At 47.8% G+C, this 120,745-nt stretch overlaps 4 protein-coding genes, 1 long non-coding RNA gene and 1 other non-coding gene across 20 annotated transcripts in view; 4 read left to right on the top strand and 2 right to left on the bottom strand.

Moving 5' to 3' along the window:
• Nucleotides 1-410, top strand: part of SNRNP70 (small nuclear ribonucleoprotein U1 subunit 70) — a 13,871-nt gene extending 13,461 nt beyond the window's left edge. For both annotated transcript variants that reach the window (XM_053360712.1, XM_053360711.1), the window contains exon 10: nucleotides 1-410. This exon is cut by the window's left edge. In XM_053360712.1, the coding sequence (XP_053216687.1) occupies nucleotides 1-150 (150 nt within the window). In that variant the 3' untranslated portion in view covers nucleotides 151-410.
• A 4,789-nt stretch (nucleotides 411-5,199) lies between these two features.
• On the top strand, nucleotides 5,200-20,794 carry LIN7B (lin-7 homolog B, crumbs cell polarity complex component). 2 transcript variants are annotated; one of them, XM_053361086.1, is made up of 6 exons: nucleotides 5,200-5,623; nucleotides 6,503-6,621; nucleotides 8,958-9,029; nucleotides 11,838-12,047; nucleotides 13,463-13,626; nucleotides 15,448-20,794. In XM_053361086.1, exons 1-6 carry the CDS (start codon nucleotides 5,593-5,595, stop codon nucleotides 15,467-15,469), a joined length of 618 nt encoding a protein of 205 aa, XP_053217061.1. In that variant the 5' UTR covers nucleotides 5,200-5,592; the 3' UTR covers nucleotides 15,470-20,794. The 2 variants fall into 2 exon arrangements, with proteins under 2 accessions (XP_053217061.1, XP_053217060.1); XM_053361085.1 differs by lacking the exon at nucleotides 5,200-5,623 and adding an exon at nucleotides 5,704-5,970.
• A 12,385-nt stretch (nucleotides 20,795-33,179) lies between these two features.
• Nucleotides 33,180-33,255, top strand: TRNAI-GAU (transfer RNA isoleucine (anticodon GAU)). The gene has a single exon. It is a non-coding gene; the product is annotated as a tRNA-Ile (tRNA).
• Nucleotides 33,256-35,814: 2,559 nt separating this feature from the next.
• Nucleotides 35,815-97,326, top strand: PPFIA3 (PTPRF interacting protein alpha 3). Of its 13 annotated transcripts, none has more exons than XM_053362753.1 (30): nucleotides 35,817-36,044; nucleotides 47,679-47,998; nucleotides 59,423-59,524; nucleotides 61,861-62,025; nucleotides 63,427-63,501; nucleotides 66,541-66,621; nucleotides 67,323-67,535; nucleotides 69,605-69,751; nucleotides 70,201-70,335; nucleotides 70,844-70,927; nucleotides 71,899-72,030; nucleotides 73,085-73,147; nucleotides 74,828-74,907; nucleotides 75,224-75,284; nucleotides 77,181-77,365; nucleotides 78,871-79,093; nucleotides 80,299-80,465; nucleotides 81,303-81,448; nucleotides 83,046-83,139; nucleotides 84,052-84,133; nucleotides 85,079-85,279; nucleotides 85,417-85,479; nucleotides 87,020-87,046; nucleotides 88,452-88,627; nucleotides 89,954-90,051; nucleotides 90,195-90,370; nucleotides 92,064-92,132; nucleotides 92,230-92,401; nucleotides 93,946-94,020; nucleotides 95,981-97,326. In XM_053362753.1, the coding sequence occupies exons 2-29, from the start codon at nucleotides 47,762-47,764 to the stop codon at nucleotides 94,002-94,004; spliced, it is 3,513 nt and encodes a 1,170-aa protein (XP_053218728.1). In that variant the 5' UTR covers nucleotides 35,817-36,044; nucleotides 47,679-47,761; the 3' UTR covers nucleotides 94,005-94,020; nucleotides 95,981-97,326. The 13 variants fall into 13 exon arrangements, with proteins under 13 accessions (XP_053218724.1, XP_053218728.1, XP_053218725.1 ...); XM_053362750.1 differs by having other exon boundaries at nucleotides 77,166-77,365; XM_053362752.1 differs by having other exon boundaries at nucleotides 75,221-75,284.
• LOC128400530 (uncharacterized) lies at nucleotides 52,238-59,257 on the bottom strand. The gene is made up of 3 exons (XR_008327339.1): nucleotides 59,149-59,257; nucleotides 52,766-52,838; nucleotides 52,238-52,601 (listed from the first exon to the last, which is right to left on the bottom strand). It is a non-coding gene; the product is annotated as an uncharacterized LOC128400530 (long non-coding RNA).
• Nucleotides 97,327-103,253: 5,927 nt separating the features above from the next.
• HRC (histidine rich calcium binding protein) lies at nucleotides 103,254-112,847 on the bottom strand. Its single transcript, XM_053362765.1, has 6 exons — nucleotides 111,474-112,847; nucleotides 111,037-111,116; nucleotides 106,968-107,036; nucleotides 106,797-106,848; nucleotides 105,273-105,309; nucleotides 103,254-104,840 (listed from the first exon to the last, which is right to left on the bottom strand). The coding sequence occupies exons 1-6, from the start codon at nucleotides 112,666-112,668 to the stop codon at nucleotides 104,804-104,806; spliced, it is 1,470 nt and encodes a 489-aa protein (XP_053218740.1). The 5' UTR covers nucleotides 112,669-112,847; the 3' UTR covers nucleotides 103,254-104,803.
• Between the last annotated feature and the right edge of the window lie 7,898 nt (nucleotides 112,848-120,745).

Here is a 120,745-nt window from a genome sequence, read left to right as displayed (position 1 = left end):
AAACGGGAAGAGAGGGGGCAGGACAATGGCATGGGAGAGCCCTTGGAAGAAACCAGCCAGGATATGTTCCTGGACCAAGAATCCATGCAGTCAGCTGATGGTTATTTGTCCACTGAGAATGGATATATGATGGAGCCCCCAATGGAGTGATGAATGGAGACGCTTCCGTGCCCCGTGTGGTCCAGTCAGGTGAGGCTTTTGTCTCCCAGGCTGCCTAACCAATGAGGCCCCATCAGCCAGTTGATGTAATTGATTTTAACTGGTTTTGTTTAAAAGGGTAAGTCTGTTTCAGTTCTGCCTGTCCTACCCCGTTTCTTCTTAACATGTAACCTTCCACGGATCCCTTGTGTATTTGGATATTTTTCTTTAAACAAGAATAAAGTGGTGTTAATGTTTTCTTCTCCATGTGAGGTGTGTCTGGAACTGACATGTTTATAAAGAGGCTCTGCTGGATTCCAGGTTGTCGGCAGCTCAGAGATCTACAAAGAAGGTCTTGGTTATATGTCAAACGCATTACTGTTGCTGGAACCTTTACTGGTAATGGAGTTATGATTCAACTTTTTGCCTGCAGTGAAAAGTAGGGGAGAAGCAGCAGAAGTTGGAAATGAACCGAAAGACAGTGAGAACTTCATTCTGTGAATTCAGTTATTGGGGGGGGGTATAACAGAAAGATAGTGAGCAAATGCGATAAATTGGTTAGGAGGAAGTATTTCAAAAGGGACTGGTGATAAAGGCAAGCAGGGTTCATCCCTGTACTGAAATTAAGCTCAAGTTTATTTAGACTTTGCCTAACGATGGCATCTGTGAGGAAGGTGCTCTATGAAGTTTAGGTTTTGTCGTGGATAATAGCCAAGAATTGGGAGAATTTATTTTGGAGCCCAGCAATAGGAAGAAAGTCTAGGTCCAGTGTTGTCAAGGCTGTATATTTTCTACTGAAAGAAACTAGTTCTGTGTCCAAGTAATCCAGATTTTACACTAAGAAAAGTTGACCGTCACAATTTGTATGTTTAGAAGTATGCATTTTAAAATTATTTTTAATAATTTATTCTAAGTGATAGGCAAGGGTGGGGACAAGATTGACAACTGCAACTCACTGGGCATGTTTTAGCCAGCCCTCTTGTCTTTCAAGATCTTTGCCAGTACAGTGGTACCTCGGGTTACAGACACTTCAGGTTACAGACTCCGCTAACCCAGAAATAGTACCTTGGGTTAAGAACTTTGCTTCAGGATGAGAACAGAAATCGTGCAGCGGCGGCACAGCAGCAGCGGGAGGCCCCATTACCTAAAGTGGTACCTCAGGTTAAGAACAGACCTCCAGAACGAATTACCGTATTTTTTGCTCTATAAGACTCACTTTTTCCCTCCTAAAAAGTAAGGGGAAATGTGTGTGCGTCGCTGCGCAGCTATCCCAGAAGCCAGAACAGCAAGAGGGATTGCTGCTTTCACTGCACAGCGATCCCTCTTGCTGTTCTGGCTTCTGAGATTCAGAATATTTTTTTCTTGTTTTCCTCCTCCAAAAACTGGGTGCGTCTTGTGGTCTGGTGCATCTTATAGAGCGAAAAATACAGTAAGTTCTTAACCCGAGGTACCACTGTACTGCTCCATGCACTTTCAAGTATGTATTTGAAGCTGTTTTAGTAAGGCCCAGAATCCTGTTTTAGTCATATGAAGGCAGAGGTTCCTAGGGAATCCTAGTGTACACATAACCCTGCCAGCACTGGCAGCTCAGAAGTTGGAGTCATGGCTTGGCAGTAAGGCCTAGAGGTGGCGGCTGAAAGCTTTGGTGATGAGTAGATTACACTAGACGAGCAGAATCAAAGGTTTTTTGTGCCCTTGCTACCATCTCCCCTGAATACAAAATATATCTGCCTAATAGGAATGGTTAGACTGAGATGGAGGTATTAAGAAATACCTTTTATGATTCTTCAGCAGGGACCTACTTTTCTTGCAGGGTCTGAATATCATTTGTTCAGGGAAGTGGACATTTTCATGGCTCATCGTCCTTCACGTACTGCATCTCTGCTGCAGCTTAATTTAATAGGAGGGCAGGCTCCTACAAGCAGAATTTGGCAAGGAGGCAAGCTGCATACAGCTGCTAGCCCAAACTGGTACTGGAGTAGAGAATTGCGTAAGGATGCCTGGAACAGTAGCAGAGTGTGTGGGAGAAATGTAGGCTATGAGCATGGGCTGTGGAACTCTTGCTTAGAAGCCCCATCTGCTGGTCTGTGTCTGAGCTGTTTACCATGCTATTTTTCTCTTGTGTGGGAAGCCTGCCACCATGGCAGGCTCATTTGTTGGAGAAAAATTGAGTGCTTTGCTAGAGAACATTTTTATCCCATATGAAAATCCCACAAACAGACTAATATATATACAGTGGTACCTCGGGTTAAGTACTTAATTCGTTCCGGAGGTCCGTACTTAACCTGAAACTGTTCTTAACCTGAAGCACCACTTTAGCTAATGGGGCCTCCTGCTGCTGCCATGCTGCCGGAGCCCAATTTCTGTTCTTATCCTGAAGCAAAGTTCTTAACCTGAAGCACTATTTCTGGGTTAGCGGAGTGTGTAACCTGAAGCGTATGTAACCCGAGGTACCACTGTGTATATTTAATATCATTTTTAAAAAAATTGTATCTCATGAGAGCAGATTTGCAGGGGGACTACGCAGGGAGGAGCTGTTTGGAACTTCCATGCCCCCTGCCTGATCTACTCACCCAGCTACCAAGAGAGAGTTTGCCTTGCATCGGTTTGTCCTGTTAGATACCTGCTTGCAGCTTAAAGTGGGTGCTGATTGCAAGTGATACTCCTTGAATGTTGACTGACTGCCTATCAGCTAAGGCGTGGGGGTGGTCCAGAGCCTGCCTTACTGTAGCAGCAGACTTGACACGTCTGGCAGAGTTGACTGTGGTGGGGTTGCTGCCTTTGGGGAGGTAAAGGGGCACGCACCCGTCAGTCAAGACAGGGAATTGTAGGTCAAGCATTGCAGGAGACAGGCCCATGACATGGTGATAGCCTGGAGGAAGGGAATTTTTGTTTGTCAGGTTTCCCTTGATTGAGGCAAAGAGGAGTGTGGCATGCACTTTCTACTTGGCCTGTGGCCTAATCTGCCAGCTGTGTAGGTGACACTTAATGATGGCACTAAGTTGTATCTGGGTCGGCAGATAGGGAGTTGAGAAGATGCCCCAGTTTCAGTGGTGGTGGGCCAGGGAAGGTATAGTTGGAGTGGAAGGGTTGACCACCATCTGGGACGGAGATGGCCCCCTGTTGCAGTCTTCCTACTCCTTCAGAGGTTACTGGCTCCTCTGGTTTGGTGGTCTTATAAATGAATGTCACAATAGGATCATGCTCCTCCATGACTTAATTACGGATGAAGGGGGTGCACTGGGTGCCACTGACCTGACTCAGCTGTGCCCATCTGGGTACTCAAATACAATACCAGTCTGGACTGGGTCGTGTGTGTTGGCTACCATAGAAGCACCATCTCCTTTACCAGAATACCTCTTGGGGTGGTCTTAGAGGTCTGCATCTGGTGGTGGGCTTGAACGACAAAATGGGGGTGCTGCTGGTCTACTGGCCACCCTCTTGCCCAGTGGCATCCCTAACCAAACTGGCAGAGGTGGTCTCTAACATGGTGTTAAGAAGATCGTAGGACAATAGTCCTGGATGACTTCAGTATCTATGTGGATGCTGCTGCTGGGCCAGTTTAGGACCTCATGGTCACATGACAACCATGGGGCTGTCTCAAATTGTCACTGGTCCAGCATTCGAAGGTTTGGAAGGGCACACCCTTGATGGAGTCTTTACCTCCGAAGGTTTGGACTAGTGGTGGCAATTTCTCTGCAAGGATGTTGGGTCAGTTCTCACAGTGGCCACCCAGATGCCTGTGGGAAACCCACAAACAGGAACCAAGCACAAGTTTCTGGAAGCCACCTGCAGTGCCTGGAGAAACCCAGCCAGAAATGTGGAGTATTAGTATTATTTCCAGCAAGTGATATTGCTTCTGGAGGCAGAGCATAGCCAACATAAGTTTATTTAACGCTCTTCCAAGTTGGCCATCGCTGCCTCCTGCTGCTGTGAGTTCCACAGTTTAACTGCACTGTGCAGAGACGTACGTACTTTCTTTTGTCTTCCCATAATCTTTAAACATTCAGCTGCATTGGATGGCCACTGCAGAGAGGAAGAAAAACTTCACTATACACTTCCTCCATGCCATGCATGAATTTGTAAATCTCAATCGTGTCACTTCTTACCTCTCCAAACACTGCAACTTTCCCTCATAAGGGAACTGCTCCACCCCTGATCATTTTGGTTGCTCTTTTCTGGACCACCTCCAGCTCTACAATATTGTGAGATGACCAGAACTGTACACTGTATTCCAAATGCCACACCATAGCTTTCTTTAATATCAGCAGTTTTATTTTTCAATTCCTGTCCTAATGATTCCTGATGTGGAATTAGCTTATTCACAGCTGCCACCCCAATGGATCAACATCTTCATCAAGCTATCCAAGGTCTCGTTCCTGGTCAGTCACCCCATGAATGTTTATGTGACATGAATTGCCTTATGTCACATTGAATTGCATTTGTCATGCTACTGCCCATTCCCCCAGTTTGGAGAGGTCCTTTTAGCGCTCTTCACAATCTCTTCCACTCAGCCCTGTTTCTCCATAACATCTATATCAGGAGGCCTTGCAGGCCCTGGACCAGTCAGTACCTGGATGCACTGATGGGATGAATGAGTGAAAATAAGCTGAACTTGAACCCTGGCAAGATGGAGGCACTGTGGGTAAATGGTTTTCTTACAATCGAGCAGAAAATTTTGTTAAATAAAAATTATCCAGGGAGCTAATTCTGGTAAACATGATTGCCTCCTCCATTTGATCTTCACATCCATCTTGTGCAATAGATAGTGATAGCAGTTCAACCCGTGGGATCTGCATGATTCAGTGGGGAAGAGAAATGGCTCTTGCATCCTGAATTGTGCAATGCAGCCCACCTTGGATGCCGTCTACCTTCCCATATATCCTATTGAAATCCAGCGTGTATAATTTTTATGCTCCAGATAGTTTGTGCAAATTTAACATGTTTGCCAGGTGTTCGCCTTTAGCTTTTCATTACACAATCGCCTACTATAAAAAATACTTGAGACCAGCTGGATAAATTAAAGGGGGGGAAACGACACAGTGAGTCACCTGCTGACTGGACCGCCGTTTTCCACTTCGCTCTGGGTGCGAGCTTCTGGAAAGGAGGCCTGAAACATTAACAAAGATATTTTCCTGTTCAAGGCTTTCCAAACCTGTAATAAACGTGTGCGTAAGGCAGGGGACTTCTGCAAGGAGGTTGGGTTGCGTCCGATTCTTCAAAGGCGCCTAGAAGTGGCAAGTTCAAAGCGCTGATTCACCTGCGATGCGCTTTAATAACGATGCTAACATCCGCGTAAGGCACTCTCGCGGGGTGGGGGTGGAGAAAAGGAAGTCGCTGCGCATCCTGCACGGGTGGGAGCACGCGTGGAAGGGGATGCAGCGGTGAGCGGATCTATCTCGTCGCCTCGCGCTGCTGCTGCAACGACCAAGGATCTCGCCTGGCCAGTCCACCATGGTGCCCCACCGGCTGCGGGTCGGACGCGGTACGTAGGCGAAGGGGGTGGAAAGGGGGGGGGATCCGTGGAGAGGTGCGCGCAGGATGATGGCTCCTCCTCGGGCTGCTTCGCTCGGGCGTTTGTGCGGCGCGGCCCGGGCGCATCTCCTCGCCGCCGGGCCTAAGCGGTGCACGGGAGGGGGCCGGGCGCCCTCCGCACGTGCCGCGGCAGACACGCGCACCAGCAGCCCAGCGGGCAGGGCTGCGGCGTATCAGGTTGCAAAGCCCTCTTCCCTCCCCTCGCCGCTCTCCGCGCGTTGACGTGCGAGAGGCGGCGGTGGGGCTTCGCAAGAGCGAAGATGGCAGCGCTGGCCGAGCCTCTGGGGCTGGAGAGGGGTAAGCTGCGCCGGCGGTGGAGAAGGAGGGAAGACATGGTCTTGGAGAGGGGTGGGCATCTCCTGCGCCTGGAGTGGGAGAGATCCGCGGGTGGCTGGAAGGGGGAGATTCCCGCGGATATGGAGGGAGGAGGAGGAGGAGGAGGATCGGGGCGGATGGATCCGCCAGCTCCGGCGCACCAAAGCGAGCAAGAGCCGTGCGCCCTCGCTGCGTCCCAGGGGGATGGCGGGGAGGGAAGAGAGCATCGCCGGGGCGCGCGCGCGGGAAGGCGAGATCCCGCGGAAAGATGGAGGTGGCGGGTGGGTCCTCCCTCCCTCCCTTGCTCGGCATGGCTGCTGAGGAGGAGATCGGCGCCGCTTCGTCGCAGCTCGCCCGGATCTTCGCTTTCGCGCGCTCTCCTTTACGCGCGGCGAGAGCGCAAGGGAAGCGCGAGGCGATATTCGCCGGGGCGGCTGAGGCGCGTCGCCCGAGGCGGCCCGGGGCTTCCTCCCGCTCCGCTGACAACCCCGCCGTCTCTTCTCCCTCTCCTCAGATGTGGCGCGGGCGGTTGAACTGCTGGAGCGGCTGCAGCGCAGCGGGGAGGTGCCGCCTCAGAAACTCCAAGCCCTTCAGAGGGTGTTGCAGAGCAAATTCTGCTCGGCCATCAGGGAGGTGAGCGAGCGACTCTTCCCGGGTCCTTCCTTGGCAGACGCTTCTCCTTTTCTTCATTTATACTTTCGTCTCTCCCCTCGCGCTCCTTGCCTGGCCTTCTTCCTCTACACCAGTTCGTCACCCACTTCCCCCACCTGTCACTGCCAGTTGCACCTGTGTCACACGCATCTGGCCTCTTGTCACTCCCCTGTCACCCCGACCTTTGTCCTATGTTTGCAATCAGGCAGTGGCAGACTTGGGGCTTTCAAATTTCAGCACAACGCCAAAATCTGGTGCATCTAGCCTCTTGCCTTCCGCTCTGCAACATGCTGATGCCTGGATAGCTGAGTTGGTTAGAGCACTGTGATCCTAAGGCCCGGATGGGACAGCTGCATTTCAGGGGGTTGGACTAGTTAGTCCTTAGGGTCCCTTCCAACTCCATGATTTTTATGATTTCTTGCAGCGCCCTCTCAGCTGGGCACTCAGGGCAGGCAAGCCACTTACACTCCCTAACTCCACCTCTGAACCAACTGTTAGGCGCTCGCCTCAGAGAGCTGATTTGAGGTTTCCTAAAAAGAGCTTCAAATCATTAGTTAGTTAGCTGTATTATTATCTGTGCTTTTAACGTTAGGCAAAGGGGAGAGGTGCTTGTGGGATTTTTCTGCCTCAGGTGGCGAAATAACTTGATGGGCCTTGGTGCACTGTGCGCCTTTCATAGGAGGGGGCTGACACCACTTGCTGCCTCACGCAGGAAAATGTCTGAAGTGGCCTCTGTCTGGACTCTCCTTTAAACACTCCTAATCCCTTCTGTATCCCCTCAAAGTCAATACAGTGGTACCTTGGGTTAAGAACTTAACTCATTCCGGAGGTCCGTTCTTAACCTGAAACTGTTCTTAACCTGAGGTACCACTTTAGCTAATGGGGCCTCCTGCTGCTGACGCGCAATTTCTGTTCTCAACCTGAAGCAAAGTTCTTAACTCGAGGTACTATTTCTGGGTTAGCATAGTCTGTAACCTGAAGCGTATGTAACCTGAAGCGTCTGTAACCCGAGGTACCACTGTATTAGGAAGAAGGGAAGCAGCCTTATATATTTACTCAGACCATAGGTCCCATCTAGAGCATTACAGTCATACCTCAGGTTACAGACGCTTCAGGTTGTGTTTTTTCAGGTTTCGGACCACTGCGAACCCAGAAGTACTGGAGCAGGTTACTTCCAGGTTTCAGCCGTCGCACATGCATAGAAGCGCTAAATTGCACTATGCACAGAAGCGCCGAATCACAACCCTCGCATGTGCAGACGCGGGTTGCGAACATGCATCCCGCACGGATCACGTTTGCAACCTAAGCATCCACTGTCTTGTTTACACTGGCAGACAGCAGCTCGCCAGGGATTCAGACTGGGGTATTTCTCATGTCTACGCAGAGGTACCAAGAACTGAATCATAGAAACATAGCACCATGAAAGGAGATGTTCTACCTGCTCTCCCCGCCCCCCGTCTGGCTTCCATGCCCTCTTATCTCCTGTTCTGTCCATCCCATATTCCCATTCCACAGCGGATGCTTCTTTCAAGTATCCTCCTTAGCATCTGTGTTCCAAGTGGTGTCAACTCCAGACTTGGCGCACAAATCTCCATGACTTCCAAGACAACAATGCCCATTTACACCACAAAGAACTCATAACCCACCTACTTTCAGCAGCCAGAAACACCATAACCAGACACTGGAGAGACCTGTCAGGAGTAAGCATGGACCGATGGTACCAAATAGTATGGGAAACAGCCCTACTAGAAAAATTAACTAATAAACTGAAACTGACACGGGGACAAACAGAAGAAGACACCTTCACCCCGGTATGGCTCCCCTTTATCACATACACAGCCCAACAGGACAATGACAATAACCCACCAACAGCATACAAATCAATATGGCTAACCTGATCCAAAACACACACCCACCTCACTCACCACAGCCAAAGATCACACACAGCCAATCACAAACAAACAATCACACCCTAGGCCAACCCCAACCTCTCTCACCACCAAAGGAACACAAGTGAACAACACAAGCACGCTGACACCAAACTCCACATACATTAAGCATAATAGAAACACCGCTACCCGACCCCACCCCCATCCATCTCCCCTCCCTCCACCCCCCTTTCTTTTTTTCCCTTTTCTTTTTTTTTTCTTCTCCCCCTAATGCCTCAACAAATGAAACGGATTTGTAAAAATGTTACATGAAAAAAATACACGATGCATTACACTTACACTGTAAAACAAGAAAACCCTTAATAAAATATTTTTTAAAAAAACAAATCTCCCTGACACCCCCCTTTTTATTGTCTCTTTTCTGGACAGGTCTATGAGCAGTTGTATGACACACTGGATATCACAGGGAGTGCTGAAATTCGGGCGCATGCCACAGCTAAGGTATGAGAAGAAATCTCTTGCTTTGCTTCCAGTTGTGTAGGTTCCCACCATCTGCTACGCATTTTGAGAAGCTGTTTGCCTGCTTGTTGTGATTCTTCTTTGAAAAAAATGGATCCAGCCAGATGCCATTTTGAACAGAAGTGGCTGGCTGAACCTTTCAAAGCTGCACTGATTTTAACCAGTGGTTTCAAAACTGCATTGGTTTCAACTGCAGGTTTTGAAACTGCACTATTATTATTTTTATCATTCTGTTCCTTAGAATTCTTGTGCAACGCTTGGTCTGAAGTTGCTAGTTCTCTTTTTCATAGAATTCATATTTCATTCAACTTACTGAATTTGCTGTAATGGCGCTAGATAGCTTAAAAGCAATGTTCGAAATTAGCCAGGCGCGTTTTGCATCTGACTTTCCCGGGTGCCAGGATGTTGCCTGACGTCTCCACCATCTGGTGAACCTTGGATCTTGGCTGTTTTCACACACTAGTAGCACACACTGTAGAATTCAATCCGTTATATTTTATCTGCACAATCGGAATGAATTTCAGGAACCAACCACAAAGTCGTATTGAAAAATACTGCTTCCGAGCTGTCTGGCCCCAAAATCAACTAAACTTTCTGTTTTGGCGACTGTGACACTGGTTTAAGGAGCCATTTGGTGCCTAACTTATATAGCCGAGTTTCTAACACTGCTTAAAAGGCTGTGGGCCAGCCCTTTCATTAGACAGAGTGAGGCAGATGCCTCAGACAGCTCACTTTCAATGTCACGAAAGGACAACAACCTGATATTTAGTTTTGCTGGGCTTTTTAAAACTATTATTTACTAAGCGATGGTTGTACACCCAGGGAGAGGTACCCATGCGTCGGGTGTCAAAATAACTTGACCGGCCTTTGGCTGCAAGCACCTTGACGTGGGGCCGGGATGAGGGCAAGATGCCATCAAGCAGCAAAAACAGCTTAGTCTGGCCCTGATTAAATAGCTTTAGAAGGGGATTAGACCAACTCGGGAAGCAAAGAGACTTTCAGTGGCTATTAGTCATAATGGCTATATGCACCCTTTGGGTCTGGAGGCCATATACCTCTCAGGGTACCAGTTTGCTGGGAACAACAGGAGGAGAGGGCTGTTTTGCCTTGCTTTTGGCTTCCCTGAGGCACCTGGATGCACTGTGCTGGAAACAGGGTGGTCAACTGAATGGAGCTTCCTTAGAACCAATATCTGTATTTAAAATATGGTGTGAAAATCGCTAGAAATGGGCTGTTTGTAAAGTGGTCTGCCTGTGCTCTTCTGCTTGGTAGTGTTCTAAAGCGGCTTGCATAAGATGAGTAAAAGCAATAGGAAAGTAGGTTGTCCCTGTGTGTGCAAGTTTACAGTCTAAAAGGCATGGCACGAAAGGAAAAGAGGAGGAGGAGGGAGAAGGAAGGGATGGGGAATACAAGACTGTATGTGTGTCACAGTTTTGTAGGGGGCGGAGGGGGAACACAGAATGTTACTGTAGTTTCAAAATCTAATTTCTGAGATTCTCTGCTTTCATTTCTTTTTTAAAAAACCAAGTTTCTAGTCCTTATAGCCCCAAATATATGCTTGAAAGTTTGGGGACTAATACGTTTTCCAGTTATTGGAGCGCCTACCCCAGTAACTTGAAAAAGGAAAGAAAGAATAAGTCTTACAACATAAGTGATGACATGGCAGCTGAGCAATTCGCATAATTTATATGGGGTTGTAAAATTCAGTTTATCTTGGCACTGAATTTATTTACTAATGCTTAGTATGGAGTATGCAGAACCCTGGGTAGAAATATGCACATAGGTTAATTTGAGTAATTTGACAGTGGCTGAGGGAACCCAGTTAGATAGCCAGCATATACATGATGATATGATATAATAATAATAATTTATTTATACCCTGCCCATCTGGCTGAGTTTCCCCACCCACTCTGGGCGGCTCCCAATTGAGCGTTAAAAACAACACAGCATTAAATATTAAAAACTTCCCTAAACAGGGCTGCCTTCAGATGTCTTTTAAAGATAAGATAGCTGCTTATTTCCTTGACATCTGATGGGAGGGTGTTCCACAGGGTGGGCGCCACTACCAAGAAGGCCCTCCGTCTGGTTCCCTGTAACCTCACTTCTTGCAATGAGGGAACCGCCAGAAGGCACTCGGAGCTGGATCTCAGTGTCTGGGCTGAACGATGGAGGTGGAGACGCTCCTTCAGGTATACTGGGCTGAGGCCGTTTAGGGCTTTAAAGGTCAGCACCAACACTTTGAATTGTGCTCAGAAACGTACTGGGAGCCAATGCAGATCTCTCAGGACCGGTGTTATGTGGTCCCGGCGGCCGCTCCCAGTCATCAGTCTAGCTGCCTCATTCTGGATTAGTTGTAGTTTCCGGGTCACCTTCAAAGAGAGATGATGAGGGATGAGTCGGAAATGAAAACCCGAGGGAATTGGGGCACGAGGGGAAGGGTTTTGCCACTGTGGTGTAGTGGTTAAGAGCCAGTGTGGTGTAGTGGTTAAGAGCGGTAGTCTCGTAATCTGGTGAACCGGGTTCGCGTCTCTGCTCCTCCACATGCAGCTGCTGGGTGACCTTGGGCCAGTCACACTTCTTTGAAGTCTCTCAGCCCCACTCACCTCACAGAGTGTTTGTGTGGGGGAGGAAGGGAAAGGAGAACGTTAGCTGCTTTGAGACTCCCTAAAGGGAGTGAAAGGCGGGATATCAAATCCAAACTCTACTTCTTCTTCACTGACTTTTAAAGACGTCTTCGAAACAGTCCTAAATACTGGTGCAGACTCTTCTCTGCTTCCTCCCCATATCCAGGCGACGGTGGCTGCTTTTGCAGCGAGCGAAGGGCACGCACACCCACGGGTGGTGGAACTGCCCAAGACAGACGAAGGCCTGGGCTTCAACATCATGGGGGGAAAGGAGCAGAACTCTCCCATCTACATCTCCCGCATCATCCCAGGGGGCGTGGCTGACCGCCACGGCGGCCTCAAGCGAGGAGATCAGTTGCTGTCAGTCAATGGCGTGGTGTGTATATTGGGGGGCAGGCGATACGAGAGGCTTCTTTTTGGGTGTATGGAAGCGGGATACGGGTTTGCAGGAAGCGGAAACAGTTGGGGTGGGTGGAGATCCAAAACAACTCAGGGGATACAGAGCGTACTCAGTCAATTGCGGAATGCTGATTGGCTGATTTTATTTGTGGTTGCACATGTATTGTTGATTTTATATAGGCATAATACATAAAATTGGGAGGCGGGTGGCGCTGTGGGTTAAACCAAAGAGCCTAGGACTTGCCGATCAGAAGGTCGGCGGTTCGAATCCCCGCGATGGGGTGAGCTCCCGTTGCTCGGTCCCTGCTCCTGCCAACCTAGCAGTTCAAAAGCACGTCAAAGTGCAAGTAGATAAATAGGTACTGCTCCGGCGAGAAGGTAAATAGTGTTTCCGTGCGCTGCTCTGGTTTGCCAGAAGCAGCTTAGTCATGCTGGCCACATGACCCGGAAGCTGTACGCCGGCTCCCTCGGCCAGTAAAGTGAGATGAGCGCCACAACCCCAAAGTCGGCCACGACTGGACCTAATGGTCAGGGGTCCCTTTACCTTTAATACATAAAATTACATGGTTTCCAAAAAACCATGTGTGCTGTTATCTGGAGGTTTACTCTAGCTGATTGATGGCTGTTATTTCTTTTTCTTTATTAGATTTGTACACCTATAGATCTCAGGGTGGCTCACAACATAAAATCGCAATAAAATAAAAAAAAATAGTGGTACCTCGGTTTTCGAACATCTCCATTGACGAACATTTTGGTTTTCGAACGCCGTAAACCCAGAAGTAAATGCTTCCGTTTTTGAACACGCCTCAGAAGTCGAATGGTCTTCCGGAATAGATTATGTTCGAAAACTGAGGTACCACTGTAATAAAAAGAGCAGAAACAAACCAATAATCCCCTCTCCCCAACACATTTTAAAAGGGCATTGGATGTCAATCAGCCAAAGGCCTGGTTAAAGAGGAACGTTTCCGCCTAGTGCCTGAAGGTGTATAATGAGGGCACCAGGCGAACGTCCCTGGGGAGAGCATTCCACAGATGGGGAGCCACTGCAGAGGAGGCCCCGTTCTCGTGTTGCTACCCTCCGGACCTCTCGAGGAGGAGGCACACGATAGAGGCCCTTGGAAGATGATCTCAGGGTCTGGGTAGGTTCTTATGGAAACAGGCAGTCCTTGAGGTGTTGCGGTCCTGAGCCATTTAAGGAGAGGGAAAACGGGGCTGGCTTCACACTGCAGTGTTTTGCTGCTGGTCCCGCTTGCGTAAATATGTCATTTGAGGCAGGGACGGCTGCTTCTCATGGACCACAGCAGTGACGATGGGTGGTGAAAACTGGAGTCTTGGATCAGGAAATGCACTTATTTCTCTTGTGGCGTTGCTTTTCTTCCTTGTTTCCTGCAGAGCGTGGAGGGCGAGCAACACGAGCGGGCGGTGGAGCTCCTGAAAGCAGCCCAGGGTACCGTGAAGCTGGTTGTGCGCTACACGCCCAAAGTACTCGAAGAAATGGAGGCGCGCTTTGAGAAGATGCGGACGGCGCGGCGCCGGCAGCAGCATAACAGCTACTCGTAAGAGCGGGCCGGGAAACAGGGCTTTCCAAGCAGCAGTTCTTCCGGGGGATAGTTTGGGTGGCCAGGGGCAGAAGAGGGCGGGGCTACCGCACCTGGAAGGTGAGATGGCAGCAGGTGTACCGTATTTTTCGCTCTATAGGACACACCCGACCATAGGACGCACCTTGTTTTAGAGGGGGAGAACAAGGGGGGGGAAATCTCCCCCTCTCTGCGCAGTGCCCCTTCAGCGAAGCGGCAGGAGAAATGGAGCCCCTTCCATTTCTCCTCCCGCTTAGCTGAAGGGGCACTGTGCCTTAGCTGAAGGGGCACCTACCCTTCAGTGAAAGGAACCCGGTGCACACCGACCCCTCTCGCTCTCCAGGCTTCAGTGAAGGCAACCCGAAGCTTCTGGAGCGCAGCAGGAACGCTCCCTCTGCGCTTCGGAGGCTTCGCGTTGCCTTCACTGAAGCCAAGGAGCCTGCATTCACTCCATAAGACGCACATACATATTTCCCCTTAACTTTTGGAGGGGGAAATGTGTGTCTTATAGAGCGAAAAGTACGGTAGCTTGAAGCCAGGTGGCTGACAGTGTCAGCTGAGTCACACAAGTCCAGCCATTAGGTTTGGGAGAGAAGTTGGGGTTTATATTTGGAATCTGATTTATCCTCATTGCCGGCATCAAATCTGAAATCGCAGTGTTGAAATCTTCCTGGTATCTGATCAACATGTGCAAATCTAGAACTGGGGTAAGGAATACATGCTTTCCCTCTGGATTCTATTCATCTGTGTGTCCCTATAGAGAGAGGGAGTGAGATCAATATTTGATGCTTCTGGGAGAGCGTCTTGCAAATGACACAGTTGGGTGTTGGCAAGAGGAAAGGGCAGGCACGGAAGAGAGGAGAAATCCGGGTGCAGAACCCTCAATATTTATTTATTAAGGGCCGTTTATGTTAAATATATCTAGGGAGTGGATGGCAACTTAAAAAAGCAAACAGACCCAAATTACCAAAAGCAATACAATAAAACGATCAATGCAAAGTACTGACAACATAAGTAAAAAGTACATAAATGGAATAAAGCATGACAATAATAAAAATAACAATATTAATATTAATAATTTATTATTTATACCCAGCCACTCTGGGCGGCTCCCAACAGAATATTAAGAACACGATAAAACATCAAAATTTTAAACTTCCTAAATAGGGCTGCCTTCAGATGTCTTCTAAAAGTCAGATAGCTGTTTATTTCTTGACATCCTCATTATGGTTCAGAAACCAATTGATCTGGTTTTCTTGTGACCCACCTCTCCCTTCCTCTCCCTTGCCATCATCACATCCTAGCTTGCTCTTAGATAAAGGTAAAGGGACCCCTGACCATTAGGTCCAATCGTGGCCGACTCTGGGGTTGCGGCGCTCATCTCGCTTTATTGGCCGAGGGAGCCAGCGTACAGCTTCTGGGTCACATGGCCAGCATGAGTAAGCTGCTTCTGGCGAACCAGAGCAGCGCATGGAAACGCCATTTACCTTCCCGCTGGAGCAGTACCTATTTATCTACTTGCACTTTGACATGCTTTTGAACTGCTAGGCTGGCAGGAGCAGGGACCGAGCAACGGGAGCTCACCCCGTCACGGGGATTTGAACCGCTGACCTTCTGATCAGCAAGTCCTAGGCTATGTGGTTTAACCCACAGCGCCACCCGCGTTAGTTAACTAGAGTGGCCACATGGAAAAAAAATATTAGTCCTTTCTCAGAGTTTTAAGAAAAACTTCTTTTGTGTCTGCCTGCCTCCCTGCTTGCTCTCACGGTTGGTATTTCCTATCTCTCTTTGTTTCTTCAGATCCCTGGAGTCCCGAGGATAATTTGCATCATTATCTATCTGGTTTGTTTGGGCCGGCCTGCGATTTTTTTCCCACCCCACCGCACCCTCCCCGATGGTTTTATCTGTATAGCAGGAGACATATTTATCTGCCTTCCTCCTCATTGCCAGGAGGTGGGCTCCTATGTACAGTATTTATTCTCCACAATCCTCTTATTTAAAGATGTTCTGTGTGAGTGACTGTGTATCTGTGCGAGTCCCTACCCTTTGTGAAACTGAAGAAGGTACCGCAAAGCCCCCAAGAGCCTGTTCTTTGCTGCCTATGATGTACAGGGCTATAAAAAAATAGAGGAAAATGGAAAGCTCCCACGTCTAATGCCTCTCCTCTAGGGATGGTTTCGTTTCCATTGCAGGGTGAGGGGTCCCCTCTCTAGCCAGCCTCCCACCCTAATAATAATAATAATAATAATTATTTATATCCCGCCCTCCCCAGCCGAAGCCGGGCTCAACAACAATAAAATAGTGCAACATTCTAAAAACAATTCATTATAAAAATTAATTAAAATCAAATTGATGGCAACCATTAAGCTAAAGTTCTGTGAAGATTGCCAGAGGAGGGAGTCAGGCTGCGCCTTGACCAAAGGCCTGGTGGAACAGCTCTGTCTTGCAGGCCCTGCGGAAAGATGTCAAGTCCCGCAGGGCCCTAGTCTCTTGTGACAGAGCGTTCCACCAGATTGGAGCCGCAGCCGGAAAAGCCCTGGCTCTAGCTGAGGCCAGCCTAACCTCTCTGTGGCCTGGGACCTTGAGGATGTTTTTATTTGAAGACCGTAAGTTCCTCTGTGGGACATCGCAGGAGAGGCGGTCCCGTAGGTATGAGGGTCCTAAGCCGTATAGGGCTTAGACACAGAAACGCCAACACTGATGAGAAGGCGTGGTGTAGCCCTGGCTTTGGGCCTGGGTTCAAATCTAACTGGCTGACCATATCACCTGTCCCTCTCTCTCTCAGCCTAACGTACCTCACAGGGTTGTTGTGAGGACAGAACAGTGAAAACCCATGTTTGGTGCCCTTGAGTTCCTTGGGATATCTTGCCAATTAATACTGATAAGAGCTTTGGAGTGAGAGAATTGTCCCAGGGCTCTAGGGCTACAACTTTACCAAGCCAAACCATTTTTTTTTCTATAGCAACCCATAGTAGAATGTGATTTTTTTTTATAAAAAAGCAAAACAAGGTTGGATATGGATGTGGGAAATCACAATAATTTCAGCTGCAAAGCTCACTGGCGATCTTTGGGTAAACTTGTGTACACTCAGCCTCAGTTCTCCGTCTGTAAAATGGGGGCTGGAACGGCCTCCCTCGCAAAGTTGCTGTGAGGATTAATGAGATAAAAAACAGCAAAACGCTATGGAGTTTTATAAATAACACGACGTGTATGTAAATAATGTCTGTCCAGATTATACTAAGTAAGAAAAGATAACCCCCCTTACCCCACAACAATCACAACAGACCTCTATTTTAGATTTCTCTTAACAGGCCTCTAAATGACTATCCTGTCCGCAGACAGCTTTCCGGGTCATGTGGCCAGCATGACTAAACCGCTTCTGGCGCAACGGGACGCCATGACAGAAGCCAGGGCACACAGAAATGCCGTTTACCTTCCCGCCGCAGTGGTACCTATTTATCTACCTGCACTGGTGTGCTTTCAGTTAGTTTCAGTGGCAACAGCTCCATCAGAGTGTTGGCAGAAAGGGGAAAAAATCAGAATGAAATAAGCTGCAGTGCAGTTTGACCCTTTGACCAGCAGGTGGAGCACTTAATGAATCTCTGGTCAGGATTTATGAAAAAGTAATGTTTAGGTGAATTTTGGGGAGAAGTTGTGGCACTAGCTGCATAATAATGATTTGAGAATGCTGACATAAAATATCATGGCTCCCAGCCCCATCAGAATGCGAAAGCCTGTGGTTCTAAGCTGATCCATGCTGACTTGAAATCACCTGATTGCTTCAGTCTGATTTAGTTGGCATGGGTCAGAGAAACCCACTGTTACTTGCCGCGACATTCAGAAAGCCAAGCCAAAGAGTTACCGTATTTTTCTGTGTATAAGACGTCCCCAAGTATAAGACCACCCCAATTTTTTGAGCCCCAAATTAAGAAATAATTAATTTCAACATTCCGTGTATAAGACGACCCCCAATTTTAAACTTTTAAAAGAATGGGGGGAAATATAGACTTAGACACGGAAAAATACAGTATGTGCAAAAAGGTCGCCCAGGCTGGGAGTTGGCACAGGTTTGTGTGAAATCTGCCGCTTTCATGTGTCGATAGGGTGCAATTTAGGAAGAAGACCCATAGCTCAGTGGGTACAGCCCATGCTTTGCCTGCAGTAGTTAATAATAATGACAATAATTTTATTATTTGTACCCCCACTCATCTGACTGGTTTGCCCCAGCCACTCTGGGTGACTCCTCCAGGATAAGTTCAGGCCCTGGTGTTTTTCAGCTGAAAGGATCAGATGATACCTGAGACACAGGAAGAGTCATTGCCGGTCAGAATAGACAACACTGTTATGCTAGACCAGGGATGGGGGAAACCCTCCATTTGTTGCCGAACCACAACTCCCATCAGCCCTTGCCAGTGTGGCCACTGCAGGGGTGGATGGTGGGAGTTGTAGTTCAGGAACACCCAGAGATGTTTCTGCATGCCCGATATAGAGGGTCGCAGGTTCTCTACCCAGGCCTAGCTGGACAAAATTGTCTCTGACCTTGTGTGAAGCAGGTTCTTAACAGAAAACGAAGCATGCATGTTTGATAGGCTCTGCGTGCAAAAAATAAATAAATAAATGTCCCAGGTTGGGAACAGATGGATGAAAAGCCTCTGCCCCTGTTGTAAGGCGACTTCCTAATTTACAGCGAAATAGATAGCTGAGCAGGCTGTTCAAACTAGTCTTTCATTTAATCCCAAGAGCACACCTGTATGCTAAAATGCAACTCTTAAGAGTTGTCCAGCACTGTTCCGTCCAAGCTGGTTGTATTTACGACGGCAAAATGTGTCGAATTGCAAAAATTTAAAAAGAAATATTTTCCTGGATGCTGGAATTCGATAAAATAATCCAAAAGGAGTGTCGAATCTCCTTGTAAATGCCTAGATTTATTTGAATACGGTGTTGCTTTTTTCCGGATCGGTGCTCTGCGTACAGTACTTCCCCTGAGCTCAAATGAAAAACTGAGTTTTTTCCGAAAACATCCCTCCTTTCAAGTTGTGCTTCTTCGCAGAACTGGGACCCACCCCATGTAAGCGCAGAATATGGGCTCAGGGCCAACCGACAGACTTGACGTGCTGGTTTTTTAAAATGCAGGTTGCATCAGCTTTGAGGGGTGGGGGCCGAGGGTGCTGATAATTAACGGGATTAGTGCAGGCATGGAGAGCGAATTCCTCCCATGTCACAGTCCAGAGGAAAATCTTCTGTAATTGGGGCTGTAAACCAGCAGTTTATGCAGGAGTTACGTTCCGGCGATCCCGTCTAAAAGCCAAAGTTGCGTATAGTCAAAACACATTGGCTTTAATGGTGGCTGGGATTGCCAACAACATTTTTCCTGGAACCCTGCACTCTTTTTAATTTTTCCCACGTGTGTAAAACTTGAAGGTGCACAAGTTAAAGGTGCACAAGTTGTGGGCTTACTGCCTTTGCTTTTGGAGGGTGATGTTTTTACCCACTTATCTCCAACAAACTCACACCATGTTCAAGAGGGCTTTCCTTCAAGACTGCAGAATGGGAGGAAAAGGTTAAATTTCCCTTCTACGTCTGCTCTGATCCCGTTAATTATCGGCCCCCTAAGTATGCTGATAGGATTTTGTAATTAACTTGCATTTTAAAAAAAAATTGCAAAAGGCTTTTAACTTCAGGTCTAGTTTGGCTCTGAGAGGAGGTCATGAAGAGAACATATGCTTTAGCGCCTTAAAAAGCAAGTACCGTATTTTTTGCTCTATAAGACTCACTTTTTCCCTCCTAAAAAAGTAAGGGGAAATGTGTGTGCGTCTTATGGAGCGAATGCAGGCTGCGCAGCTATCCCAGAAGCCAGAACAGCAAGAGGGATTGCTGCTTTCACTGCGCAGCGATCCCTCTTGCTGTTCTGGCTTCTGAGATTCAGAATATTTTTTTTCTTGTTTTCCTCCTCCAAAAACTAGGTGCGTCTTGTGGTCCGGTGCATCTTATAGAGCAAAAAATACGGAAAATACAACTTTTCAGGTCCTTGCAATTGATGCTCATAGTCTCTGTTGGGGGTTCCTTGGATTCATGCCTTTGCTCAGTCTGTCCATTGGTTTGGGGTTTGTTTAAAACTCCGTATTCCCATCTCTGATCAGCAGATTCCTGTGTCATGTTTCACAGCACTCCCAGGCTTCCGTTTTTAAAAAGCAATTTGCCATGCACCACGGAAGCTGGATGAGCGAGAACACAAGCTCAGAGGCTCCCTTGGACTTCTTGGCTCTTCAGATTGCTGAAACGGTCCAGGATGCCGTGCCATGGTCAAGAACGAGAGCGGCTAGCCCAGTGTTTCCCAAACCAGTGTTTCTCCAGTTGTTTTTGGACTACAACTCCCATCATCCTTAGCTAGCAAGACCAGCGGTCAGGGATGATGGGAACTGTAGTCCAAAAACAGCTGGACACCCAAGATTGGGAAACTAGCCCTGTGGCTTCCCAGATGCTATTTGGTGCAGCTTCCATCAGCCTTAGCTGGCATAGTAAATGAGAGTTGTAGTCCAGCAAATATCAGGAGGTCTGCAGGTTTGCCACACTTGATTTAGAGCAGTGGTGGCCAAACTGGCCCTCCAGCTGTTTTGGGACTACAATTCCCATCATCCTTGGCCACTGGTCCTGTTAGATACGGATGATGGGAGTTGTAGTCCAAAAACAGCTGGAGGGCCATGTTTGGCCACCACTGATTTAGAGGGACCAAATAGCTTGCTTGTGGCATTATGCCCCCCCTAATAATACACTGTTGTTGGGGAGCACATGTAACACTTCGCCATTGCTCTGACTAGAGTGGGGTGCAAATATCTTTTTCCTGGCCCAGTCAAACCCCACACCCCACCCTGTCTTGCCCAAAGGTTCAGCCAAAAGTGTTGTGCTCCTCCTAATTAACCCTCTCTAGGAAAATCTGTCTTCCTTTAGCAGAACCCCATACTTCAGTGGGCTTTTTTGCCAGCTACCCGGTCCCCATGGGTGTCATGTGATTATACCACTAGCAGGTCACTGGTTGATCAGCGCTGTAAGGGAAGAGTGCCAGGGAACTCCTGTGTAAGCTGTTCCAAAAGAAGAGTGTGATTTAAATGTCAATAAACTAGTAAAGCACAGTGTTTGAGAAGCCTCACTTCGTATTACAGTCTGTTTTTGCATCTCCCCACTCCCCTTTCTGCTCTTTAAAATGGGTGTTTGAACCTCAGTTGGAGAATGATTCTGCAAATGTACACACTAGGGTTGGGCGATTCCTGGTTTTCAATATTGTGATAAAGGTAAAGGTAAAGGGAACCCATGACCATTAGGTCCAGTCGCGGACGACTCTGGGGTTGCGGCGCTCATCTCGCTTTATTGGCCAAGGGAGCCGGCGTACAGCTTCCGGGTCATGTGGCCAGCATGACTAAGCCGCTTCTGGTGAACCAGGGCAATGCACGGAAACGCCGTTTACCTTCCCACCGGAGTGGTACCTATTTATCTACTTGCACTTTTGACATATCACCTGCCAAACATGGTGATATAATGACATATCACAATGTCTGAAGTAAGGATGGAGCTATGTAGAGGCGTTGGCTGGCTTCACGGTTTTCCTCACATTGTGATTTTTGTGTAGCGCGCGCACACGCACACACACGATTTGTGATATATTGCAAGGTCAACAATTATGAAACCGATATCACAATACGGACTTCAAACCAGTTTTGGACGCTATATCGCCCATCCCTAGTACACCCCTAGCTTGGTTCTGTGTCACAACACTCAAGGCACTTGTTACATCAAAGGCCTCTCGTCTCTCTGTCAATAATATGTGGTGTTATGGTGTTTATCGTACCCAACTACGCCCTTCGCCGTAGAAGAAATGTTGGAAGACTTGATTCCAAAGCAGGCTAGATGAAATATTGGCAAACTTGGTTTCCAAAGGCACTCTTCTGTCAAGTTTGTTGGTTCGTTCACCATTCACACAAAAACCTAATACTGTACAATTAAGTGACATAAATTAAGATATTAAAACTGCAATGCAATGCAAATATTAAAATATAGCATCCAGCTAAGGCAGATTGACATAACGAAACCTCTGGGACTAAATATCAGCAGAGGCCTGAGAATATGCCAAAACATCAATAGTGTTTGTGACTATCTGAGCTTACAGAGAGGGGGCCAGCACCAAGAAGGCCCTCTGTCTGATTACTACCAAATTTTTCTCCAAAATGGCACAACCAAGAGAAGCCGCCTCGGCTGATCTTAGTGAATGAGGAAGGTGATGCTGCAGGTAACGATCGCCAGGTGAAAGGCTTTGTAGATCAAAACCTTAAACTGGACCCAATAGCTTATTGGCAGCCAATGGGTGTCTGCAAGGTCAAGGTTCATAAAGCCAGTGGCTAGGGCTTTATGGCTGGCAGAGCACCCACTACTGGGTCTCTGGTGTATTTACACCTCCCTTAGTGCCTTGCTGGCACTGCATTCTGTTTGTGGCCATTCCAGGAGTGTGTGTAAGGAGCATTTTCATGGTACGTGTATCTCTCGGAGTAGGGATGTTGCTTTAGCCATTGTAGGTACAAAATCTGTTTCACCAGCGGCTTAGTCCTGCCACATTACTGAGTTGATATATCTGGTTTGGGCAATGGGATTCTGGTTACATACACGATGGAAGTGCCCCAAGGTAGTGGTAGAATCCTGGGAACACAGTGGGTTTTTATCTAGGGGAAAACGGTTAAATGTGTTTTTTTAATTATTAAAAAAAAAAGCTAAAATATATCCTGTCATTTGGCCTTCAAAAAGGTTCACAAGGCAAATTTTAACATAAAAGAATATAGAAAAATATAATTTGGCAAAATATTTGGACTTTATGATATGTATTTGTATAATTTGGAATATTTAATGTGATTTGATTGGATTGTTAAAATGGAAAACTTAATAAAAAGTATTATAAAAAAAAGAAACAATATAGAAAGCAAAACGCTAACATCAAACACACACAAAATGGCGCACTGTCTCACCTAACATAAGCAACAACTAAAATTGGGGAGCAATCTCAGAAGTCTGGGAGAGGGGATCTTTCCTAACAATCTGAAGGCAATGGAGTCGGATGGACTCCTTTGGAAATAATTCCACAGGGAAGATTTCTGGCAGCTATCAAACTGAGCTTAAGGCAGCCCCTTACATGTCACCAGAAGAGGATGGTTATTTGCTTAAAATGTGCATATGCTGTTTTTTGTGTTTCGATGCAAGTTTAGAAATAATTACTATAATTGTAAATAGAAATACAGAACACCTCACTATCACAGAGGATGCTGTGACCTGCATGCGTACTTAGATTGCTATTTAGGAACTCAATGGGCAACTTCAAGGCTCCTGAGCTCTGTCTTGTCTTCAAAGGACACACCCCTGCTTCTTCCCTCGTCACCATCTCCAAACGCGAGATTTCGTTCAAAAACGGAGGAATGAGACATGCTCCTCTGTTAGATATCATTCATGAGGCATCAACTGACCATCCTGGTCCGTTCATCAACAACCCATTTAGCAAAGGAATGGTCAGTCAGCAACTGAAATTATATGCTTCAAATTACTTAAAACAATGAAACCTTGGGTTTGCTAGATAATTTTGCTAAACCAATGATAAATATACTGAGCTCTTGCAGACTTGAACACAAGTGAGCTGATCCCAAAGTGTTTTGCTTTCATCTTGCAAGCTCAGCTATCGGGGGAAGTCTCATTTCATCATTTAATTTAATCCCTATAACATTCAGTATGCTTCAGTGATCACTGTGAAATTGACCAAAACAAGGATGGCAAATCGGCCTTCAAACTCTCAGCAATATTTTTCAAGGCTTGCTTTCGGATACGTTTAAATGGTAAAGAGAAGCAGCATGTTTTATGCATGGCAAAGGCACAGATCCCTTTGCTTCAATTTTAAAAGGTTCTGATCTGTGCTGAAAATCTTGCTTAGTTATCAGTTGCTTCTGTATTACCTTCTTAAGTAAAGGAATGAGTGCCTTTGGTATGTGAACCTAGTAGAGACCCACTGGTTTGTTTGTTAATAGCAAGTCACTCGGGGTTGTATCCAACTAAGTTATTGTTGGCTTCCATCGGCCTCAAAAGACAATGGAGTGCGCCTCCGGGGGTGAAATTGAACTTCTGGAGAATCACAGCACCTGCTGTGGCTGCTGCAGAGACTGGTACTTGTAACTGCTGCCTCCGGCATTTTTGCTGCATTAGCAGCACCAAAGTGAACTGTCTGGAGCACAAGCCTGAGCAACATTTATAGGGATCCTGGGGTGCCCTGACAAGATCCCCTCTCTGCCTCACTGCCTTGGTCCAAAGGAAAGCAGAGCAAAACAGTGGTACCTCGTGTTAAGAACTTAATTTGTTCTGGAGGTCCGTTCTTAACCTGAAACTGTTCTTAACCTGAGGTACCACTTTAGCTAATGGGGCCTCCCGCTGCTGCCGTGCCACCGCCGCGCAATTTCTGTTCTCATCCTGAAGCAAAGTTCTTAACCTGAGGTACTATTTCTGGGTTAGCGGAGTCTGTAACCTGAAGTGTATGTAACCCGAGGTACCACTGTACATTTGGCACCAGCTTGGCTCAGGAGTTGCTGGAAGAAGGTGTTCAAGGCGCCATCTAACCATCGTAGGGAATCCACTCTGGATAAGTTATAGACCCTTTGAAATGAATAACCTGAAATATAGGGACTCCTGAGGAATAATCATATGTGACCTAAAACTGGGGTGTGGTTGAGCCGAGGCCAACTTATTCCTACCCAAAATGGCATCCCCAAGGTGCGATGGTTGGAAGGTTTCTGTCAGTGAACCAAGAGGGTCTCCACTACTGAGGAAATCCTGGCTTTCAGGTTCCTCTGGCAAATACCAGTTCATTAAAGGTTCCTGTGTTCCGATATCCTTCAGGACACTATTTCTAAATGTGGAAATGGTTATGCCAATATAAAGGTAAAGGGACCCCTGACCTGGTCCAGTCGCGGACGACTCTGGGGTTGCGGCGCTCATCTTGCTTTATAGGCCGAGGGAGCCGGCGCACAGCTTCCAGGTCATGTGGCCAGCATGACTAAACAGCTTCTGGTGAACCAGAGCAGCGCATGGAAACGCCGTTTACCTTCCCGCCGGAGTGGTACCTATTTATCTACGTGCACTTTAATGTGCTTTTGAACTGCTAGGTTGGCAGGAGCAGGGACCGAGCAACGGGAGCTCACCCCATCGTGGGGATTCAAACTGCCAACCTTCTGACTGGCAAGTCCTAGGCTCTGTGGTTTAACCCACAGCGCCACCTGCGTCCTGTTATGCCAATATACCTTTATTCTAACACAGGGGTGGCGAACCAGTGAACCTCCAGATGTTCTTTGGACTCCCAACTCTCATCAACCCCCATCAGTAGTCAGGGACAATGAGAATTTGTCCAACAATGCCTGGCCACTAGTTCTTCATCCCTTCTAATATATGTGATCATCAGCAGATATATCTGGCTGTTTGATGTTTTGTGTTCACATTAAAAAAGAATGGTGGTGTGTTTTTTTCGTGCAGTCTTATATTTATCATATCTGTTTGTTTCCCTAAAATTTCTAGGTTCTGTTTTTATGAATTACAAATGACAGAGGTTTCCAACAGGGCCAGCTTCAGCTCTTTGAGGGTAATACCCTCAGTGGGGTGCATGTGTCCCTTCCTATACCCTCCTTGCCTATCAGCACTCCTCCATTAAAATTTTCCACAGAGTGAGGCTGTGTCAAGGGCCTTGTGGGGAAATTAAACGGCAGCTGCCTAACGCTAAGCACCATGGGAATTTTTTTTAAAATGGGAGTCCATGACACGTGTTGGAGGTGGACCCTGGCAGGTTGCAATGGCCTCAGCAGCTTCCTGAAGATGCTAGATGCAATTCTCAGGGTTTGCAGCCTGAAAGTGAAGAAGACATGACACATTAGGAGGAAAGTTACTTCTCTCTCTCTCTAATGCAGAGTTAGTGGCCGCTGGAATCGCAAGAAGGACCATGCACCTGGGTATTTCAGGACAACAACTCCCATCGTCCCTGACCACATTCTTTTTTCTTTTCTTTTTTTAAAATATATATTTATTGTTTTAAAATAGATACATTTATGCCAGGCAAGCAGACAAACCAACCAACAAACATACAATCAAATAAACAAACTATAAATTGACAAACAGACAATAGCAATACAGTGGTACCTCGGGTTACATACGCTTCAGGTTATATACACTTCAGGTTACAGACTCCACTAACCCAGAAATAATACCTCGGGTTAAGAACTTTACCTCAGAATGAGAACAGAAATCACACAGCGGTAGCAGGAGGCCCCATTAGCTAAAGTGGTATCTCAGGTTAAGAACAGTTTCAGGTTAAGAACGGAGCTCCAGAACGAATTAAGTTCTTAACCCGAGGAACCACTGTATATGAAACAACACAATTCTTATAACTACATCATTTGTACTCCCAATGATGTGAACGATTGTAAAACAAGAAATTAAAAATGCCTTCCAATTAATCTCTCTTTACTTTATCTGTTGATTATCTTATACCGCATAGTTACATATTTCTTATATAGTTTCTGTGAAGTTCCCTACAAACCTATATTTATACAATGCAAGGTTCAGTCTAATTCTGCTCTGACCACATTCTTGCTGAAGTGAGTTGGAGTCCCAACAGCATCTCCAGTTCTTCATGGCCCTCAGGAGACTCAGGTATATCCTGGCTCCAAACTGACCTCTTATGCCTCCATTTTGCTCACCGCTCCCTGTCGCCTCCAAGCAGGCCTTTGGGCGCAACACATTTCAGGTCCCAAATAGGTTTTTAATGGCAGGTTCCCAGCCGTTCCTCCGGCGTGTTCCCCCGCCGCCATCACTCCCTGATCCCGATACAAGGTCATTTTTTAAAAAAAAAGACAGGTCTGTGCTTGCTTAATGGAACAGGTGCCCTTTCAGGAGAGGCAGGTGAGGGGAGCCACAGGCACAAAAACCACACATGTGCCCAGCACCACACCCCTCAGTCTCATGCGCTAGGCCTATTCCCTTCGTAGGCCAAAAGAGGGAGCGGGGGAAGTAATGGCTCTGTATTGCTGTGTGTTTGCTACCTACTGCTACAAATTGAGGTCTCGGTCTTGTTCCAGAAAAACAAGAAAAATGCTGCTCCCTGCCCAATGGGTATGTGAGTCACCCCACTATGCTTCCAGAGTTGGTTTTACAGGTTGGGTTGCCCTCTGGAGACTCATCTACCAGAAAGGGTGGGGAGAAAGGACTCTGCAAGCCAGCAATGCCTCTTTCTCTCGCAGAGCAGGAACTCGGGATTTCTGGGTTCTTTGGAAAAGTTGCCGTTCAGGAGCAGCACTGAAATGAATTGGGAGGAGGGGGAAGGTAGTTCTCAGGCAAACCGCAAAAAATAAAACACGCAGTTTTTTTTTTAAATAAATGTTTATTGAGATTTTACAAAACAAAAAGGTCATCATTTCAAATGAATCAATCAATCAGATAAAACCCAAACAAAAAACAAAAAAAAACAAAGAACAGAAAAACAAGAAAAAATACACACTTAACAAAGGAAGAAAAAGAAGAAAAAAGAAAAATCCACTTTTAAATTTCAATATTCCATATCCCTCTGTCCTGACCTCCTCACATCTCTCTTTTTTGTGTTCCTCTTTGTTCCATCAAATTCAGCAAGTTCTAACCCTTTTTCAAACCTTACTTATAATTATATATTTCCAGTTATTATGTCTCAAATTTCCCTTCTCTTGGCCCATTACTCCACCTTATATACTATGACATAATGTTATTCTGATCATATCCCCCTTCTCCTTTTTAAAATTCTTCTTTTCATATCACTTTTAGCCAAATCCCAAATGCCCTGTTACCTTCACTTCCCACATCATGTTAACACTCAAACATTTTACAATATTTTTGTAAATAGCCCTTAAACTTTTTCCAGTCCTCTTCCATCAATTCTTCTCCCTGGTCACGGATTCTGCTGGTCATTTCTGCCATCTCCATGTAGTCAATAAAACGCGCAGTTTCTTCTGCCGTTTGAATGCAGCATTCTAATGTTGAGCCCAAGAGGTTTCGACAGCCACAAAAGCGTAGAAATAACATTAGATCTGGAGGCCTGATATTTAACAAAGTTGCCTGGAAGTTAGTCAACAAGGTGGGTGGTACTCAAGCTAAGCCCTACTCAGAGTAGACCTGCTGAAGTTGGTAAACCTTAGTCACATCCATCATCTTTTATTGGTCTTAACACTATCCGGTAAAGGTAAAGGGACCCCTGGCCATTAGGTCCAGTCGTGGCCGACTCTGGGGTTGTGGTGCTCAGCTCATTTTATTGGCCGAGGGAGCCGGCGTACAGCTTCTGGGTCATGTGGCCAGCATGACTAAGCCGCTTCTGGCGAACCAGAGCAGCACACGGAAACGCCGTTTACCTTCCCGCCAGAGCGGTACCTATTTATCTACTTGCACTTTGACGTGCTTTCAAACTGCTAGGTTGGCAGGAGCAACGGGAGCTCACCCCATCGTGGGGATTCGAACCGCAACCTTCTGATCGGCAAGTCCTAGGCTCTGTGGTTTAACCCACAGCGCCACCCGCGTCCCAACACTATCCAGTAGACGCCTTTATCTCTCACGTTTGAATTTTGGAATCAAAATGCGTAACTTCAAAACGTAAGATTTTGAAAGGTTCTCAGGTTTCAAATTTAGGTCTAATTCTGCAAGGGGTGCAGGTGGGTTGGGACTGGGTAAAATGCCCACCTCTTACTAACGCTTACAGCATGTCCCTCTCCCCAGAGGCCAAGCTTTCTCATGGCCTCGCTGCACCCTTTGAACACAGCCGTGGGGAACTGGATCTGGCCGGGGGGGGGGGAGTTCCCCTCGGTCCCACACCCTGTGAAGGCCAACTTTGACAGTAGGGTGAGACCGCCCCTCCTGTCAACCACCTGGTGTCTTAAGGATGCCAGGTGATTGACACCTGTCAAAGTTGGACGGGGATCGCTGAAATCGCCCCCAATCAGCTGATGGATTGAACGCGTCCACCCATGGTTGCACCCTTTAGACAGCCCTTTTTGGGACAAAAGCACACTCACAGTGAGGTTCTCTTGGTATCCTGCATCTCACTCTGCAAGACAGTTGAGGGCTAACTCCAGCCTTGGGCATTTTGATGGTAGGGGAAGCGTGTGCGTGTGTGGATTTAAGTTGACTCGCCATCATCTTGGTTTAACCTCTATTCATTTATATGTCAGTTCATGTTGCAGTCTCTGCTCACATCTCTGTGTCGGTTTCCCCAGCTCCTGCCTGCCTGCCTATAATTCGATTGCAGTTCTGGCGCACTTCAACATTCCTGAGTTTTTAATTTTCACCCGGTGGTCTGATGAAAATAAACACTATAAAGTATACCGGTGCAAATAACATATTTTTTCATTGATATGAATTACATTTGTACACCACCCTACAGCTGTAGATTTCAAGGCGGATCACAACATAAAATTCCAATATATAAAAACAAAACACATAATAAAAATGAGAACAAAAACAAGCCAGAAATCTCCCCCTCCCACACACATTTAAAAGGGCATCGGATGTCAAATCAATCAAAGGCCAGGTTTAATCTTGGGAATTGTGGTTTGCTAAGGATGCTGGGAATTGTAGGCCTGTGAGGGGGAACTGCATTTCCCAGGATTCCTTGGGAGAAGCCATGTGCATGGTGTGCCCATCCCACCTAAAGAATGCAGTATGCAGTGGCACCAAAGGAGGCAGAAGACCCCCTATTCTCCTCACAGAGCTACACTTCTGTGGGAAGATGATTGTTAAACCACAGTGGGAATTTTAGTTTTATGAAGGGAGCAGGGGTCTCCTAAGAGCTCTCAGCACTCTTAGCAACCTACAGTTCCCAGGATTCTTTGGGGGGAGCCATGGCTGTTTAAAGTGGCATGATACCTGCTTTAGACGTACAGTGGTACCTCGGGTTAAGTACTTAATTCGTTCCAGAGGTCCGTTCTTAACCTGAAATGGTTCTTAACCTGAAGCACCACTTTAGCTAATGGGGCCTCCTGCTGCCACTGCGCCGCCGGAGCACGATTTCTGTTCTCATCCGGAAGCAAAGTTCTTAACCCGAGGTACTATTTCTGGGTTAGCAAAGTCTGTAACCTGAAGCATATGTAACCTGAAGCGTATGTAACCTGAGGTACCACTGTATAGTGCAGCAGGGTCCAGAAATGATAATTGCAGTGCTTCTGCTGAAGCTTTGAAGCAGATGAAAAGGGGATGTTGAAGGCATAAAAGAAAGGAAGTCGGGTGCTGACTGCTCTGATCAGTCTAGGAATACAGGGATTCCTGTTGTCCTTCCTAGAAAGAGCTTTGGAGCTGCCGGTGGATGCTGTGGAGCAGGCACATTAAGTCAGCCAAGTGCCATGGCAACAACAGCACCAAACCCTTGGCTAGGCTCACTGCTTCAGCTATGGGGGAAGAGGTTCCATGGCAAAATTCCAATGAACCTGCAGTTACGTCTAAGTCAGAAACTCTGCTCACCAACCTGGTGCCCTCTAGGTGTTTTTGCCTATAACTCTCAAAATGCGCAGGCTGGGGCCTGAGGTCCAAAAACATCCGGAGGGTATCAGATTGGTAAACGCTGGTGAAATCTAATCCCAGGTGCAAGGGGCAGTCTATTCTAACAGGTGTGGGGAGCCTTTGGCCTTCCAGATGCTGCTGAACTACAACTCCCATCAGCCTCGGCAAGCATGGCCAATGGCCAGGGGTGAATGGGAGTTGTGGTTCAGCAACATGCGGAGGGGCCAAAGGTTACCCACTCCTGTAATACAGGCTTCCAAGAGCTGGCCAAGTTAACATAGAATCAGAGAATTGTAGAGTTGGAAGTGATCCCAAGAGTCATCTAGTCCAGGAATCTCAACCCCCCCAAAAAATCTCCACCTGAGGTCCCCCATCCAATTTGAAAACATACTGGGCCCTGCTTAGCTTTGCAAATGTGATAGCAGTTTCATTGCTGCGCCACAGACTTTTGAGGCTCACCACTGTTTTCTGATGCCCAACACGGGAAAGGCGGTGAATGAAATGATTTTTCTATGCTAGCTGGGAAAGTGACTAGGCTACAATACATGTTATTTTCCTAAAAGGGAGGCCGATGGGTAGAGTCTACAGTGGTACCTCGGGTTAAGTACTTAATTCGTTCCAGAGGTCCGTTCTTAACCTGAAACTGTTCTTAACCTGAAGCAGCACTTTAGCTAATGGGGCCTCCTGCTGCCACTGCGCCGCCGGAGCACGATTTCTGTTCTCATCCGGAAGCAAAGTTCTTAACCCGAGGTACTATTTCTGGGTTAGCAAAGTCTGTAACCTGAAGCATATGTAACCTGAAGTGTATGTAACCTGAGGTACCACTGTATAGTGCAGCAGGGTCCAGAAATGATAATTGCAGTGCTTCTGCTGAAGCTTTGAAGCAGATGAAAAGGGGATGTTGAAGGCATAAAAGAAAGGAAGTCGGGTGCTGACTGCTCTGATCAGTCTAGGAATACAGGGATTCCTGTTGTCCGTTCCCAGAAAGAGCTTTGGAGCTGCCGGTGGATGCTGTGGAGCAGGCACATTAAGTCAGCCAAGTGCCATGGCAACAACAGCACCAAACCCTTGGCTAGGCTCACTGCTTCAGCTATGGGGGAAGAGGTTCCATGGCAAAATTCCAATGAACCTGCAGTTACGTCTAAGTCAGAAACTCTGCTCACCAACCTGGTGCCCTCTAGGTGTTTTTGCCTATTTCTGTTCTCATCCGGAAGCAAAGTTCTTAACCCGAGGTACTATTTCTGGGTTAGCGGGCGTCTGTAACCTGAAGCGTATGTAACCTGAAGCGTCTGTAACCCAAGGTACCACTGTATTCTGTAGCCCCATGAAGATACAAAGGATTAAAAAATGGTGTTAGTTATTATTGTTGTTTTTATTTCTTTTTTACCATTGTCCAAATGCAGCTATCTCATGTCAGCGACGGGAAACCTTTTCCAGCCTCAGGGCCACATTTCCTTTTGCACAACCTTCTGGGGGCCACGTGCCAATGCTGGGCGGAGCCAGAAGCCAAAGTGGGCGGAGCAATTAACGTAAACTTTACCTTTGTACAGTGGGCTAGATCGCTATCCCTGATGTATTCCTCTTTCCAATGAACAATATGGCTCTCAGTTCAGACCCAAGGCAGGAAGCACAAATAAATATCCCCATCACAATTGCGTATCATGATTCCTGCCTCCTGAAGCAGCAAGAAGATGTTTCAGGGCGTTATCCTGGCTCAGGTTGAGCCCTTCTGCTGTAGCCACCAACCCTTCGGACCACAGACCAACAGGTCCCCAATGTCACACGGACCAATGGTCCAGAAGTGAGCCATCTCCACATCAAGGAATTTTTAGTGAGCGTTGTCTAAAATTAACCGATTGCTGCTATGGAGATAGGGTGTGGGATATTTTTAAAAGAACCAGACAGAGATAAAAGCCAAGCAGGAAGGGTTTACAAGAAGGTTTGGTGCAGGAATTTAATTTGAGTATACCTAGCAAAAGGGGTGCACTTTCAGATTTGGGGGAAGTGTAGAGATGCAAAGATTTCTATAGGGAACACAATATTCCCAGCGGGGATGATAGAAATCTGTCTTAAATTGGGGACAGACTGGTTCTCTCCCTAGCTCAAGGCTGTCTAGCAGTGACTCTCCCTTCACCTGCTGCCTGATCCTTTGAATTGAACATGGATGCAAAGCAAGTTCTCTTGCACTAAGCTACAGCCCTGGAGTGGAGAACCCCCGCCCCCAATTCTGGACAGCCATGTGCCAGTGGTAGCAGACACACAAATGACAAAAATATCTAAAAACATCCAAATTCCAACATTTTTACAGTAGTATCTCGGGTTACAGATGCTTCAGGTTACAGGTACTTCAGGTTACCGAATCCGCTAACCCAGAAATAGTACCTCGGGTTAAGAACTTTACTTCAGGATGAGAACAGAAATTGTATGGCAGCGGCATAGCGACAGCTGGATGCCCCATTAGCTAAAGTGGTACCTCAGGTTAAGAAAAGTTTCAGGTTAAGAAAGGACCTCCAGAACGAATTAAGTTCTTAACCCAAGGTACCACTGTACCTAGTTTCTGCAAGCGCTTAATGCATCCTTCTGTAGTTTCCATTCTGGCAAGCAAGAGGCGTTTTCAAATTTCTGAGACACATTCCCTGCATACGAAAAAACACTCCATCTCCCATCGGCCCCAGCGAGCAATGATCAAGGATGAAGAAAGTTGTAGTTCAGAGAGCCATAGATTCCCTGTTACTAAAACAGCAGTGATCGTCCCTGTAGCATAGTCGTTTTTCTCATGGTTTAGACTAGTGGTGTGGAGTCTGTGGCCCGCCCAATGAGGCTGGACCACAACTCCCATCATCCTTGACCATTGCCCATGCTAGCTGAGGCTGATGCGACTTGGGAGGCTGTAGGGCCACAGGTTCCTCATCCCTGGTTTAGACAAACACAGAATGTTTCTAGGAACACCTATTGGCTGTGACCTATGATAGCTCAGCTGGTTAGAGCGTGGTGCTGATAACGCCAAGGCTGCAGGTTCGATCCCTGTATGGGACACCTGCATATTCCTGCATTGCAGGGACTTGGAACTAGATGATCCTCAGGGTCCCTTCCAACTCTACAATGGCTTAATGAACTCCCATTTACACAGGAGGTATGCTATGTAATAACAAAGCCCCTGGGAGAGGGAACAGCCCATGATCTTTATGCTCTGTAAGTGCTACTGGAAATGATGCTGGACCAGTTGGAACCCCTGGTCAGATCCTCCTACAGATTGTGTGTCTACATACTGGTACGCTTCTCTCTGGGATGCCTAATTATGATAGAGCGTGTACTTTGCGATGGACTGCACAGTGTTGTAGAATTCCTCAGGTTCCCCACTCTCTCCTTTGCACAAGAACTGGCTAACATGTCACTGTTGGATCAGAAAACTGGGCTGTTTCCTTCCTAGCGGTTCATTCTTCACTGGCCACATGAATGGGTGCAACAGCTTTGCTGAAGATGAGCAGCTAATACAGATGTGTGCAGTTCCTTGGTTCTTCTTCCACATCTCTGTAAGGCTACACAGGGACCCTACACAGGGTCACTGCCTCTTCTCACAGGGCCCCGGTCTCTGAATTACCAAATAGGGACATTTTCATGCAATCTGATGTTTCTTTCACCCTTACTGCGATGGACTTCTCAAGTTTTATCTCCTTGCCCTTGACAGGCAGTCCGTGCCGATGGAAGTTCACCACCACTCTCTGTTATGATCAGAATATTACCTGCCATCTGCATGCATCTGACACATCTTCGTCACAGACTCGGCGCATTTCTTCGGGCCGTTCCAGAAAATACTTTTCAAGTGCTGAGTTGCAACTCACTCCCTTCAGGGCAACAGCATTTTGCCAGTACTAAAAGCAAAATATTGGGCAAAGATGATCCACAACTCCCCTCCCAACTTTAGTCAAGGACTGTGGTTGCACAAGGACCTATTGGCTAGTGCCTGTGACTCACTGTATTTTTGTAAATCATTTAATACCAAGCTTTCCTTTCTTCTTTTTTTAACAGACTGGGTGCTTCTCAGTTGCACCACCAATGTAACTGGCAAACCCCCGGACATATTCCATCCTCCTACAGTCTTGCCATTCATGGATCTTTCTCTATTCCTTTTTCTCTTTAAACTTTTTTTAAAAGATTGTGTTCTTTGAAGGTTCTGCATCCTCCTTCCCTCTCCAGCTATGGAAATGCAAATAAAAAATAAAAAATAAAGAAAACATCAGAAAGGTTACCAGTGAGGACAAAACAGCATATCCCAGAGTTTATTCAGAGCTAGCATTGACAGAGGACCAAGAATAAAATGTGTTACTTCCCTCCCCTGCCATCTGGAAAGGCCCTTAATGATGCACTGTTGCTGCTCCCTCCCTGGACTGTCTCCTGCCTTGCAATGATTTGCTGTTCCGATTTGGCTTCATGCATTGATTTTTTTGCACCTTCCCCTACCGCTCCATGTCTTGATATATTTCCATGTCTTTCCTGGGTTCTCTTAAGCAAGCGCATCTCATCCAGAGAGCTCAGCAACCAAACCGCTTCCTTACCTTGCTGGGCATTGTTTCACGTTTCTCTTTTGCACAAATGAGTTTTCCTAGGTTGTTGCATGGCCATTTCCTTAGGGTGGTGGATGGATTTCTCTAGGCTATGCCGATTGGCACGCATTTTTTGGACTGATGCATTTATTTTTTTACACCGACTTGCATGAAGTGGTGCATTTCTCAGCAGCACGTGGTTTGGCGTGTCACCCCTTTCCTCCCCTTCCAGGTTCTCTCGAGGTTCACGGTTTGCTGTTTCCCCCCTGGGTGAAATGAACTGGTGCATCTCCTCCTAACGGGGCGCCGTGATTTATTTCTCTTTATGTCGCATGGGCCGGTGCATTTTCACTCCTCTGTAGCCCACCGGCTCCTTTCGCAGAGAGTTTGTGCATCTCGGGGGCGATGGGGCTGGAGTGTCTCCTCTTGGTGGTTTCCGCCGGGTTGCTGCATTTTCTCAGCTGTAGGTGTATCTCCAGGTGGTACATGCATAAATATCCTCTCTGAGCTGCATGAATCGGTGCATTTCACTGTCTCGATTTTTCTCTCTATGCACGCATCTGGTGCATTTTCCGCCCGTGATGCAACGTCTCATTCTTCTCACCGGACTGTTGCGTTATTTAACACGGGCTGGGTCATTGCAAGGATTTCGTGCATTTTTGTTACTCCCCCCCCCCCGCTTTTTCTTTTTTTTTTTAAACCTGCGATGCATCTGATTTTCTCCTCCTCCTGTTCCTTCCCCCCTCCTTTTTCCTAAAGAACCACCGGATGACATCATCCTAAAACTGAGCCCCGCCCATAGGCTTCCCCAATTGGCTTCTCGCAGCCCCCCCGCCCACCAGCTCGCCCACCCCATTGGCTCTGCCACCTTGCCACTCGGAGCTCGGCTTCCCCTCCCTTCCCCACGCGTGGGCGGTGCCTAAAGGGCTGTCCCGGACCATGCCGCAGGCTCGTTGGTCGGAACGCTTGTCAATCAGACATCTCTTAAAGGGGCAGGCGCGCCCAAGCTCTGCGCTGGGCGAAGGGGCGGGATTTGCTTCTCTTTTCGCTCTCTGGATCTGCCTGGGCGGGCTGGAGGGGGGCGCCAGGCGGTGGCCGACCGGCCGGCCGGGAGGGAGGGATGCCGGGGCTGGGGAGTGGGGTCCCCCTGAGGGATGGCAATCGCCCCTGAAGGCCGGAGGAGGGGGCCCAGCATCAGCATCCAGGCTCCCTCCTGCATCCCTCCTGCATCAGCACCACCAGGAGCAGCACCGCAGCCTCCCCCGCCTGCTGCAAAGGCAGGTAAGCGCCGAGCTCAGGAACCCCCATCTCCCGGGAAGCCCCGCGCTGCGCCCCGCTGCACCCGATCTCCGCGTCCCTCTCCAGCGGGGCGCCACCTCTCCACCAGGGGACCGTCCAGAGCCTTTGCTCCATCGTCTCCCAAGCTGCCCCCAAATCGTCCGGCAGCTTCTTCTTGCCGTCTCTGCATCCCTCCCTCCCTCCCCGCCGGCCTTTCCCCAATGCGCCTCTGGCTCCCGCATCCCAGGGCTCCCCGCTCCCCATCGCACCCCCTGCGCTGCCACCCGCCGCTGCCTACTCTCTCCAACCACCCGCACCTTTCTCCGTGCGCTCCGCACGGATCCGGCCACCACCACCCCGGCACCCACAGCCTCTCCTACCCGCCGCCCCCCACCCCGCGCCCTCGCCCATCCCGATTCTCCGACACGCTCCCTGCAACTCAACTCCTCCGCCCAACCCAGCCTCCCCGCCGGTGCGCCCTGGCGCCTTCTCCGAGCCCCTTTCCCACGAGATCGCGCCCTGCCTCTTCGTCTCTGCCCAGCCGCGCACAGCCCATCTGCCTGCCGCCGCCTCCTCCTCCTCCTCCCTCTCCGGCTCCTCTCTGAAAGCCCTGCAGCCTCGCTCCGGGCTCCCCTTCTCCTGGAACCTTCCAAGCCATCTCCACCCAGCCCCAGAGACCCACCTTCCCGTCCCCTCCGTCTCTCCACCCACCCGGGCCCTGGAGCCTCTCCAGATAGGTAGGTCGACCTGCCGTGATGGCCAGCGCTGGGGATCTACAGGGTGCCCCACCGCCAAAGCTGGGGAGGCGCCTCTAGCCTCTACCCCCTCCCCAGTCGTCTGTTTCATGGAAGCAGCAGCAGCTCACCAAAGGCCCTCTCTCTGTTTCTCCAGCGGCCTCTCTCCTCCAGAATCGTCTTCCTTCTGCCCATTCCCCAAGCACAGAGGTCTTCCCCCTCCATTCATTTCTTCCCAGATCCTCTGACCAGCCTTGTTTGTAGCTCTGCCCTGCTGTACCTGGTTACCCTTTGAGCCTTGGATGCCCCCACTTAAAGGAAAGCCCAAGCAAATCTACCCATCTCCACCAGACCCCCACCAAGTTTTCCATTTTGCACACCCGGTAATTTACAGTGTGAGCTCTCTCTCTCCCACCCCCCCCCACTTTGTTCCCATCTGGGCCCCCTAAAGACCCCCAAACACCTGTTCTCCCTGAGCACTGTCAATTTTCAACATTGCTCACAGGCGCAGCCGACATCAGCTCCATCATTCTGCCCAGCCATTCCTCACCCCTGCTTGGCTAAAGCAACCCACATTCTATCTCTAGGCAACCCCTCTGCTCTTTCCCTTAGGGAACCTGCACCCTGTTCCACCTCATATCCACCAAGAAACCTATGCCACTCCACCCAATGCTACTCCATCAGATTTTTAAAAAACCCACAGCCCCCTCTAGTTTTTTCTTAATTGGACCATACCCACAGTTCCATTCCTTTTGCCCATGCTACTCAATGGCCCCCAGAACTCTTACTTCTATGGTCTCCTAGATTCCTGCTGTTTTGAACCCGTGCCTTGCGACCAAATCTCTTTCCAAACAGCTTCTTCCTGTGCGTCTTGCACCCTGCCTGCTTTTTCTTCATTACCCTACACCACACAGTCCTATGAGCATAAGAGTCTGAGGCTCCGACCCAAACCCTTAATATATTGTGTTGTCAATATATTCCCATGGGTTGTCTTTTCTGCACCTCGTAATACAACGAAACGGTGGCCTAATATTTTGCAGAGTGGGGTCTTAGCAGAAGCAGGAGGTCAGAATGGCAGGTGCCAGTTTGACAGTGCGGGGATGGGATTTCGAAGTAGATGTTGCAGGGAGTAGAGGACCAATGTGGAAACATAGCTGAAGAGAATCCAGTGCAAGTGTTTGGGAGATGGAAATACATGATGGCTAAGAAAAATGAAGCAGGATGTTGGTTCGGTTAAAAATGGAGGTGCCTATAGACAAAGAAAGTATCAGGCTATAAGGCATAATCACATTATATATCTCCCAAAGGTGGAGAGTTATTAATATGTTGATTAAAAATTGGGGGTCCTTTATTATGTGTTTCCAGGCCTACCTTTCCTATCTGCAAGCAGCTATTGTATTACAACTGAAGTAAAGCTGTCTATTGGAGGGGTTAATGATAAGATTATAATTTGTATGATTCCCACTTTCATTCTCCCAAATTCAGCGATCACCCATAGCTATATTTAATACAGCTCAGGTGCAGGTGTGTAAAAGAAGGTGAAAAACATAGACTGCCTGTCTGTGTGTGTGTGTGTGTGATGCTGTGGTCAGACACATGTTAGGCAAGCTCATAACAATCAACATGCGCCATCCCTGTTTCACAAGCGTGCTCCAAGCTGTGATGTACAACCCATTTGCACAAGCAACAGTAAGTGCTGCACTTTCTGTTTCCCGGGGGCAGGAGATAATGCACGTTCATTGACCGAGATCCATTCTTATGTGCATATTTGTCTGCATATGCATTGCAGTACAAAGGTGTTATAATACTGCACAAAGGTTTGCATGCAGGGCAGCCGTGCAAACAGGAGGGTTAGTCACACGTGCAACATGCGCATGACCACTCGCAAAAATGCCAGAGATGACATGCTGGTGTAGGCAGCTGTGACAACAAGTGTTGTATGTGCAGAAGCATGGGGAAATACCAAAGTGTCATCTGTTAGGCCAAGTATGTAGGCGCTACAAGCTTTTTTGTGTGTGCGCACACAGTTACACTGGAATATGTATGTTGCAGGTGGCTGTGGTGTGGAAAGAAGTATAGCTGTACTAGGTGTGGGGTGTATGTAATCAATGTATCAAGATGAACACGGATGAATGTGGTGAGATTCTAAACAGATTGAAGTGTGACAGGGAAAAAGCAGTCTTTTTCTAAGCCCAGCTGTGCTACATAGAAGTTACAGCACATGTGTGGGATTTTGTACAATGGTTTTTGTACAGATGTGGTTCCACTTGTGGCAACATGTGCCCATAGTTATATTTGTTTCTTTGCACATTCTCTGATGAGCATGAAATCTTATGTGTCATATAGCTGCATAAGAAGAGGATTGGAGCACCAGAGGTGGTGTTTGCGCTGCGCATGTGCAGTGGTGCACTGTTTTGGTTTACATGCACATGCTCACCTTTGCTAGTCATAGACCTGCAAATAAGTTTGTACACGGCCCATGGGTTTGGCAAGGCCTGTTGTGAGTGCATCCTGTGCTATTGCATGCACAGATGTCCGTGTACATGCACAGAAGTCAGAACCCGTTGTGCTTTGTGAGCACCATCACCCATGTCCCAATCTTAGCAGTGTGCAGCTGCATTCAGGGTCTGTGAATGTACAAATGCCTAAACACTAGTGCAGTGTTGGTGAAATTCTATATTCCGCTCCCCAGAGATGCAAATCCTTAAAGCAAACTAAACTCATGTTATGCTACTGTGAAGTTACATTAGCATAGTTTAGGCCAGGCTTCCTCAACCTCGGCCCTCCAGATGTTTTGAGACTACAGTTCCCATCACCCCTGACCACTGGTCCTGCTAGCTAGGGATCATGGGAGTTGTAGGCCAAAACATCTGGAGGGCTGAGGTTGAGGAAGTCTGGTTTAGGCTAATTTTACTTCTTCTCATAATGTTGCTTCCGTGGGAGAAGAGTTTCTTCAAATAATCTACCATGTTTGACAGCAAGTGGGGGAGAAGACAAGCTGAAAGGGACGTGGAGGTTATTGTGGAGGGGGATGTGGCTTTTCCCTCCCTTGAATTCATAGTGTTCACTAGACACTAGTCATGAAGGTTAGAAATTTCAACAACAAAATAAAAGGAGTGGGAGATGCTCAGAATGTCTACTACTGTGCCAGAATCTGGATTCTGAGCTTGTTTTATATATCTCCAATGCATGTGTTCATATATAGCTCCTTTTCTCATGCTGTCTATGAGTGTGTGTATGTGAGAGAGGGGCAGGGAAACGTGAATGTTCAATCCTTGGTGTCTCTTTCATAGCAGCCTCAATATCCATAGATGTATACATAAATGTCTCAATCTCTCCCCACTTCTCAGGTGTAAAAGCTGTGTAAATCCATGGGCCAAAATTACCGTCTGCGGTCTGTGGTTGCACATAAAAGAACAGAGCAATCTAATGCCATCCACAAGCCTCTGACCATTTTGTCTATATTTGTGCTGCATCCTAGACTTTGTATGTCTGTTCTCCTGACCAGCTGCTAATATGAGTTCTTAATGTCTTCTGAAAGCATGAGAGTGACTGTGCATGTGTGGGCCTGTCTTGGCCTTGAAAAGTGTATATTTTTTCAGATTCTGTAAGATTCTGGGGATACTCAGATTTCGCCACCCCCATTTGATGGGCTGTTTGCTTCCATTTGTTTAGCTTGGTGGAGAAAGAGGGTATATTAGGCAATGAGAGTGACCTATGGCACGTCTCTGTTGAGTATTTTCTTGCATGTCTTTATATGCACAGTTTGATTTTGGCCAGGATTTCACGTTGCTCAACCCTAGAACTTATCAGTGGCAAGGTTTGGCCCTTGAATAGGTGAGAGCTCTTTTCTTTTTATCCATTCAAAAGCATTTCTATCTTACGAGCCCTGCTCACAACTTTTCTATGCACTTCTAAGGGAATCTGTTTATCTTGTTGTTCCAGGGAAACTGAACCTCTCCAACTGGAGATGGAATATGGGCATAGAGAGAGGGAGAGAGAGAGAGATGCTTTTAAGTGCTAAGTCCATCATAGACAATGGGCTTCTGACTAGTTTGAGCAGTCGTTATCGAATACCTGAAGCCAAAGCCTCATCCTGCACCTTCTGCCTGGCTGGCAGGAAAATGCCCCTTTGGACATATACAGAGCATCTTTCCCTAAACAGTGAGGGACTTCCACGTACCTCTGATGCAGTTAGGTAATTTTAACCCCTGGACTTGGTGGGAAACTGCTTCACTTCAAAATGTGGCAAACCAGCTCTGCGGTGTTTGGGCCCCCCCCCCGCTCATTCTGCTGTGGGGGGCTAGGAACATTTGCCGCAGAGTCCTGCCCTGTTGGTACCACTGCACGTGGGACTTAATGGGGAGGACCTCTCAGTCAAGTCTGGAACCACTTCTAGATAGGTTTGATTCCCCCAGCTCCCATCTTCTTAAAAAAATAAAATAAATCTGTTCTTGTGTTCTTGTTCCAGAGGAGGTGAGCATAAAACCTCGTCCGCCACAGTAGAGTTGTAATTCTTAGCTTGTTTGTAATATTGTCCAACATTTCTCTGATGAAAATAGGGATGTCGTAATCAGAAACCTGGATGGCTTCTGTAAATCCGGGACTGTCCCTGGAAAACAGGGACACGTGGAGAGTCTGTGTATTTGTGTGTGTTAAATTTGAATGCCTCTGTGCAGAAGGAGGGAGTATTGGGTCTAGACCGTGGCTTCAAATTCCAGGGGTTAAACATTAGCAAGAACTATTGCTAAGGGGAGTTCAGCAATGGAACAGAGTGTTTATGGAGCTTGTAGAATCTCCTTCCTTGGAGATCCCATAGGAACCTACTGGGCATAGATAGGAATCTAGGCATAGATTCCTATCCTGAAACAATTGTTCTGCTTGGGAAACCTGTGGCCCTCCAAATATTGTTGGACTACAACACCCATCATCCCTGACTATTAGCCATGCTAGAGGGAAGAGTTATGAGTGGCCACAGTGGGTGTTTGTGAGAATGAATGAGTGAAATGTCAATATAAATCCGTTTTTCCTAGAGGACCTATTTGAGAAGAGTAAGGAGTGATGAGCCAGCCCCACACCTTGATGTAGCTGTCAAACTCTGGGACCATGGGTGCCCCCTACACCATAGCTGTCATTGTTTCCCATTTTTAAGGGAATTTCCCTTATTCCCAATAGGATTCCTCACAAGAAAAGGGGAAAGTTGACAGCTATGCACTACACTCTTTCCTCTACCCTAGCAACATGGGTGCCAACTTGAATAAAATATTGGGGGGGGATGGACAAGTAAACCCTGCCCTGCATAATCAATCACATGATGCGATGCACAGGCACCATTTTAATGACAATGCCCATCGACATTTTGGGGGGAGGGGCGAAGACCCCTCAGCCCCTTGGAATTGGCTCCTATGCTTAGTAACAACAGGGGAGGGGGGGGTCAGCAAACAGCGTCCCTGATAGTCTTCCATCGCCAACCCTGTAGTACACAATATGCAATGGACCTTTAAACAAGGGACCCAACTATAAGCCGGGTGCCTGAGACTTGGAGGAAGCCCAAGCTAGGCCTGAGCTGTGGAAACACAGGGGTTCGCTCTGCTCCCTCTGAGACAGCTGCTTAGTGTTTATTTTTTTAAAATTTCCGCTCTCCAGCAAACTCTCAAGGATCATAGATGAGCCTTGGGGTCAGCATCAAGCCCTTGGGAGACCAAGCTGTGTCCCCCGTAGTGGTTTGCCAGTCTGGCTGTGGCCCTGGTTGTCCACAGCTAACCACAGGGCCTTGCCTTAGGCTACTTAGTAAGGCCATGGCTGAGGTAAAATGTGAACCAGGGTTGTCTTGCAAGGGAACAGGGGAAAGGTAGGAGAGGTTGCGGAGAAAGAGTATATCTGCATTGGCCCAGGGACGATTGTTCTGAGAGGAAAAACAAGGTTTTGAGGAAGAGCTTGGAATATGGAGGCTGTTCCAGACAGAGGGAGCAGCCTGGCAGAAGGTAAAGAGGCAGGCGTGAGGAGGCAACAGAGGGACGGCGGCTGTGACGGCAGGGAAAGCGTGTGACTTGATTAAAACCGGGTAACATTTTAGGACACAGACTTGATTCCCAGCAAGCAGAGGTGGCTGCAGTTTATTCAAAGCGCTGCTGCTACTGCTGCTTCCCACGCCAAGTTAGGCACAGAGTTTGCAACGGGGGTGAGGAATCTGCCGTCCTTCGGGTGTTGCCGGATGGCAGCTCCCATCATCCCTGACCATTGGCAACAGGCAGGCTCTCCATCGCTGCTTTGGAAAGGTGTTCTGCGGCCGTGTTTCATTTCGTGGAGGGTAAGTTTAGCAGTGACTACTCCTGGCCACAATGGCTAGCTTCTCCTTCCATTGTTGGAGGCAGTGCACCTCTGAATCCCAGTGGCTGGAAACCGCTGTCGCACTCGGGTCCTGCTTGTGGGCATCTGCTTGACCACTATGGAGACAAGAAGATAGACTAGATGCCTAATCCAGAAGGACTCTTCTTATCTCTAGTTGCATTGGGAGAATGGGGTGAGGGTATTGTTACAAACTCAGATATACAGTCATACCTCGGGTTACAGAAGCTTCAGGTTGCGTTTTTTCAGGTTAAAAGGTAAAGGGACCCCTGACCATGAGGTCCAGTCATGACTGACTCTGGGGTTGTGGCGCTCATCTCGCTTTATTGGCCGAGGGAGCCGGCGTACAGCTTCCGGGTCATGTGGCCAGCATGACTAAGCCGCTTCTGGCGAACCAGAGCAGCACACGGAAACGCCATTTACCTTCCCGCTGGAGCGGTACCTATTTATCTACTTGCACTTTGACGTGCTTTCGAACTGCTAGGTTGGCAGGAGCAGGGACCGAACAACGGGAGCTCACCCCGTCGCGGGGATTCGAACCGCCAACCTTCTGATCAGCAAGTCCTAGGCTGTGTGGTTTAACCCAAACCTGGAAGTACCGGAACGAGTTACTTCCGGGTTTTGGCAGTCACGCATGCACAGAAGCGCTAAATTGTGCTTTGCACATGCGCAGAAGACCAAATCGCAACCCGTGCATGCGCAGGCATGCAGCTGCGGGTTGTGAACACTGTGGGTTGCGGACGTGCATCCCGCTCGGATCACATTTGCAAGCCGAGCATCCACTGTATAAGCTGGGTGCCAAATAGCTCCTTAAACGGAGGTTGCAGTCGCCAAAACAGAAAGTCCAGTTGCCATTTTGGGGCAAGGCGGCCATAAAGTCTTATTTTTTTTTCAAATGATGAACTAACTGTGATTGATTCTCCATTCAACATCTGGCTCATTCCAATGACAACCTTGAGCTAGGTTAAGAACTTTGAGAACCTAAAGAAGAAAAGCCACTTGATCCAGAGACAGTCCACATATATATTGGCCCATTCCAACCTCTTTTTCTTAATGGTGACATGGACAACTCATAACATAGGAATATTCTTCACAATTATGAGCAGCAGTGCAGTATGGGGGTGGTGGTTTGGTAAGTTAAAACAAGTGACAACAATTAACTATAATGTTGTTCACCACTCCTGCTCAGGCTGCACAGAAAAAAACAATTTGGTTCCAGAAATTGATTCTGATTGTGCAGATAAAATATAACGGATAGAATTCTATGTAATAGTGTGTGAAAACAGTCCAGATCCAATGATCCCCAGATGGTGGAGATGTCAGGCGCTTCACTTGGTCATAAATGGTCAAAAGACTAGGCGCAAAAGACTTCAGATTAAAACTGCAGAGTGGAAGGACCAGGAGGACTAGCTACTCTCTGAAGACTGAAGACCCGCTTAAAAAATGTCTAGGTGCGCCTTTTTTATAACAAGAATACAAAGCTGAAAATGAATGAACCTGCAGCTAAAATATCATGTTCATTTTTCACGTGCTCTAGTCCTTCCCCTGCCCACCCCCCTAATATTCTTAAGAGGGTCTCTTCTCCAGTCCTCAGAAAGTAGCTGGAAGTGGGGAGGCAGAAAAAGGTCCTCCTTTCCTTCCACTCTGCAGTTTTAAACTGAAATCTTAGTGTTGCGCCCAGAGCTCAGAAACTGCTCGCGCTAGTGGAATTCCCTGTCGCAAAATGCGCTGAGAACAATGGGAGTTTCAAACACTGGTCACAGGCTTGAAGGGGTGAAGTAATCAATGGCACTGTATTGAATTGCACACAAACTGGAAGTCGGTGGCATCAATGAGATGTTACACTGCTCCTACAAGTGCTGCACCCATGAGGGAGTGTCTAAAGATGTTCTGTCTCCCTCCATTCCTTTGTGAAGTGCCTTTCCCCAATTTTAGCTGCCCTTGCTGTTGCTTCTGGTTCAATTCCATCCCCACAACTCATCAGGTTGCATCCGCACAATGCCTTTAAAGCACATGACTTCCCCCAAAGAATTCTGGGAAGTGTAGTTTAACCCTTCACAGAGCCACAGTTCCCCTAACAAATTACCATTCCCAGGATTATTTGCAGGGTAACTGCGTGCTTTAAATGTGCTTAATACATACCGGTATATGCAAACCCTCCAACATTTCTCCAATGGAAATAGGGGTGTCCAGTGCTTTTTCTTCTAGAAAAGAGGTGCCAGAACTTGCCACAAACACCTCTCTCATTCTTTTAGAATGGCAATGACGCCCAGCTGAGAGGTTCCAGAATTGAGTTCCAGCAAGTTCTGGCTGAAAAAAGGCTCCGAGGATGTCCTATTCCATACCCTCCAACATTTCTCCAATGAAAACAGGGACATCCTAAGGGAAAGTGGGACATTCCAGGATGGCTTCTGTAAATCCGGGACTGTCCCTGGGAAATAGGGACACTTGGAGGGTCCGAATATGGTGTGGAGGTGAAACTCAATTCTCCACCTTGCATATAAGAATGTAGGCCCCTTGCACAGCAGCCATGTTACTTAATAGTTCTGTACAGCACCTAGCGCATCCTGGTGAAATTAATGCTGAGTCAAGAAGAGTGTGGAAACAGCCTCCCTGGCACCAAGTTAAGCAGACTTGCATAATTCATAACTCAGCACAATTTTTTGGAAAAGAAACTTTTACTTACTTTCAACACAACATCACCATCAACCTTCCTTCATCTCATTTGCCCTCCTAGACTGTAAGAAGGGCCCATTTATTCCTTGCATAATCCGTGTGAAGTGTTGTGAACGTTCAAAGACAGCCATGCGAATGCTGAGCATTGTGCCAATTTTACAGATTGGGAAAAGCGAGGCAGAGAAGTTGATTGCCCAAGGTCGCCTGACAACTTCTGTTGTGAACTGAGCTACGCTTTGAATCTAGGCAACGCAGATCCGTGACCACTAGGCCTTATTGTGTGCGGAATGGGAACGAAACAGTCCTGCATGGACTGTTGTTTCCTTCAGCTAACAGTTGTGGGGGGAGGACTAGGGGCAGGGGGCATTTTGGCACCGAAGTCAGACTGAATTGGCCCTAGCTGAGACAGGATCGAGGGTGTTGCTCTAGGGTTGCCCCATATGGGAAAGAAAATAAATGTTAGGGTGGGGCAGGGTTGCTTTTCTGGCAACTCCAGTTCCCCAACCGGCTGAGCCTCATGCCTGCCCCGTGATTACACTTGATCTCCCCATCCGCCCACAGAGTTAAATCTCAAGCTCTTCCTTCCCCCTGCCAACCCAGAGCTGCTCCCCAGAACCAATGCTTTTGTTTGGGAGGTGGCTACAAGAACGTCACACTTGCTATAGTAACATCTCCGGTTTCCCATTATCTCCATTCATAATAAGTTAGCCGGTGTGTCATCTCGTTGACTGTTTCCCGGACTCCTGGCTCCCAACCTCTCCTCCCGGTCCCCTCCCCACAAGGGCAGTGCAGATCTTCTGTGCTAGAGATCATAGTCGTCCCGAGTTCGTATGCATATATATCTCCTCCCATATAGCTGAGTGCTTGAAACTCTGGTGGGTCCAGATTCACAGTTCTAGCCCTCGGGTTTTAGCTTAGCCTGCTCTTCCCAGAGCCAGACACCACACCACTTCTGGAATCCATGGAGCCTTGGGACATGGGAAGCTGCTCTATATATACTAGGTCAGACTATTTCTCTATCAAGTATTGAGTATTGTCTTCTCAGAATGACAGGTGCTGTCCAGGTTCTCAGGTGTCGTCCATCACCTACCTAAGGAGATGTTGGGGACTGAACCTGGGTTCTTCAACATGCACAGTGTGTCCTTTAGCTGTGATGTCAGCTGTGCAACTTTTTGGGATGAAATACTCTGGTTTCCCTGTCCCCCTGCCTTTGAGTCAGACACACATTTCCTTACTTTTCACCTATAGAACTCCAGAGTTCAGGGGTATTATTTGGAGGGTTTTGTTGTTGATGGTGGTGATGCTAATTTGGCGGATCTTATGATTTACGTGGAAACTGGTTGTGTACTTTTTGATGTTTTGCTTATTGTTTAGGACTAATGATAGATATATAATCTTAATTGCTAAATGGAACCTTAAACCTAAGCTGCAGACACCACAATGGAATGTCTATGTAGCGTTCCCCCACCCCAGTGGGATTTACTTATTTATAAATTATTATTATTATTATTATTATTTATTCCATTTCCGTACTGGTTTATAGTTTAATGAAACAAATCTCAAAGTGGTTTACAGCACATTAAAACATCAAATAAGACAATCTAAAATAAAACTAGTTCAAACTCCTAGGAAAATATTTCAGATCCTTCTCTAAAAGACATTATACTCCATGTGGTTGAAATGGGAACACAAAATGTTCCCAGCACCTGGCAGATTCCGAATACTGTTTATGACTACCTTTGTTATGTTTGTAGTCTGTAAATTGTGTGTGTGTGTTGTAAGACTCCTTACGTGGTTTTGACTTTGGCAAGGCGGCATACAAATAAAATGATTTTTTTTAAAAAGGACTTTCCTCCTTTGTTTCTCTTTCTCTCTCCAGGATCCGGGGCTAAACGTCCCTGAGAGCCTCCAGTCTTTCCCTGAGGAGCCCCCCCGGGGGCAGCCCTCCCCACCCCACTTGGCATGATGATGTGCGAGGTAATGCCGACCATCAATGAGGACAACCGCCGCGGCTCGGCCTACGGGGCCGACGACGCCAACTTTGAGCAGCTCATGGTCAACATGCTGAATGAGCGCGAGCGGCTGCTGGAGACCCTGCGCGACACGCAAGAAAGCCTGGCCACCTCCCAGCTGCGACTGCGCGAACTGGGCCACGAGAAGGAGTCCCTGCAGCGCCAGCTCAACATTGCCCTCCCGCAGGTCAGGAATGGGGTTGGGGGGTGTTTGTGTGTGTGAAGGACAGTGGGGGAAGACGGCTGGGCTTGCTGGGAGATCTGGGAAGAGGAGTCACTGGCTGGAAGTTCAAAGCGTTGTTGGCTGTGGCCACACTCACACCATCCGTTTAAAGCGCTACGATACCACTTCGAACAGTCATGGCTTCCCCCAAGGAATTATGGGAGCTGTAGTCCGCTAAGAGTGCTGAGCAGTGTTAGAAACTCAGATATATACCGTAATCTAATCTCCAAATGGCACCTTAAACCTAAACTGTGGTCGTTACAATGGAAAGTCTAGGCGTTTTCTGCCTCCATGTTATGTATGTATGTATGAGTATATTCGGGGGACGCGGGTGGCACTGTGGGTAAAACCTCAGTGCCTAGGACTTGCCGATTGTATGGTCGGCGGTTCGAATCCCCGCGGCGGGGTGAGCTCCCGTCTTTCGGTCCCAGCTCCTGCCCACCTAGCAGTTCGAAAGCACCCCTAAGTGCAAGTAGATAAATAGGTACCGCTTTATAGCGGGAAGGTAAACGGCGTTTCCGTGTGCTGCGCTGGTGCTGGCTTGCCAGAGCAGCTTCGTCACGCTGGCCATGTGACCCGGAAGTGTCTCCGGACAGCGCTGGCCCCCGGCCTCTTAAGTGAGATGGGCGCACAACCCTAGAGTCGGACACGACTGGCCCGTATGGGCAGGGGTACCTTTACCTTTTATGCGTATATTATTTCCATACCGCTTTATATCTTAAATAACAAATCTCAAAGCGGTTTACAACACATTAAAACAACAACAAAAAACCACAAATCCAACAGAGAAAACTACTGTACCTTTCCGTCAATAATAATAATAATAATAATAATAATAGTAATAATAATTGTATTTATACCCCGCCCTCCCCGGCCAAAGCCGGGCTCAGGGCAGCTAGCACCAGTAAAATTACAGTAAAAACATAATAGGGAAAAAAACCTATTTAAAATACAGGTTAAAATGCAGCCTCATTTTAAAAGTAGCCCGTAGATCAAAACCGTAAGGGGAGGGAAGACATAAGGGTCAGACTGAGTCCAAACCAAAGGCCAGGCGGAACAGCTCTGTCTTGCAGGCCCTGCGAAAAGATGTCAAGTCCTGCAGGGCCCTGGTCTCTTGTGACAGAGCGTTCCACCAAGTTGGGGCCAGTACTGAAAAGGCCCTGGCCGTAGCTGAGACCAATCTAACCACCTTGCAACTTGGGACCTCCAAAATGTTGTCATTTGTGGACCTTAAGGTCCTCCGCGGGGCATACCAAGAGAGGTGGTCCCGTAGGTACGTGGGTCCTAGGCTGCATAGGGCTTTAAAGGTCAAAAACAGCACCTTAAACCTGACCCTGTACTCCACTGGGAGACACCCCCATGTATAAGACACACCCTATTTTTTTGGGGGGGGAGATGGCAAAAAGTTGTTGAGCTTATTTTTGGGGATGCCGAAAATCGCTCACCCACACGAATCACAAAATCCGCCTCCCGTCTGTCCCCTCGCCAGCAGAAGCTGTCAATCACTCACAGCACCCAGTCAGACATCCGCCCCATGCACTACCCATGTATAAGGCGACCCCCACTTTTTAGCATGATTTTTAATGAAAATAACCTAGTCTTATACACGGTAAAGTACGGTAATTAAAGCAACAAGGAAAATATTTCAGATCCTTCTCTGAGCGACATTTTGCTTTCCCCAGTTGCCAGCCTGACATCCAGAGATCTTCGCATGGTTGAAATGGGACCCACGCCAATCGTAAAATGGGCCTGGCTAATTTCGAACGCTGGTGCTGAAAAGTTGTTAGGAGGTCCCAGTTCCCCTTCCAGAGCTAAAGTTCTCAGAGTTGCCTGTGAATAGAAATTGATTGTTACTCTGGGAATTGTAGTTTGGGGGGGGGGGATTTGGGTCTCCTAACAGCTCTCAGCACCCTTCACTTTATGGGAACTACAGCTCCCATAATTCCTCGGGGGAAGCCATGAGTGTTCAAAGTGGCATTGTCGTGATTTAAAGGGACGGTGCGAATGTGGCTTGCGAAGGTCTGGCATGCAGATGGGTTGTGCTGAGGGCATGGCTTCCAAAGGAGAATCCCTGGTGTTCTGGTGTAACTTTAGCAAGAGGAGGCCGTGTCCACTGAATAAAGGTAAAGGGACCCCTGACCTTTAGGTCCAGTTGTGGCCGACTCTGGGGTTGCGGCGCTCATCTCGCTTTATTGGCTGAGAGAGCGTACAGCTTCCGGGTTATGTGGCCAGCATGACTAAACCGCTTCTGGTGAACCAGAGCAGCGCACGGAAATGCCGTTTACCTTCCCACTGGAATGGTTCCTATTTATCTACTTGCACTTTGACGTGCTTTCGAACTGCTAGGTTGGCAGGAGCAGGGACCGAGCAACGGGAACTTACCCCGTCGCAAGGATTCAAACCGCCGACCTTCTGATCGGCAAGTCCCAGGCTCTGTGGTTTAACCCACAGCACCAATAGTGTGCACCAATGTTTCATTTGCAAGTGGGGTGGTTAGAAGAGTTCTTAGTTCTTCTGTGGTGACCCCAGAAGCTCCTGTTTTTGTTCTTTTTGGTTCTGTATAACTTGGTTTGCTTTATAACTGGACAAACCACAAGTGTACAAAATAGGAGGTGACACTATATCAGAAGCAGAGGACCGGCAGACCCTCCCAAGTGTCCCTATTTTCCAAGGACAATCCCAGATTTACAGAAGCCGTCCCAGTTTCTGATTTGATCCCAGAATGTCCCACTTTTCCTTAGAATGGGAATCGGAGGGTGAAGCTTGTGGATTTCATTAAGTGTCCTCTGTTAGTTGAGCACTGGTGCAGATTTCTCAGTCCATAGCAATCGCAAGCAGCTGACCCCACATGGCCAAGCCAGAAAGCAGGCCAAGCCAGGAAATCAGCAGCCACTTATAGGTGTGACCACATATATGCATGGTGCCAGGAAAATAGATAAATAGAATCACACCAGGAAATGGCAGGAGAGAGCTGGAGAGTCCACTTGACTTGTGAGGAGACGCTCCCTGGAGGCAAAAGAGGGTGTCATTGATGGTGGAGGAAGCCCTGAAGAGACCTGTTTAGGCTTCTCAGCCTCCCCGCCTAACAGCTGATGTGCGGGGTAGCGCAGCAGCAGCAGCAACAGCAGTTGCATTCCTTCGTGGCCTCCAGCCAGCCTCAGAGCTTCAACTCTAGATAGTATGGTCTGGATTGGAGAAAGTGTGGGGAGAGAGCAGGAGAAAATTGGCATTTGGAGGCTTTTTAGAGGATGTTCCCCACTTTATATGATTTCGCTTATATGTGTAGGGGACCGGAACATTACCCTCACCTACGTTGGGGGACGCCTGTACAGTGGTACCTCAGGTTACATACGCTTCAGGTTACAGACTCCGCTAACCCAGAAATAGTACCTTGGGTTAAGAACTTTGCTTCGGGATGAGAATAGAAATTGTGCTCCGGCGGTGCGGCGGCAGCAGGAGGCCCCATTAGCTAAAGTGGTGCTTCAGGTTAAGAACAGTTTCAGGTTAAGAATGGACCTCCAGAACGAATTAAGTACCGTATTTTTTGCTCTATAAGACTCACTTTTTCCCTCCTTAAAAGTAAGGGGAAATGTGTGTGCGTCTTATGGAGCGAATGCAGGCTGCGCAGCTATCCCAGAAGCCAGAACAGCAAGAGGGATCACTGCTTTCGCTGCGCAGCAATCCCTCTTGCTGTTCTGGCTTCTGAGATTCAGAATATTTTTTTTCTTGTTTTCCTCCTCCAAAAACTAGATGCGTCTTATGGTCTGGTACATCTTATCGAGCGAAAAATATGGTACTTAACCTGAGGTACCACTGTACTCTGCATCCCAGAAAGGGATGGTATAGTTTAAGTGTGGGGAACCTTTGACCTTCCAGATCTTGCTGAACTACAACTTTCATTATCCCTGGCCATTGGCTGTGCTTTTTGGGTCTGATGTTGAGGTCTATAGTTTCCCCACACCAGGCATAGATGTGGTATTGGAAAGGGGATGTTCTGGACGTGAGAGAGTCTGGGACATTCTTCATGGTTCGGACAGATTGAATCCTACCTCAGGTATATAGATTCATTCTGAGAAGCAACGAAGGATCCAGCCGTTTTCATTCTGCATCATTACCGTGATGCTAAAGTGCAGATGGGGCTATATTCATTTATTTAAGGAACTTTTATCCCACTCTTCGGGGGGGGGGGGAAGGCTCCGAGAGCGGCTTACAGATCACCAAGAAGAAAAATACAGTCTCTGCCCTCAGGCTTACAATCTTAAAAGACACGACATACACAAGAAACTGTAGGAGGGTTACAGCAGCTGCAGGTTTTTTCTTTTGCTAGATTCCCTTCTACCACCACACCCCTTCAGTGTTCCTGCTCGCAGATGTTAAACCACCAACTCATTACTCATAGGTAGCAAGTTTGACTTTTTAATGTCATTTCGATGCTGGCGCCTCCTGGAAACTCAGATGTCAGCTACAGATGTAGGAGATGGAATTGGGTAGAGTCCTGGATAACTTTTTAGGTGCTGCTGTTCCATCTTAGATGTAGCTTCTTGTTATTTCAGGGTGCCAGGGGAAACTGATGGAAAGGAACACAGAAAAGTCATGTTCACAGTGAATCACAGTGAGCTTATTTGGATCAGACATGGGGAGTCTTTGGGCTGAGGTCCAGATTTGGCCCACCAGACCCACATTTGGTCCATGAGGCGTTTCCCCCCCAAATCATGGCCGTCAACCTCACACCTGATTCCTTATGTGATGTCCAGTGCGGCGCAGGTATAGACACGACTGGATTGACTCCTTGCTGAGTCGAGACCTGCAGAAAACAAGTTGATTTACCCAGCTGATGTGTGCAGAGGTCAATACTGTTCAGAATAATAATAATAGTAATAATAATAATAATAATAATAATAATAATAATAATAATTTCTTTCTTTCTTTCTTTCTTTCTTTCTTTCTTTCTTTCTTTCTTTCTTTCTTTCCCGCCCATCTGGCTGGGCTACCCCAGCCACTCTGGGCAGCTTCCAACACAATATTAAAATACAGTAATGCCTCAAACATTAAAAGCTTCCCTAAACAGGGCTGCCTTCAGATGTCTTCTAAAAGTCTGGTAGTTGTTGTTCTCTTTGACATCTGGTGGGAGGGCGTTCCACAGGGCGGCACTACTACCGAGAAGGCCCTCTGCCTGGTTCCCTGTAACCTCACTTCTCGCAATGAGGGAACCGCCAGAAGGCCCTCAGCACTGGACCTCAGTGTCCAGGTAGAACGATGGGGGTGGAGACGTTCCTTCAGATATATTGGACTGAGGCCGTTTAGGGCTTTAAAGGTCAGCACCAACACTTTGAATTGTGCTCGGAAACGTACTGGGAGCCAATGTAGGTCTTTCAAGACTGGTGTTATGTGATCTCGGCAGAACAAACTAGTTCTGCATGGGGAATGTGCTGGAATGGTCTTCTCAGAAAGCAGGACTGAGCTTACTGGCCATCAGCTGGTGGTCAGAGAATTCAATTCTGCTTGACCACTCCTGCAACCCCCATGGGCCAACTTTGACAGGTGGGTGGGATAACTCCCTGTCAATCGCCTGGTTTCATTATGAGTTCAGGTAAATGACTGGTTGGTTATCCTCCCCACTGTCAAAGTTGGCTCATGGGGTAGGGGTGGGGAGATAAATATCTGACCCCCTGGGCCGGAAAGATTTCCCCATCCTTAATATAGATGATGTGTTTTGAGAAGTATAGAAGTGCTCTTGACTTCCTCTTATTGTGTGGAATGTACAGTGGTACCTCGGGTTACATACGCTTCAGGTTACATACGCTTCAGGTTACAGACTCCACTAACCCAGAAATAGTACCTCGGGTTAAGAACTTTGCTTCAGGATGAGAACAGAAATCGTGCTCTGGCGGTGGGGCAGGAGCAGGAAGCCCCATTAGCTAAAGTGGTGCTTCAGGTTAAGAACAGTTTCAGGTTAAGAACGGACCTCCGGAACGAATTAAGTACTTAACCCGAGGTACCACTGTATTCAACTATTTTATCTGTGCTGCAGAAAAAAAACAACCCCAAATTCTGCACATGGAATGAGGGCAATATATGAAGATAATTAACATGAAATGCCTCATATTATCTACACATGCTGAAACAGCTATCTGAACACGCCCATCCAGTTCTATTGGCTAGAACTGCCAATAAATACATTTTCAGCCTCTGCTTTGCTTCTTTGAGATTTAGGACTTACTTTGAAGCCAGACAGGGGAGGTGGGTGGGTGGGTGGGGAAGAGGCAACTTGACATTTTCTGAATTCTAATAGAGTCATTGGATTCCATCACAGCTATGTGGATTTTCAGGGCCCTTGGAGTTAATCAGGTCTTCCATTCCCTATGTAATCCTTAAATTAAGGTTTTGGGGACATTCGAAAAGTTCAAGCACATGATTAGCCCATCCTAACTTATTATGTTTCTATTGCTATTTTAACTGCTGGTCATCTCTGCTTCCCGATTTAGTTTTGAAGTGAAGAAGAAAATTGCAAATGTATTCACTTTTGTAATGTACTGGTGATTTTATAACCTACCATCATACCACCCCTCATTCTTCTGACCTGCATAAAAACTCACTTATTATTATTATTAATAATAATAATAATCATTATTAAAGAAAGAATAGGAGCAACATTTTCTTAACCGATTAACCTGGCTGCAATCCTATACAACTTACTTGGGAGAAAATGCCATTGAATTCAATTGGACTTACTTCTGAGCAGAATTGCATCAGATTGCACTTTAAATATTTAGATGAGAATCAATAGTTATATTAACAAAGCCTGAATACAAGTGTTTTTATAATATACTGAAGGAAGAGTGAGATTACTAATTGATACATAAGCAAATGCTATTGCTCTTTCAATACAGTATCTTCCTCTTTGTTCTCTATTACACTTGTACCAGATCCAAGAACGGTTCTCAAATAAGTTTCCCCTATTTCTTAGCTATGACCCTACCCCAATGCTGTGATCCTTAACTGTGACCGTAACCCCAATCCTACCCCAATTGTCCTTTTGGATTAGTCAACCATGGCTTTTGTTGGCTAATCTACTGATTCAAGTTTAGAATACTAGCTAACTACCTTTTTTAAAAAAGGTTCCAAAAATGCATGGACAAAAAAAATGTATCATTATACAGTGGTACCTTGGTTCTCAAACGCCTTGGTACTCAAACGCCTTGGTTCCCAAACGCCGAAAACCCGGAAGTGAGTGTTCCGGTTTTCAAACATTTTTCGGAAGCCGAACGTCCGATGCGGCTGTAGGCTATTGTTTCCGGGGCGCCTGCACCAATCAGAAGCTGCCCCTTGGTTTTCAAACATTTCAGAAGTCAAACAGACTTCAGGAACGATTAAGTTTGGCACTTTTCATTTATTTATTTTTGAGGCTTTTTTGATTATTTGGTTTTTGTGACTGTGTGGAAGCCAGTTCAGCTACTGATGACTGATTGATTGTGTGACTGCGAAAATGGATAAAAGCCCCCCATCCAAATAAGTAAGGAAAAAATAATAATTTTGATTTTTATCATCTATATTACTGTCTTATTTATTTTATAGCACAGTACATTGATTATTGCTTTCATTTTATGGATCAATGCTCTTGTTAGTAAAATTCATTATTGCTCTTTTAGGGGTTGTTTTTAAAAGCCAGGAACGGATTAACCTGTTTTGCCTTTCTTTCTATGGGAAAGCATGTCTTGGTTTTGGAACGCTTTGGTTTTAGAATGGACTTCCGGAACGGATTAAGTTTGAGAACCAAGGTACCACTGTATTAGTAGTGACATCGTTGTTACTATCCAATACGTGCCTGCGGCTGACAGAATCACATCTCTGTCATAGACTGTGCATATGAGTGGAGGTTTTGGATTTTAGCAGGTACTTACTACACAAAGGGACGTGGGTGGCACTGTCGTCTAAACCACAAAGCCTAGGGCTTGCCGATCAGAAGGTCAGTGGTTCGAATCCCCATGACGGGGTGAGCTGCCGTTGCTTGGTCCCTGCTCCTGCCCACCTAGCAGTTCGAAAGCATGTCAAAGTGCAAGTAGATAAATAGGTACCGCTCTGGCGTGAAGGTAAAAGGCGTTTCCGTGTGCTGCTCTGGTTTCACCAGAAGCGGCTTAGTCATGCTGGCCACGTGACCCAGAAGCTGTCTGTGAACGCCGGCTCCCTCGGCCAGTAAAGCGAGATGAGTGCCACAACCCCAGAGTCGTCTGCGACTGGACCTAGTGGTCAGGGGTCCCTTTACCTTTACTACACAAAATCTAGAAAAATAATATACAGTGGTACCTCGGGTTAAGTACTTAATTCATTCCAGAGGTCCATTCTTAACCTGAAACTGTTCTTAACCCGAGGTAATATTTCTGGGTTAGCGGAGTCTGTAACCTGAAGCGTATGTAACCTGAAGCGTATGTAACCCGAGTGCCACTGTATTGTGTTTTCGAGGAACAGTTATAGCAATCCTGCAGTCTCTGAAACGTTAAGCTGGGGGACGGACGGACCTGCAGCTCTTTAGGTGTTGTTGAACTACAACTCCCATGATACTTGAATATTGACCATGCTGGTTTGCGTTGATGGGTATTGGAGTCCAACGACACCTGAAGGCCACAGGTTCTCCATCCCTGCTTTTAAGTGCTTCATAAAGGATGCTAACCTTGCAGATATACAAAGTGGCCAGAGAACAGCAGAAGGTAACGTTATCTATAATGGATCTATATGAACTGAATCGAAATCAGTATACAGTGATACCTCGAATCACATACGTTTCAGGTTACATATGCTTCAGGTTACATACGCTTCAGGTTACAGACTCCGCTAACCCAGAAATAATACCTCGGGTTAAGAACTTTACCTCAGGATGAGAACAGAAATCGCGCGGCAGCAGCAGGAGGCCCCATTAGCTTAAGTGGTGCTTCAGGTTAAGAACAGTTTCAGGTTAAGAATGGACCTCCAGAACGAATTAAGTACTTAACCCGAGGTACCACTGTAGTGTGGGTATTTTTTTTTTACAAAGGACTCTCGTTGGACTCAGAAAAGCAGGAGCATTGTTTCTCAGATGAAGTAAGACTATCAGGGAGACAGCTGAAGTGTGATAATGGATGACTTCCAGCTACCCTCAGATTGACTGGATGAATGTAAATTCACGTAGTGACAAAAGGCTATTTCTAGATACAATGAGTTATTGTATTTTGGAACAGTTAGTCATGAAGCAGACAAGAGAAGGGGCAACGGTTGAGTCTTCTTGGTGGTGTCAGGTCTAGCACCAGTTGCAAGTGTCGTTGAATTGCTTGGAGATGGTGACCACAATGCTATCAAATTAAACGCAGGAGAGTGGGAAATTGCCCAGAGTGTCCAACAGTCACTTAATTTCGAAAGGAGAAATTTTATCAAGAGAGGGAATTGGTTAAAGGGAACTGGAACTGCAATTAGGAGGCTCATATCCTTTCAGGAAGCTTGGAGGCAATTTAAAACCGCTGTAGTAGAGCCTCAGAATTCATACATGGATTAGAAGAGGTACAAGCAAACCCGGGAGGATGCCAGTGTGGTTAAACAGTGGAGTCAGGGAGGCTAGAAAAGATTAGCACAATCAAGCTCCGGTAAAACTATCTCTGGGTGTTTGCAGTAGAAATCTCCTATGCACAGAGCAGGGTGGCCTAGCAGTTAGAGTGTCGAACAGGGATCTGGGAGACCAGGGTTCTAATCTCCACTCAGCCATGAAACTCACTGGGTGACTTTGATCCAGCCACTCTCTCTCAGTCCTAACCTATTTCACAGATTTTGTTTGTGGAGATTAAGTGAGGATGGAGAGAGCTTTTAAGGTATATTTGTACATGCACCGTAAGATTTTCAGTAGCGCAAGCAAGCAGCTGACTAGGTAGCGTGAAGATTCACTGTCCTGGGGGATTTAAAGGAAAATGTTGGAGGTGTTGAAAAGGTGTATTGTGGGATTAGGGGTATTGATGCCTTGTGTTAGACCAGTGGATTGGACTGGGTAGCTAATTTTATGAAGATGGCCCAATAGGAGATGATAGGCCAACTCTGATGGCAACATTTCTGCCTCAGTTTGGGACAGGGTAGACTAGCACTTTGTCTCTGTCCTCATTTATTAGTTTATTTAGGGGTTCTCACCTGCCCTCTGTCAACTGGGAAATGGTTAAATATCGCCTTCCCTTGTTGGTATAATATTTCCTTTCCAGTGCTAAAATTAAGTGAATACTTAGAATTGGCTAAACTTACAAACTCAATAAGAAATCATTCAAAGGAGAGAATAAGGAAAGAATGGGATGTTTTTATAAAATATATGAAAAATGGAGGTTCCCAGAATATCACTTGGCTCAGCATAGATTAAAATCACACTGGCAACCAGAATGTTTCTCCAGACTTACCAATTGAATACAGATATTTAGGAAAAGGAATCATCAAGTATGTTCATGGGCAGCAGGAAGTCATGTTAGAAATCAAGGAGTCAACTCAGAAATTGAAAAAAGATGGCTTGTACTCCCTATGAAGAAGTGTATTTGAAAGTGCTTGTTTTTGAGGCTTTTTCCATTTCTTTTTTCATTTCTCCCCCCCCCCCCCAATTGCTGAAATTCTTTTTCTTTTCTTTCTTTTTGTTTAATTTTCTGTTATTTGGTGTGTGTGTGTGTGTATCGCCTTCCCTTGCCCTTCAACATTTCTTTGATGAAAATAGTGACATCCTATTCCATACTCTCCAACATTTCTCAGACGAAAATGGGGATATCCTATTCCATACCCTACAGCCTTTCTCCGATGAAAATAGGGACGTCTTAAGGAAAAGCGGGAACTTCGGAATCAAATCAGAAACCGGGATGGCTTCTGAAAAGCTGGGCCCATCTCTGGAAAATAGGGACACTTGGAGGGTCTATCTTCCCCACCACCTCACCACTCCCCTAATCTGACTTGTCTTCTTGTCTTTTCCTTCTCCTCCCCTAGCTGTTAAGTTTTCCAAAAACATGGGAAGGCCCAAACTTGAATCTCCTGTATCACATCTGTTTTGGCCTAGAGATTTAAAACAAAACAACCAAATTTGAAGTGTGTTACTGGGATTGAAAGGGGATTCTGAAAATATTAATAAATACCACTGCTTTCAGGTAAAGTTGCCAAGTCTGAGCTTTGGTATGAAACACGGTACTGTAGTAAGCTTGGTCCATATGGCTGGCTCCATCTAGCGGTTGAACAGTATAGTTGTCCCAAGTGGAAATTCCACTGGGGGCCAATGTTCTCAGGACTCTTTAAAGAAAGCAAGCGGGGGAAGCCACACTCCAGATTAATGCAGCAAATTGAGGCCAGAGAACCTTAAATTCTCCTCCATTGTCTCTCCACCTCACAACCACTTGTTCTCCTCCCCACCAGGAATTTGCAGCACTTACTAAGGAGCTGAACTTATGCCGGGAACAGCTGTCAGAGCGAGAGGAGGAGATCTCGGAGCTGAAGGCAGAACGGAACAACACACGGGTGAGCAGGGGAAGGCTCTCAACTTTGTTTTGGAATCCAGAACTTGCCTGACAGTGTCGCATTTTGTGTGTTCATGTTACAGAGTCTCTCCCAGAAACCCCCAGCCTGGTTGTATCCAGACGTTTTGATATATAACCCCCATTTGCCTCACCCCAAAACATCCAGAGGGTACCAGTTTGGGGAAGACTGGTCTGTGTGAGATTTTTAAGAGGTGGATGTGGGAGGATGGTGGGATCTTGGTGTTTTAGCAACAGTTGAACATCCTTTTTGGACAGATGGCTTTAGGGGGAGAAATGAGTTATCTCCTGCTCAACTATTTGCTGCAGCAAGAAACAGAAGACTTGGGCCCAAAGCTCAGATGGAACAGGAATTAGGGTACTGTGGATTTACGAATCTCACTTACCTGCAGTGGCGTAGCATGGGGGGTGCAGGGGGGGCCGGCCGCACCGGGCGCAACATCTGGGGGGGCGCGCTCGCACTCGCAGCTCTCTGCCCCTACTAAAATCCACGGGTTAGGGGGCGCAAATTACTTGCCTTGCCCCGGGTGCTGACAACCCACGCTACACCACTGCTTACCTGGCCTGTTTTCAAGGCCAGCCAGGTAACTTGAATTGAGTGGAGCCTAGTACTTCCACCACCATTCCTCACCGGTAAGTTCTTCTTCTGCAGCTGTGGAAAGCTTACTAGGGAAGAACTCATTCTAAGGAAGCTGCTAACGAAACCATAAAGGTACCTTACAGTAGATCCACCATTGTGCATAGGCTTGGTTCACAGATAACGCTAAGGCATGAGTTAAGCATGAGTTGTCCCACGATGACCAAACAAAAAATGACTTGTTTATCTGAAGCTTGTTTTGATTTCCAGCTGCTCTTGCCTTGTGCCTTTGCAGCCTGGTGAGTTCACGTGCAGTGCAGGGCTGCCTACAATTTTGGGGTCTTCCTAAACACAGTTTAAATGAATTACCTAAAAGACCTACTACTTCCTTCCCAACGAAGAGCTTTTATGCTCGCAAGACTAAATGCTTTCCCCTCCGCAGTGACCACAGCTAGATACTTGCAGATTCCTTATCAAGCCTGCCTGTGTGCTTGCAATCAGGGAATACCAGATTCACTGGACCATATTCTCTTGGACTGCCCTTTGCACAGCAGACTCCGCAAACAGATTCTGAGGTTCCTCCTAGCTGACAGGGACAAGGACATTACTGCCTCAGTGGCTTCCTTTTTATTCTCCATCTTACCCAAAAGGGTTCTTAATGAATCATCCCTCTAGGGTGAAGCAGAACATGCCTTGTGACCCTCGACAGCCTCACTCCTGTCCCTTTTAAATTTATCCCAGTGATTTGAAATGTCTGAACTTATAATGCCAGTAAAGGTATTTGTATTGTACTGTATTGAATCAAGTTTCATAAGCCAACAACAAACCATGGTTTCAGTTAAGCTACTAGGCAGGGTTCACTCATAATGCTAAGCCATTGTTTAATAAACCACAATTGAATAAACCATGGCTGAATGTTAGTCAGGCCATATTGTCAGTCAGAACCTGACCATAGCTGAGTACTTGATCTGTCTGATTCATTCAAAGGGACAAGCAAAATAGGTTTTCTTGCACTTACGTTGAAGGGCACTGCATTGAGAAGATTTTCATTGTTCTGGTTCACCACTCTTGAGTTTGCCTATGAGAGTTTCTAAAGTTACCTCTGTAATTGGAGCGTGTGAAGTTTGTCGCAACTTCCAGTTGCAACATTCTTCCAGCTGCATATTCTTTTATTTGCTTCTTCTGTGATGCATTTGCATTTAATGAGCTTGGATCATGTGTGCAGTCACATTAAGACTGGTTTTCAAAGCACACTGGAGTGTTTGTCACTGCTTATTGAATGTTCTGACAGAGTCATAATTTGTGTACTAATCATTCTGGGGTTGCTGTTTTTTTGGTCTGTTGCATTAAATTAGAGGCCTGTTATTTTGATGTTCCTTATGGGGTGTTCTTTTCTTTTTCCCCAAGGTCTGTTTTCCCCCCTATTAGGGTAGGAATGCTCTTTCATTCCCCCTTCTGTTATTATTTTCGCTGATAGAACCTCCCACCACATGTGATAGCAAAACTGCTCCTCCCCCGCCCCCATCTCTGCTTGTTGAGAACTCACTCCCTGCACCCCTGTTTGGCACAAAAGTGGCCATTTGGCAGAGGAGGCCATTTTAGAAAAGCAGAGAAGGATCTGCGTTACAATCTGTGTCTGTTGAGATTTGGGTCCCTGTCCATCCCTAGCTATGTATCTGCAGCCTCGCTATATCTCCATCAATCCTCAAGCACCGCTATATCTGTCTGTCTCTTCTCCCTAGTTGCTGCTAGAACACCTGGAATGCCTTGTATCGCGACACGAACGCTCCCTCCGCATGACGGTGGTGAAGCGGCAGGCCCAGTCGCCGGCCGGTGTCTCCAGCGAGGTGGAAGTGCTGAAGGCCCTCAAGTCTCTCTTTGAGCATCACAAGGCCCTGGATGAGAAGGTGAAGAGAGGGCAGAGCAACTCTTGACAAGGCAGTGGAGCTGGGCTGGTGGGGGTGTTCTAGGAATTTGTCCCAGGTACCAAGCCTGGGTACCTGCAGTGTTAGAAACTCATATAAGCCAGGGGCCAATAATGGCTCCTTAAACCAAGGTTAGGGACATGGGTGGCGCTGTGGGTTAAACCACAGAGCCTAGGACTTGCCGATCAGAAGGTCGGCGGTTCGAATCCGCGCGACGGAGTGAGCTCCCGTTGCTCGGTCCCTGCTCCTGCCAACCTAACAGTTTGAAAGCAAGTCAAGTGCAAGTAGATAAATAGGTACCGCTTCTGCAGGAAGGTAAACGGCGTTTCCGTGCGCTGCTCTGGTTCGCCTGAAGCGGCTTAGTCATGCTGGCCACATGACCCAGAAGCTGTACGCCGGCTCCCTCGGCCAATAAAGCGAGATGAGCGCCGCAACCCTAGAGTCGGCCACGACTGGACCTAATGGTCAGGTGTCCCTTTACCTTAAACCAAGGTTGTAGTCCCCAAAACATAAGGTCAAGTTGCCATTTTGGAGCAAAACGGCTCTAAAGTCTTGCTTTTCAAACGATGGACTGATTGTGATTGATTCTCAGTTAAACATCCGGCTAGTTCAGACGACAACCTTGGGACAGGTTAAGGGCTTTGAGAACTTAAAGAAGAAAAGTCACTTGATTCAGGGATAAGTCACATATATATTGGCCTATTCCAACTTCTCTTCGTTAATGGCGACTGCTCCTGCTCAGGCTGCACAGAAATCCAATTTGGTCCCAGAAATTCCTTCCGATCGTGCAGATAAAATATAATGGATAGAATTCTATGGGACGGGGTGTTAGTGTGTGAAAACAGTCCAGATCCAAGGATCCCCTGATGGTGGAGAGGTCAGCCACCATCCCAGTGCCCAGGCATCTTCACTTGGTTGCAGGTGGTCGAAAGCCAGGTGCAAAATGTGCCTGGCGCCTGGCTCATTTTGAACACTGGGTACCTGCAGCCTGCAGATGATGTTGGACCTCAGCTCCCATCAGCCCCAGCCAGCATGGCCCAATAGTCAGGAATGATGGGAGTTGTATTCGAACAGCACTGGCAAGGTTTCCCCATCCTGCTTTAGGGGTAGTGTCACTTGTGCCATATTTAAATCATAACTGCAGCTATTCTGCCGCCAGCCACTATTTCTGCTGGTTTGAATGAAGTGTAGGAGCCAGAATGAGACCATCGGGGAAGCAGTACGTGGTTAGGGGAAAATCTGGTCTGTTGCCAAAGGTGTGAAAATACCATGCTTAGCAGAGTTGTATACTGGGGGAGGCAGGGACTGTGGGGATAAAGGAAGCTGGCTGTTTCTCTCCTGCCTGACTAACGCCTCTTCGACTCTCTCTCTGGTGCACTGCAGGTTCGAGAACGGCTGCGAGTGGCGTTAGAGCGGGTTGCAGTATTGGAGGAGGAGCTGGAGATGTCCAATCAGGAGGTAGGGAGGAGATTCTGCTCCCGCCTGCAGCGGGAGGTTGGTTGAAATGTGTGCTGTGACCCTCAGGCACTACTATAAGCCAGACTCAGCTGGCGATTCCCAGAGGTTTGCGAGCTGAGATTCCCCACAAGGGGACCGTGGGTTTGTGGGTGCTGGTGTGTGTTACTGACACGGCAGCCCCCAGAGATGAGCAGGGAAAGGGCATAACAGGATGCAACTTGCAAGTCGATGTGGGGGATTGATCTTGGAACAAAATTCCACGCCTCATTCATGAAGGAGATAGCTGAGTCTCTCTTGGGAGAGAATCCTGCTGTTCAGGCACCACCACCGACCAGGCCCTGCCTCTCATACTTGATGGTCCTTTACTGACTTGCACACAGACTCTCTACGAATGCTGATGGAAGTCCAAGGTAGATGCAGGTATTCCCCACCCCACCCCCATTTATGTGCATTCTACTCGAGCACAATCACATATATGCACGGCGCCAGGAAATAATTAAATTCAAACCTGGAAATGATGGGAGAGAGCTGGAGAGTCCTTGTGGCTCACGAGGAAACCCTCCCCGGAGCCCAAAAAGGATGTCAGTAAGGGCAGAGAAAGCTCCAAAGAGACTGCAGGTACAGCAGGGTTTTGTTTATGCTTCTCAGCCTCCTCGCCTAACAGCTGATGTGTGGGGTAGCACCACAGCAGCAACTGCTTTCCCGTGTATCCTCCAGCCTTCTGCTGGCCCCAGAGCTTCAATTCTAGTTGTGATTTTTGGATACAGTATTTTTGGTATGGATTGAAGAGAGTGTGGCAGAGAGGGTGGTCCCCACTTTACGCCATTTCACTTAATTGCACAGGGGTCTGGAACGTAACCCCCATGTAAGTGGGGAGTTGTCTGTACCTAGGGACCATCTTTCTACGCAGGTAGCACTGTGGTCTTGGGCCTCTTGTGCTTGCTGACCAGAAGGTTGGCGGATCGAATCCCTGCAATGGGGTGAGCTCCCGTTGCTCTGTCCCAGCTCCTGCCAACCTAGCAGTTCGAAAGCATGCCAGTGTAAGTAGATAAGTAGGTACCTCTGCGGCAGGAAGGTAAATGGCATTTCCGTGCCCTCTGGTTTCCGTCATGGTGTTCTGTTGTGCCAGAAGCTGTTTGGTAATACTGGCTAAATGCCCCAGAAAGCTGTCTATGGGCAAAGGCCAGCTCCCCAGCCTGAAAGCGAGAGGAGCGCCTCAGTCCCAAAGTCACCTTTGACTGGACTTAACTGTCCAGGGGTCCTTTTCCTTCTGCTGCCCCATTGACAGTAGCAGAGTAGCAGTGGTGGTTCTTTGTGGGAGGAATGTAGCCAACTGCGGAAGACACCTGTTTACTCTCATCCTCTATACATTTGTACCTTGAAAGCTGAACACCTTGGGAGTCGAACATTTTGGCTCCCGAATGCCGCAAACCCGGAAGTGAGTGTTCCAGTATGCGAATGTTCTTTGGAACCTGAGCATCCACTGTGGCTTCCAATTGGCTGCAGGAGCTTCCTGCCTTGGTTTCTGAACATTTTGGAAGTCGAATGGACTTCCGGAACAGATTCCATTTGACTTCTGAGGTACGACTGTACCTGAGAACAAGGTTGAAACTTTTGCATCACTAACCTCAGCCCTTGCCCTGCCCTGAGCCAATTCAATTGCCTCCCCTCCTCCCAAAAGCCACTGCTCAGCTGAGAGGTAGTCACTTTACCTGCGGGGGGGGGGGGGGAGAAGTCTTATCAAGTCCTGAGTAGCAACCCCTAAGAGTGACAGAGGATGGGCGTCATGTCTTTTGTGTGGGAATTAGACTTTCGTTCCCATTGACAGAGTATGAGAAAGATAGCCCTGGGTCGTTTGACTCTTTAGTTCCCTTTTCTCCCCTATAAAAAACTAAACAGAACACTCTTGTTTAAAGTTGAAAGAACATGTAACTTTTGCTCAGTGTACTTGCAGTTGTCAGATTATAATATACAATGCAGACAGATGTTTCTTAAGTTGCTAATGCATCTTACATAAATTAAACTAACTAACACTTACAGACTGACTGATACTCTGACTTTGAGGCAGACAGCAGCAGCACAACACAACATACCTGCTGCTCTAACTGTTAAGACTCACAAGACTGTTAATAACTGAACCAACTAAAATAATGGCCGCAGAGTGTATGACATCACAGGGTTCTACAGCCAATTATTATTATTATTATTATTATTATTATTATTATTATTATTATTATTATTACCCCACCTAACTAGCTGGGTTCCCCAGCCACTCTGGACAGCTTCCGACACATATATAAATGTAATAAAACGTTTCAAGTAATAACCCTTTATATATGCATTTTGCATGCTAACATCCCACATTTTGGTGCAGCGCAGCGGCTGACATTTAACATGGGCAATAGGTTCCCCAGACTGGAATGATTCCCCAGTACGGCTGAAGAGACTATTGTTGCCTGACGCTGATTGCCACCTGCCTTTCATTCCTCAATTTTATTTTTCATTTCATTTTTATTTTTTAAAATATATTTTTATTAAGTTTTACATAACAAATTTAAATTCAAACATTAAACTTCAACATTGTCATTTAGGATTCTCTGAATCCTTCAACTCCCCTCCACCCTTCCCTGGTTACCATTATCAATCTTTTTTCAACTGCTTCTCTTATTTTCTTTATTTTTAAAAATAAGAATCCATTTTTACCATAGTTTTTTTTGTACATTACAAACATTACCCAAATCCTGCCAAAGTTTTTAGTTTATAAATACATTATAAATTTTGCCCATTCCTTCTTTAATTTCTTCTCTTCCTGGTTTCTGATTTTCCCAGTCAATTTTGCCATTTTGGCGTAGTCCATCATCTTCATCAGCCATCCGTCTCTGGTCGGAACTTTGTCTTCTTTCTATCTCTGGACCAGCAGTATCCGCGCTGCTGTCATCGTATACATAAATAGTCGTATAAAATAAAAAGGGCTTTTTATTTTTCATTTTAAACACTAGTGCATCTTCTCCTTCCTTTTCTTCCTCTTCCTGTCTGCAGTCTCTTTCCCTTCGAGAGCAGCTTGCCCGACGCCGATCTGGCCTGGACGACCCCAGCAAAGAGGGAGACTCCCAGATTTGTGTAAGTGGCGCAGAAGGGAATACGGGCAAAGCACATGGCTATCACCAACTCTTCTCTTGTGTGAGGGGTTTATTTGCCTGTGGGAGGTGGATATAGATGCTTGCTTGTTTCAGTGAGGTTGTCAGGGACAGTGTTTGTTTGTTTGTTTGTTTGTTTGTTTGTTTTATTCAAAATTAAAACAAAACATATTATCCAGAAACATATCATCCTTATTTTTTTCCTCATTTTTCCTCCCTCCCCCCGCCCTCCCACACAAAACCCACCCATCCCCCGACTTCCTTCAGTTCCGTTCTTTGATTTCTCTGAGAATGCTGATTTCTGCATGTTACAAAGTTGTATAGATCCTCAAACTATTTAGCTGATTATTATCAATAAAAAAGTTTGTGAATGTTTATTCAAAGCCAGCCAAGGAGTCCAGTTCGCTTTGTTGCGTCTTCAAATACTTTGTAAAGGGTTCCCATTCATCTTTAAAGTCACAGTGATCCTTGTCCCGTAGCTTATAAGTCAGTTTTGCCAGTTCTGCATAGTCCATCATTTTTTCTTGCCATGATTCTTTAGTTGGGGTTTCTTCAGTCTTCCATCCTTGTGCTTTTAGAACTCTCGCGGCCGTTGTCGCATACATGAAGATGTTTTTCAGCTTTTTTGGCAGAGTCAGTGTTTGTGGCATGCCATAATCCCTTTCCCTTCCTTCTGTTTCTCAGGCCAATGGATCCCTTGAGTTGGGGCGCGGTGGCCGAGAATCTGAGCTAGAAGAGGTGTTGGAGCGCCAGCGAGGAGAGCTTTCTCAGCTAAAGGAGCGACTGACCATGCTTTGCCGGCAGATGGCAGAGCTGGAGGAAGAGTTGGCTACAGCCCAGCGGGACCTCATCAAGTCTGAAGAGATCAACGCCAAGCTGCAACGGGACCTCAAGGAGGTAGACGGCCGCAGCTGGAACACTCCATACATTTCATTATAATTATTAAGTACCGTAGATTCCGGCGTATTAGGCGACTGGGCGTATTAGACGACCCCCCCCAAATTGGCAGCTGCAATTTGGGGGTTCGTCTAATATGCCCAGTCGCCTAATACGCTGGGCAGCTCCGTGCCGGGAGAAAGCCACCCGGCGAGGAGCCCGCCCACCTTATACCCGGCATATAAGGCGACCCCCGACTTTTTAACCTCTTTTCCGCGGTTAAAAAGTCGCCTTATACGCCGGAATCTACGGTACATTTATATATACAGTGGTACCTCAGGTTACATACACTTCAGGTTTCATACTCTTCAGGTTACAGACTCCGCTAACCCAGAAATAGTGCTTCAGGTTAAGAACTTTGCTTCAGGATGAGAACAGAAATCGTGCTCCGGTGGCGCAGCAGCAGCAGGAGGCCCCATTAGCTAAAGTGGTGCTTCAGGTTAAGAACAGTTTCAGGTTAAGAACGGACCTGCGGAACGAATTAAGCACTTAACCCGGGGTACCACTGTACAACTAATCCAGAATGCGGCAGCTAGACTGGTGACTGGGAGCGGCCACCGAAACCATCTAACACCATTCCTGAAAGACCTACATTGGCTCCCAGTACGTTTCCAAGCACAATTCAAAGTGTTGGTGCTGACCTTTAAAGCCCTAAACAGCCTCGGCCCAGTATACCTGGAGGAGCATCTCCACCCCCATCATTCAGCCCGGACATTGAGGTCTAGCTCCAAGGGCCTTCTGGCAGTTCCCTCACAGTTCCCTCACAGACACACACACACAGCAATTTTATGTGATTCCTCCCTGGCAGTTTACATCACATTTTAATCAGTGTGTGTTAAAAAGTCTGCCCACAGAGTCTCTCATAAAGAAAAAGAAAAGGCTTTTCAGTTTGTAAGAAACAAGAGATTTGTGTGCAAAATCCAAAAAAGAAGCCTAGCATTAACGCCTCAGCGATGCCTGCACTTGTGTGGGAAGCTTGTTCTTACAACTGGTACCAGCTTTGCTATGGAGCCTGACGACTCACAGAGTGGGATTTGTTTGTGCAGCAGAATACAACTCTGGACCCCAAACCACTGCCTAAAAAACAGGGCGGACTCCCAAGAGCACAAGGTTTGGTCATCCCTTGCTTCACAGATCTGGGCTTTTTGATTTAGAAAAGGGGGGGGAAGACCACAAAGGTGGGGTATGACAGAAGTCGGTGAAATTATGAACAGCGTAGGGAAAGCGAATAAGTACTCTGTCTCAAAGCTACTAACACCTCAGTTTCACTAAAGCAGAGATGAGGAACCTGTGGCCTTGCAGATGTTGTGGGACTCCAACTCCCATCAGCCCCCGCCAGCATGGCTGATGGCCAGGAATGATGGGAGATGTACCCCAGTAACTTCTGGGAAGCCAAAGATTCCCCATCTTTACACTAAAACCTCAAGCGGCCAGCAATAAGATTGCTGGGTGGGGTTAACAAAGGAATGCAGCAAACTGCTGCTCCCTCAAGTAGACAATAAACAGAGAGAGAGAGAGAGAGATCTCCACATGTTATTTAGTGCATGCAAGGCACCAAGAGGGACACGGGTGGTGCTGTGGGTTAAACCACAGAGCCTAGGACTTGCCGATCAGAAGGTCGGTGGTTCGAATCGCCACGACGAGGTGAGCTCCCGTTGCTCGGTCCCTGCTCCTGCCAACCTAGCAGTTCGAAAGCACGTCAAAGTGCAAGTAGATAAATAGGTACCACTCCGGCGGGAAGGTAAACGGCGTTTCCGTGCGCTGCTTTTGTTCGCCAGAAGCAACTTAGTCATGCTGGCCACTTGGCCCAGAAGCTGTACACTGGCTCCCTCGGCCAATAAAGCGAGATGAGCACCGCAACCCCAGAGTCGGCCACAACTGGACATAATGGTCAGGGGTCCCTTTACCTTTACCTTTTAAGGCACCGAGAACCTTCATTTCTTCCACAACTGGCAACTAAAGGAGATGTGTGGGAGTTCCCAGTGTGACTTCTCCATCATTCCCTTCTCTTGTCTGGCGGGGGGTGACAGGCTCTAGCCCAGCGGGAGGACATGGAAGAGCGGATCACTACTCTGGAGAAACGCTACCTGAGTGCTCAGAGGGAGGCGACCTCTCTCCATGATGTCAACGACAAGCTGGAGAACGAGTTGGCCAGTAAGGAATCCCTGTACAGACAAGTGAGTCCCTTACTTCCTGTCTCTCTGTGTCCTCTCCTGGCTGAGTAACCTTGGCTGTTCCCAACACCTCCCTCCTTAAACCTGGTTGTCCCAGGCATCCTCTCTCTACTCTTCCTAAGCATGCAGGTGGTTGTGAAGTTGCCCCTGTCTCTTTCCAGCAAGTCCCTACTGGTGTATGCAGTTCCAAATGACGGAGGTTCATTGCAGCTTCCTCCTCTAGCCCAGCTTTGGTGGACTTGGAAAATCTCATTTCCGGGCTGTTTTATCACCTTCCATAGTTGCACAGGCATCTGGGGCTGGTTTAAGTTCCCCTCCAGGTGCATAAAGCACCCAAATTCCCTGGTTCTTTCCCTGCCCTGCCCTTGTCCAAAGCATCAAGTTTGTTGGGGTCACTGCTTGGAAGCCGTTCATTGACAAGGCCATCAGACTTAACCTTTTACCCTGCGCAGAGTGAAGAGAAGAACAGGCAGCTACAAGACTGGCTGGAAGATGCCAAGCAGAAGCTTCAGCAGACCCTCCAGAAGGCCGAGACCTTACCTGAGATAGAGGCCCAGCTGGCCCAGCGAGTGGCAGCCCTCAACAAGGTACTTGCGCGACGGGGAGGAAGTGGCCAGCGCGCCACATGGCTGGTGGAGGAAGTGGGCAATGAGGCACACCTGCTGGAATCAGAAAAAAAGGAGATCAAATGGGAGTCATGGTTTAACACTCCCCTTCACTCTCTTCTTAGATTAGCCTCAACCAGAGCCAGGGCCTTTTCAACTCTGGCTCCGGCCTGGTGGAACACTCTTGTCTCATGAGACCAGGGCCCTGCGGGATCTGATTTCTTTCCGCAGGGCCTGTAAGACAGAGTTGTTCTGCCTGGCCTTTGGCTTGGAGTCAATTTGAGTCCCTCCCCCTCTTTCTTTTTTCCTTTCTCCTCCTGTGATGAGGCTGCGTTTTAATGTTTTAATGTTGTCTTTTAATCTTGTTTTTAAGTTGTATTCATTCAACTTGTTTTTATTATTGGTTGTTAGCCGCCCTGAGCCTGGTCTTGGCTGGGGAGGGCGGGGTATAAATAAAATTTATATATTTATATTTATATTTATTATTTAGGCAGAGGAGCGCCACGGGAATTTTGAGGAGCGCCTGCGTCAGCTTGAGGCCCAGCTGGAGGAGAAAAACCAGGAGCTCCAACGGGTGAGGTCATGATAGGAAGTAGGGCAGGAGTTTGATGGGAAAGAGGGGGACCAGGAACTGGAAGAAAGACTATAAAGTAGCTCATTGGTGGAACATGTTGCTCTGTGTGTAAAAGAGCCCAGGTGCATAGGCACCAACTCTAAGGGGCCCAGACCCCTTCAGACCCCCTCCCCAATTGACTGTGATGGGATGCCCCAACCTCCCTCTCTGCCACCACCGCATGAGAGTGCAGGTAAACTGCCTGATCATCCACCTGACTCCCTTTCTCCCTCCTCTCTTCCCCTCTGATGGCCTTGGCCTGAACCCTTCGCCCTACGGGGCCCCCACCACACAAGTGATTGCTCCTGGGCCAGCCATCATCCCCCAGTGAGTCCACTGGCTCAGCCTCTCAGCTCCATCCCCAGCTCAGGCAACGCTGTCTTCCTCACCCGGAGCCCAGCTTCCTGGGTTATGGTAGTGCTGGGCAAGGGAGGGAGGAAGGCGGCACAGCCTCTGCCAGGCCGGGGGCCCTCACTCTGGGCTACACTCACCTGGCTCGGGCCTGCCTCCCTCCCTCCTTCCGGCAACCTTCTGGCAGGGCTGGGTCCCCCAATATTTTGTTCAAATTGGCACTCCTGCCCACGTGCAATCCCTGGCAATTCTAGGTAGGGCTGGAAAAGGCCCCTATCCAAAATGCTGGAGAGCTGGTGCCACACAGTGTAGACAACACCAAACTAGATGGACCAGTGGTCTGACTCAGAATAAGACAGCTTCCTGGAATCCGATTTTAGAGAGCTTTTGTGGCTACAGAGGCAATAAAGCATTGTAAAATCAAGTAAGGAAGAGGGGGCTGTTGGATGTGAGCAAGGCAAGATAGTGGGAGGTGGAATCAGAGGTGAAGGTTTCTGGGAGGTGAGTGAGAAAGAGAGAGGCAGGGGTTGTTGCCCTGTCTCCAATGCCTGCTGCCTCCTTTGTTTAAAAACAAAAAACAGGCACGCCAAAGGGAGAAAATGAACGACGAACACAACAAGCGCCTCTCGGAAACGGTAGACAAGCTGCTCTCTGAATCCAACGAACGTCTCCAGTTGCACCTCAAGGAACGGATGGGGGCCCTGGAGGAGAAGGTAGGGTGTGTGGGCTTGTGGTGAGAGGTTGGGACGTGGTTTGGGGAGAGCTGCTTCGGAGCAGCCATGTGTCTGCTGTCCCTGTGCTCATCAGGTGGGTGGAAATCAGAGGGAGGAACTGTCAGAGCCAGGAACTGTGGCGGGGAGATAAGGATTGGCCCTCCGGAAGGCAAGAAGTTGAGGTGTCTCTGGAGCACAGACTTCACCTGTTCGAACCTCTTGAGGTCTTGAAGGGTGGTATTATCTGAAGCCTTGCCCTAACAATTTGACCAGATGAAAGGCCATCAGCCCTATTCGCATACCCTCAGCAACCACAGCTATGGCAGCCATGTTGGTTTTCTGAAATACAGTCCACTGACAAGTAGATAAATAGGTACTGCTGTGGCGATAAGGTAAATGGCGTTTCTGTGCTCTCTGATTTCCGTCATGGAGTTCCGTTGTGCCAGAAGCGGTTTAGTCCTGTTGGCCACATGACCCGGAAAGCTGTCTGTGGACAAACACCAGCTCCCTCAGCCTGAAAGCGTGACGAGCAATGCAACCCCATAGTCGCCTTTGACTGGACTTAGCCGTCTAGGGGTCCTTTTACTGGGAACTGTGGTTTTGGATTACTGTGAGTAAAGAAGCATGGCCACCATCACAAAAAACAAGATGGCAGCCATGTGTTTTTTAGTCATAATGCACCAAAATTTCCGTTTCCATGTACTTCAGGAAAATAACTGCTAGTTCCAGTCATGGCAACCACCCACCCAGATGCCAAGCTAGAAGGGAGCCCAGGAGGTTCTCCACCAAGGGCCCTCATGTGAGGGACATTTAGGACTCTCAGTGTTAGGCAATTGCTGTGATGGTTTTGTCTGCCATTGGGGTTGGTCTTAACAGCAGAGGCTACTGCAGAGAAGAGGCCGCAGCCCTTCAAAGCAGCTTCAGTCACCTGATGCAGAAAACCCACCTGGGTTGAGTCTTCCATGCGGGGTGATGGAGAATATGGAGCATTTGGGAAGGGAGGGAGGAACATTCTCTTGCTCTCACTAAACTCTTTCCTTTCCCCCCCATCAAGAACACACTGAGTGAAGAAATAGCTAACATGAAGAAGGTTCAGGATGAACTACTGGCAAACAAGGTGAGGCTAATTGTGGCTGAATTACTATCAGAGAGGGTGCAATTCACTAGTCATGAAATCTAGAAGGGAGAAGAATGTTCTGAATTTGTGGGGTGAGCTAAGGGCTAGAGGAAGTGGAAGGGAAACTTCTGGGAGTGTCTGAGGGCTAACAAACTGAGGCAGAATCCTGCTAAGATGGAGGCATTGTGGGTGAGTGGTTTGCCTGTTTGCAAGCTGGAGAGTTTATCAGTTTGGGTCGGGAATGCATACAGAAGAAACAGGTGCATTGTTTTTGGGGTGTTCCTAGATCCATCCCTTTCACTGAAGGCTCAGGTAACCTCCGTGGCAAGGAGCCCCTATTATCATTTTCAGTTGGTATGCCAGCTACACCTTTTCCTGAACATGAGTAGCTTTGCCACTGTGACTCACGTTTTGGTAACCTCACGATTGGACTACTGTAATGCACTTTGTGTAGGGCTTCTCTTGAGACTCATACAGAATGATGTGGCCAGGTTGTTGAGTTGAGCACCTAGAAATGGGCATTTTCCACTCTTGCCCATATTCCGTGTAATACCTTTCTCTCTGTCATATGTCGTTGGCATCCATCTGTCTTGGGGGTGAAGTCAAACTTCTGTGTCAGCAGCACCGAAGTAATCTCCCTGGGCAGTGTGTATGGGGGTCCTGGGCTGCCCAGACGACAAGACCTGCCTCTCAGCCTCAGCGATGTGGTCCAGAGGAAAGCAGAGCAATACCTTTGGTACCAGTTTGGCTGCAGGTGTTGCCGGAAGGAGGTGTACAAGGCCCTGTCCAACGATCTTGGGGACTCGGGATTTGTGTAGAGTTTCACTCCTTAGCCTTTTACAGTGGTACCTCTGGATGCGAACGGAATCCATTCCAGAGCCCCGTTTGCATCCTGAAGAGAACGCAACCCGCGTCTGCACGTGCGCGGGTCACGATTCGCCGCTTCTGCGCATGCGCGTGACGTCATTTTGAGCATCTGCACATGCGCGAGCGGTGAAACCCGGAAGTAACACATTCCATTACTTCTGGCTCGTCGCGGAGCGCAACCCATAAATGCTCAACCTGAAGCAACTTTAACCCAAGGTATTACTGTATTACACTCTTCTGCGTTCATCTGTTGTATGCTGCTTAGAGATAAATAAAACAATCTATTTTAGAAATACTATATCTTTAAAAAAATAAATATGATGGAGGGCTTTGAAGTCTGCTAGGTTGCTTCCAAGTTTTTTTTTAAAATAATATTTTTTATTAGATTTCCATTACAATAATCCAATAATAGCCTCATTATAACAATACCAAATTGTAATACAATTACTAATACCAATCATTCAGATGCCAAATTATATAATTTAGGTGGCCCCCACGTGCTAGAATTGATGGTTTGATGATTTACTTTATTTCTGCGTTCCAAAATCTTATTAATTTCAATTACACTCCACTCAAAATAACAATCCCTTATACAACAACTGCAATTCTAACGACTTCCATTTGTATTGACACATTAAATGATCTATAAACGTACGGGTGAAGCATTCAAACGATATCCTTGTTCTTCCTGTGTGCGGTAGTTATTCTGTCCTTGATGTTTCTTCTTGTCCTTGTAAAATATTATGTCTATCTTTTCCTGGTTGTTGCTGTTGCTTCCAAGTATTGATGGCCTTCTTTGCACATGTCCTACAGGAACAACTCTTAGCTGAAATTGAGAGGATGCACATGGAGATAGATCAGTTACGCGGGCGACCTGTCTCTACCTACTCCCGGTAAGAAGGCTCCTCCCCCTCTCAAATTACATTAACCGGTTTAGTGCAGCCCTACCCACAAAATGTCAGGATTTCAAGAAAATCTTGTTACCTGGCTCCCAACGGGCTGAGTACCTGAAAGTCTTATTTGGTTCAGGGGGGACTGGTGGGATAAAGCCCCTCTACTTGCATGGTGGAGACCCTCTTCCTGACCATCCTTGCTCACGCTTCTCATTTTTCCTGCTCCACGGAGGTCCCTGCCGGGCAGCGCGTTGGAGCTACGTTACTCCCAGGCGCCCACGCTGCCCGTGGGGGCCCACGTGGACCATTACAGCAGTGCTGGTGTGGCAAGACGTTCAAAGAAGGGCCGCTGGACCGTCAAGGATGAGGCTACCAAGGTACGGGGTTGCTGTCTAGGGCTGGGCATGAGCTTTGAAGAGGGCGGGACAGGGCACCCAGAGCTGGCCCCATACATTTTGGCACGTGGGGCGAATCACAAAATGGCAGCCGCCACCCACCAGGGAAGACGGGGGTGGCAGAAGATCAACATCAGGAACAAGGGTGGGAAGAGGCCATCGGCGCCTCCAATTCACCAAGTGGCCACTGTAGAGTCTGCATTGGGAGAAGGGGGCTGCCAAGGGGGTGGGCACATCCGGTCTCCAAGCAGTGTGCCACAGCTGTTGCTGCCATCATGGCAGCAGCCATGGGTGATGCATTCCTTGGAGTTTGGATCTGCTGCCCCTGCGAATGCTGCTGCCCGAGGCAGTTGCCTCACCTTGCCTCATATGTGGGATGGCCCTGGGGGCACCCAAAAAAAAGAGAAAGGAGTTGGTTTGGAGAGCTGGGATGGACCCTTATACCTACGGGACCGCCTCTCCTGGTATGCCCCATGGAGGACCTTAAGGTCCATAAATAGCAACACCCTAGAGGTCCCGGGCCCTAAGGAAGTTAGATTAGCCTCAACCAGAGCCAGGGCCTTCTCAACTCTGGCTCCGGCCTGGTGGAACGCCCTGTCTCATGAGACCAGGGCCCTGCGGGATCTGATTTCTTTCCACAGGGCCTGTAAGACAGAGTTGTTCCACCTGGCCTCTGGCTGAGAACCAGTTTGATTCCCTCCCCCTCTTTCTTTTTCCTTTCTCCTCCTGTGAAGAGGCTGCATCCTAATGTTTTAATGGTGTATTTTAATCTTGTTTTTTAAATCAATTGTATTTTAATCAACTTGTTTTTATTATTGGTTGTTAGCCGCCCTGAGCCCGGTCTTGGCTGGGGAGGGCTGGGTATAAATAAAATTTATTATTATTATTACTAGCAAAGGTCTAGTGCTTGTATCACTGGATTAGAACACTTAACATTCCAGTTGCATTACAGTAGGAGCCACAATTGGCAATGGTGGCAAAGGAGATTTCCAGAGCGACAAAGCTATCGCTGCCATAAACTCTTCCAGGCCCTACCACCCTCCCTGCATCCGACAATTCATTTTTGTTCCTTCTTGAGCCTGTGATTTTCCATTCCCCATCTCTGTCTTTTCAGTGGTGGCACTTAGAATGTGGGATGCCCTCTCCAAATATGGAGGCCCACCAAACTCCATCTATTTTAGCTTTTAGACATCCGTTAAGGATGTTCTTACTCGGGTGTGCTTTTTAACATACAATTTTTTTTTAGCTAATCTGCTCTATCCTGCTTTTAATGTGGCTGCTGTTTTAAGACGTCTGTTTTCATCCCGATTATCTTTTTAATGTTTGTCCATGTCGCTATTCTTTATGGCGTGTTTTTTATAAGGTTCTTTGTCTATGTGTGTGCATGATCTAAACAGAAAAGTGGGGCGGAAATGAAGAAAAAGGCCAGAACTAGACACTCTTGTGGATTCATGGCTTTAAATGGATAGTGCAATGGGGCCTGACAGGAGGAACTGTTGCTTGTGGCAGGGCAAATGGTATAGAGCAGTAGTTACATTACTTTCTCCCCTCACATTTTTTTTCTTTCTCTCTCTCTTTTCAACCTCAATTTCCACTGGACACCCGCCTGGTGAGTCTCCCTCTTGACATCGTTTTTGTGGCAAAGGCTGAGCTCACAGCAGTGCAGTGCCAGGGATCAGGGCAGGGGGTGAGGCGAGATGAGGGCCTTGGTTTCCATAGCAACCATGGTCCCATCACCACCCAACTGAAGTCTGTGCTGCCCTTGAGGGGTTTTGCTGTTCTCTCTGGTGGATATCCAAATATGTCACGGGGCAAATGGACCGCACCCCCTCCATTCCCCTTCTTCTTGCTTTTCCTCTGCAGGTGGAACCCTCTCAGGAGTGGGAACGCGCTCAACAGGCAGCTGGAGGCCCTTTCGAAGGCGGCTTGGACGGCTCGGATGAAGACGAGCGTGATCCTCTCTTCAGCTCAGCCGACCTGCTCTCCCCCAGTGGGCAGGCTGATGTGCAAACCTTGGCCATTATGCTACAGGAGCAGCTAGAAGCCATCAACAAAGAAATCAAGTGAGTTGCCTCGGCCCTTTGCAGCAAGCCTGCGCAAGTATTTTCCCATGATGCACCTCTTTGCATTCCTGTCATTGAACATAGATAATTGCATACCCTCCAACATTTTCTCCAATGAAAATAGGGACGTCCTATTCCATAATAACAATAACAACAACAATAATGTTATTATTTATACCCTGCCCATTTGACTGGGTTACCCCAGCCACTCTGGGTTGCTTCCAACATATATAAAAACAATAAAACATTAAACATTAATAAACTTCCCTAGTCAGGGCTGCTTTCAGATGTCTTCTAAAGCTTGTATAGTTACTCATCTGCTTGGCTCGGGGAGATACCCTCCAACATTTCTCTGATGAAGATAGGAACATCCTAAGGTAAAGTGGGACATTCTGGGATCAATTCAGAAACTGGGATGGCTTCTGTAAATCCCTGGAAAATAGGGACAGTTGGGGAGGGTCTGTGATAATGCCTTGTTTATTCCTAAATTTAGGGCATTTGATTCAGACAGAGTTGATTTGGTGTTCAGGAAATCGATGAGGCTTGTTAGTCATGACAACTAACTTTTCATATTGATTTCAGTGGGACCTCAGGGCAAGTAACTTAGTCTGGATACAACCTAGAAGTTTTGATTTTTGTTTAAAACGCACATTATTCAGGTCATCTTAACGTAGATTACTGATACACTGCAAGTTGTTCTGTCTTTATGGATATTTATTAGTGCCTTGTTTACTTGTTCAGTTGTAGCTGGTTTTGTGTGCCTCTTCTGTACCTGTGCATTGTTGGCAAGCATTGAATTTCCTATCCGGTGCTGAATTTGGCAAACACTCTATCTATCTATCTATCTCTATCTATCTATCTATCTATCTATCTATCTATACATACATACACAGGGGACGCGGGTGGCGCTGTGGATTAAACCACAGAGCCTAGGACTTGCCGATCAGAAGGTCGGTGGTTCGAATCCCTGCAACGGGGTGAGCTCCCGTTGCTCGGTCCCTGCTCCTGCCAGCCTAGCATTTTGAAAGCATGCCAGTGCAAGTAGATAAATAGGCACCGCTCCGGCGGGAAGGTAAACGCCGTTTCCGTGTGCTGCTCTGGTTTGCCAGAAGTGGCTTAGTCATGCTGGCCACATGACCCGGAAGCTGTACGCCGGCTCCCTTGGCCAATAAAGCGAGATGAGCGCCGCAACCCCAGAGTCGGTCACGATTGGACCTAATGGTCAGGGGTCCCTTTATATACATATACACACACACACACACACACACACACACACACAGCAAGAGCAGCAAAGGCTGAGAAAGCAGTTAGTTTCTAGAACTCATGATTGCAAATTTATTTGGGAAACTGGATTAGGAAAGCACAATAAATGAAGCAAAAGGTATTCAGATCCACTTTGTTTACTGAGTGAAGATTTCGAAAAGGGCAAGGTACAAAGAGAGAGAACAGATGGCCGTGATTACCCCAAAATTGCTCACGCTTTCCCCCTCTGCTCTCCTTGTTAGGCTGATCCAGGAGGAAAAAGAATCCACAGAACAACGAGCAGAGGAAATTGAGAGCCGGGTGACCAGCGCCAGCTTGGACGGGTCCCTGGGACGCTACCGCTCGGGCACTTCCATCCCTCCCTCGGTCACCAGTTCCACCCTGGCCAGCCCGTCTCCCCCCAGCAGCGGCCATTCTACTCCCCGCTTGGCGCCCCACAGCCCTGCTCGCGATGGAGAAAAAATGGTGTGTTGGGAGTTGGGCCAGGGACACGGTGGGCCTTGTCCACTTCCTCTGTACTTTAGATTTTGAAAGATTTCCCCTCAGGAATCTTTGTGTTGTGTGTGTTTATTCTTAAATGAGCACAGGAAAGCCCCTCGTTCACGAATGATTGGTTCGTCTGGTCCAGTATGGTGTCAGCAGAGCAGCCCTTCAAGGCCTCAGGTTGAGGGTCTTCTGGGCCTTTCTGCCAGTAATCCTTCAATTAACGGTGCCAGAAAATGAAGCCCACTCAGGGGTTGTGTGCCTCAGAATAATAGAAGCCTGGGTGGCAGCTGACCGAACGACTTGTTGGCTTCCTGGAGGTATCTGGGTGGTCATTGTAGGAAACAGGGTGGTCCAGTGGCATAGCTGTCAACTGTCCCTTATTTGGTGGGAAAGCCCCTTATCCCAGCGCTGTGTCCCGCTGCTGTCCCTTATTGATAATATCCCGTAAATTTCCCGGGTTTCAAAGGAAGCAGCTCCTCTCCTTCCCTCTCTGCCGGCCAGGGAGGAGGGAGGCTCCAACTGTGTTGCTTGGCTGCATTGCTCACCCAATAAGGAGTCTAAGAATGACTGGGGGGTGGAGCTTGCATGCCTTGTGCCGATCAAATCAGCCGCGTTGCCTGGGGACTCGCCTTTGCTTAGCGCTTCCTAGCGGAGAGGTGACGGTGGTTTTCCTTGCTGCATCCCCTTTGCCGGGTTGCTGCGCTGTGGGAACCACCGCTTGAGGCTTCGTTTTGGCTGCTGGCTGGGCTTTCTACCTTTGGCTCAGAGGGGCTCAGAAGTTAAACACACCTGTGCCCTGAAAATCCCTTATTTTGGCTGCTGATCCCTTATTTTTGGGGCTGCTGGTCCCTTATTTTCAAATCTGTAAGTTGACAGCTATGTCCAGTGGGCCTGCTCATTTGTTATGGACATGAGTAGGAACGAGATTAGGAAAGTGAGGGTGAGTAGATGAGTGGGCTCCATAATGTTTGCAGCAGGCCGCTGAGGCAGAATCAGATGCTCAGGTAGTCAGGGGCGCACACAGGTTCCTCAGGTGCTTTGGTTGGTTGCTGGAGTTCTCAGGTTGGGAGGGTCATAAAGTTGTAAGCCTCTCTTGACTTGAGAGATTCCCAGAGTGGCAGCCTTCCCTCTTCCCTAGCAGCGCCATGCAAGTCTCTCTTTTTTCTGCCTCTTCTCCCTCCCAGCAGAACCACGTTGCCAAGGAAGAGGGGCGAGGGTCCGAGGAGAAAGCCCTGGCCTTGTGTGAGCCCCCGGCTCCCTCCACCCCCCGCACGATGCGTCTTGAGCGCATGACCCAAGCCTTAGCTCTGCAGGCTGGATCCCTGGAAGACGGGAGGGACCTGAGGACCAGGTAGGTTGCAAGGGGTGGGACAGGACAATAGGGATCTTTTAACTTATTATTCAGGCCACTTCTCCCAGTATGAACATAACTGGAGCCTTTGGTCTTCCTCTGAGGTCTTCAGGTTCCCCCCTCTCATGGAGGTTTTTTTTGGGGGGGTAACGAAGGAGAGAGCCTTTTCAGTTGTGGCTCTCTTCCTTGTGGAATGCTCTTCCCAGTGAGGTCCACCTGGCACCATTATTATTATTATTATTATTATTATTATTATTATTATTATTATTATTATAATATTATGGGCTGTCCCGTGAATCCGCTGGATGAAATAGCGGAAGAACGTTGCCTCAGGAGAGTGAGGAAAATTCTCAGGGATGATTCACCTGCCCTCAGGCAGAAGATATAGAAGCATGATTAGTCGCACCAACAGGGTAAAGAACAGCTTCTATCCGTGGGCTGTTAGGCTGCTGAATGAAAAGATAACAACAGCGCAACTAACTTTCAGGTTTGGTGGGTGTGCGTCAGTAAATGAGGGCTGAGTGGGGGGTGCTCGTGTAATTTCACTGTATACAAGTGATAATAAAGTATTTCTATCATTCATGTGGTTTTGGCGCCAGGTAAAAGTGCACCTCTTTTGATGGATTATGCTTAGCAGGGGTTGGAGTGATGAGGCCAATTGACAGGGAGGAAGATCTCCTTTTAGGTTCTCATTTTAGGGTAGGAGCCTCTCTGGAGGAGCAGGCCTTTCTTATTTAGAAATAATCTCTTTCTTATCCTGTCCATCTCTCTCTCTCTCTCTCTCTCTCTCTCTCTCTCTCTCTCTCTCTCTCCACCCACCTCCTTCCATTGTCACAGCCTGGGGTCTGACGCCACCAACAGCAGCCAGGACTCCTTGCACAAATCCACCAAGAAGAAGAGCATCAAATCTTCCATCGGGCGTCTCTTTGGCAAGAAGGAGAAAGGGAGGCTGGGGCAGTTGGGCCGTGAGTCCCCCTCGCTTGGTATGCCTTTCCCAACCCAGAGCCTCAGTTCTGTTGTCGTTCCCCCGCCCTCCAGTCCACCGTTCACATCCACTTCCTGTCTTTCCCTTCAAAAAAGAATTATTTCACATGTCCCTGTGGAACCAGGCATCAGGAACCTGTGGGTGGCCTTCCCAGTGTTGCTGGGTTGCATCTCCCATCATCACTAACCACTGACCATGCTGGCCAGCTAAGGCTGATTGCAGCCTTGCCTGCTGTGGAACCTGGCTGTTCCAACTATCAGTATTAGGAACTCACAAAGAGACCTCTTGCCCCTCCACCTCCCCACAAGAATGTTGCTCCTCAGTAACCTCTACTTGTGCAATTATTATAGAATCCTTAAAGTTTCTAGCCCTCAAGATTTTTGAATCCAGTGTCGGGCCTGGCACCAAAAATTCCGCAGTTTTTTGGGCACATGCCAGGCCTCGGATAACCATTGTGGCCTTTTGAGCTGGGCTTCGCTTGTGAGCGCCGCTGTTCTGTAGGTCTCAATCCCAGTCCGTGGGGCCCTTTCCAAATAATCAGCTCATCGCAGATAGGAGAAGGATGCTGTTCCTTTGCACAAGGCTTCTGGAGGAGCTCAGGAGAGATTCAGGCTGTCTATGAACTCTTCAAGAGTCTTCCGTGTCATAAGGGACCATACATGCACACAACCTCCATGTCATGCAAAGGGCCTTAGCCGAGAGCAACACAAGAGGACTTGGTGGGCAGCAGGTGGAGGGGACTGCTTGTTCATAGCAACCCCATTCTGCCCACTGATGCATCTCTTGCCTCTGGACCCCAAAAAACCTTGGCACTGATGGTAGCAAAAATGTCCAGGGATCCCCTGTCCCATAGTTGCAGCTCCCTCTGGCCTTTGATGCTGCTTGTGCCAGAATACTCAGAAATACTAGCCCTGTTCAGGTCTTCTAAATCTCTCAGGCAGTGAGAGAGAGCACAGAGGTGAGCATGCTAGTTCAGCCTGTGCTTCACCATCCCTGTCTCCCCAAGTTGGAGGGATAACTTCTTAAGTGGAGAACATTCCTGTAATTCCACCCCCTGTGCAGTGGCGTAGCGTGGGTTGCCAGTGCCCCGGGGCTGCACAGAGAGGGGAGGGAAATGGATGGAGTACGCATGTGCATTCAACTGCCTAACAGCGTCCATATCGCCCGGGACATCACAACCGCAGGGGTGTTCTCAATGGAGCCCAGCGACGGAAGCACACAGCTGCATTGAGGCAGTACCGATTGTTGACATTTTGCACCTGGTGCAACTACCTCTGTGCCCCCATGCTATGCCACTGGCCCCATGCCATTTAGAACCCTTGGAAATCGGGGTTCTAGAACACACAGGGGAACCCACACGAGCTGGAAAGGCTCCCTGTGACAGATGTCACCCCTCCAACTTGGGGGCAACAACAGCAGTTTGGGGTATAGGGCAGAACTAGCACATTCACCTTTGCCACCCCAGCTCTCTCGCATGAGTCATTGGGAATGCCTGAATGCGGCTACTGCCCTCATGATGGAGGAGATTACCAGAGCAGATGGTCTAGGGTCCGCATGCCATTCTCTGTTCGTAACTTGCCCATCTTTCTCCCTAGCTGGGACACCGTCAGACGAGATGTCGCCTGCAGATCCCCTGGGCCTTTCCAAGCTGTCGGGACCAGTGGACAAAGACCGCAGGAACAAAAAGAAGTGAGAATTGGGCAGGGGTAACTGGCTGCAGGTGGCAGGGGTAGGGCAAAGGGGTGGAAGATTAGCAGGATGAAGAGCTTCTCAGGACATGGGCTTGCGAGACCTGGTTGTGCTGGTTTGCAGATGAGTCACAAACACGCCACACACCTGCCCCCCTCAGCTTCCTGCCTGTGAATTGAGCATGAGTGTAAGTTTTCACTTGGGCTTGTTGTGCTGATGAACAAGGACTGTACAGTCGTACCTCGGAAGTCGAACGGAATCCGTTCCGGAAGTCCGTTCGACTTCCGAAATGTTTGAAAACCAAAGCGCGGCTTCTGATTGGCTGCAGGAAGCTCCTGCAGCCATTCGGAAGCTGCGGAAGCCCTGTCGGACATTCAGCTTCCCAAAATCGTTCAAAAACCAGAACACTCACTTCCGGGTTTCGATAGTTCAGGAGCTGATTTGTTCGGGGGCCAAGGCATTTGAGATCCAAGTTACGACTACTGTAATGTCGAACTTTTAAAATTCCAAAAGGAACGCTTTGAGCATCCAAGTACATTTGCGTTGATGGCTGGATTTGGGAAAAGGGGAATTTGTAATTAATTATTTTTATTGTTGTTTCATCCATGTTTATCTCTCTCTCTTAAGACCATGGTTTTGAAGCAGCGCACAATAATATTTCCCCCAAAAAAGATGCTGTAGAGAAAATCCAGTTAAAATTCATAATAGAAGCAGAAAAAGTTCCTTAAAATGCCCAGTAAAATAATTTTAAAAGTCTTTGTCAAGCAACAGAAGTTCAAACAATATGGAACACACAGCTCTGGGTACATACAGGCCGTAGGTCTGAGCCATGTGAGACAACCAATAGAAAATATATAATTGGATGTAGACACCCCTTGGATTTTCAGATCTTCTTATTTCTCTTTCTCGCAGGCATGAGCTGTTAGAAGAAGCTTGCCGGCAAGGCCTGCCCTTCGCTGCCTGGGATGGGCCCACTGTTGTCTCGTGGCTGGAGGTAATGAGGAGGGAAGGGAATGCGGGCTGCAGCAAGGAGAGTTTAAAGACTGAGCTATGCGGATGGGGCACAGATGGCAGATGTTTAATCATGGGACACAGAAGTGAAAAACAGCCCCAGCCCAGTCCCAGCAGAATCTTTTGGGCACCAGTTAAAGCATGGCTGAAGGCCTTATTCCCATGCTGCACGGCAGCAAACCCTGCTTTGCCACTGAACAGATACACTCCACAAAGAGATATAGCCAAATAACTGCTGGGGGTGGGGGGTGGGGCGGTTGTCAGGACTGCAGCACATAAGGAAATTCTGGATGCTCGCCTGCCTCCAGTCCCATTCCTGATTTCCCTCTCTCCTCTCCTCCAGCGCATGGCATTTACGTTTTTAAAAAGATCACTTGCAACTTCCAAGTATTGTACAGGCTGCGACCATTTTGCATGGGGGTTCTGTTCCCAGCCCCCATGTGTGTTGGTAGAGCATGTATGAGCACGCCCCATTCCGCCCCACTCCCATTCCGCCCCACTCCCACTCTTGCATTCTTTCGGGTCCAGAATTAATGCAGCGATGGCACATCAATTGGACACGCCCCAAATGGTTGCTGCCTGTTTTTTTCAGCAGGGCCAGACTGGGTGTACTCTTCACACAATTAGCAATTTTAGAGCAAACAGTAGATGTGTTGAGCACAATTCAGACTGAGACCCTAGTAGGACCAAAATAGATGAGTTTAGCCAGGACTCCTGCACATGCCATTTTAATGATGATGATGCCATTGCTAGTTTTGGTCCTTAGTAGGTCAGTTATTTTCTTAAAGGCAGACCGTTGCTAGAAGGGGAGTTGTGGGGGTCTCAAACAGAGCAAAAGAAGAGAGATTTTAGGGGTTCTGTTTTCCCCAGAGCTGCACAAGCATGGCCTCTCCTTAACCACCTTCCCCCTCCCGTTTGCTCTCGACAGCTCTGGGTCGGCATGCCAGCCTGGTACGTAGCCGCCTGCCGCGCCAACGTGAAGAGTGGCGCCATTATGGCCAACCTGTCGGACACAGAAATCCAGCGGGAAATTGGCATCAGCAACCCGTTGCACCGGCTCAAGCTGCGACTGGCCATTCAGGAGATGGTGTCGCTGACCAGCCCCTCGGCCCCCGCCACTTCCCGCACGGTGAGTCAGGGCCCGCTTCTTCTGTCGCCCCTTCTGCCGGAGGAGCCGAGACCAGTGAAGTTGGAACGGTTTCTTTCATTAAAAAAAAATAATAATACTGATAGCCATCTCCTTTCTTTTGCTGCTGCTCTTGCTAGTCTACTGGGAACGTGTGGATGACGCATGAAGAGATGGAATCTCTCACCGCCACAACAAAGCCAGTAAGTGGCGCAGCTGTGCGCATGCTGCCCTCGTGCCCACTTGTTTCCCTGTTCCAGGATCTTACCTTGCTGTTCCTGAGCAGCGGGCAAGACTAGCAGCTGCCTTCTTCCTCTGCACTGACCTTAGCCACCAAAACTGCTCCCTCTTCGTCTCTTTCCTGCAGTTGCCTCTCCCTCCTCCTTCCAGAGGTGGCGTTTAGGGCATTGTGGTGGCACTGGGTATGAAGCTGAGGCTTCTCAAAGCCCGGTAAATGCTCGCCCGGCTTTGGGAAGAAGATGGCGTGAAGGCTCTGACAGGACCCTAGAGCCCTTCTACCTCCTTCCCAAAGCCAAGAAAGCGTCTACCAGGCTTTGGGAAGGAGCAGTGAGGGCTCTAGGACCGTGCCAGAGCCTTGCGCCTCCCCCCCACCCCAAAGCCTGGAACATGTTTACTGGGCTTAAGCCAGTGCCGCAAGGGCTGTGGGGAGGGCATCAAATGTTGGCCTTGTACAGGGTGGCATATTACCAAGATCCTCCCATGCAGCTTCCTCTGCTGCCTGCTGCCTTTGGGGTCATCTCGCTCCAAGGAACTCTGCGGACTCTTCCTCCGAGTGGGGCATTGTGAGCAAGGCGGCCTTGGGAGAACTCCTGCGCCGCTGCCACGTTTGTGGCGGCAGATACTGCTGAAAAGCGTCAGAGCGATAAACTTTTGAGCAGGCGCTCCCCAAGGCCACCTTGCCCACACATGCCTTGCTCTGAGGAAAGCCCCTTCCTCATGTTAAGACGCAGCTGAGTGACACGGACGGCACTTTAGCAGCCTGGCAGCTCCTTTGCTACAGTGGCAGGGCAGCAGCAACACTCTAAGAGTCCCAAGGAGAGCAGCTGCGGAGCTGGAGATGGTGGCTGCTTTGCCAGTGGTGTTGGTGGTCAGCTGGTTGGCCGGCCAGCAAAAAGGTGGTGGACAGGCAGTAGAAGCAGACAGGTTAGGTGGGGACACCAATCTGCTGCCTCTTCCACCTGCCGCCTAAGGTAAGAGGCTCAACTCAACTAATAGGTGGGCCGGCCCTGTGTGTGAAATATGATGGCATTTGTTTGCACCTGGGAGGTCAGAAGATGGTGCTTGCCTATTTCTCTGGAGACTTACTGGGTCCTTCTTGCAAGCGGACGCTATTTATCCCTTTCTCTCCTCCTGTTGTTTTTGCAAGAGTTTGTTCTGTGCTTCCTTCATGCATATAGAGGCAGGTGGAGGGCGCTTGACCATGGCACCCTAGCTTATTTCTGGTACAAATCCAGCGGGTGGACAGATCAGAAAAGTCCATAGTCATTTCGTGTTGCAGGGTGCCACTTTTAATGCTTGTATTTTAAGTGATGCAACCTATTCTGCCAAATGAGGACTCCAGTTCATTCTGCTTCATGTGCAGAGTAAGCCTCATCTGAGATCAAGTGAGAAATTCTTAACTCTGAGCTGTCAGTGGTCACATGTGCAAGCAAACTGTGTTTAACCCTGCCTTAACAATTCCTTTCTGCTTTCCTTCCTGCTTTCCATTTAACCTCTATCCAGGAGACAAAAGAAATCAGCTGGGAGCAGGTATGAGAGGGATCTGCACAATAGCCCTCTCTGTCCTTGCATGCCTACTTGTCTGTGGAAGAGGAGGGGGTCCGGGTTGTTTTTTGTTGTTATTGGAGAGCGTAGGGCTGGGGGAATCTGCAATACTTCAAGAGAATGGGTGGTTCTCCCATTGTGTAGATTCTTCTGTTTCAGTCTGTGGCAGAACCAACAGTTCCACTGAATTCAATGGCCGTCTCCCCTTAAACCAAAAGGACTTCCCATTGTATAACACATTTAAGGATGTTCTGTGCGATGTTTTGTTTGAACAAAATTATTAGCACAGGTGCCCTGTGTTCCATGTCTATTTAATCCTGGGTGGCTGCGTTTTGGGACAGAGAAAGAGCATTACAGATCTGTTTGCACCCTTTTCTTTCTTTTGTCCCTCTCATTGTATTGCCTGCTCTTTCTATGCTTTCTGGAAGAGGCCATCTGTGATGAGATGGCGCGAGAGCTGCTTCACACACCACCAGGGATAGGGGAAAAGGTGGGGGATCCAAGACGCATAATACTCTGCTTTGGGGAATGGGTGAAAGGGGAACTTGCCCATCTGCCCTGGGCTGAGATGCGCAAGTTCCAACAGTGCCCAGAACAGCCACGCCATCTTGTCGCAAGAGAGAGGGGCACGTTCCGCTCTCCGGGAATCACACTGGAATTTAGGGAAAGCACTAAAGTCTGTTGCTCAGGGATCTGCTGCCTTCATTGCACTGTAACGTCCACTAAGTCTATAAGTTGAAAAAGAAAGGGGATTAGAGAACCAATGGATTTGAAGAGCAAGTGAGCAGAAATTTTAGTTTTCCCATTTTTAGGGTGGAGAGAGGAGGGCCTGATGGGCTTTTTGCTGCTTTCCTACCCACCCACCTCCCCGAAAGTTTGCACTTTTTAAATTCCTGGTTCCATTTTGCCCTGAAATGGGAAAACTAATGCTAAGGACATGCGCAGCAACTTTGCTGAAGCTGGGCAGGTCTAGGTCCAGTACAGTATCTGGCTTGGGAGACTCCCTAAGGGACATTATTAACAGCAACAGCAATAATAATAATAATGATAATGATGATGATGATAATAATAATAATAATAATAATAATAATAATAATAATAATGATGATGATGATATACCACCCTTCACCCAAAGATCTCAGCTTATTGGTTCCATGAAAGAAAGGCAGGTTATAAATGCAGTAACTAAATAAATACAATACAGTAGATGCACAGAATTCAGAAGGAAGGGTTGTCCTGAGAGAGGTGAGGGGGATTGGGGAAAGGTTTGTAACTGTGTTAATTAAACAAGCATTGCTAATTGCTCAAAGCCCAAAACATATATAGTGTGTTTGTGTGTGTGCACCTCCCTTTCACTCACACTGTCTTCCTCCCTTCTCTGTTTCCAAAGATCCTGGCATACGGTGACATGAACCACGAGTGGGTGGGGAACGACTGGCTGCCCAGCCTGGGCTTGCCCCAGTACCGCAGCTATTTCATGGAGTCGCTCGTCGATGCCCGGATGCTGGACCACCTCAACAAGAAGGAACTGCGGGGCCAGCTCAAGATGGTGGACAGCTTCCACAGGTGAAGAAGGGGAACCCAAGGGCTTGATTGAACCTTCTTGTGCTGGTCCCAAGGGTTAACCATGCAGCAAGGTCCAAATCCAGTCCGAGGTTGGGGGTGCTGTATGGAGGCTGTCCGTCAAAGCTGAAGCTGGGTCCAAGGCAGGGAGTCGGGTGAGGTCAGGAACTCTGGCAGGGGTGCAGGCAGGAACAGGCTACCAACAATGTTGCTCCCACAACCTGGGACTGGGGCTGGCTGGCTTTTATCTGCCCCGAGGCATAGGGCGGCCCGGTCCACAGGTGACTCGCCTCTCCTGGCCTGGAGGCGAGCACTCCTCCTGCGGGAACTTAGTTCCCTCCGCCTCTCTGCCCTGAGCCTCTGCAACCTCAGCTTCCCCTGACGGGGCTGAGACTTGAGCACCTGCAGGCAATGGGTCCTCCATCCCCTCAGGAGCCAGAGCAGACTCAGCTGGTGCCTGCACCTGAGGATCCAGCACAGGTGAGGACCCTTCAGGCTGAAGCCCCAGCCCCGGCTCAGCTGGTTCTGGAGGCGGGGACTCCTGTGCAGGCTGGGATTCCTCAGGTTCAGCCTCCAAGTCCGAATCCCAGGCCATCACACTTCTGCAGATAAGATGTGTGCATCCACATTGAAAACATAGTTTTCCAGAGCAGTCCTGCACCTGTTTGCTCAGAAGCGAGGGCCTACTCCTGTACGAAAGAGCAGCCTTTGTTGTGAATAAAGCTTCCTGTAATGGCTCCACACACCCGTTGCAGGGGATTCTGGGAAAGGCGAGGGTGCTGAGAATAGCGATAAGCAAGCACCAAAGTGCCCACCTCCCAAATTGTTTTCTGTCTTCTGCATTAAAACCTAAAGCTTGGAAGCTTTCAAGGGGGTTCTCTGAGCATTTGACAAGAGGCTGAATTTGAACCAAGAATTTGTCCACTCATAGTCCAGAGCTTGAATTGGCATGTGGCACCCATGGGTGGCTACCAAGGCCCCAGTACTCAATACATCCCATCGCTGATGCCTGTGGCACTTCAGTACCCCAAACAGTACTGGGCAGCCAGGTGTGGGAGCCGCCATTTTCATTTCCCACAATGCCCTAGAGCAATGATGTGCCAGGGGCATTGTGGGAAATTTAAATGGCGACTCCCTGTTCCGTTGTACCCAGTACTGAACAGAATGTTGCTGCCGCTGCCACCAGATAAACCCACCATCACCCACCAACACAGGAAGGAGTCCAGTAGAGGGGCCCCCTCAAACCCGGAGCCAGCCCCATCTTAGCCACTCCACTCCACTCTACTCCACTTATATCTCAGGTGTAACCTCCGCTTCTGTCTGTCTCAGGGTGAGCCTCCATTATGGGATCATGTGCCTGAAGCGGCTGAACTATGACCGGAAGGAACTGGAGAGAAGACGGGAAGAGAGCCAGAACCAAATCAAAGGTAGGCGTGGAGCAGGAAGCAAAGGCCCAGGGTCATCCTCAGGCGGTGTCTACAAATAGTGTAAATTGGGACAGCGACAGACGGATTGTGGGGTGTGCGGGACTGAGCTTGCTGCTAAGCCTGCCTCCTCTCCCCCCTTCCAGATGTGATGGTGTGGTCCAACGAGCGTGTGATGTGCTGGGTGCAAATGATTGGGCTGAAGGAGTTCGCCAACAACCTGATCGAAAGCGGGGTGCACGGGGCCCTCCTGGCCCTGGACGACACCTTTGATTGCAACGATTTGGCCCTGCTGCTGCAGATCCCTACCCAGAACACACAGGTGAGGAGCAGGCCTGGGAAGGCCAGATGAGGGAAGGGGAGGACTGAGGGGGAGCCTGAGGGACGAGGCAAAATGAAGGGTGCCTCGTGCAGGGGCAAATCCTGGAGCCTTGGCTTTACCTGGCCTTGGACCTCTCTTAGGTGCCTTCAGTGTGGCAAGTGGGTTCCCCTGACTTAAGAGGGGCACACACACACGGTCCCTCTTCATCAGCCTCTGTGGCAGGTATGGGGAACACCAGTCCTAAAGGATCTAAACTGGCTCCCAATACATTTCCAAGCACAATTCAAAGTCTTGGAAAGAGTGGGGGGGGGAGTAAAAGTAAAGATATATCGGGATTAAACAACCTGAAGGAATTTGGATATGTTAGGATATAACTCCATTCCACCTTAAAAGGATCAGGCATAACTATTGTTTGTCACGTGCCTGTTTACTTTCGGCACAGTCTGCTGGGAACTTCCGTTTATATATTGCTTTTGCTATGTTCCTGTTTGCTGGACACGAAGGGAAGCAGACATGTTTTTCCTTTGTTCCTGAACTATGCTGAATAAACGCCTGTAAATAATGCTTACACATGTCTCTGTCCGCCACGTCCGTTGTGAGAAGTTATTCACACTGCTGATAAGAATGTGCTGAGTCTCTAAATGTATCTGAGGCTAGTGTTGCTGATTGATGCTGTACCAGAGATCGCCCAGCTGCTGGCCGGTGTTTAGAGCCAGCTGGGGGCCTGCTGAATGCCCCCGTCTCCCCGGCAGTATCCCAACAGCCATTATTATTATATGTCCATGTTTTACATTTATGTTTCGTTTTATGCATCAATGTAACAGAGTACATATTGATGGCAAGATATAAGAGAAAAGCAAATAAAAAATATTATATATTAAAATTTCAAAGTCTTGGTGCTGACCTTTAAAGCCCTAAATTGCCTCGGCCCAGTATACCTGAAGGAGTATTTCCACCCCCATTGTCCAGCCAGGACGGCCTTCTGGCAGTTCCCTCAGTATGAGAAATGAAGTTTCAGGGAACCAGGCAGAGGGCCTTCTGGGTAGTGGCACACGCCCTGTTCTTCTTCTTCTGTTGCTGAACTACAACTCCCATAATCTCTGGTCTATTGGCCGTGCTTGCTGGGGCTGATGGAATTGGAGTTCAGCAACATCTGGAGGGTGAAAGCTTCCCCACCCCTTCTGTATGGGACCATAATGCCCTGGCCAATGAGATCCCCGGACGCGGGTGGCGCTGTGGGTTAAACCACAGAGCCTAGGACTTGCTGATCAGAAGGTCGGCGGTTCGAATCCCCGCGACAAGGTGAGCTCCCGTTGCTCAGTCCCTGCTCCTGCCAACCTAGCAGTTCGAAAGCACGTCAAAGTGCAAGTAGATAAATAGGTACCGCTCCAGCGGGAAGGTAAACAGCGTTTCCGTGCGCTGCTCTGGTTCGCCAGAAGCGGCTTAGTCATGCTGGCCACATGACCCGGAAGCTGTACACCGGCTCCCTCGGCCAATAAAGCGAGATGAGCGCCACAACCCCAGAGTCGGCCACGACTGGACCTAATGCTCAGGGGTCCCTTTACTAATGAGATCCCCAGACTCTGTTTCTCTTCTCCTTGATTCTTTGCAAGCAGAGAAGGACCAGTACCTTGTGGAGCAGTTGCAAGGGGTCAAGCCTGAAAGGACCTCCTTCTTTTTTCTCTCAATTTAGGCTCGACAGATGTTGGAAAAGGAATTTGGGAACCTCATCACTATGGGAACCGACCGGCGGCTGGATGAGGTGAGCATCTCCTCCTTCCAGAGCCTCTGGCTTGGTGACGTATTCCAACCTTTATGCTGTGCGCCCACCTACGCATTCTTCTTTCTCTGCTTCACAGGACAGTGCCAAGACCTTCAGTCGTTCCCCATCTTGGCGGAAGATGTTCCGGGAGAAAGACCTCCGCGGTGTCAGCCCCGACTCGGCCGAGATGCTGCCGGCCAATTTCCGCACAGCCTCCGTGGCCTCCATTACCTCACCCGGGGTGCAGCTTCGTAAGATGCAACCAGAGGGTACATGAGCCGCTGTGTGGAGAAACCCTCTTCCCCAGCGCAGGGGCCTTGTATGGGCAAAGCTGGGTTATGAGCCAGAGCACAAAATGGCAGGAGCAGGCCTTGTGCTTCTTTCCCCGCTATTTATTTATTTGCATATTAAAACGCCTGCACTGTCTTTCAGTATAAATCTCCTCAGGTTTACACGATATAAATAAAACGAACATTAGAAAAACAGTGACAAAATTAAGCACGTGCTGGTGTCAGCAACGTCCGTTTCCCGCCCTCTGCATCTTCAGGCTGCCAGCAGGCGAGAAGAATGCTTGTGAACATGTGTAAAATGGTTCCCTCACTACTAAACCGTTATCCCTGTACCTCCTAATCCTTGCTCCATAACCCCAACTTGCAAAGCTGGCTGGTGCATCTAGCACCTTACAGTTGTAACCACTGGACTGAGCACCAACTAAGTTGGCCCATTCTTCTTCTTTTTTGCAATGAAATTTTTATTTCAATAGAACTTTTAACAGTGACTGGATACAAGTCTAGTTATATAATCTCCACACAAAAATTGCCCTGAGTTTTTAGTGTCATTTCAAGCATATTCTCAAGACATTCGTGGTTAATATAGCCTCTCTGCAGACAAATTTGAGTAGTTGGTGGGAGAGAATTGTTATCTCCTTCCCTTACATATGAAAAGAAAGGAGACCAGGTTTCAACAACAGGTTTCAAGAAAAGGTTTGCAACACCTTTTGCTACCCTTCCAAGCCCAGTTAGCTGCTCTAAGATAGCCACATCCCAATTGTTGACAGTCCATTCTTCATTTCCACTGGAATGGCAGAGACTTTGATTTGACGTTGATTTTAACGGGACCAAAGTGTGAAACAGGAGGCTGCATTGGAATCACCAAGGTCACTGGTGCTCGTGGGGTTGCCATGTGTCCTCTTTTTCCAGGATGCGTCCTCTTTCTCAGGGGTAAAATTTCCGTCCAGGTGGATTTGTTAAATTTGCCAAAATGTCTCTGGCTATACTTTCTGGATGAGACATAGACACAACTGGTGGCTGAAGACTTGCTTTCTTCCTCTCTTCTCCTGCCTCCCCCAGCAATATATCACAGCTTCTATAGCCTACATAGAGTGGGGCAGGCATGACAACCTTCGGCCCTCCAGATGTTTTGGACTACAATACCCATCATCCCTGACCACTGGTCCTTTTAGCTAGGAATCATGGGAGTTGTAGGCCAAAACATCTGGAGGGCCGAAGATTGTCTATGCCTGGAGTAGGGGTATTTGGAATGAGAGTGTGTCATAGCATCCTCTTTTTTGCTCTTCAGAATATGGCGGACCTACATGTGGGGAACCTGCTGGAGGGTGTACTTTTCAGCGGTGCAGGGTGGGGTGGTAGGAGTAGAGATGGGCAGGGACAGTTTCCTGTGCCAAAACACCCAGGTACTGCACATGTGGCCAGCCAGTGAGTGATTTTTGAAAGCTCAGGAGCGTGAGGACCATTTTGTTTGATCTCTTTTGCTTTTTGTTTCCTTCGTCTCCCCACCCTGGTCCTTTTCACAGGGAACTCATTAGGTAGCCAACGGGCAGACAGTATGTCAGTGCGAACGTACTCCTGTTAACGCCAAGATGACTAAGGTCAGTATGTGCTATTGCTCTTTGACACTGACTACATACCTGCAGGGTACTGTGAAAGCAACACGTGCCGAACCAGAGTCTCGTGCTCGAGAGCTAATGTGGTGTAGCACTTAGCGCATGGGTAGGCAAACTAAGGCCTGGGGGCCAGATCTGGCCCAATCGCCTTCTAAATCCGGCCTGCGGACGGTCTGGGAATCAGCGTGTTTTTACATGAGTAGAATGTGCCCTTTTATTTAAAATGCATCTCTGGGTTGTTTGTGGGGCATAGGAATTTGTTTATTATTTTTTCTCAAAATATAGTCCGGCCCCCCACAAGGTCTAAGGGACAGTGGACCAGCCCCCTGCTGAAAAAGTTTGCTGACCCCTGACTTAGCATATCCGATGTAGACCGGGGAGACCTGGATTCAAGTCTCTCCTCAGTCCCAGAGCACCCAGGGCTGCTTTGGGCCAACCTAACCTGCCTTGGAGGCTTGTTGTCAGAATAAAGTCCATACAGTGATACCTCAGGTTAAGAACTTAATTCATTCTTGAGGTCTGTTCTTAACCTGAAAATGTTCTTAGCCTGAAGCATCACTTTAGCTAATGGGGCCTGCCACGCCGCCACTGCACGATTTCTGTTTTCATCCTGAAGCAAAGTTCTTAACCTGAGGTACTATTTCTGGGTTAGCGGAGTCTGTAACCTGAAGTGTATGTAACCTGAAGCGTATGTAACCCGAGGTACCACTGTATACAGTGTGGTACCTTGCTTCTTGAACGTCTCCCTTGACACCACTGTATATGGTTACAAGGAAGGAGATTCTAACTAAACATCAGGAAGAACTTTCTGACAGCAAGAGCTGATAAATCGTAGAACAGACTGCTTTGGGAGGAAGTGGACTCTCCTCCCTTGGAGGTTTTTAAGCAGAGGTTGGATGGCCATCTGTCAGGGATGCTTTAGTTGAGATTCCTGCATTGCTGGGGGTTGGGCTAGATGACCCTTCCAACTGTACAGTTCTACAATTCTGTGATTCTGTGGTGCCACAAGTCCTTTGGAGGAGCGCTAAAAGCAAATATGATAAAATAACAAAACACCCCTCTTCCAGAACTGTCTCCAGAGTCCATTTCGCAGCTGCTGGGACAATCATTAAAGGAGAGGAACAGGCTGGCGATGGCAATAATAATAATAATAATTTATTATTTGTACCCCGCCCATCTGGCTGGGTTTCCAACAAGGATTAAAAATACATCAAAATGTCACACATTAAAAACTTCCCTGAACAGGGCTGCCTTCAGATGTCTTCTAAATGTCAGGTAGTTGTTTATCTCTTTGACATCTGATGGGAGGGTGTTCCACAGGACGGGCGCCACTACCGAGAAGGCCCTCTGCCTGGTTCCCAGTAGCTTTGCTTCTCGCAGTGAGGGGCTGCCAGAAGGCCCTTGGCGCTGGACCTCAGCATCCGGGCAGAACAATGGGGGAGGAGACGCTCCTTCAGGTATACAGTGGTACCTCAGGTTACATACGCTTCAGGTTACAGACTCCACTAATCCAGAAATATTACCTCGGGTTAAGAACTTTGCTTCAGGATGAGAACAGAAATTGCGCGGCAGCAGTGGGAGGCCCCATTAGCTAAAGTGGTGCTTCAGGTTAAGAACAGTTTCAGGTTAAGAACGGACCTCCGGAACGAATTAAGTACGTAACCAGAGGTACCACGGTACTGGGCTGAGGCCGTTTAAGACTTTAAAGGTCAGCACCTACACTTTGAATTGTGCTCAGAGTCAGTGAGTCAGCGAGGGCGAAGTAGCGTCGGGAGCGTGTTGGTGGGGGGCCGGATCGAAAGGGCAGGCAGGTTGGCTTAGGCCTGCAGGCTAGGGGCTCCCCGTTGCTACTTCTGGAAAAGGAAACTTGCTGTTTTGTTTCTGTAGCGCAGATGCCCATTCGCTCTGCCCTCGAGGCAATAACGCCGCTTCTCCTTCCACGCAGATGCCGCCCCCGAGTGCATCTGGCCGCCACCACGCCTTGGACAGGAGGACTCCCCGCCACCGCTGCCCCTTCCTCATCATGTGCGCCAATCCAGACTGTGAGGAGCCGCTGCTGTTGTAAAGAAGGAGAAAACGGGACCACGCGGGGAGGCTGGAGAGAGGGGAGGAGAGGGAACGAACAAGCTCCCCCCAACCCACCCCTTCCTCCTAGCAGCAGTGGCTTGTGCTCTCTGGCAAACCCTCGAAGGACTCAAGCTGAGGAGGGGGCCCGTCCCCAAATCTGCAGGGGCTGCGGGCCTCCGCCTCTGGTGTCTATTTATTGTTGTTGTCGTTCCAGGCAGGGGCATAAGAATGTGAAAGAAAATGTACGCCCAGCCCTGCCCACCCCACTCCTCCACGGCAGCCTGAGCTTCTCCCTGTTCTGATTCCCAGTAGATCCAGGGGCATCTTGCATCGCCCTCCTGTTGCCACGGATCGGACTGACCAGCCCACCTGCCCTCCTTTCCCTGCCCTCCTAAGGGTGCTAAACGTCCATTGGAACTTTTTTTTTTTTACTTTTGGGTTTTTTCTGCCTTGCTGCTACAAAGGTGTACCTGGTTCCAGCTCGCGGCTGCCGGGAGGAGGTTGCTGCTCACGTTAACTCTCCTGCCCCTCTTCTCAACGAGAGCGGGGAGAACAGGGTGGAGGGTGGGTGGGTGGCGGCGCAGGTACGAGGGGGGGGGCCTGGTTTCCCTCCCTCCGCTCCGGACTCTCGACTCACGGTGGGAAATGTGAAGAGAAGCGCTGGCGGATAAAGAGCCAGGGCCCACCCGCAGCAGCTACTTGAATCGCAGAGCTCTGAGCTGGGGACGCTTGTATACTTTGCCGCTGCCTTTCCCCAGAAGCGGCTGCAACTTGGCACAGGCGAATCCCCTTTTAAAAACAGCTTCCCTCTTTTTCTCGCCCGGCCACCAAGATGCAGCTCCCTTTCCCTCTGAGAGGAAGGGCCTGGGATTTTGATGTGAGATGGAGAGGGCGGTGGGACATCCCCCCCCCAAAAAAAACCCCACCTATCCGCACTATAATCCCGGCTCAGTGGTAGGACAAAACTGTATCCTGGCCAACGGTGGGCTCTTTTCTTTCTTTCTCTTAAGAGGAGCAGGGAGTCAGGATTTCAGGTTTGAGATGCTCAAACCGGAAGAGGGAGATCTCAGCCTGGGGTGGGCAATTGAACTCTGGACTTTTACAATATGGCACACAGACCCCCCCCACCCCTCCCTCCAAGACTACTGTAATATAAGAGTTGTATTTTCTGTGTATATCTGTGCTGTGGAATCTTGTGTAAATTGAATTTCTTTTTCGACCGCCGTTACAAGTTCTCTGTTAATTTAATAATGTGTCCTTCTCTCCCCCCCACCCCCTCCCCCCTGCACGCCCATAATTTTCATTTGATGTTTATATTTTCTGCCTTTTTTGTTTTTGTTTTGTTTTTGTTTTGTTTTTTTCCTGGGGAGGGTGTGCGGGGGTGAGGGGCAAACCAAAGGGGGTTGTTTTGCATGAAAGTGGGGAGGGTGGGGGAGAAGAAGAAAAAAAAATACAACCTTGACAAAAAAAATAATTAAAAAATAATTCTTATCAGGGAGATTGTGAGGGGCAAACAGGAAGCGGAGGTGGTGCAGAAGAGATCTCCTGCTCACCTCAACTCCAGTTTACCTCAAGGTGAAGGGGAGAGGATGGCGGGGCCGCAGTGGAGCGAGTGATAGGAAATGTTTAAAAAAAGAAAAAGAAAAAAAAGTTTGAAAAGATTTTCTAGGATCTCCAGATTTTTGTTTAATTCGACAGCAAGCACTCTCTTCTGAACAACAAGGAACATTGCCTGAAGGATCTCTCTCTCTTACTGGGCGACACCCCCAAAATGTCGTTCTCTGTCACAGTCTTTATAAGCCCCCAAATCTTCTATATTCTAGCGAGACCAGCCAAAGTCTGAGGGAAATTACTACAATGCCGAGACTGCGATCCGAACCCTACTCGCCTGAGAGTCAGACCTGTCGAATTCAGGGCAGCCCTAACTATTTGTCTACTCGGAAGTAAGTCCTGGTAGCAACCACATTTGGTGTCCCTGCAATGCCACCAATGTTGCGCCAGCGTTGTGATTTTTAACAGTGCGATTCTGACATTGGTGCAATATTGCCCTCGTTTGGGGGTATCCCAAATCTTGGCTATAACTTGCATTTGGTGGCCTAATGAACTTTGTTTGATTGGTATCCTACCTCCAGCTGCCATAACTGAACCACAGGATTGCATTATAACAAAAAAAGAACCTGAGATGCGGTTTTGTGGCCAGGAGTTTGGTTCAGTTCTCAGCGGCTCCCATTGGAGTCTATAGGAATGAATTCCATTTTAGGACACAGCTGAGGGTGCAAAAAACAACAACACCCAGGAAACTGGGTCGAAGTTTTCTTCGCTGTGTTTCTGAACAAACACCTTTATTTCCTCCCCTGTTAATGAACAGCTGCTTTTCCTTCCTATTTGGATTTAAACAAAAATAAAATTGTGCCCTTGGAAACGGCATCACCACAGGAGCAGAAAATAGCCTCCACTGCCAAGGTACACAGATATGCTTTGCAAAAATAAAAAAAATCTGCCCCAGGCTTTTTGCACCTTTAAGGCCCCTCCCTTTGCAACCACTCCTCTGTCCATAAGGAAGTTGAGTGTTTTGCCAGGTTTTCTATAAAGAGAAGTTATTGGGTTATGTCTGCCCAATCCATAGCAAGTCTTCTGGGTCCATGTAGCATCAAGGACGTGTGGTCTGCTTAGTTAGGGAGCATTTGCAGGATAATTGGGGCAACAAGCCATTGCAGCGTGTCTCCATCCCCCTGCCAGGGCCTTGCACGGATCCAAGATCCTATGGAGAACAAATGAGGGAGGGAGAGGGAGGTGACTTGAAGCCAAAATCAGCCCAGATTTTGAGACTTGCTCCTTCTGGGGAAACATCAGCACCTGGGCACCTATTTGAGCTGACACAAGTCACAAAGGCGAATGAGCTCACATCCCACAGAACCTAAATTAAATTATCGAGAGGAAGGTGTGTTCACATTCGCCTCTTCAAACAGGGGTAGTTTACTCCTGTGTTAACTTCAGCGGTAAAGTACCTCACTTCTGTACTATTCACACTAAGGGGACTAAACTACGGCTCATCCACACTTATCTTTCCCCTACGGTTCCTAGGCATCCCAGCCCACTTTTTAAAGCTCTTTGTCTGAGCACTTCCCCCCCCCCAACCCCGACACTTTCCTCACAAAAACCCCCTCTCCTTAACCTCTGAATTGGAACAAACGGCAATTTGGGTTTCCCATGGATTGCGGTTTGCTCCGATTCAGTGGTATAGAGCGAGTGGCCACAGGGAAAGCGCCACGGCCAAATAAAAACATAAATAAAAGTGCTCAGGCACAACTCTTTCAAGGGCAAACCCGTGCCTAGAAAGGCAACACAAGAGGAAGTCCGGATGAGCCCCCTATCTGCTTTGCCCCCTCCACATGAAGGAGAAAAGTGGAGGTTCTCCCATATTCTCCTGCCTCGCTTGAGTGAAGAATTTGTCTGCCTTTAGAAAAAGACATTCAATTTGGCAATTTTTGTCGGTGGTGGGACAGGAATGGTGCTGTTATTCCTGAATTCTTTGCCCTGCCTCTTTCAAACAGCAGTAAATCCACCAATGAATCTTGCAGTAGTCCATTTATTATCGAACTCCTGGTTAAGAGTGAGCCAGAGAGACAGCAATTAGGATCACACCCAGCAATTGACCCACCAGGAAAATACCAATGTGTATCTCCAGTTTAAAAGGCTGACCATTTTTTTATCATCTGAATTTTTTTGCAGGGGGGCAGTGCAGAGACATTGGACTCAAGCCATTAAAAGAGGGAAGGGGGAGCTAGCAGAGGAAAGTATTTTGAGAACGTGTTAAATGTCCCAGTCAGCAAAGCACTGCCTACTATTGCCTTTGATGTGTGAATGAGAATATTGAGATTTTAACAAGGATACAGCATTGTATGTCTGGAACTCAGTGCTTTTTTTCTTAAAAAAAAGTTTAGGGGTACTCTCACTTTCCTACTTATACTGATATACTGCCCCTCATTGAGGCCAATCTTAGATTCACAAAATATTTAGGGGTATGCATACCCAGAAAAAAAGCACTGCTGGAACTACAGTGGTATCTGGTTAAGAACTTAATTCGTTCTGGACATCTGTTCTTAACCTGAAACTTTTTAACCTGAGGTACCACTTTAGCTAATGGGGCCTCCCACTGCCGCTGCGCGATTTCTGTTCTAATCCTGAGGTAAAGTTCTTAACCCGAGGTACAGTGGTACCTCAAGTTACATACACTTCAGGTTACATATGCTTCAGGTTACAGACTCCGCTAACCCAGAAATAGTACCTCAAGGTTAAGAACTTTGCTTCAGGATGAGAACAGAAATCGTGCTCCGACGGTGCGGCGGCAGCAAGAGGCCCCGTTAGCTAAAGTGGCGCTTCAGGTTAAGAACAGTTTCAAGTTAAGAACGGACCTCTGGAATGAATTAAGTACTTAACCCGAGGTACCACTGTACAACTTCCGGGTTAGCAGAGTCTGTAACCTGAAGCGTTTGTAACCTGAGGTACCACTGTACAACTGCACCATTCCATTTAAGGCACTCTTGTACCACTTTGTCATGGCTTCCCCCAAAAGATTCTGGGAGTTGTAGTTTGCTAAGGGTGCTAGGAAACCCCCATTTCCCAGAGTGGTTTAGCAATGACTCCCTCTTCCCAGGGAATTGTAGGGTTTTTTGGTTTTGTTTTAGGGGGTTGGAGGGTCTCCTAGCCGTGCTCAGAACCCTTAACTTAAAGATCCTAGGATTCTTTAGGGAGAACGATGAGAGGTAAAGTGCCATAAGAATGTGTTGAGTGCGTGGTGTTCAGAATTCCACTCCAGGCAGTTGTGGGATAGCAGTGTCTGGGGAAAAGAAGCAAAGAGATAAAAACTGGGGAAGGGAACATATAGAGGGGAAGAGCCTGGGGGAGATGGGTTAATTACAACCTTTCTAAAACCTGGAGAAATACCCTCCCATTCACCCCAATTTCTCACTCTACCCTAGGTAGAGACTTTGGAAAAAACAGCAACTATGTCGGAAGCAAAAAAAGAAGACGTGTTTTTATTTTCCATGGAAACAAGACAAAGCAATGGCTATAAATTAAGAATAAAAAAGGCAGGTGAGGTGGAGTATCCGTGATAGGAGAGGGGGAGAGATGGGATTTTGGACTGAGCCAAAGCAGGATAGTCCCAAAATACGAAATCAGTGTTTTTCCACATGCAGTTTTGTCTTCAGGCTTCGTGTACACAGAGTTTGCTTCTTGGAAAAAATACACTGCCAGGTAGTATCCTGCTTGTACCTTTAGGGCACTTGCAGATTCACAAGTTCCAGGTGGGACTCAAGCACATAATGGCAAACTCGGGTTGCACAATTTCTGCTGATCGGAAGGTATTGTGCAACAAACCTGCTTCCCCACAAAAAAATGGCCTTTTGTGATGAAGGAAAACTGCGATGAAAGTGTGGGATAACGCTTGCTTCAAGGCGATGACATCATCTAACCTTCCCTTGGACAAATCCAAGTGAATAAACTCAATAAACAGGTTGTCTGGAAAGTGCCCTGCATCCTTTTGCTTCTGAACTCCTAAAAGAAGCTGCCAAATGTGCATCTCTTGGCAGATTCTATTTGCATTCCATCCTCCTCTTGCACAGCAATAACAACCCAGATTTCAGTTGGGATTTCCCATAATGGTTTAGTAAGGTAAAAAGGTAAAGGACCCCTGGAGGGTTAAGTCCAGTCAAAGGCGATTATGGGGTTGCGGCGCTCATCTCGCTTTCAGGCCAAGGGAGCTGGTGTTTGTCCACAGACAGCTTTCCGGGTCATGTGGCCAGCATGAGTAAACTGCTTCTGGCGCAACGGGACACCGTGATGGAAGCCAGAGCGCACGGAAACGCCATTTCCCTTCCCACCGCAGCGTTACCTATTTATCTACTTGCGCTGGTGTGTTTTCAAACCGCTAGGTTGGCAGGAGCTGGGACAGAGCAACTGGAGCTCACCCCGTTGCAGGGATTCGAACCACGACCTTCTTATTGGCAAGCCAAAGAGGTTCCATGGTTTAGACCACAGCCCTAGTGTAAGCCAGCAAAGCTCCATCCAGAAGTTGCTGGACTCCCAGCTCCCAAAATCCCTGACTGTTGGCCATGCTGGTCAGATGAGAGAGCTAGGGCGGGGGGGGGGGAGGCCTTCACGTTGGCTTATTCTGCCCTAGGAGAAGATAGGCAAAATGTTCTGCATCTGTACAAAACTCTAAATTCGAAAGCGGAGAATGTTTCTGTATCTCTAGCAGTTTGTGCAGATGAAGGGAATTCGCCAGGCACAACTTGACGTGCAAGGAGAAAAGGGGCCAGTGCAGAATAGAATCTTAGAATCATATAGTTTGAAGGGACCCTCAAGGCTCAACTAGTCCACCCCCCCTTGTAATACTGGAATCTCAACTAAAGCATTCAAGACAGATGGCCAAGACAGCAGGGATGGGAAGATGCGGCACTCCAGATACAAAGATAACTCCCATTATCTTTGATCACTGGTTATGCTGGCTGGGACCGATGGAAGCCAAAATCCAACAACATTCAAAAGGCAGCAGGTTCGCCATTTCTGCAGTGCAGGGCAATTTATCATACGCCTGTTAAAAATTCCCTGCTTTAGAGAACTTATTTAATACACAGGAGCCCTTAACATCATTAAAAAAACAGCTTTTGGGTTTCCAGCAAAGTCCAGTGTAGCCTGAGCCACGGGATGGCTTATCGCATGAATTGGGAACCTTCGGCCCTCCAGATGGGGCTGAACTCCATCTCCCATCAGCCCCAGCAGGCATAGCCAATGGCCAAGGATGATGGGAATTGTAGTTGAGTAACACTGGGGGACTTGCCGATCAGAAGGTCAGCGGTTCAAATCCCCGCGACGGCGTGAGCTCCCGTTGCTATGTCCCTGCTCCTGCCAACCTAGCAGTTCAAAAGCACGTCAAAGTGCAAGTAGATAAATAGGTACAGCTCCAGCGGGAAGGTAAACGGCGTTTCCGTGCGCTGCTCTGGTTCGCTAGAAACGGCTTAGTCATGCTGGCCACATGACCCGGAAGCTGTACGCCAGCTCCCTCGGCCAATAAAGCGAGATGAGCGCCGCAACCCCAGAGTCGGTCACGACTGGACCTAATGGTCAGGGATCCCTTTACCTTTAACACTGGGGGAAGGGGGGGAGGTTTCCCACCCGTGGTTTATCAGAAAGGAGCTGTGGTAATGCTATGGAGACACTGCGACGCTCGACAGACTCTTTGGCATCTTCATAAAAACCACAATGCCCAGAATTCCTTGGGGAGAAAATGGCAGTGAAGTGAGTGATGAGCTGGTGTAAAGGCGTTTAGAAGCTGGTTCACCCAGTTGCGTTTACTCCTTATGACTCAAGTTATCAACACCAGACTCTCCAAGTGTCCCTATTTTCCAGGGACAGTCCCGGGTTTACAGAAGCTGTCCCAGTTTCTGATTTGATCCTGGAATGCCCTGCTTTTCCTTAGGACATCCCTGTTTTCATCGGAGAAATGTTGGAGGGTATGGAGTTAAATGATCCCTGAGCCGAGGAGATAAGTAACTATACAACCTTTTGAAGACATCTGAACCCTGTATGGGGAAGTTTTAAAATGTTTTATTATGTTTTTTTATATATGTTGGAAGCCACCCAGAATGGCTGGGGCAATCCAGTCAGATGCGTAGGGTATAAATAATGAAATTATTATTATTATTATTATTATTATTATTATTATTATTATTATTATTAAATAGGACACCCCTGTTTTCATCGAAGAAGTGTTACAGAGCATGCAACACCCATCTGTGAAAAAGCAATGCCACACCATCACCACAGATCAAGCTTTCAAAAGGTTTTGGGCACAAACGTTTCCGAAGAGACATTTCAAAGGAAAACATCTGGAAGCTCGTGGCTTTGCAATTCTGCAGCAAGTAGCCCAAAAGTGCAAAATTGCACGGTGTGAGTTGCCCCGTTGCCTGTTTAGTTGAGGCCGAGAGGGGGAAACTGCAGCTGCTCCACTGTTGCTGGACTCCAGTCGCCATCAACGCCAAGCCAGCAGAGCCAGTATGAGGGATCATGGGGGTTGGAGTCCAATAACATCCAGAGAACCACAGATTCCCTGCCTGGGAGCTGAGGCATAAGCAGGAAACCTATTGCTCAGGAGAACTATTGCTCAAACTTATTCAAAGGCTGGGGAAACATACATCACTGAGGCGTTAGCAATCCCTTGCCCCAGGGTGGAATTGCTCAGTAAATGCGGGTCACCCTTCTTGCTCGTCAGGCCGCAGCCTACCTGGGATGGCCTCCCGGCTAATTATAAAAGCCAGACTACACATGACTGCCAGTTCTGAAATTGCGTGTCTTCCAACAGCTGCTTTTTTAAGAATGAAAAGTCCTGTGAGAGGCAGAAGTTGGAAGTTGGGGGTTGGGTAAAGTCCAGCTGCTTAACCCTCTCCCTTCTTGCCATCGGGTATCCTCTCAAAACCAACTCCCAGCAGATTTTCCAGATGTGGGGGATAAATAGGACCCAAGGGAGAAAAACAACAGGGGTACATTTTTGAGAGGACAATGATAGGTGGGGAAACAACCTCCGGAAGAAAGAATCGTGGAATCTTCCATCACTCGCAGTTTGGCTCAAAAAAAAAAATCAAGGGTCACCTGGTTCCCCCTCCCCCTCCTAACTTTGGTTTCTCCACCAGGGGGCGCTTCAATGCTCCTGCTGCTCAAAGATGGTGGCAAATGTCCTGAAAGAAAAAGAGAAGAAAGGGTTTAAATTAGGGTCTTTCATTACAATCTTTTTGCTTATTTCTGGTCAACAGTCATCTATCCTGCACTTTCTCCAAGGGGCCACAGCTGCCTACATGGAATGAGCAGGCAGTCTCCTTTCTAAACAGATGCCTGTCCTAGATCTGAATGCCTTGAGAGAGAGAGAGACCTCATATTGTTCCCATTTCACAGACGAAGAAAACTGAGGGCCGAAAGAAAAGAGTTTCCCCAGCTTTATGTGGCAAGCTGAGACAAGACTGGAGGTTAAAGCTGCAGGATCTCTGCTGGATCCTGGCTGTCCTCTCTCCAGGGGTAGAGTCTGCAACACAAGGAAAGGGGAGGAAGTAGATTTTGGAGCTCAGCTGCTGCCTCTTCTTAGGATTTGAATGGGATCAAGGGCTGTTACTTACTGAAATAAGGCTCCAGATAATTCATCCACGATGCTCCCTGCAAAACACAAAACAGAGCAAATCAGGATTTTGCTGTTCGTAGTGCACTTACCATCTGCTCATCTTGAGCTTATGTCTCCCCATTAAAACAAGCTTTATGAAGTTGTTTATTGCTGTGTTTATTGCTTATTTCTTGGCAAGGAGCTTGAGGGACATAGACTGCTCAGCCTATTTTCTCACATTCTGGGGGTGGAGAATGGCTGAGTGGAATATGTGGCGACGTCGGCCGAGATGACACAGTGAACTAGATAGCTCAGCTGAGATTTGAACCCAGGTCCTTCCTAGCCACTGCCACCTGCACCCCCAGCCACCCAGTCCAAGTCTGACACTCGATCCGCTAACCCAGAGGTGGTCAGACAGCAGGCTTCCGGGATCTACTTCAATTTTTACTCAAAACCCAAGACCCACAAGCTGGAGCCAGGTGCAAACATACCCTTAGGCTCAGTACACACCATACATTTAGAGCACATTTAAATTAAAGAATCCTAGGTTTACAGAGCTACAGTTTCCAGCACACTTCACAAACAACCCTTTCCATTACTCTGGGGGGGTGTACTTTAAACGTACGGTGTGCATGTAGCCTAAAATTAAGGAACAGGGTGCCTCTGAGCATATCCTTAGCCATGGATAGGCAAACTAAGGCCCGGGGGCTGGATCCGGTGCAATTGCCTTCTAAATCTGGCCTGTGGACGGTCCGGGAATCAGTGTGTTTTTACACGAGTAGAATGTGCCCTTTTATTTAAAATTCATCTCTGGGTTATTTGTGGGGCCTACCTGGTGTTTTTACATGAGTAGAACGTGCCCTTTTATTTAAAATAGATCTCTGGGTTATTTGTGGGGCATAGGAATTCGTTCATTCCCCCCCTCAAAAAAAAAAAAATAGTCTGGCCCCCCACAAGGTCTGAGGGACAGTGGACTGGCCCCCTACTGAAAAAGTTTGCTGACCCCTGCTCTGTACGTATATAAAACTAAAAAAAAAGTTAAGGGAATTGTCAATGTTAGTAAAGACACAGCGATTTGGATGTGCTATAAACATGCAACACCAGATGGCGCCAGAGGGCAGGAAATTTTAAAACACACTTTTCCATAGGGATTTCTTTATTTTGTTATAACAATCCAGTGGGGGGTATGCAGGGGTACGCGTACCCCTAAACATAGGAATTTGTTCATTTCCCCCCCCTTCAAAATATAGTCCGGCCTCCCACAAGGTCTGAGGGACAGTGGACCAGCTCCCTGCTGAAAAATTTTGCTGACCCCTGTCCTTAGCCAAGGACTTCTGTGTACTGGCCACTGACTTACCATACAAAACCCCGCTCCTGCTTCCTCCCCACCCACATATTTCTTCACCTCAGCAGCCGAACTTAGAAAAGAGGCTTTTCCTCACTGCTAACTTGCAGGACCTCCTACAAATCATGCAAGAGGTCTGCTGGTAGATCCCACCTGCCCACGCCAACACAAAAGCCGCAAAGGGGAAAACCAACTCACCTGGTGCACAGGCCGTCTCGCACACAGGGCAAACGTAACAGAAATGGCAATACTGCAGAGAGAGATAAAAAGAGTTACCGCCGGCAGAGCACTGCTGTGGTTAAGGTTCACGAAACCAGAGCAGCAAGTCTGGGGCAAAGGGAGGGGTGGGGAGGAGGGAGGGGCACCGACCTGGCAGCTTGCGCAGTATTCGCTGCTGTCTCCTTCTTTGCAGGGGCACTTGTCACACTTGTCGCAATCCTGGGGGTGGAAATTCAGAAAAACTTAGCTGGGTCTGTTTGGGTGGCAAGTCCTCAGCACAGCTCTCCTTGTCCTGCGTGCCACAACCAAACCACTCTGCCCATGTGACGCCTTCAGAATGGTGGATTTATTGTTTGTTTTTTGCAGGTGTATTTGGCAATCTCTCAAAGGACCTGTTGATGGCATTTTACCACTGTACTGTGAAGAGTGTATTAACTTATGGTCTGTGTGTGTGGTTTGGGAGCTGCATGGCCAGGGAAAAAACAATGTTGTCCAGGGTTGTAAAGACTGCAGAGAGAATAATTGGGTGCACTCTTCCCACCTTAGATCAAATCTGTGCTTCCAGGTGCCATAAGAAAGCTGCAGAGATAGTGCAGGATAGTACGCACCCCGGAAATGATCTCTTTCAGCTTCTGTCTTCTGGAAGAAGGTACAGGGTTATAAAGACCAGTACTAGCTGCCTGAGAAACAGTTACTACGCAATTCTGGTTCTAAACGCAGTATAAGGAGTCTCTATAGTATATTGTATTTTAAAATGGAGTTTCAGAGTTTTTAGGGGTTTTTGACGGTTTTATGTAGATTTTCAATTTCATTGTTCTGTATGGGACAATGACAATAAAGATATCGTATATCGTTGCGGTTGCAATACTAGTGCATTAGTGGTAAATTCATACAACATTTCCCTTTATTAGTTGTTCCGTGATGCTTCCCTGACATTCTTGCATTCTTGCCAACTGGAAGGGCAACCTTGCACCATAGACAGTGCTTTTTTTCTAGAAAGGTGTTTAGGGGTACTCTCATTTTGACGCAAGAAAACCACCATTTTATAGTTCAAATCGAGAAAAATAAATATAGTAAATGGGCAAAAGTACAAAGATTCACCAAATGTTTAGGGGTATACGTCCCCCTGCACCCCCCCCGAAAAAGCACTGACAATAGCACAACAAAAGAAGGATTAAAAACAACAACTACAACCACCCCAAACAAGAACATTTGCAGTATGAAAAGTTGCAGGGCTGCAGCAGGAAGTTACAGGGCATGCACTGGTTGGAAATGAAGCAGTATCTTTATATATATATTTTATGGTATTTAGAACACAGCCTTAGTTTGGACAAAAAAGGAGAGGAAAAGATATTTGATATTAAGTTTTGTATATTTCTTGATAAACCCTAATAAAGTTGATGCCATAAAAAAGGGGGATTCAATGAAGCAGTATCATACCCTCCAACATGTTGAATCCCCAAACCGAGATGCGCATCTTTGTGGCTGTGCATGAGTCATGTGACTCATGCAAGATCACAGAGCCCAAAATATGCATTCCCCCCCAAAATGCACGTTTTGGGGCACTGCGCAAGATTTGTGGCCCCAAAAAAGCACTTTTCTCGCGGCAAGATCTCGGCACCCAAAATGGCCCTCATGCACTTGCATGAAAAAAATGGGATGTCCCAGTTTTCCCAGGACATTTGTGGTGTATGCAGTATGTCCACTCCAAAACTTTTGCAGAAGTAAACAGTATTGAAGGCGGGGTCATGTGTAACTGCCCCGATATCATAATGGGCACAACTAATCGTGAATGCATAATAACCTGGAGGGTCCCAATAGAACCACAGAGAGCTGTTGGTCCATTTTGATTGGTATGGTCTACCCTGACTGGCAGTGACTCTTCTGAGCATCAGGCAGGGGTCTTTGCCAACCCTACTGGGAGACTGAACCATCTGCATGCCAAGAAGTTCTGTGGCAATTCCCCAATTCATCCTGGTCCTTCAACACTATAGCTATCCTTCTCATCACCACATAGGAAACCACCATCACCAGAACCCCACTGGAAATATTATTTTGCAGTTCATTCTATATTTCAGTTTCTGGATTCTGAGCCTGTTTGTCCCTGCAAAAAAGATCTGAAATTGCCAAATCGCAGGTTCCTCAGCTGCTTTCAGTTGGCTGCTCAATCAAAACAGCTCGCTTTCCTGCATTGAGTTCTGCATCCATCATTTTCTCTTCTCCCTCTCTATGGGATAACTTCTGGCCCTCCAGGTGTTGCTGAACTACAACTCCCATCAGCCCTGCCCACTGGCCCTGTTTGCTGGGTCTGGTGGGAGTTGAAGTTCATCAGCGTCAGGCGGGCATAGACTTGTACTGTATGTAGAACTCCTGCAGTCACATGAAATTCCAGGAGAAAGTGACACGGAGGTGCAATTCTAATTTTTTGGAAGAGACAGGCTGTGATTCACAAAACGTACCCTCCCTTTCCTAGTTCTTCCCTGCTCCCCAACTGCCTAGTCCTCAAGATACGGCTGGCACCTTCCCCATCCCCCACGAAGGCTCCTGTGTCTTTAATAGGCGCAACAAAGCAGAAATCCCGTGGGTGAAGTTTCTTTCCGTCGCCTTGTCAACAGGCTATGAAACTATTTTACAGCTGTACATGCGAAACTGTCAGACCACTGGCCCAAAAGCCATGCTTGCGCAGGCTTTTGAGTTCATTGACCCCTTGCTGAGCAAATAAACTGACATCGACCCGAAGCCAAACTCGGAGGGATGCAAACAGAGTCAAGAAATATTGATCTATAATCAGCATTTGTTAATCGTGCATCTACCAATACCAGGAATCATAAAATGTTTCCTCCACACACACACCCCACGAAGGAATACTGGTGTATTGCTAAATTGTAATATTAAACACAGAGGTCCAAGGGAGGTGCACTCTGCACATGCCCTTTATTCTGGAGGCTCTTAGTTCCTGGTTAAATTTTCCATACTGTAGCTCGTAAACTTCTTTTCCAACTTCTTTTCAGTCCCTCTTAATATTCCTGCATTGCAGAGGGGTTGGACTAGAATGATTCCCTTCCCACTCTACAATTCTATGGTTCTATCTTAACATGGTGGGGAAGATCCAGGTTAGCTGTACTAACTAGGTAAAGGTAAAGGGACCCCTGACCATTAGGTCCAGTCATGACCGACTCTGGGGTTGCGGCGCTCATCTCGCTTTATTGGCTGAGGGAGCCGGCGTTTGTCCGCAGACAGCTTCCGGGTCATGTGGCCAGCATGACTAAGCCGCTTCTGGAGAACCAGAGCAGCCCACGGAAATGCCGTTTACCTTCCCACCGGAGTGATACCTATTTATCTACTTGCACTTTGATGTGCTTTCGAACTGCTAGGTTGGCAGGAGCAGGGACTGAGCAACAGGAGCTCACCCCGTCGCGGGGATTCGAACCGCCGACCTTCTGATCGGCAAGTCCTAGGCTCTGTGGTTTAACCCACAGCGCCACCCACGTATCTAGCTGATACGCATATCTACCAATGGGCAATTCCAAGGCCCTGTAGCTCTGTATCTTTAAAACAGACCTGGACCACGTAGCCCTTCAAACAGAGGACACCTTCAAGTAGAAGACTGTAAAGTAGAAGATGGGGCCTCCCCAAATCATGGATCTCTATCTCATGTATAGTTTTGGCACCGTATCCATCCATCTGGGGAGGAAGAGGGGGTTGCAGGCAGGGACCAGGCAAAGAAGAACACAGGAACAACAACCCATCTCTGAGCCAGACCTTCAGAATGAGCATGCATGTAATAGGTTGTGCCAAAATAAGGCAGACTCTCATCAAAGACATAACGGCAAACATGGACAGGAAGAGAGAGAAGCCATGGCAGAGCTAAGCCCAGGCTGCTTCTATGGAGAGATGAAGGCAAGAGTTCCTTCCACCTTTCTCCCCCAGGGATCCAAAGGAAAGGAAAAAGTGTGAAGACGTATTGTAAAATCCACACACCGGCCGATAAGAGTGTCTCATCAGAAGGCAATGAGAAGGAAAATATTGCCTGCTTCAGGGGGGGTAGGGAAAGCAGTCATGTTGCGGATTAATGGGCGACTGGACTAAAGCAGGAACAGGCAAAGATATGAGGCATGCAAGAAGAGACCCTTAAGGCTCGACCACAAATTGTTTGGGCGGTCAAATCCCACCCTGGAGAGCTGAGCAGGTATGCGGGCGAAGGCTTCTCCTTCGTTACCTTGCAGAAGGCACAGTAGTGGCACAGAGAGCCTGCCTCGTACTCCTCATCGTCGTCGTCGTCCTCATCGTCTTCCTCTTCTTCAATGGAAAAGAAAGACATAGACACAGATGCCCAGAAGGGTCCCTCCCGGTGGGGGAGGGAGGAGGTTCTAGAGGGCAGCTGGGAGACCCCAGGTGGTTCTAGGGGCCCAGCATGTTGGTGCTAGAGGGGAGAAAGTTGGGCTAAGCAAAGAGGGACGCCAAGTGTGTGGGGAAAGCCAAGAGCTTCTCTGTGTGGGCTAGGTGGCAAAAAGCACGGGGTCCTTCAAAGGGAAGGGAGGGCAGCCACAATTTATGGGCCCTTGGGGACATTTGTGAAAGCCAGGGGTTGGTTAACCCTAATGAAAGCCAACATGGCCTCATCCCACCCTACCCCACCCAATAAGCTTCTCTCACCTTCTCCCTCTTTGTGGTGCTTCTTGGCCTTGTCATGGCCTTCGTGCCTGGGGTGCTTGTGTTTGTGCCCTTCATCCTCATCTTCTTCCTTGGACTCCATTTCATCAGACTCGTCTTCCTCGTCACCATGGTGATGGTGATGGTGGCGGTGCTCTTTGCCCTCGTCAGCTTCCTTATGGTGATGGCGCCCGTGGGCCTCTTCCTGGTCATCGTCATCGTGGTGATGGTGATGGTGATGACTGGCATGCTCTTCTTCTTCTTCTTCTTCACTGTCGTTATCATCATCCTCATGGTGATGGTGGTGAGCATGATGTTCATGATGATGGTGTTCCTCTTCATCACTGTCGTCATCATCGTCATCATCATCATCATCGTGGTGGTGGTGGCTACCATGATGTTTCTGATGGTGGTGGTCGTGTTCATCATCGTCATCATCTTCATCATCATCATGCTCGTGATGGTGGTGATGGTCACCATGGTGTTTGTGATGGTGGTGATGTTTGCCATGGTGGTCATCATCGTCATCATCGTCGTCGTCATCATCATCATGGTGTTGGTGGTCACCATGGTGTTCATGGTGATGTTTGCCATGGTGGTCATCGTCATCATCATCATCATCATGGTGATGGTTACCATGGTGTTCATGGTGATGATGATGCTTTCCATGATGGTCATGGTGGTCATCGTCGTCGTCATCGTCGTCATGGTGATGGTTACCATGGTGTTCATGGTGATGATGATGCTTGCCATGGTGGTCATGGTGGTCATCATCGTCGTCATCATCATCATCGTCATGATGGTGGTGATGGTCACCATGATGTTCATGGTGCTGATGATGCTTGCCATGGTGGTGGTCATCATCATCGTCATCATCATCATCATCGTGGTGGGAACTGTGGTGATGATGGTGCTCTGCATGGTGAGGTCCAGTGTGGTGATGATGGTGTTCCTCCTCCTCATCGTCATCATCATCATGGTGATGCCCTGCTTCATGAAGGTGGCTGGCATGGTGGTAATGATCGTCGTCGTCGTCGTCATCATGCTGTCCATGGTGGTGATGGCGTTCGCCCTCATGCTGGCTTCCGTGATGGTGTTCGTGGTGGTGGTGCTGTTCCTCTCCCAGGGCTCTAGGGAGCCTGAATGAGCAGAGCAGGACCAGAAGGAGGCCCATTGCCAGGGCCTTCCAGGAAGCCATGGCAGAAGGGTGTGGGTGGAAGCAACACACTCAGAAGTCTCAGAGGCCAGCAACTCGGAAAGGCCGCCAGCCCACAAGGAGAGCTAAGGGGTAGGAATATACAGTTTCCAGCCCACCGTTTGTATGAGTGACGCCTACAGCTGGCCTAGATTAGCCCTTCAGCCAACAGCCAATGGCTGCCCAGCCCAGCCTCCAAGACAGATGAGAGCACCAAGCCATGGGCCCTGCCATGCCCTTATATGAAGTGGCTGGGCTGGAGGGGGTGGGGAGGAAAGGAGAGGTATCTAAGCTGCTTGCCATAGTGCAAGGCTATTCTTAGCCGTTCGGAGCAACTGTGCCTCACTCCCTCAATGTGACAGGGAAGCCAGCAGGGTTTCAGATCAGAGGAGGCAGAAATAGGAGCCAGGACTCCTGGGTTCTCTGAGAGAGAGGGCATATATGCATGTGTGCACGCGTGGTTTAGTGCACTAGAGAAACTAGAAGCTCAGAATCTAGGAGCGAAAGCAACAGGCCTAAGACCCCAATTCCTGAAAGGAGAGGAAGGCTTGATGTGTTTAAGGTTGATATCTGGATATTATTGAATCAGGCAAACCCAGAGGTGTGGCGGGAGAACAGCAGGGGGAGGACAGAAAATGCCCATTTTAATCCACGTGGTTTATTATTTGCTGGTGGAAATTGTTCTTGTTCATTTGTTTTGTTTCGTTCAGTCTAAACTCTGGGAAGTGAGCGAATTTATCTTGTTCGTACACTGAAACAAATCAGCATAGAGATAGATAGGTGATAGATAGATGATAGATGATAGATAGATATAGATAGATAGATAGATATAGATGATAGATAGATGATAGATAGATAGATAGATAGATAGATAGATAGATAGATAGATAGATATAGATAGATAGATGATGATAGATATAGATGATAGATAGATAGATAGATAGATAGATAGATGATAGATGATAGATAGATAGATAGATAGATAGATAGATAGATAGATAGATAGATGATTGATAGATAGATAGATAGATAGATAGATGATAGATAGATAGATAGATGATAGATAGATAGATGATAGATAGATATAGATAGATAATAGACAGTCTATCATCTATCCCTTCCGATTTTGGATGGTTAAAGTGGAGTTAGGTCGAACTCCCCACCACCATGAAAGATGCCATCTCTGGGTTTTACGAAAGGCAGCACCCCAATCAATTTTTAAAGGAAGCCCAAGGATATGGCGATAGGAGGAGGCTTACAGGGAGGCAAGTCGGACCCCTGCTTTTCAGAGAGGAAAAGGAGCAACTCAGGAGCCAAGGTGATGCTCCAGAGCATTTTATTTTTTTAAGAGGCAGCGTTCCTTGCAGTGTCAGGAATGTGCTGATGGGTCCCAGCGGTTGAAACCGAATCCACAGAGCTGGCCGAGATCTATAAATACCTGTGCAGCACTGCAGTGACCTGGATCATTCCTGCTGGTGTCCTGTTCTCCGGATGACAGTGCAAGAACTGTCCCTGAACAGGTCAAAAGGAGGAGGATGGGGGTGAGAACTGGTTTTGTCCAACATTTAACGTGAACCTATCTAATCCATGTGTCCAGAAACAGCATGCACTCCCAAACCAGAAAACTGCACTTCTCCAACTGTGTGCGCAAAAAATATGTATGAATATTAGGGGAAAGTGTGTCTAAAGATGCATATACCGTATTTTTTTGTGTATAAAACGCCCCCGTGTATAAGACACCCCCACTTTTGGGGGGCTAAAAATTGAAAAAATGGGGGGAGATTGCCCCGTGTATAAAACGAGCCCAAATTTTTAGCATAACTTTTTAATAAAAAAAGAACCTAGTTTATACACTGAAAAATACGGTATATTTTTTGCAGGGGGGCATGTACTAAACGGAGTTATATTAGGGAACATGGCTTGCAAAAATGTGCACATGAGGCGAAACTACACACACACACTCTCTTGGGAGAAATGAGTGCTAAAATGCTGACAATTTTTTTGAGAGGATTTCTCCTCCCCTTTTAATGCAATCCGATGTATAAACATGGGTAACTGAAGACTGATATAGAAGAGAACCACAATTGACAGATTTGTCCATCGCGATCACCCCAAACAATCAGGCCGAACCAAATGGGACTCTTGGAGGCACCTATAACTGAGGTTGTCCATGTCAGGTTTTAGGAACTGTTCAGTCAGGGATGCTGCGCTCACACAACCACAGTGTTGAGAGACTCAGCCAGAAGTGTGTAAGGGGACGAAGGAGGGTGCTAAGGAGTTGGAGAGCTTTTAAAGGCCCTCCTCTTTCCCTTCATACCAAGAAGCCACCAGGAAATGACGTCCCCACATGGGGGCAAAGGAAAACTAGAATGCCCAGAACTCACAGATTGGTCTTACCTCCCCAACCCCCTGGATTGCCCCTGGGTGAAGAGCAGGGAGGTGGAGAGTCCCCTCAGTGTTCAGAGGGCCCCCTGTGTCACATTGGGATATTGCACAACGTTGTGCATTGGCTCCCTCAATCTTCTGCAGAAGATGGCGCCTCTCGTCTCAGGCATCATACAGGCCATCCTGCCCGAACTTGCAGTCGTGTGTGTAAGACATAAATGTAAAAATAATAGATAAGTGTAAAGGGTTGAGGGAAATGATATACAATGAAATGAAAAGGATGTTTAAAAGAACATTCGTAAAAAAAGCCCCAGAAGCTTTCCTCTTGGGAATTATAGGGACAGTACTAGCTAAATTAGGGATGCGGGTGGCGCTGTGGGTTAAACCACAGAACCTAGGACTTGCCGATCAGAAGGTCGGCAGTTCGAATCCCCGTGACGGGGTGAGCTCCCGTTGCTCAGTCCCTGCTCCTGCCAACCTAGCAATTAGAAAGCACAAAGTGCAAGTAGATAAATAGGTACCACTCTGGCGGGAAGGTAAACAGCATTTCTGTGCGCTGCTTTGGTTCGCCAGAAGCAGCTTAGTCATGCTGGCCACATGACCCGGAAGCTGTACGCCGGCTCCCTCGGCCAATAAAGCGAGATGAGCGCTGCAACCCGAGTCTGTCACAACTGGACCTAATGGTCAGGGGTCCCTTTACCTTTTTACTAGCTAAATTGTAGAGAAATTTATTCATGTATGCAACTGCAGAGGCAAGAATTTTACTTGCCCAAAGATGGGAAGAAGAAGAAGAAGAAGAAGAAGAAGAAGAAGAAGAAGAAGAAGAAGAAGAGGAAGAAGTTGAAGTTGAAAACTTATGGAATATGCAGAAATGGTGAAACTTACCAGAAGGGTAAGAAATCAAGATAACAAACTTTTTACAAGAGAATGGAAAAATTTTATTGAATATTTACAGATAAACTGTAAACAGATAAAAACACTGGCAGGATTATTGTTATAACCTGCAGTTACGGTACATAAGAGTATATATTTAAAGAAGATAAATAAATGAGTAAGTGAATTTGTATATGCAGAAGATAATTGAAAATAAATTTAAGGAACCGCAGAAAGAAGAAGAAGGAAGTCAAGTTTTAAAATGTCAAAATGATTGTGAAATCAGTGAAATGTATATATCTGAAAAGTATAAATAAAATTGTGTGTGTGTGTGTGTGTGTGTGTGTGTGTGGTTGAGGGGGAAAGGGGGAGATGCAACTTTATTTACACCTCCGTGTGATCTCAAATGGCAACGCTTTCCAACAGAATCAGATTGCACCTTTATCTGGGAGACACCCAGCAGTCCTCAGGCGTGAAAGAGGGACAAGCTCCTGCACCTTTCATAGTTGTGCAGAAGAGAGAATTTCAGCAGGTGTTATCTTGCGTGACTGGCTAAATCCCCTCGAAAAACCCTATTGTATGATGAGGAATCAAGCGATACAAGGAAAGGAAAGAGAGCTTAGGAAGTGAAGGCAGAGACAAAGGTTACCCACTGTTATGTGTTTGTGGGTGCACGGGACACCCTAAAATTCCAGATCAACCTAGTGTTAGAATTTAATTAAGGTTTAGAGTGTTGGAACTGTGCTAGGCCTGAATGTTTTATTTGAGCTGCGTGCTTCTAGGAAGTGAAGGCTGCGATGTTGCACAATGAAACAGAAGTCACGTACCTTTCTCATCATCAAAATGGCAATATGTAAACACACTCTCACATTTCGCTCATTCACCACCACCGCATACACACACTCAGTGCCGGATTTACGTATTAGCTAAACAAGCTATAGCTTAGGGCCCAACTCTCTTGGGGGCCCCCCCAAAATTTCAAGGGGGGAAAAATAGTATTAATTGTATTTCAGTTCAACAATTACTTTGATAAAATACATATTTTGTTATGTGCAAATGGCTTTAGATACCTATTAGGTAAAGGTAAAGGGAACCCCGACCATTAGGTCCAGTTGCGGATGACTCTGGGGTTGTGGCGCTCATCTCGCTTTATTGGCTGAGGGAGCTGGCATACAGTTTTCGGGTCATGTGGCCAGCATGACTAAGCCGCTTCTGGCGAACCAGAGCAGCGCACAGAAATGCTGTTTACCTTCCCGCCGGAGTGATACCTATTTATCTACTTGCACTTTGACGTGCTTTCGAACTGCTAGGTGGGCAGGAGCAGGGACTGAGAAACGGGAGCTCACCCCGTCGCGGGGATTCGAACTGCTGACCTTCTGATCGGCAAGCCCATGAGGCTCAGTGATTTAGACCACAGCACCACCCATGTCCCTTAGATACCTATTAGGTCCATAAATTACCATATAGCATATATTAAACACACACAAAACAGTGACAATTTGTTGTTGACAAAGGACAGCTGGACATATAAAGGGCCCCATTACCTTCAGTAGCTTAGGGCCTCATCAGACCTAAATCTGGCCCTGCACACACTGATTCTCAAGCATACATGCAGGTCCACAGCGCTCTGCCCTCCCACACACCTGGCCTTACAAATTCACATGAAGTTTACAGACCCCACGTTGATCCCTATAGTGCTTATTTGATAGGAGACCCGCGCTACAATGAGGACAGGGGCTAGTGGGCTACCAAAAAGGATGGCATCTACAGACACCTACCTGGGAGCATGTGCTATGGGGTTAACGGCCAAGGCTCCTACAGCATAGGTCCCTACTTACTTGTCCCTGTACAGTGGTACCTCGGGTTACATACGTTTCAGGTTACAGACGCTTCAGGTTACAGACTCCGCTAACCCAGAAATAGTACCTCGGGTTAAGAACTTTGCTTCAGGATGAGAACAGAAATCACGCAGCGGCGCGACAACAGCGGGAGGCCCCATTAGCTAAAGTGGTACCTCAGGTTAAGAACAGTTTCAGGTTAAGAACGGACCTCCGGGACTAATTAAGTGCGTAACCAGAGGTACCACTGTGAGTCTTTTTTTCAAGAGAGGAGCGTTATTGCTGGTTTTCGAAAGAAGCTCAGGGCATCCTGCGCAGCAGAAGGAAGCAACTATTTAATTGAAACGAATTGCTCCCATGAATTTTAAAGGTACCTCAGCACTGGCTGCTGCCTGGCCTCAGTGGTTTGTCGCTCTTGAAAACAGTAAAGGCGGAAATGTACTCTGCCCAGAACACTTTACTATACCGATACAACGCCTTTGAATTAGGGAGGCGGCATGCAAGTCAATGACTCGGTTAATCTTTTAAAGGCCTTTTGACTGAGCAAAAGCAGGTCCTTGATGCATCAGGCAGATTAAAAAACAACAGGGGATTTTTAAAAAGAAAAAGACATGCTCCTTTCTCTCTTCACACAGGAAACATTGTCTCACCTACAATGATGGCTTTTTAAAAATGCACATGCATATTTATGCAGGTCTAATGGATCAATCAACTAAAACTTGTATGATTCATCCACTAAGACCCAGTCCACGCATGCAATGGGTAGGGAAATGGACTGCACCACTTCAGACTTGCAGGCAGAAGATATGTTTTTTTTTAATGTTCCCCCCTGAAAGCGCTCCCTGCAAATAGAAAATGAGCCCATCAAGGAGAATGGTTCTGCTCTAGCCTTCTCTACATTTTTATTTAAGCTTCTAATGTAGGGTGAGCATTAAAAAATGCAGTTTGCCAACCTGCAATCTGATGTGGTGCAGTCTAGTTCACCTCATTCCCACTTCATTCTGCAAGCAGGCATTGACTTGGCTGTGCAGATTTCTTTAGCTGTGCTCTGAGGTTTAATTGATCAGCCTTTTTGAGTGGGCAACATGCTGAAAGGATGTTTGTGACCAAGCCAATGCATTTTCTTACCAGCCTCTCTGGTAGTTTACATCCAGGTCAGGTTTCCATTTGCTTTTTTTTTTGGGGGGGGGAGTTGTATTTGATCCCAACTACAGTGGTACATACGCTTCAGGTTACATACGCTTCAGGTTACACACTCTGCTAACCCAGACATAGTGCTTCAGGTTAAGAACTTTGCTTCAGGATAAGAACAGAAATCGTGCTCCGGCAGCACAGCGGCAGCAGGAGGCCCCATTAGCTAAAGTGGTGCTTCAGGTTAAGAACAGTTTCAGGTTAAGAACGGACTTCCGGAACGAATTAAGTTCTTAACCCGAGGTACCACTGTACTTTGAGACACAAGCAAGCTTCTTTTAAACTAAGCATCTACCAGCCTGGCTTTATCCTGGAGGAGACTGGTATTTTTTAAAATTATTTCTTACAATTATTAGTGATGTCGCCGGACCTCAAAATTAGGAGGCCCATATGTCAATCTATCAGGTTCACAAAAGCCCAAATGTTTGCTGGGCCTGGTTTTCTATCTGACAAATGTTATTATTCTTGCACTTCAAACCAAGGCAAGGTTTATTATGAGTTAAGTAGGAGAATATGACCCTGTGTGGCGCTTTTTCACAAGTGGAGGCACTGAACCTGCAGGGCAGCGAATCAGACAGGAAAGAGAGCTGCAATATTGGGCCTACCTTCTAGGAAGATGCAATAGCTGGTCAGGTAAATCTTGGTCTTTTTGTGTGGTTTTCTTGCTCTGCCCTTCCTTCCTTCCTTCCTTCCTTCCTCCCCCCTCCCCCGACAGACATGGATCTCTCTGGGCCAATCAAACCAGACTCACATCAGTTTGTGGCTGTGTGTACCCAACTCATCCAGGGCCCAAGGCCTTCCAAATATGCTCAGTTTGGCTCGGGGCTTGTTTGAATCTTTACTTCTCACCTTCTCTTTGCTTCTTTGAACGACTTGAAATGTGTGAGAAGGTAAAGTGAAGGTGGAAGAAGTTCTAGGGCTGCCATACACCCGGAATTTCCCAGACAATGCCAGGATTCGGCTGCCGAAAATCTGGACAGAATCACTATGTGATCTGCAAGCAATCGAATCCTCTAAATGCTCCTTGGCTTCCCCTTCTAAAAACAGTCCATTTTAGAGCCAGTTACCTGTCAAATCTCTAGCTAGCCTCACTTAGATTCGCTTTTACTGAGCTGTGTTTTCAAGCTATGCCTTCCGCCGTCCTAGACAGACGATATAACAGGGCGCTGTACGAAGACAGACTCTGTATATGTGGGCAACCGCAGGTGGAAGACTTCTTGCACTTTTTACTATATTGCACACTATACATTGGACCCAGGAGGCAATTTCTTACCTTGCCATCTGTGCAGGAAAGATGTCCTTCCCTGGCAGAGAAGGTCCTATGGCTTCTCAGCAATGTAAGCGTTTCAGTGACTCATAAAGCTGCCCTTTTTTGCTTTGGCGGCCAAAAAGATCTGAAAGAAGACCCTGGACAATAGCAGTGAACTGTAAGGGAGACGCAGATACATAGCTGTCAACTTACAGATTTGAAAATAAGGGACCAGCAGCCAAAATAAGGGACCTGCAGCCTCACCTGTTCCAGGCACTCCAGTCTTCCTGTCCTCCTGCAGCCTGGTCAAACTCATGCTGGTAGCTTCGAGAACACTGTCCAACCAACTTTGTAACCAGAGGTTCAACTGAATAGAATCTGAATCACACGCACCACAAGGCCTATGCAGCCTCAACTTAAGATGGCTCCCTGGCCTGGCTTTGCACTGCAAAGTTTGCAGCAGCACGTGCAACAAAATGGTGTCCAGCATTCAAAAAACCCCTCAGCTTGCATTAACTAGCCACACACAAGGCATGCAAGCTCC

Source organism: Podarcis raffonei, chromosome 13, assembly GCF_027172205.1.
Source record: "Podarcis raffonei isolate rPodRaf1 chromosome 13, rPodRaf1.pri, whole genome shotgun sequence".
NCBI lineage: Eukaryota > Metazoa > Chordata > Lepidosauria > Squamata > Lacertidae > Podarcis > Podarcis raffonei.
The sequence above is the reverse complement of the archived record's forward strand: the minus strand, read 5'-3'. Positions and strand labels throughout refer to the sequence as shown.

What these genes read in the sequence shown, in the direction of transcription:
- LIN7B (XM_053361085.1), top strand. Translation starts at nt 5,934, where the DNA reads ATGGCAGCGCTGGCCGAGCCTCTGGGGCTGGAGAGGG. An exon ending in TCTGCTCGGCCATCAGGGAG is followed by an intron (nt 6,622 to 8,957) that starts GTGAGCGAGCGA and finishes TTTTCTGGACAG; the next exon opens with GTCTATGAGCAGTTGTATGA. An exon ending in TGCTGTCAGTCAATGGCGTG is followed by an intron (nt 12,048 to 13,462) that starts GTGTGTATATTG and finishes TGTTTCCTGCAG; the next exon opens with AGCGTGGAGGGCGAGCAACA.
- PPFIA3 (XM_053362740.1), top strand. Translation starts at nt 47,762, where the DNA reads ATGATGATGTGCGAGGTAATGCCGACCATCAATGAGGACAACCGCCGC. An exon ending in AGGAATCCCTGTACAGACAA is followed by an intron (nt 69,752 to 70,200) that starts GTGAGTCCCTTA and finishes TACCCTGCGCAG; the next exon opens with AGTGAAGAGAAGAACAGGCA. An exon ending in GGGAGGGACCTGAGGACCAG is followed by an intron (nt 80,466 to 81,302) that starts GTAGGTTGCAAG and finishes CCATTGTCACAG; the next exon opens with CCTGGGGTCTGACGCCACCA.
- HRC (XM_053362765.1), bottom strand. Translation starts at nt 112,668, where the DNA reads ATGGCTTCCTGGAAGGCCCTGGCAATGGGCCTCCTTCTGGTCCTGCTC. An exon ending in AATACTGCGCAAGCTGCCAG is followed by an intron (nt 106,849 to 106,967) that starts GTCGGTGCCCCT and finishes CTCTCTCTGCAG; the next exon opens with TATTGCCATTTCTGTTACGT. An exon ending in TTATCTGGAGCCTTATTTCA is followed by an intron (nt 104,841 to 105,272) that starts GTAAGTAACAGC and finishes TTTTTCTTTCAG; the next exon opens with GACATTTGCCACCATCTTTG.